This window comes from Apodemus sylvaticus, chromosome 10 (genome assembly GCF_947179515.1).
Source record: "Apodemus sylvaticus chromosome 10, mApoSyl1.1, whole genome shotgun sequence".
In the NCBI taxonomy this organism is placed as follows: domain Eukaryota; kingdom Metazoa; phylum Chordata; class Mammalia; order Rodentia; family Muridae; genus Apodemus; species Apodemus sylvaticus.
Genome location: NC_067481.1, coordinates 106,478,891 through 106,590,817, shown reverse-complemented (window position 1 = coordinate 106,590,817; position 111,927 = coordinate 106,478,891). Strand labels below are relative to the sequence as shown.

Sequence of the window (111,927 nt, the reverse complement as noted above, 5' to 3'; positions counted from 1 at the left end):
CACCGTGGCTACTTACCACTTGCCATGGCAACTGTTACTTAAGCAGTTTGATGGTACAAATCCATCAGTACTTGTTACTCTGCTCACTGCTATGATAGAAACAACCTGACAGAGAAAGGCTTTCATGTTGCAGATGCTTGCACATGCTTGCACATGTACTTGGCCAGAACATTACAAAGGAATGTGGCAGAGGAGGTTCTCACCTCACAGAGGACAAGAAGCACATGGTAGCAGGAACAAGATTATCTCCAAGACACCCCTTCCAAAGACCTTTATTCTCCAACCTGGCATGGCCTTCTAAAGTTCTCTAAACCTCCCAAACCACTGCCATTTGTTAAGTTCCAAACTCAGGACACGGCTGAGGTACCAGTTTAGCACACCAAAGTGGACCTGGCTTCCAGGTTCTCCCAGCAGCCCTCAGTTCCTACCTGATATAGGATATGGCGGCCATACCCCCACCCTTTACCCTGAATGACCCAGCCCAGAGGCTAGGCTGCCCTCCCCCCCAGAGGCTCTTCCCTATATCGTTCAGACATTTTGGTTACCCACCCTTTGTGTGCCTTTGGCCTCCTGGCTGCTGTACCTGGTTCCCCTCTTCCCACTTGGCCCAGCTTTAGATTTTCACAGATGTCTCTGCCTCTGGTTATGCTCTCCCACAAATAAATTTTCTCCTCCACCACACCTAGGGGAAGTCATATCCTTTGCCCTCCTTTTTCTTTTTCTTTCATTCACAACTAGCTGGGGCCAACTACCAACATGAGCCTATGGGAGACTTCTTATGTACAAATTACAACATCATCGAACTTTCTCACTAATCCAATAACCCTAGATATTGTTACAGTTCCCAGTAACCCTAGGTATTGTTGTTCTCATTTGACAGATAGGGAAACTGAGGTGCAGAGAAACTAATTTTTAAAGATCATACCTGCAGTAAGGGGTAGTATTAGGACAAACCCAAGTTGTTGAGACACGAATTCATTTGCATTTCTGTTCTAAATTGCTAGGACTTATATCAGACTCTAGTTCAAGGTCATGGGATGGTCATCCTTGCCCTGTTAACCACACAAACATTTCAGGCTTACACTTGTTGAGAAGAAAATTTAGAAACTTGGCAGATCCTAGGAATTCCCCTATAGTGCTTAATAAAAATATCTTCTTTTTTGGAGATCTGAATTCAGCATTTCCACCTTATAATCTGGATTGCTACCAGGTATGCGGGTTGTAGTTCAGGGTAATGGCTTTTGAGTTGGATAGATTCCATTTTGTCTTGGTCACCTGCAGCTCTCAGCTTTCAGGAGTTCTCTCTCTCTCTCTCTCTCTCTCTCTCTCTCTCTCTCTCTCTCTCTCTCTCTCAGCTTCCCCATCTGAGGAGCACAGCCAGTGAGGTAGTAAGCTAAACTTAAAGTACTTAGGACACTGCCTGCATCACACCAAGAGAAAACATCAGTGACAGTGACAACGGCAATGCCCAGGCAGTCAAGATGCCTTAAAGGCCCTTGAGATTATGGTGGGCAGTTTGGAAGGGTTGCAACATAAAACTTAGGACAGCAAGTTGAAATGGAATTTCAGATAAACAGTATTTAAAAAAATAACTGCATAAGTATCTCCCAAATACTGTGTGAGATATACTTATGCTAAACCCTTTCTTTGCTATTCTTGTTAACTTGAAATCCCAAATTATGAAGCGGCCCGATGCTTGTTAAATAAGACAACTCCAGGTCTCAAAGCCTCAACACCCAGTCTGTTCTAGGCCTGGGTCCTAGACCAGGCACATGGGTCGATGCCAGAGGGATGGCCATCTCCTTGTCCTGCCCAGGCAGTACTAGCGGCACCGGAGCGGTCCTGCCCCGCCCGTCCCTCCTGGAGGGCAGGTTCCAGAAGCGGTTTCAGGCGGGGCTGACGGGTGGTGTGGAGTCGCTCCCTCCTCCCACAGAACGTGCCCAGACAAGGCCAGTCGCTCGCCATGTCAGCTGCGGAATCGGCGGATGTTTTCCACAGAGCCCGGGGCAGGACCCTGGATGCGTTTTCCCCAGGTACTACTGCTTGGCTCTTCGCCTGGGAAGGGGGACTCCAGAGCGGCAGAACCGTCCTTGCGGGGGAACCTTCCGGTCGCGGGAGCGCACTTCCACCCGGACCCCTTCGTGGGTTGCACACGGCACCCGGGCCCGTTGTAGGAGTTGTTCTTCCCTCGCGGTGCTGGGTTCTTCGCTGGCCTTGACTTGACCTTGCAAACAACAAACTAAAAAACAAAAAACCAAAGCAAACAAACAAAACAGAAGTGGGGCGGAGACGGCAGAGAAAAGAATAACTGCTTGGGCTCTGCTGTGGGGCTTGTCTTCTATCTTCCTTATCTGTAGAACCCGACCACTGCAAGCCTGGGGGCGAGAGTTGGGGCGGGGGTGGGGACCCGGCAAGTGCAGGGAGTGTCAGAGGCTGTTACTTGTAGTGAGATTGTAATTTATACCCCGCTGTTTACAGTAACGTCGGGGAAGGCATTCTGGTCCTGGTAGTCCTTGATCTTAGATAATCGGCCCCTGTCTTGCCTCAAAGGGAGCGTTAACACATTCGAGTATTTCTGTAACCTAGGGTGTGCAACATATGCTAGGTATTAAGCAAATACTAGGCCTTGAGCTACTCAGAGGATACACGGTTGGTTCCTGTTTCCCTCTGTTTAGTTTGGATCATTGGAGTTGATTCTTCTCTGGCACTTGGCTTCAAACCATGGGAACGTTTATGGTTCTTTGTTATCCAGCCTCTAATTTGCCTGAAGTACTCTGAAAAAGAAGCAGTCTGGCTCCAAACCCTGGAGGGCCTTGGCACCTGCTTTTCTCTGCTTCCTTGGTGGGACTCTGGCACCTTCTCAGCCTTCACATCCTATTTTCAAGTTCATTTCCTCAAACTTACCTCTGCCTAGCCAGCCAAAGAAGATCAACCCTAGCAGTTCTCTGCTAGGTCTTGGTTTCTTTTCCCTCCTTGCAATTCAAGGTTCTGCACTGGTGTGCACAGCCAAAAACCCACTGACGGTGGACTGGGGAAAATCCAATCTGCTGTGGTGCCATTTTCTACAAATTTTAATGTCTTAGGTTTTTTTTTCTTTTTTCCCAGCCGATATATTTTGAGTTCATATTATTCTAAGTAGTTTTCCTTTACTCCCTTCTGAACAGTGTCCCATTGACTGAGCATATGAGTTGAATGTTTTGTTAATGGATGTGCTGAGTTTTCTCCAACTTGGTGTCTGTCTTCTCTTTGCTTCTCCAAGGTTCTCTTTGCCACAGTGCTCTAGGAGTAACTGCCGTGGACTTGCAGGAATGAACATTTTGTCCTGTTCCTTAGATTGTCAGGAGAACTGGACAAGAAGACAATCAGCCAGTGGGAAGCTCCCACAGGAGGGCAGGGGGAGGGGGAAAACACCAGCCCTTCAGGGTTCCCTTTTATAGGCCGTATTCCTCCCCTGAAGGCCCTGCTTCTCCCAACAATCTTTATGTTCTTAGACTCTATTCCCAGATCAAAGTATCTGATGACAGTGGCACTATCTTTTGGCTGCTGAAATGTTCCTCACAGTTTCTTTATATTTATCCCATCCCAGAGAATCCCTTTGCAAATGACTGAGGCGTTTTCTTAGTTTTAACATGTTTGCTATTCCTTCCTTGGTCCCGACTGATACAATGACCATTCAGTTACGTGCTTTTAATTCTTGTGAACAGTATTGTAGTAAGCCTTTTGTACAGCTGTCTTTTGTAAACACATGGGAGACTTTCTTCAGGAGCAAGGGTGTGGGTTATAGAGTATAATCATCCCCAGATTTATCATCCAGAAGGGTTGTAACTGTTTGTTCCCTCTAGCAGACTGGAAGGCTGCTATAGGCTTCTCTCCAGGCTGAGAAATACCATGTTTCATTTACACCCTAGTAAATTATGGAGAATAGAGAAGAAAAGGGTGACAAATTCCCAGACCTCAGGCTCCAAATCTAGGCTCCAAATCTAGGCTCCAAATCTAGGCATGGAGCTGTGGCACAAAAATAGCAATCCTTGCCACCCAGTGGCTCTCGCTAAGAAGAGTCAGGATTGTGTGTACTGTCCATGCTTGATGAGGGGGGGAGGCATTGACTCACAGCAGACAGTAAGGAATAGAGTCAAATTTGTGAAATGGATTTGAGATACCATCTGGAATCCTGAGCACTGGTCATTTAGGGAGGTAGGGATGTGTGCTATGTGGGTGGAATAGACTGTGCTGCCTTAAGATTTGGAGTCATTACCCTGAAGGGGAGCAGTACCACTGTGGATGCTTCCTGTGCACTGTCTGTGCTGTGTTCCTTAGCGTGTGTTTCTATTCAGAGGAGTACAGCATACACTGAAGATTCAAAGCAGAAACAGTCAGAAATTCTGCAAAAGCCAGCAGCTAGTCTTGGCCCCCAAAGCTTGGCAGGAAGGCTTGGTGGGTGCACATGGTATCAGGTGCCACAGAAATGTACATAGTTGTACTCACAGGTACCCCAGGACAGTCCACCTACTGTGGGAAGTAGGGCCTAAGTCTGTAGAGACAGATCTCATACCTTCTTCAAAGGGGTTCAGTTAACTCAAGTGGCTGTCCCAGGTTTATACTGTGCTCATCCCCAGGAATTAGCTACTCTCTCCAACCAGTTGGGGTACCCGAGCGACAGAGATTCTATTTCTCCAGGAGTTTGATAAGTGAGTCTCAGTTTCAATCATCCATTCCTTGTTAACATAATCTGCTCTGCTCTGCTGATGAAGGCTCACATTCTTAAGGCGTGTTCAGATACTCGTTTTAATTAGGCAAATTGATAATTATAGTTCCCCGACACATATCCTAATTAGGATTCTTTTTCAGCTAGCATGTAACTTCCTTCTCAGAGGTTTACCACATCTGTTCTGAAGAAATTCTGAAAGGGAGAAATCAGGACAAAGGTGCTTTTTAAAACTAGATTTGAGGGCTGGTGACATGGCTCAGAGGGTAAAGGTGTTTGCCACCAAGGCGGACAACCTGACTTTGTTTATGGGAGCCCACATGTCAGACCACTGACTGCCATAGGTTGTCCTCTGACCTCCAGGTGAGTGCCGTGGTATCTGTGCCCCCACAAAATAATACAATTGAATTTGTTTTAAGGTCCTAAACTTATTTGTTTTTATTTTATCTTATCAGGATATTTCCACCTCCTTGGGTAGCTTTCTTTAAAGAATTGTTTGGGAAACTGGGGAGGTGGCTCAGCACTTAAAATCACGTCTACTCTGCGGGAAGACCTGGCTTCCATTCCTAGCATCCAAATCAGGTGGCTACAAGCACTTGCAGCTGTAGATCTAGGGGATCTGACACCTTCACAGGACCCGGACACGTGGCATGTGCTCACACAGGGGACTCATACAGAAATTAAAAATAAAAAGAAATTTTAAAGGAGTGCATTTTTCAAATGATAAAAGATTGTTTCTCTGAACACTTTGCACTTTCTCTGCAGCTGCCTTTTAGGAACTGATGGTTTTTGTTAATTTTGAACATTTCTCAGTTTTCCCTGTAAATCCTCTCACTGGCGAGGGTAAGTGGATTCTCAGTAGAAATAATCAAGTTTAAACAGTTGTAACAGTGCAGTAGATGAAGTGAGCGCTTCAGTCGCGCCTTTTCATTTAGGACAAATTAGTTCTTTATTATTTGAACAGGGATCTGTTCAATAAAAGCTGTGGGAGTGGACAGATTTGGCCCAACAGCCTAAATCAATACCGAGTTTAATCACAGCAGCTGAACTTTGGTTGGTTGTGGAAGGCCCTGCGGTCATAACTGAGCTGCAAGCCTTTAACCAGGTAAGCTGTAGCTCAGTGGCTGTTGATTGGCTAAGCAACTGTAGCCAGTTAAACTGTTTCCTGTTCTTTGTCTGTGCTTTCTGATACTCACTTCAGTGCTGCTTGGCCCAGTGCCGAGCTCTCAGTGCTGGCTCTAAGAGCTGCCTACTCACACGTCATTTGTGCTTTGTTTTACTTTGATCAAATAACTGAGCTAAATTCAATTAGCCAAAGGAAGATCCTTTGGTCCTAAACTTATCTGTCCGTCTTTATAGTCCCTGTGATTAAACAGGAATGTTCCTCATTGTAATTACCAGCTAAGGGATCTGGTCAGCAGTGCACATTTACATGTTTAAAAAGGGCACACTTAAAAAAAAATAATTTTTAAATGAGTTTGAGATAGGCTCTGGCAGAGGCTGGTCTGGAACTAATGCCCAAGTGACCCTAGGCAAGGTGTTCACCTGCCCAGGCTGCTCTTTCTCCTTAGTGCCTGGATTGCTGCTGGGTACCACCGTAACCTGGCTGGGTTTCTACTTCTAAAAGCTTCATTGGGAACTTATTTACTATAACATTCATTCCTATTGCACTTACACTTGTTTTCAGTAATGTTCCGGGATGATGCAGTCATGCAGTACTTACAGTGGTATTATGTCCACCTGCAGAATGGAAGTGTTCCCACTCCTGCTTGTCACAGGTGCCTATTACACCCTGTGCAGATAAGTCTTATTTGGATATTTCCTGTGAATGGAGTCGTATGTGGCCTTTTCCTGGTTGGCTTCACCTCCGAATGCTTCAGAAGTCATCCACACTGGGTCATGCTGTAGCTGTGCTGCTATTTTACCTCCTGACCAGCAGTGCCTGCGAGTTAAAAGCAACTCAAGAAGGGTTTTGTTTTGGCTCACAGTCAGAGGTGTAGTTCTTCACAGCAGGGGCATGGTGACTAAGGGGACCTCAGCTGTGGCAGCTGAGGGTCAGGCAGCTGGTATTTTGCACCCATATTCAGGAAGCAGAGAGAGATGGACAGCAGATGCTGCACTCACATACTCTCTTCCCTTCTTCAGTCCACTGCACTGAATGGTGCCGTCTGCATTCAGGGTTGGTCTTCCCTTGTGAGTAAAACCTTTCAGGAAACACCCTCCTAGATACACCCAGAGGTGCTTCCACAGTAGTTCACTAAATCCAATAAAGTTGATTAGCCACAACAAATAGTGTTGATTGTTTACTTAATGGTCACTGGTAGACCTCAAAAGAAATACTAAGATCATTAGCTATGTTAAAATTGTGTGTGTGTTGGGGGGCTTGTTTCTTTTTTAATAATTGAGCCAAAAGAGTTCGTATTTCTGGACCAGTTTCCTTTCTTACTGGATGTATGATGTATAGATACTGTCTTCAAAACAGGTTTTAGGTTATGATGAAGTCCAGTTGATCAGCTATTTCTTTTATCATGTCACATCTATAAAATATTTCTTTCCCTAAGTTGCAGGGATTAACTAATATTTGATATATTTTATGGTAAGAACCATTAGGACAAGCATTTGTTTCTTTTAAGTTTGTAGAGAGCCAGTGAGATGGCTTCCTGGGTAAAAGCATTCACCATGAAGGCCAGGTGACTGGAGTTCTCTTCTGTCTCTGGAACAGACAGAAAGCTGGATATAGTGGTACACATCTGTAACCCCAGCACTCCCGCAGCAAGATGGAGACAAAGACAGGAGAACTGCAGACTATGCAGCCCGCAGGCCAGGTATCCTGGAGTATATAGCACAGAGAAAAAGCAAGAGAACCTGCCTCAGAAATCGGTGCAAGACATGAACTGACATGCAAAAATCATCCTCTGACCTCCTTAGGTGTGCTATGGTACATGGGTGTCCTCTACAGTAATAAAGTGAGTTAAAGAAATTACACGGCTGAGGATGGACCCCACTCCTCAGTCATGCTAGGCAAGGGCTCAGCCGCTGACCTTCCCTTCGGCCCCTTGAGGTGATTTGTCTGTATGATATAGATGGAGGGTCTAATTATTAGGAAGCTCTCGTTGTTACTTTCTTTTCCACCTATAGTTAAACAGTTTAAAACAGAAAGACGACACTGTAGCTTTTAACATTTCATCTTCATGTAGACCATAAACACACTGATTTACCCAGCTTTTTTAGGCCAGGCCAAGCACCTGTCTTGGCCTGAATATATAAATAGACCTGGTGTGAACTTTTTATATAAGCACCAATGAAAGAATCTTCCAGTTGTGCATATCCTCCACACTCCATCCCCATAGACATGCAGTCAGTTAAAAAGCACTTGGGATGCACTCTATGTGGGAATTCTTAGGCTTATATTTTTTCTTTTTGACATTTGTCTTTCCAACACCCAATTTAATGGTGTTTTATATTTACCAGCTCATGTTTATTGAATCTCTCCCAAAACTTTCATCTTCATTGGAGACACGCTTAGAGTTGGAAACAACTCTCCATGTTAAGGAATGCTTTATGCATTTCCTTAAACCAGGCAACTTCTAAGTAAGCAGCAGCACCAACAGACTGGGGACAGGTCACAGGACATGTGCAGTGAGCCAAGGGCCTGGTGCCCAAGTGTGCGTCATGCAGGAGGCTGGGATGCCAGTGAGAGCCGAACCACTGTCTGGCCTCTGAATGACTATCTTTTGCAGAAAGCTTCCATAACACTGGCCAGACCTTCCAGGCACCCCTGGGTGTCTGCTCAGAGTAGAATCTTCTTACAGAGAAGACCGACAGACAACTTTTATGTCTGTGCACTGCCCACATTTTAGCTTTGCCACGTGCTTCAGTGAGAAAGGGACATTGATGCAGGGCTGGGGCAATGGCCTGTCTCCTGCCCCCACCCCAAGTTTGGTGTACATATAAGTCAGACACCTAGGGAATAAATGACCACATTCTGCATAGCCTTCTTTAAGAAAAGAAAAAAAATTCTTTCCATTCCAACACTACCTGGCCTCGTTTTAAAACAGGTGCAGAGCTTGGTAGTGTGCCTTAAGGCACAGCTAATGATCACCTACACACTGGCTTTGGTTCACTGTGTAGGTTTTTACCCTAGTGAATGACAGGGCCATCGGCTTTTGATGATGAGTCCCTTACCTTTGCTGCCAAGTGACCCTGGGCAAGGTGTTCACCTGCGCAGGCTGCTCTTTCTCCAGGGCTTTCCAGCTCACTTGTTTACCTGAAGCTGAGGGATCATTAGTGGTCTTGGTATTGTCTATTCCTCTTCTGTTCAAATTACCCCTGGTCTGGCGCATTAGTCTGAGGGCACGCTAACTTTGTTTGCTGTGCTACCCAGCTGCCACATCCAGGACACACGGGAGCAGTTCCAGCACTTTATGCACTCATTCTTGCCCCGCAACTTTCCCAGTGACGCTGTGGAGATGTTGGAGGCTGTTTTGTCGCTGTTGTTTGCAGTACTGAGGTGAAATTCAGGACTTCCCACATCCCGGGGTAGATCTTTCCCATGGGGCTATCCCACTAGCCCCAAGACAAACTGTCTCAAACAAGTTTGGGATGTGTCACCCCCAGACTAGATTTTTCTTAGTCTTTCTCCCCTGTGCCATCTCCAGTCGTAGTTGAAGAAGCCTGTGTTGCTCATCTTTTATAACTTAAGCCTCAACACTTGCTTTAACCCATTCTTTTCCTTGATGACACTTAGGGCAATTTGCAGTCCACATTCTCCTTAGGATTCTGTGGTCTTTCCTACTTCTGGACATTGACAAACACACTCAGGAGTCATGCGATGGTGTGGAAATAGATGGGTCCCTGCATGTGTTTTTGCCCCACATGTTGTGTATTCTCTGGACAAAAGAAAACTGAAACCAAGGTGTTAGATAAACCACTAGCATCCCTCACACCCACACTGGACAGCCGTGCAGTGCACACTGCTCAGAAGCATTGTGGGATGAAGCTCTCCCATCGGATAGGTACCCCCAGCTGGGAGGACTGTTACCTTCTTTCTGTATGCAAGGACTCTGCCAGGTAGGTGCCTCAGGCTACCTCTGCCCAGAGGAGGCGCCACTTCAGGTCTCCCTCAAGGTCCAGTGAGTCAGCGACCACCAGCCTCTTGGTGGGCAAACAGGGACATGGGCAGAGGCCAACCAACAACTAACCAAAGCAGGCACCCCAAAAGGCCCTGGAAATGTCTGTCTGTTAGCCAGCAACGCTAAGATCCAGGACAGAAGTCTTGGCCCATTTGCTGTCTTGCCTCTGAAGACTCTGGCAGTCTCCACTTCAGGTGGTCAGCCAAGCTATGACTCACAAGTCTTCATGTCTCAAAATCAATTTTTTTTTGTTTTTAGTGCATTTCAACTAAACTGTAGATAAATTTTCTCTGGTACCTGGGACAAGTAATTTGGCAATTCCACAGATTGCTCTTGTGGTTAGTCCTGTGGGGAAAGGAGAAGTCCCTGGAGGACATTTTAAAGTTGCTTTTGGCACACTGTACAGCTCACCCTTGTGGATGTATAGACTGTGCCCTTTATCACATGCCCAGAGTGGAGCGGCCATCGCTGTAGTCCACTCTAGATTCCTACCTTCCTGAGCAGAACCCTGCACCCTCAGAGCTGTCACCAGCCCCTAGGCCCTGAACAGCCATTATGGAAGGCACCATACCTGCCATACCCAGCCTGGACATTTTATGGTAAGACTGTTCTTAGACCAGAAGGAGCCCCAGAGTAGTGGCTATTGTTTAGCAATCTTTCCCCCGCTAAAATAAGATTAGTCCCCTAGAAGAAAAATGATTTGCTGAAGACATTTAGAGTGTAGTTCTCCATGCAGATTGCTGCGGGAGGAGTTGTAAAACTTGTATTTTGTTTGTCTTTGCTCTTTAGCCTAACAGCCTTCAGGCAGCTGCAAGGCTGTCCTGTCTTTGCTGTCTTGTAACCAACACAGAATCCATGGCATGGGAAAGGTAAGGGCGTTGGGACAAAGCATTAGATACTTACTCTAAAATGTCATCAGCTGTTAGAAAGCAGTCACACTGTGTGCCATGGACCAAACTCCAGGAGTCTTGTCTCTGCTAAAACTAGAGTCAACGAGACTGATGGTGACCATGGTTACTACAGGTCATCCACGGGAGACCATTTGCTCTGTGCCTAACTCAAATGCTTTGCTTGTTAACTTCATAAGGAACTGCCTTTATTCATTGTCCACATATGAGGAGACTAAACTCCAGAGAGGATAAGGAGCTTGAATGTGTTGCAGTTTGTAAAGAATAGAAACAGATTGGGGCACAAACTCTTGAAACTCAGATTCTAGGCTACCAGGCAAGGGTAGGTCATGGTGTGGTCTCACCCTGGCCTCCAGTTCTGCCTGCGGTCATCTGTCATCTGCCTTACCCTTTCCAGGAGTCTGTCCCTCCCAGCACCCTGTTGTTTCTCTGCTTGTGACTATCCCATTCCCACCTGGGATCCTAGTGAGTTTGGTGTCAGATAACAGCCTCTTTCTGTCCACCTTTCCCAATGGCTGTTCTGTAAGGTCTTAGAGGACAGGACCTGCCTGGACTGGAAGGCTAGGGCAGGTGATGTAGAAATGGAATGTTGAAGTTGGTTGGCTGTGTGAACTCAAAGACATGATCCCAAGGTCTGTAGACTGGGGGTCTGGAGGACGGATGATACATTAGCAGAAATAGGTCCACAGAGACATTTGCTTAGTGATATTGAAAGCTTAGGGCCCCTGGGGAAAGAGCCAGGATAAATGAAATGCATGGATTGTGAGCAACATTCGTGAACTCTAGAGATATTGGATCTAAGATACGGAATCCAAGTTGGACATTCCCAGAAAAATAAAACTACCTGCTATGCTCTGCTCAGCTTAAAGTTAATTCTTTGGCTATCTAGTCACATGTTATTTGGAGTTTGCTAAATTAACAGGAGTCAACACCTTGGGTTCTTAATTCTTTGTACACTGTAATAATGTGAGGTAGTCCTGTTGAGGCCTCTTAATCACACTGCTCAGCCAGGGTCTTCTGTGCCCTGTTTGACCAAACTCCCTTTAGAAAGTGTGCTGGTTTGGATAAAAATGGCCCCTAGAGGGAATGGCACTATTAGGAGGTGTGTCCTTATTGGAGGAGGTGTGGCTTTGTTGGAGGAAGTGTGTCAGTAGGGGATTTGAGCTTCTTAGATGTTTCGAATATCCAAGCCAGCAGGCCCAGAATTTCACTGTCTTCCTGCTTCCTGAGGATCAGGATATAGAACTCTTAGTACCTCTCCAGCCCCGTGTCTGCTTGCATGCCGTGGTGGTTCCCACCATGATGATCATGGACTTATACCACTGAACTTTAAGCCAGCCCCAGTTAGATGGTTTCCTATATGAGAGTTGCCGTGGTGATGGTGTTTCTTCTCAGCAGTAGAAACCCTAAGACAGGAAGTATGATTTTTTTCCCCTCTATGAAAATTAAAAGATCTGTTTATCATTGTATTCTACCTTCAGCTCTTCAGGGGCATTTCTAAGTAGCATCTCCTGAGTGCATACATTGCTATGGCATGAGACACTAAGATACAATGACACTCCTTGGCCTTTTTCTAGTCATGGGATAAAACAGTGATTTATTTGCTTTGGGGATTGTGTTTACTGTGGTCACTGACGAGCAGACAACAACAGAAGGATCCATGATGTTTCTGATTTTCAGTATATGTTAAAAGTCACCTTCCATTAACAGTTGACAAGTTTGCCCACAAGGTGATGAGCCCGAGCGAGAAGAAACACATTAGCAGAACCTGGTCCAAGAGGACATCCACCTTGTGATACTGAAAGTGCAAGCTGGAAAGAGATTGCAGTTTGAATGTCTGTTTTTCAGAAGGATTTAGCACATAAACAGTCTCAGAGGGAAGCTTAATAGGGAGGTAGTGTGTAATTCCTGCAGGCTTTTAAGATTCACCCTATGTCAAGCTGCCTTGCACTTTATTAGACAGATGAAAAAAATCTCAGAGGCTTTTTCTGTGCATGGCTTATTATACCCGAGATCCACTGTTAATCTGTCAATTTTGCAGGATGCTTGCCATGATAGTCTCTTACCAGGCAGCAGAAATAGGCTTTGCCAGGTCTTGTAACTCTGCGTGTAGCAGATGAATTGGATTGGTAAAGCAAAGCTTTTTCTGTAAAACATACTTTTAAACTAAAGTTTTGATTTAGAAGTTGGTGTCAACCTCAAGACATTGGCGTTTGACTTCAACATCAACGTTTCTCTCCATCAACAGTATATTCACCCTATCTAAGCCAGGGCATGTGCTGGGCGGAGTAGGCCGCTTGCATCTGCTTTTGCTCCTTGTACCATCTCTGGCTTTCCTCTTCCCCACTTTGAGCAAAATAGAAGAGATAGGATAGATGGGAGCAGGATGTGAATTGGACATGTGTGAGCTAGAGCAAGTTCAGGGCCATGTAGAAAGATCACACAGCTGCAGCCAGTCTTTGGCAGGTGTCTCATGCTCAGTAAGGTTAGATTTTCCAAGAGAATTAAGAAATCCATATATATATATGGATTATATATATATATAATTCTTAAATTCACACACACACACACACACACACACACACACACACACACACAATTTAATGTTGGAAACAGATTTCAAATTTTGTAAACAGTGTGTGGGTCCAGCAGAGCACATCTGCGAGTCAGACCATGAGTTTGGCATGTCTGGAGGAGAAGCTGGGTGTCTGGACAGCAGCCGTACCTTGAGTCAGCCCCATGCTGTTGGCAGTGACTGTGGGTATCACAGATGACCGAGAGAAAGTGCAGGGCCTTGACAGCTTTATTTTTATGCATTCATCTCATTTACTGAGTCTGTCCATTTCAGGCAAACTTTTGGGAGACAAAAATGTCTATACGGAAATCAACAACAACTTTGGGGTAGCCAGGAGTCCCTGCCAGATTTGTGCATCTCTCCAACCAGAGATACTCAGCTGTTCTTGGGCAGAAGGCATTAGCTGAACTCAAGTCCTGAAAGTACTAGCTAGCTCTCTCAGTATCACCTTGGTTGAATAAAAAGCTGGCTAAATCAACTTTTAGAATATTCTCATGCCTTTTGTAGCCTCTTTGGCTAAGCTTTTCAACTTCCTGTAGGTGGGCCAAAATAAATGGGTTTAACTTTGCTCTGTACTACAAAGTCAGCAGCAAACTTGAGTTTTGTATGAAAATCTAGGCCTGGGTTTTGTTTGTTTGCTTGCTTGCTTGTTTTTAGTTTTGGAGATAGTGACTTTATAGCTTAGGCTGACCTTGAACCCCCTATGTAGCTGAGCCTGCCCTTGGATGCCTTGGCCTAGTGCAGGAATGTGCCACTACCTGGCCCAGGGCTTTATATTAGTGTCTGTGCCTCCTGGAATGCTTGCCTTGGAGGATGATCCTGTCTTTGTTGTTGGCTAGACTAGTGACTTCATTGTAATAAAGAGCTCCCTAGAAGCAGTGGCTGGGTGGGAGGCAGAGGATAGGGGTATGAGTCATGTATGGTTGTAGCACACCATTGCTGGGAGACCCTTTCCCATGATGCCTTTGTTGGTACACGTTCTCATGCTGTGAGTTCTTAAAGTACCAAGGATGGCCCCTGCAACACAGCTAATAAAAACTCACATGGTCTTCAGCTGACACCTCCAAACCAGCCAACACCCTGTTTGATGCTTATGAGGGGCTGTGTGAGCACAGGGCTGACTGAGCCCAGCCCTGGAAGGCTTGTGCTGTCCTAAGCTGTTGTGTTCCTGGTAATTTGCCACTTAGCTGTACAGAGCTAATTGAATTTGTTAAAGAATGGGCTAGAGAGATGGGTCAGTAGGTAGCATGTTCTCTAAGACATGAGTCTGAGTCCCCAAATCCCACACAAACCTATACCTGTGTCTATAATCACAGTGCTTCTATAGAGGGATGGGAGGCAGTGACAGGAGGATCCTCAGAAGCCCTAGCCCCCTGCCTGGTTTATGGAACAGAAAAACAGCAGAGACCCTGTCTGAAAGTGGAAGGCAAGGACTGGTACTTGAGTTTGTGTACACAGGGGAGGGGGGAGAGGGAGAGTCACCATACACACAAGAGTTAAAAGTTACGTTCATTATGGACATATGTATTCATGAGTGTCTTAGGTGTTTCAGCTAAACAAATGTACACTTGATTATGTGTAAGCACTGTGCTGCTGTGCTAGTGTGTGGTAGACATGGCCTTGCCTGTGGCTGTTTTCATCGTATGTCAATACGTCAAAAACCAGAAATGTTAGAACTAGGGCCATTGTGAGACAGCTGAGTGAGTCAGGGCGCTTGCCACCACGTCTAACGACTGAGTTCAGTTCCTGAGACTCCCAAAGGTTGTCCTCTGCCCTCTACGTGCAAGCTCACATGTGCTCTTTCCCAGCAACAAATTGTAAAAAATATAATAAAGTATTAGAACTCACTAGTCACCAAAGAATTCTTCACTTAAGCTCTTTCCAATTCTAATAGGGTTAATTTTGAAAAGCAGTTTCAAATGTGAAAATTAGTTGTGGAAATTTTTAGGACCAAACACCTAAGCTAAATAAAGTCAGGGACAAAAACAAAACAAAACAAAAAAAAAAATAGAAAAAAAAAAAACAGAAAAAGATACAACCCCAAAATATTATAGTTAAAACCAAAGGTCCTCCTCAGAGTGGTGTTTCAAGTCTCTTAGTATCTGCCTCTTACCCAGAACACCTGAGTCTCCTGCCAGCCGGGTTCCTTGGCTGGTTGCAGGCCAACTATCCTCAGATGTCAGTGGTCATGTGTCAGTGAGGGATTCGACTGCCTCTGCCCCACTACATTTCTTGCCCCCTCCCTGCTGATGTCGCTGGTTCCCAGCTCATCACAGCAGCACACCAAGATCCCTCTTTACCTGCACAGCAGCCACTGTTGCCAACGCCTCCTCTTCTCCCTCAAGCCTCCGTTTCCAGACAGTTCTCGTTAATTAGATATTTACCCCCTAAGTCTCCAAGACAGTCTGCTTAGGGAAGTTCATGGGGCGAGTGGGGTGTCTACATGTGTGTTTCTCAGTAATGTCAGAAGTTCTGATTGTAAATCAACTATGTTGTGTCTTAAGCAGCTGTGACTCATTTCCAGAGGGTCTTGAGAAGCTGGACTTTCCTTGTGTGGGCAGGAAATAATAGCTTCACCCTAGAAAGGATGCTGCAAACGTCACACTGCAGGTATCTGACAGCAGGTCTGGACTTTGTAATTCAGTTTCATCCTGTGGAAGAGATAAAGGAGATGGACACTCTCAGGCAGCCCTCCTTTCAGAACAAAGCTTATATAGCCCCACATCTTTTAATTCAACCTGTTCTTGAATTCAAATTTGCTCTTCGTATGTGAACATACCTGGAGGCTAGAGGATGGCTTTTGGGGGTCCATGCTCCCCTTCCCTGGTATAAGGGTATTGAATTCATGTTGTCAGGCTCGTGTGGCAAGGACCTTTATCTGCTGGGATAGCTCTTGCCAGTCCGTTTAAAACACAGAATCTCACCATGTAGCTCAGGCTGGCCTCTAATTCCAGCTCTTTCTGATTTCATGCCCAAGTGTGGGGTTTGCAGGCAGTATTGCCATGCTGTTGGGCTATGCAGCATTCAAATTGAGGTGGCAGTAAAGAGCTCCTGAGCAAAACTCTAGAAGATGCTTTGCAAACACAGAGCCCTGGGCTAGCTAGAGCCCTCAACCCTAGGTTGAGCATTGAAGGTGTAGAGCTGCATTCACTTGAGATCTGTGAATAAGAATTTCTGGAAGGAAGCTTTGACTACAAAGGCTGATTAACTGATTAGAAAATCAGTGATTGCAAGTCCAGAGCCAAATTATCTTGGCTATCTTTAGCCCACTTAGAAGCCACTTACTGCCCTCTTGTACATGTGACCTAATGTCTTTGAAGCCATTAGTTAAATCACTTGGAATGTACAAACACAGTGACGGTTTGTAGCAGTGTTGAGCCTTAGACTGCTGCACACTGCCTGAGCCCCATATCTGAGCTGTTCTGTGACCACCTACCTGATGTTTCCACCAACATACTTGAAGAATGTCTGGATTCCTGATTTTCTTTGTTCTGTTATTTAAAAGCTTCCTGAAACTATTTCCATGTTGGAAAATGGAATTTGGAATAACCTAATCCATGTTCCTGGGGCATGGTCTCATATTTGACTCCAGAATAAACTCTTCTCCCCTTTGAGTAAAAGCTGTGTTTTGTATCAGCAAGTTGAATCTATTTATTTTGTGGTTCATCATTATAAAATTGGCACTCTAGGTTTTTACTAAGTAAATGTGTAATGAGAGACGTATTCAGTAGCCTCAAGGACTTTTGACTTTTTGAGGCTTTTGACTATTTGTCATGGGAAACCACTTGTTAAAATGTTTGCTGCAGGAACATTTCATAACAGGTTGATTTATTCTATGGTTCCAGTCACCTCCTGGGTCTGCTTCTGATTAATTTATGTTTTAAATAACTCTGCAGAGGGTCTCAGACATCAAAACATAGCTAAAAGTGATTAGTGGCATACAAAAGTTACTATTGAAATAATAAGAAAATGTTACTAATCACTAACTTGAAAACACAAAACAGAATCTGGCAGGGTTTTTGGTTTTTGGTGTGTGTGTGTGTTGTTTTGTATTTGTTTTTTTATGCCATGTATTTAGCTCTTTAGGAAGAGTCTCTCCCCTTGACCTTATCTCTTCAGTCTGATTTGTACTTATCTATTGTCACCAACAAACTGAAACTTGACAGTGAGAAGCAGCAAGCGTGCATTGTCACAGAGACCCCTTTGGGGGTCTGGGTACATCATTGCTGGATGCTGTGGTCACAGACACTCCTAAGACTCCAGTTAAGGCTCTGCTCTTATCCAAAAGCTCAGTAACAGATACCTCTCTTCCTGGTCTACTCACATGGCCGTTGGCTGGATGCAGTTATTTCTGGGATGTTAGCCAGACTCTTCCTTCTGTTCCTTGCCATATTAGCCACTCCATAGGGCAGTTTACACTATGACAGCTTGTGTTTTGTTTTCTTCTGAGACAAAGTCTTTCTCTATAGCCCCTGGGTGACTTGTATTTGTATCTGCCTCTGAGCACTGGGATTAAAGTCAAGCACCACTATAACCAGTTTGATATGATGACAGCTTTTGACTATGGAGTGAGGAAAGGAGAGGGAAGGAGAATGAAGGTCCACGGTCTCCAGCCTTCATCTGAGAGGACATACTGTTAGCCATGTTCTGTATATTGGAAGCAGCTGCAGTCCATGCTCAAGGATTATAAAGGAGTGCATATTATCGGGCAGTATCTTTAAGGACCACTTTAGTCTTTTTATCAAGCACAGTAAATACTGAGTAAATGAATCAAATTCTTCAGTAGAGTTTGCGCTCTGCCCTGTACAGCATGATGTACACCCAAGCCCCAGCCACTCCTTGATCACAATAAACTCAGGTTGATTGTGGTTGAACTGTACAGCCATGTTGACAGAGGACTAATAGGGTAGCATGCAGGTGCCCTTTGTTCTGTAAGTTTGGTGACTTTTAGAATAACGTGTTACATTCCTGTAATTTGCCAACGGTAGATACTGATTTTTCCACTACCAAATATAAAGGTCGAGGTGACAGATTTGTTGACTTGCTTGATTGTGGTAGTTATTTTACCTTTTCTATGTATAACAAGACATTGTGGTGTGTGTGTGTGTGTGTGAGTGTGTGTGTCAGGGCTTTTTGTCAGTTCTACCTCAGTTAAACTGGGAAGACAGAAAACCCCTCCCATGTTCAATCTCACAGTGTGGTGATACCCAGGTCTTACTGTCTTTGAATTATTAGCATTGATTTTTTCTTTCCTTTTTTTCCTTTCACATTGATGTACTTGTTTCAAGATTTCAAGACTTTATTCCTGGCACCACATCTCCCACCAGATAGCCAGAGCTTTTGAGCGCCAAGTTTTATAATTAAAATTCTGTTGCATTCCCCCCAAACAGCACAAATGGTGCCATTAAGACTGGAAGAAAAGATTCGTAAGCACTTTACCTAGTAATTTAAATATAACACCCTGGCAGCATCAGTTTGGGTATTTTTAATTCTAATTAGAACACTATTACTGAGCATTAATATCCTCTGCACTGTGTTCCTCTGTGGTCTTGGGTTCATTTTGGATGTCTAGCTTTTAAGCAAACAGCTTGGGTACATGGCTACAGCACCTGCATGGTCTCCCGTGGCCTTTGGGAATCACTGGGTCCCCAGCACAATTAGTATAAATCAAAATCCTCTAGACAGTGACAGGAAAATGGTGTGTTTGGACAGCAGCTCATCAAAATGACCTACTTAATTTAAGAACACTCCTATTTCCACTTGCATGGTACCCTGGTTGCTCTCACTGACAGGTTTTATCCCCCTCCCTTCTCTTAGAAAAGGAGCGGGAATGGAAAGGTCCATTCTACTTCGTCCAAGGTGCAGACACTCAGTTTGGGCTGATGAAGGCCTGGTCTACTGGGAATTGTGACACCGGCGGTGACGAGTGGGGGCAGGAGATCCGTCTCACAGAACAAGCTGTTGAGGCCATCAACAAGCTGAGCCCCAAGCCCAAATTCTTTGTCCTCTGTGGTGACCTCGTTCATGCCATGCCAGGTAAGCCTGGGGCTGTCAAGGAGGGCCTTTTCTTCTTAAGCGACTCCTGCCCAAGTATAGGCAGGAAGAACAGCTTTTGTTCCAAAGGCGCCTCTGTTCAGTGTCGTTCCCACTCTTCAAGGGTTGTGCTATTTATTGAATATCAGAAAATGCATGCTCACTTTTTATTTAGAATTTGGCAAGATTAATCACAGTAATTAGGCTGAGTTACCTTTCAGATGCTCCAAGCTTAGTAGGAAAACACACCCTTCTGTCACCTTGCTACATTTCCAAAGACAAACATTACAACTTCCAAATACCACATGTGGGACTGTCCCAATGCCACATGTGGGACTGTCCCTATACCACATGTGGGACTGTCCCTATACCACATGTGTGACTGTTCCAATACCATATGTGTACTGTCCCAATGCCACATGTGTGACTATCCCAATAACATATCTGTGACTGTCCCAATATCACATGTGTGACTTTCCCTATACCACATGTGTGACTAACCCAATACCACATGTGTGACTGTCCCTATACCACATGTGTGACTGTCCCAATGCCACATTTGTGATTATCTTTATACCATATGTGTGGCTGTCCCAATGCCACGTTTGGGACTGTCCCTATACCACATGTGTGACTGTCTCAATATCATATGTGTGACTGTCCCTATACCACATGTGTTACTGTCCCAATAACATACCTGTGACTGTCCCAATGCCACATCTGAGACTGTCCCAATGCCTCATGTGTGACTGTAATCCAGCCTCTTCTTTTGTTGCTTCTCTTTTTAAATTTTTATTTTATGTGGATGGGAGTTTTGCCTTCATGTGCACCAAGTGTGTGCAGTACCTGCTCAAACCAGAAGAGGCATCAGAGCCTCGAGACCTTTGTGAGTCACCATGTGGGTGCTAAGAATTGAACCTAGGTCTTCTGCAAGGGCAGCAAGTGCTCTTAACCATAGAGCTATCGCTCTGACCTACTCTCTTTGCTTGTTAAAGTTTTATTTCTCCCATATCTGTTGTTGCTTTAGTTTTGTTTGGATCCTGGGGCTCAGAGGTTGTTATCTGAACTTGATCACTCCATCTCCCAGCTCTGTATTCCTCTTAGCTGACTTCATTTGCAGCCAGGCTCTCTAGGAAGTGGCTACCTAGTACAGCAGTGAATTAGTTAAACTGATTTGCCTCCCTGCAGGCCAGGCATGCACTGCACCTGCCCACGAGCTCTCTGGATTCTCAAATGAAAGACACACACACACACACACACACACACACACACCAGCTAATTTTGATATGCCTTGACTAACTCAATGGCTGGACACTTCTAAACCTCCCTACGGCTAGCAAACGCTCCCTTCTGGTATTCCTGAATTACCATATTTTAGCATCTGTATTTCATCTCTGCTAACCCAGGCCCAATGGAGGCCACTTTTTTGAAGTCTTGCATGCCAGCAGGCCTTTAAGTTTCATGTTCCTGTTTCCCCAGCATGGTGATCCTCTCTGCCCTTCCTCCCATCCTCCCCCACCCCACCCCCATCCTCCCCCACCTCCATCCTCTCCCCCACTCCCCCACCCCCATCCTCCCCCCTGCTCCCCATCCCCACCATCTCCCTGCTCCCCCACCCCCATCCTCTCCCCCACTCTCCATCCTCCCCCACCCTCCCCCACTCCCCATTCCCTCCTGCTCCCTCACCCCCATCCTCCCCCTGCTCCCCCATCCCCATCCTCCCTGGCTTCCCTACCCCCCATCCTCCCTGGCTCCCCCAACCCCCATCCTCCCTGGCTCCCCCACCCCCCCATCCTCCCTGGCTCCCCTACCCCCCATCCTTCCTGGCTCCTCCACCCCCCATCCTCCCCCGCTCCCCCACCCCCCATCCTCCCTTGCTCCCCCCCATCCCTCATCCTCTCCCACTCCCCCACTCCCATCCTCCCCCACTCCCCTACACCCCCCCCCCCCAATCCCTTGCCTGCCCTGTCTCCCTGCCAATTCTTTATTATCAGTCATAGCCAGCTGCAGGCGGGGACCCTTAGGTCAGGAAGCATGGCTTTTGGGAGATGAAATGAGACAAAGTATTAGGACCAATTTCCAACAACCTAGATAGTGTCTATAAACCTAAGGAGTTCTAGGTGTTTTACAGAAATCACAACAGAAACAAAGGGACCTATTCTGAATGACCCAGTCAGAGTCACAGATCCCATTTACCTGATTCACATGGCCCAAAGCTAAGTTGTGAGATTAGCTCCACTCCAGCCATGTGGTCTGAAGAACAGGGTGGTTTCCCTAAAGAAAAGTAAACTGCCAGCCCGAGCATCCCTGTGCAGGTGGTTCACTGCTCTCATCCTGTGTCCTCTTCCTCTGATTGCTTTACTTCCAGGAGGGGAGAGGAGGGTGGGAGGGGAGAGGAGGGTGGGAGGGGAGAGGAGGGTGGGAGGGGAGGGGAGGGGAGAAAGAAGTTCTTGGTTACACAAGTAGCCGATGGACCTCTCCTCCTTCTCCCCTACACCCTCACTTAATATCCTCCTGTCTCAGGCAGGCCCGCAGCTCCATGATCAAGTAAGTCTAAGTCAGTAGACGCGATCCTTCCTATCAGAGAGGCAGTTAGCTTCCATGACTTCATCCCCTCTCCTGCCCGTGTCTTTGCTTAGTGTAACAGAAATGACCTGAAGACCAGATGAAAAAGACAAGCAGGGTCTGGGGATGTTTGCATTTGTCTAACTTTACTTGGAAGCTGGATTTATGAGCTGCTCTAGGAGCAGCATATGGTGGATTGAATATGCTTGGCGCAGGCAGTGGCACTATTAGGAAGTGTGTCACTGCGGGGTGGGCTTTGCGACCCTCCTGGCTGCCTGTGAGACAGTCTGCTCCTAGCAGCCTTCAGGTCAGACGCAGAGCTCTTGACTTCTTCTCTAGCATAGTGTCTCCTGGATCCTCCCATGCCTCCTGCCATGGGATGGTGGACTGAACGTCTGAACCTGTAAGCCAGCCCCGGTTAATGTTGTCCTTACAAGTTTCCTTGATCATGGTGTCTCTTCTCAGCAATGGCAACTGTAAGACACTGAGACACTGCAAAAAGCTGAGCACGTTCCAGCTAGTCCTGCCCAACCCCTATTGTCTGGACACTGTGTATCTAGAACTAAACCCGGAGTGAAGATGTAGGAAGGAAAGGGGCTAGCTAGGGCCATTTTCTTTAACATTCTTGGAGAGCAACAAGGGGGGTAGGGAGAACTCTCAGGGAGGGGTGTCCTTGTCTGTTTACTGGTGTCTTAGGTAGAGCCCATGGATATCACCTACAGAAACATCTGTCCTGGAGTAGGCCTGTAGAAATGTGATAGGAAGAGGGAACAGAAGACAACTATTTCAGTCAGAACCCAGGAGCCTGGGCCACCTCAGTCAGAACCCAGGAGCCTGGGCCACCTCAGTCAGAACCCAGGAGCCTGGGCCACCTCAGTCAGAACCCAGGAGAAAAGGCCACCTGTTCTCCACCTGCTTATGATGGAGCAGGTGAGTAGAGATAATCCCCTTATCTCTGACTCTCACTGAAACAGCAATGTAAAACTGCCACACATTCTGGGGCTCCATAGTAGTCAGAAAGCAGAGATGAGCAATGGGGAGACCAAGACTCAGTTACAGCTTGGGGTCCCTGGATCCAGATGTGTGGCATGGGGACAGAACCTTCTTCCCCTACAACAGAGGTAACTATCTGAGCAGCTCTACATGGAAACGTATTTAGGAAAATAGTCCTTCGTTTGTTTTGTAGTGAAGTTAAATACGTGCCACTGATAACTTATGGCCAAGGGTTCACAGATGTGAAGGTAGTATAATGTGGAAGCAGCTGTAGGCCTTAGCTTCTGACATAGCAAGGCAAGCTAAGGTGACGGGCTCGTTGACCCAGTGCACCACTGCTAATGTCCAAGTCAGCTGGTGTCTTCAGGATGATGTGGCCCAGATGCCATCAGCTTTGTGTTGTTGCCCTGGGTCACACAATAGGCAAAGGTCTGCTTCTATTGACCTTTGAACATAGATTATTACAAAATTAGCATTTTTCTGCCCAGTGGCTTCAGGATATCATGAGGCTTCCTGGAATTATATAACTCGTTCTTGTGGATGTTTACCAACTTGTTCTGGATTATGTTAATCTATTCAGCCACATTTCAAAATCAGATGTAAAATAAAAGCTTTTCTTGCAATTACATTGCTTCTCAAATAGGATATACTGAACATAAATAAATGAAAACCATTTTATGATCAGTCCTAACAATCAGAAGACCTTGTAAATTGGAACCTGCAAACTTCTGAACATACACTTTCTATTCAGCGTGACTTAATTAGAATTCATAATTTGGGCTGTTTTGGGAGGTTTTAGCTGAGCCATATAGAGGACTTTAACTGGTTTTTAATATTTTTTCTGAGATGAAACAACGTTTTAAAGCTAGTTATAATTTTTAATATGCAATAAGTTGCTCCCCTCACTTAGGGTACCCACCAGGGCTGAGCAGAAAAGCAATTATTTGCTTTGACTACTTAGCACATTGTTAATGGCCAAATGCATATATTAATAAGCAAATAAAATCAGAGAGCTTGCTTTTAATTCTACCATAAATAGTATCTTGGGTCAAGTAGATATTAACTCAAAAGGAAGTAAAAGAACTTTCCAAGTAATGAATTTTTTAATGAAAGTAACAATATCCTTTTTCATTGTAACTGTCCATCGTAACATTCATTCATCCACAAGCATTCCCTGATTGCAGAGTAAGTGCCAGATACAGCATGAGTCACTATGGGTGTACTAGAGGAAATGAGAGGCCAGGGCCTCTGAGGCTCTATTGAGCCTATCACAGATAACGTGTGATAAGTGAGATTCAGCTCTGTAACCAGCCAGTGTTACTGCTGCTGGCGTACTTCCTCATAATAGCAATGCAAAACAGATCCAGTGGTTATTTTCATTTTTCCTGGTTGGGTATCTGGCTCTGAATAAGGAAGTACTTTTTCCTAAGGCTTTGTATCCTAAATGTAGTGGAGTAACTTCTTTTCTAGACCTCTTGCACTCCCCACTGTTGCCTTGCTATTAAAAAACATGAACCCCAAAATGACCAGAGCTTACTGGAGATGGACCATCTCTGCCCAGGCAGCTCTAGCAGGTCTTTATGAAGTCACCGGATAAATCGTATGGACTATACAGCTGAGATGCACCTGCCAGCCTAGGTTTCTCAGGCCCAATGCATCCTGCTTTTCATGTACTATGTACCTGTGTGCATGCCAGGAGCCACTGAGAGTCCCCTTCACGGTTGTCACTGACGGTGTTTGAGCAAGAGAACTGCCACTCCTTTAAGCGTTTGCTCAGGTTCTGGGGGAGATGCTTTTGTGTGTGTAGGTTTTGTTTTACTTGTTAAATACTCTGAGTAACTAAAGCAGGATGCTCTCTCCTATAGGAAACGCCCACAGCAGCATGTTGGCAAAGTGCCCTGGAAAACGTGCACAGCGTTTTCTTGAATGTGATTTGTACATATATAGCCAGGACTGGGTTTTTGATTTGGATCATACACATATCCAGAACTCTTTATCTGCCATCCCAACACTCAGGAATCTGTCTCTGAAAATTAAGATTATTTTTCTTAAGTTTGAAATTGACTTCATTGGTAACAGGACTGCGCTGAGCTGACTCAGGCTGGTCCTGGTTCTTAAGTAATGGGATACTCGCACATTGGTTAGTAGAGAATTCTTGAGCTCCGTAATGATTTAGTCTCAATTCGGCATTGTTAGTGTGTATTCTGTCCTCTCTATTCCCCCTTCTAAAGTTTGTAAAAACATTTTTAAACAAGATCCAGCATAGAAGATTTTTCTTAAGAATTTATGGATCTGCAGAACAGATAATTGCGACTTAAAAAGAAATACTTCACCAGTAGAAGTAAAAGCTTCTTGTTCCCACTTGTGTGATTCCCCCAAATTAATTTTTGCACCTCTTTTACATGGCCGTCACATAGTAGTTTCAAGGTTTAGATGGTCCCTGATGTTTTAAGGTTGAATTTTTGGGACCATTTCTGTTGGAACCAAAGAACCTCAGAGATGATTGGAACAAATTGGAGGAGAGGGCACATGCACACAGATGGAGTTTGTTAGGAATAAGCGCAGAAGTAGGTGGAAAGTCTTCATGGTGGAGACAGGCTGGGCTTCAGTAGAAGTAACTGCGGAGTCAGAGAGGAGGCAAAGTCACTTGGTGGCCTGGTATTGAGGAATGGGTGTCAGCCGGAAATGTGAATTAGAGATACCGATAAGTAGCTTTGTGTTTTTCCTTTAGTTAAAGGTCTGAACAGATCAAGAAAGACAAAACAACAAGAACAACAAAGATCAAACTTTCTTCTTGTTTGGTCATCTTAAACTGGGTGCAGAGGGATGGGCTAAAGTTTAGAAAAAGTCACCACCCAAAAAACATCCAGACTCTTCTCCCCACTTGGCAGCTTCTCCTTCTATGAAGAAGGAGTGACTTCGGGGAAGGAGGGCTTTGAGCAAAGCTGGGATGTGTCTGTGCGCTGTGCTCCGGGCAAGGAAAGGAGCTGTTTGTCTTTCTGTTGCTTTCTCTGTCCAACCGGGCTGATGCTTATTTTTCTCAGACCAGGAAGACACAAACATGTGAATACAATCCTGGTACTAGACAGACTCTGATAAGGAAAGCCTCCAAGGCATGATTTCAAAACCAAAGCCAGGATTAAGGCTCCATCCAGGGAAGGGCCTTATCTCAGCCCTCCTACACTGTCAAGTTCACCTTCCCCTAAGCTTAGTTCCAAGGTCTTGAAGGACAGCATTCCTGTGAGGGGGGTGGAGGGTTATTTACTGCTGGATGTAGGGAGGAGTGGAGTCACGTGAACCAGTGTGTGCTTCCCAGGGGTCTTAGCCAGTTGCAAATTTCTAGAATAGATGAAATTTGACATCTGTACTCAGTGGCTATTCTATACCAGACTGTGTTCTAGACGCTTCTGCTATGGAAATGAAATGATGTGAAATGGATGAACCTTCAAGTTACCTGTAAAGGATATGGATATATAAAGACATAATCCTCCCTGCCCTGCGCCCCCCTTCCTCCTTCTCCCTTTCCCTCAACCTCCCTCCCTCATTCAATCCTCTCTTGTTTGTTACTTTACTCTCTTGAAGGATCCAAGCTAGAATAGATCTGGGTCTATCGTTGTTGTTGTTATTGTTATTATTATTATTATTATTATATTCACTTTCTAAATTATGCAAGCAATGTAAATGGGTTGCTTTTGCAAGGATTGAAACTCTTCATATAGAATCAACCATGACTCCCTTCCCATGTCTTGACCTGGGGGTCACTGTTGTTCAGATTATGTGTGTACACACACAATCACTCTGTGCACATGGTTCTGTGATTTACTCTTTCCCCTTCTGAGTGGCTGAATAATTATTGTGTTCATATATATAGACTCTGTTACTACAGGGTCTACAGATGGGAATTTCACAGTTAACCTGCCCTCCAGGTTGTGCTAGCTGAGATAATCTCCCTGAGAGACCTAAGCAGTGTTCCTGGCATCCCTTCGGTGCTCCCGTGCCGTCAGTGGTGCTCCCGTGCCGTCAGTGGTGCTGAGTCTAAGCAGAGGAGCTTGCGATCCTCCAAGCCATTCACACTGAATGGTCCACACCAGCCACTCTGCTTTGTGGCTTTCTGGAGGAACTCTCATGGGGACAGGGTGACCAGCACTTTCTTCCTGTGATTCCCTTTTGTGTAACCGATAGCCTTGTCCCTGTGATAAGTTCCTGTGCCACATACAACATCTCAGAAAGCTTCCATTTCATGGAAGCCTTGTGTCCATCATAAAATGAGTCTTGTTTTTTTAAAAAAAATCTAGCTACTTTACATTCATCCCTACTGTGTAGTTAGCCTTGCATTTTTATTTTTAAATGCCTACTCTAGAAAATGCCAAGATTTAAAGTTAATTTACCATACTATTTCATATACAGAAACAGAAAGAGATTTATTTGCATGCAAGGGTATGATGCCTTAGTCAAAACATCACCGGGCTTGGGGATGGGGAATGCGCCGAGACCGTCTCCACTCAGGCTTATGCTGAGAAGCTGAGGGCAATCAGCTCAGCCCCTTGGCTCCTTCCCTCCTTCACGTCCATTGTAAGCCCCATGAAAGCATCCAAGCAATCAGGGACAATGCTTCCCTTCTGCTAAGCTGATTAGAAAAGGTCTGAACCAATTTACTAATATTACTAATTAAGGGAACACGGGGCCTCAGTTGAATGGCTGTTTCTGATTAGGTGTGTGATTATAGTTCTACCCCAGCCATTGTCTACCCCATATGCACGTGGCTGCTGGAATGCTGTCAGCTCTCTCTTCCCTGTCTGACAGGGCATCTTAATCATGCTTGTGCTTAGGCCCCTTTGGTAGATTGGCAAAGTCCCTGGACCACATCACAGGTTATGTTTTTAAACATAGAGAATTTCCATTGAAACCAATACAGTTATCAAAATACTCTTACAGAATTTGATTGGGTGGTGTGTGTGCTTCTTGGCTGATGTTCTGACAGCGTGGTTAATAACTCCCCGGGTGTGATCGTGACAGTGACTCCATGTTCTATGGCATGGGCAGAAACTGAAATGTGATAAGAAACTCATGGCTTCCATGCTTACATTCTTGCTACCTCCACAAGCAGCTGCTAGCGTTGTAATAAAAGGTGGTGCTATAGCCACATGAATTTAGAGGAAATCTAGTTTTCTTTTATCTGAAATCCCTTCCCACCCCTGCAGTGCCTGTGGCCCCAGATTAAGAGCTTACGTCCCTACACGGGAGCACAGTCCTCTTGTTCTCTCTCAGAGCTGCCTCTTCCTGGTGACGGTGTGGACATTATGATTGGCCAAAGTACAAACGCATTGACAGAAACTTTTCTTGAAAGAGAAAAGCTTTTTATGGAATGGATCTCACCTCATGCACCCCAGTGCTGCTCCTCCCCCATCCCTCATGTCCACCCTTCACCCTTGCCACCTCCTGCCCAAAGTAACGTGCACACGCACAGTGCGTCCTGAGTGCTGCAGCTGGTGAGAGGCAGGGCTAGCTCTCCTGAGCTCATGACCCTGTGGAGAGCTTTCCTGACTGCTAGAGGTGGTGAGGAACTGGGTGGGGTGGGGCTGGGCATCACCTCTGTGCCTGTGCTAGCCCACAGCAGATGAGACAGGGTCAGCCTCCCACACTCACACTCTCAGTGCTAGCTCACCCATGCTCTGCCCTCCACAAGGGCCGGCTCCACAGAGCTGCCTAGGCAAGGTGCAGGGCCCCATCTCCCGGAGTGCTGCCTACCACAGGTGAGGGACAGGGCCAGTTCTCCAGAGCGCTGCAGCTAGTGAGCGGTGGGGCAGTTATGCACAGCCCCTGGACATCCATGTAGTTCCCGGCGGCTACACTGACCAGTGACAGCCCCGTGGTTTGTAATGGTCATATGAGCCGCAGACATTGACACCAACCTCTGCCACTGTGCAGCCATGGACTGAGATATGGCTCTCAGTGGTAGCTCAGGTCACAGGTCACTTTTCCAGTCTCTTTGTAATGGTCAAGCTGCTCCACTTCTTGCTCTCTCCCATCTGACCGCCACATGCTGCACATGGTGCTGGGCCCCTAGGTGACATCCTCTGTCCATGCTGTGTGGAGTGGCACATGCGGGTGGGTGTCTGTGGCCCACTTGTGCTGTGAGCTGGAGAGCAGGCCTGTGGGAGACATGGCAGCCCATAGGGCTTTGTCTTCCTCCTCATGAACTGTGCTGCCTGGCTGATTTGATTTACTTTTTATGTGTCCTAGACATAAGACAGCTTTGGCCACCAAGCCAGGCATCACGCTAGGATGGACAAAGGACTGCCATCTGCTCTGCCCGACTGATGGAAGAGCGCCGCCACCCACGGGCGTCTCTCTGCCCTCCGCCACAGAGAGGAAACTTTAATTTTAATTAAAGCTTTCTTAATTGTAGCCAGAAAAAGATGGACCTTTAGTTATTTGATGAAAAGAAATGACTGGAGTTAAGTAATAGAGACTGAGCTGCCCTTTGATTATGGACACACAAAAAGTCTTCCATATTCTTTATCTCTGGCTTCATTGTTGAGATAAAAACAAACAAACAAAACCTGCCAGTTGAGAGAAACTTCTCTTGCCTGTGTGCTCCATGGCACATTCAAGAAAGCTTAAAAGAAACCAAGCACATGACAGGAAAAGATAAATAGGAAGCAAGTCAGACTAAAGGCAAATCATGTCACAGGTCAAGGGTTTCTTCTGGGCAATGTAACACAGGTCCAAAATAGTGACTCTATGGGCCCAGTTTTTTAACCTGAGTGGGCCATCTATAAGTAAGTTTTGTCTAGCTAATGAACCCTGAAAACCCAGGTGGAATTTAGGGTATTTGCACAAATGCCTTAGAGAATGACTTGGGGAAAGGATCTTTAGTTTTCATCAGATCTTTTAAGGGCTCCTGAGTCTCAATCTTAATGTGTCAACTTCACTGAGCTTAGAGGACTGCCCAAGTCATTGTTAAATCAGTCTTTCTGCTTGTGTCGACAACGGTTTCTGGAAGAGGTAGGCATCTGAGTCTGGACTGAGGAGAGACCTGACCTCCCTCAGCAGTGTGGTCAGGTGGCATTCCATACAGAGGCCACTATGAAACAAGATGGTGGCAGAAGGGCAAAGTTGTCCCTTCTTTGAGCTGAGACTATCTCCTTGGACATGACTGCTCCCAAGTCTCAGGCTGGCAAATCACACCACCAGACTTCCTGGGCTACAACTTATGGGCAGCTAGACATAATTTCTTGGTCTCAATAAATATATGAGCCAGCTCCCATAATGAGCCCGCTCTAATGATATTTGTGTATCTTCTGTTGGTTCTTTGGAGAACCCTGAGCCATAACTGGCTCTGACACAGAAGGGTGCAAGTTCCCAAGGTTCCCAGGGGCAGATCTGCTTGTGATCTAGTTCCTATGCTTGTGATCTAGTTCCTATGCTTGTGATCTAGTTCCTATGCTTGTGATCTAGTTCCTATGCTTGTGATCTAGTTCCTATGCTTGTGATCTAGTTCCTGATTTCTGTTCCCTTCTGGGGACGCTTGACTCACTGCAGCTCGTGCCCAGGAAGGAAGTCTTTAGGCAAGAGCAGGTGGCAGGCTGCTCAGGAATGCCAGACCACCCTACAGCAGAACTGCACTGGGGCCCCTTCCACCTTCGTGCCCTTCCTTGGGGTTTTTTAGAGCCAATGGATAGAAATATCAAAAGCCTGAAGAGGCCCTGGCACAGCAACACGGAGTGAACAAATCTAGTGCCTTGAAGCTCCTGCTTAGCTGATGGAGGATGGACATCTTTCTTGTGCTGTTTCTACTCTCATTTTCTGGAATTAGAACATTCTACCTTCTCAGTGGCCTATTTTCTTCAAGTAAATGAGGAACTGAAAGGGGACAGGATCCTGAAGGGGTTCAATTATTGGGTAATTGGTCAAGTTGTCAGAATGGGAAAAGAGCAATCTAGTGAGAGGCTGGAAACGGAAGCCTGAGTGCCAGAGCTGCTGAGGCTGCATTTCCCAGACTCCGGCGTTTAGATGAAGGCTCTCCTGTCCGTTCCAGATTCCTTGTTCACTGTGTCCTTCCATGCTCCACCAGGAAGGTACCAAAGGTTCTGTTTACTGTATATTGCTTGGTTTGCATAAAACTTTATTATTCTTTTCTTTATCTATTATTCTTTTTTATATTTAACTCATCATTGATTCTTTGTGACATTCACATCACGAATCCCAATCCCACCCATCTCCCATCCCCTCGTACCCGCCCTCCCTACCTCCTCTGAAAAGAAAAAATTCCAGTTGTGGAAGCTGTAGTGTGTCACAGCATGTCCCACAGTATACCCCTCTGTCCATACTTCTTTACTTGCAAATATTCATTGCAATGAGTCCTTGGTCTGGTTCAAGGCCTCTGGCTTCTGCTACACTAATACTGGATCCTCACTGGGACTCCTTTCAGAAATCCTGTTTTTGCCCTGTGTCACAGAGCTCCTGCAACATTGGATCTGCAGGACCCGCCCCTTCACACGCTCCGGCAGTTCATACATGGGGTAGATGTCCCCAGACAGATGGTGGCAAGGGGTGAGTTTAAAGAGTGCATCTCTCCCTTGCCCACATCACACATGGCCTGTGAGTGGCAGGGCTAGCTCTCCCACTCACTCTCTCACCCTCAGGACTGACTCATCCACAACTCCTGCAGCCTGAGCCAGCTCCACTGTGCTTCCTACACCTGGTGCTGGGCTGCTTTCCAGAGTGCTAAGCTAGTGAGGGGTGAGGCCAGCACTCCTGCTCTCATGCCCTCTGATGCCCAGGAGAAGGGTAGGACCAGTTCTACACAGCCCTCAAATATCAACATGATCCCAGGCGTCAGGCCAGACCAGGGACATCTGCCTGACCTTTGAGAGTAACAGACCCACCCCGTACCCCTGCTGCTGCAGGGCCATGGACCCAGACATGGCCTGTGGTGGCAGCACAGGCCACGACCTTACTGTGGCGTGAGGTGGGATTACTGTCTTCTCACATCAGGCTGTTTGCCTCTCTTTATTGTCCCTACATCCTCTGCTCCCCTTTCTCCTCCATCTCCTCACAACCTACTTGCTTATCTTCGTGTCACCCAGGACTTCTGGGTGTCTGGGGTCATCTCAGGAATAGTCTCAGGAGTGCTACACCCTGCCCATGCCAATGTGGCACTGGGCCACGGTTGTCTCGGGCTTTCTCCCCACCCAGGCCATGTGGTACCAGACAGGGGTTGTCCCAGGCATGGTCTGCCAATTCTGGACTGTGTGGTGCTGGACTTCATTTATTATCTTACTGTGGTGAATGCTACTGTTACCACACCACCAGGCCTGACTCAATATATAAATATTTTTGTGAAGAAATTTTGTATTAAGTCAGGGCTGGTGATGCGGTCTATATACTCAACTACCCAGGAGGCTGTGGTAAGAGGATTGCAGGGTTTTCCTAGGCTACTGAGTGAGTTCCAGGCTAGCTCATGCAACTAAGTGAGGTTCTGTCTCAAAATAAACAGTCAAAAGAGATATGGGGCTCTGAGAGGCCTCTCAGGTGTGAATTTACACACCTTAAGTCATTAGCGGAAGATAATGAAAAGCATTAGCCATGGAAACGATTGTGGCTCCATAGATTTTCTGTGATTATGTGAAAGCAAATGTGTCCAACCAAAGGGGTCCATAAGTATCAGGAGTGCCCCTTTGTGTCCTCCTCCTGTTGGGGATGCTGTTCCTGCCTGTAGTCACAGCCAGTCCCTTCCCTGCTGCCTGTCAGACGTCCTCCCGTCTGCTGTGATTACAGTCGTGCATCATGCCCAGCTTTACACCGCGCTGGGACTGAACGCTGCCTGGGTCATGCTAGGCAAGTGCTGTCAGGCAAGCGCGCTGTCAGCTGAGTCTCGTTCCAGCTCACAGAGTCACCATCGAAGTCAGAAAAAATCCCAGGGAACCAAGCAGAAGCAGGGTGTACGAGCTTCCCAGGCTGTTGCCAAAGATGCCGGGATTGTGGCAAAGAGCCGCGTGTCTACCTACAGTAAGGCTTGACTCCTTGCTCCATTTCTCCTTCTAATGGAGGTCATTGTGTCTGAAAATGAAGCCCAACCATTTGGAAACTAGAAGTAAACTTACTACACTGACTGCGGAGCTTTCAAATGTTTCCTAAGAAGTCATTTAGTCATTTCAGAAAATGCAATTGCCCCTGATTGATTGATTGATTGATTGATTACTTTTCCAAAATCCTAAGTAGCCACAAGAATTTGGAAAGGACTAGTTACAGAAGTCCCTGGTGTTAGGACTGGGATGGAAAGTGCCTCACACAGATACTTGTGTTTAAACATGAGACTCTAGCTCAGTGTGCTTGTAGGAATTTGTAGAGCATCTGGGACTTAATGTGGAGTGGTGAATTGCTGGACACCAGACTTAAAAGTGGTGTCTGCTTCTGGCTCTGGTCCTCCTTCAGATCTCCTCAATGTGTCCATTGGAGAAGTCTTGCTACAAGCTCCCACCACCATGACCAGTCCACTCCAGTCTCCACACCTTCCCACCATGACAGACTGTGTCCTCTGATCTCTGGACGCAAACCAGCCTTTCCTCCTCTTAGCTGCTCCTGTCCGCCACTGTCACAGCTATGACAAGAGCTAAATGACACAGGGCATCGGAGCGCTGCTGAGGAATGCTGTATTTCCTGTTAGGAAATACAGCGTTTGTCCCTCTGTACAGATGTGCAGACCATCAGCTGTCCCCGCCCAGCAGCACTCAGCGGAGAGCTTCTGTGTTTATGGCCAAGGCCCAGCTAAGTGGCTGCAGCTCGGACTTCCTGATGCTGCCTGAGTTACAGGTTCAGTGCTGCCCTCCACTGGGCCAAGCCTGCGCATAGACAGATAAAGAGGGTCAAGTATGGGAAAGGCCTGCATTTTCCCCTAATTTTTTGGCTGCCTGTCTGAGGTGGGCGCTCTTTTGGATCTAGACCACTGAGTGCAAAGTGATCTCTCCCCCACTGACATCAGTGCAGAGCCTTGTGTAACTATGGAAAGGGTGAGCTGGGTTGCCCTGCCAGCCCTTGGCCACATGGGCATTAGCTGGTTTAGGTTAATAGGAAGGCAGTGACTTGGGAGTTGCTGCTCTTTGTTTAATAGACGGGGCAGCAGTACTCAAAATTGGCACATTTAAAATGTTCACTTATCAGTAAATTAAAAGCAGCCCCCAGAGTCCTTCATCTAGGACTCTCTACACTTGCCACATGGTGTACGGATTGGCAGCACTTGTGAGGAAAAGCAGTTTTGTCCTTGCGCCCATGTCTGCTGAGGGAGGGCCCTGCTGCAGCCCCAACATAAACAACAACAACCACAGCAAAGCCTGGCTGTCATTGCAACAGCCCCCAGATGCCACCAAGGGCACAGTGAGCATCTCCCACTACGGCATTGCCGTCCTAAACTCTGTTGGGTTTGAGATACACAGCATCATTTTCACTTGTGAAGAACAAATTCAGCAGCCAGTTTTGGTCACTGTTAATGGCATCCATAGTGGACATTTGTCCTTGACTTCCCAGCCCATTTGTTCCTTTCACACCTGAAGAGTTTTCTTCTAGGTGTAGTCCAGGAGGGAAGCAGAGACCCACCCCCTGCTAGGCTGGCAGCCAGACAGATAGATGGCCAAGATGTGACTCAGACCTGTGACTGCTGCAGCCAGCCAGACCCACCTGAAGTGTATTCAACTCCTGTATAAAGGTGGAAAGTAAGAGGCAGGGGTCCACCCCTGATCACGGAGGGACATGGCAGCCACCTGTGCTTTCCAAGATCTCCATGGCCAGCATCAGCATCTGGCATGCACCTCAAACGTGTCCGTGGCCCAAGCTCGGGATCTGTGCCCAGGCATATTTCTCCTGGGGACAGTTTTCATCGGCTAGAAGGGTGGGGAGGACTGCCTCTGTGTTCAGCCTCAACTTAGCCCTCCAGATTTGCACTCACACCTATCTACCTTTGATAAATCGCTTCTCTGTGTGAACTAGCCGGGTCCAACGGCATAGAGCCTAGCCAATAAAAACTCGGCAGCCATGTCTTTTGTTCTCATCCTAAACTACCTTGCAGGGCAAGCTCTTGCTCCCATTCTTCCTGCTATGTGCAGCTGTGTGTCGTACCAGGCTTCTCTCCATAGAGCCTCTTCCTGTTTGCAGACATGCAGCCTGGGCTACGGGGTGCATCTTGTTTGTCATCACCTGGTGTGGTTTTATAGAGCTTGGGGATGTGAGCTCTGGACCAGTACACAGTGAGTGCTCTACCCACCACCACCCCTAGCTCAGTTGGTAGGCCTTTTGGTTCATACGTGAGCTGTGTTTCCTCCTTACTCAGCCTATGCAAGACCTTCTGAACTGCTGGGCTTCGGAGGAGTGAGGGATATTCCTCGCTCGCCAGACAAGCCTCACTGTTTGCCTTTCCCACCGCATTTGTAGAGGTGAGGACCCGGGACACTGATCACACTGTTGTCCATACCTGCCAGATGGGCAGTCACCTCTCCACGTTGTTATCACCCCGGCAGCAGTGGAGATGCTACAAGACACACTTGATGCCCTCCCATTTGGCCTCAGGACTATTGAAGCAGGGCACTTCAATAAATTGGGATTTTCCAAGAACCCCTTCTGGGGCAGGGGGAGGTCTGATGTGCTGGTATTGGACAGAAATGGGACTTGTCTCCTAGGAAGGGATTTCACACAGCATTGACAACTTGTCTGACCACCTTGTAGGAAGACTGGAGCCAGACAGTGATGGGCAAGACCGCCGCTTGACCAGGACTGCTTAGCTATCTATGCATATTTCTTATCTGTATAAACCTAAATCTCACAGCAGGACCCTGAAGATGGACTGGGGTGGGAACTAGGGTCACTGGATCATTTACATCTCTTCTCAATATGGCCATATCCAAGAGATCTTCTTTCTCTGCTTTCAGTGTTACCTGTGTGTTTAATTGGCCTATTGAAAATGGATGGCCAAACACAGTGTGTTAGCATCTCCAGAGCCCAGAAACAAAACAAAGTTAAAAATGGTGCCACCATGTGAGACATGCGGTGGGATGAAAGTGCAGCATCAGCATCACACGGTGCTGACTGAACAAACCCGGAAAGCAGTTTCCTTCATCCATGGGCAGTTGTGGTGATTAGCCAAAATCATGACTGGGAGACACACAGTACAACGTTGGTTGTCAGTGAGCCCTTCAGGAACTAATGGCCACAGCAGTGGATTTTCTTGCATCCTTTCGAGCCCGAAGGCCCCTAGAGTAGTTCTTTTGCTTTGTCTGTTAGGTTTGGGATGGGCAGGTTGGGGCAGAGGAGTTTATCAGAAAAGCTTTTACGCCATGGACTAATAGAAAGCGTGCTGAGGGCCCCGGAGAGTTCAAACCCAGCACCAGGGAGACAACAGGGCGAGTCAGAGGGAACTGGAGCCCAAATGGCCGAAGAGGGAACCTTTGTATGTGCTTTGAGGGTTAGGAACATTCATAGAAAGAGCCGCAGCCAGGCTCTCTGATTCCTAGGCAGGAGGCAGGGAACTAGATGTGGTACCCTCTGGCATTAACTCACTTCCTGGGTGAAATGTCATGGCTCCTAGGGCACAAGGAGAAGTGTTTGGGAGAGACTGCATGTCAGTATTTGTTGTGGGAAATTAAAATAAATTAAAAAAAATACAATTCATACTACCCTGGCAGGCCCCGGCCAGCGGGCCATTCTCATCTCGTGGAGACTCTGACTCAGGGCTCTGAAATCTCTCCACCCAGCTCACTCAGGTCCCACTGGCGGGTCACTACCACACCAGCCCCATGCTTCAAAATTCCCATGATTTTTTGGGGTTCACTTCTAGCAAACCCACCATTTGCTGCCATACCTTTCTCTCTGGAACCCAGTCAAGTCACCATGTGAAGGAAAACAAACTTAATTCGGAATCAGTGGTAACTCAGTCGTGCAGCAACTAGAATCCTAATCTTGTAAGCCATATTAAATCTAAATCCTCAGGTTCGAATCCTGGCAGATTTGCCATCTAAACTGGGGGTCATTAGTAGCTACATCTAGTCCTCCTGTTGTCCCACTCTTCCCTTCCTCCCTCCAACCCGGAAGTCCTGCCTACTCGCCCAGTGATTGGTTTCTTCATTCATTAGAGGAAGATTCACAAGAAGTTCCCTGAATACATAACTCATTCCTGACTCATTCCTCAGTCCATACTGCCTTTCCTGGGAAAACAGCATTAACATCAAAATACAAACAGTACCAGGGCCATCCACAAGTATTTGTGGGGGAAATCTGGTACAAACAGTGGCAAGATTCTGTCTGTAAGATCCCACACATGCAAAGGAAAGACAACAGGATGTTTAGCTGTGTGGTGGTTATTCCCCCCCCCCCCCCCCCGCCCCCATGGTAAGGTCTGGTGTACAACGATTAAGTAGGCAAACTCTGTAAGCACACTGGCATGATGGTGTGCCCTCCTCCCCCAGTGATGTTTCCTTGGATTTGAACTTTGGAATCCTGTCCTGCTCTATTCCCAGTGACTCTCTGGCCTGCTGTTCTGACCACTGATGGCTGAAAGGTATGCCTCAGTTGTGGGTACATAGCCCCTCTTGGTGTGACTAGCAGGGTTCTTTTGGGGTCTACGCTGTAGTTTGTAATGATACATGCTTTTTAGAACATTGAACCAAAAGTGCCAGCTGTGAGCCAAGGAAGATAACTATTCAGCCGCTGTTGGGACGTCCTTAGTGGGGACCAGGATTGATGCCTTCAAGTTGTACCGTGGGATTGAAGGGACACTTGCCTGAACACCTCACAGACCCTGGGACGCTGGGACGCTCCTTTGCCTTATATGCACAAGTAGCCCACGCCCGTTCTCCATTACTTTAACACTCGGTGATTTATCATGTCTTTTTTTGTTTGTTTGTTTGTTTGTTTGTTTGTTTGTTTTTGGTTTTTTGGATTTGGTTTTTTCAAGACAGGGTTTCTCTGTGTAGCCCTGGCTGTCCTGGAGCTCACTCTGTAGACCAGGCTGGCCTCGAACTCAGAAATCCGCCTGCCTCTGCCTCCCAGAGTGCTGGGATTACAGGCGTGCGCCACCACCACCCGGCGATTTATCATGTCTAGTACACTATAAATGTGTGGAGCTACTCCGCTGCATTTGGGAAGGGTATAAGGACAGGTAGAGGGAACTTGTTAGACACATTAAAGTACAGGTGCAGGTTAAAACTTTTTAAAAAGGAAAGCCTGTTTGTGTTTGGTTGTATTAAAGCCATAGCTGCAAAGGCTGACAATATGCCATTGAACCTGGACTTTATATCACAAGACCTCACATGTGTCTTACAAAGTTGCTGATTGTGTCCATTGCTTGTGTATAAAATGAGAGAACTGATGCTGTTATATCAACCATAACCTTCTCAGAGGTGTTTATATGCAATTCAAGAGTCCTCAAATCACAACAAGGCTACACATAAAGCTTCAGTTGAAGTTCTGTGAAAGGGTCACCCTGACAGATTGCTAGTGAGGCGTGCAAATACACCACTGGGGTAGTGCTCAGGAGAATACCATAATGTCAAGGCAGAAGTAAGTAATACAGCACTGCAATAGGAGAAGAAAAAGAAATTAATCATAGGCTCAGACTGTGACACAAGTTTTCTTAATGGTGCCATGCCCTGCTCTCAGACTTCGGCTTGTAAATCTGGAGGGCAGAAGAGCCTGGAGCTGGTGATGCCATGCCTTGGAGGTCGGGCTGTGGTTATCCATGCACTCTGAAGGGTCTCTTCTTTGCTCTTCAATTGTTTGCTTGATAGGGCAACCTCAGGTGCTGATTCTCCAAGCTTAATAAATTCAGTGTGCTCAGAACTGACACAGACTGATTTCTTCCCCAGTCTGACTGCAGCTTTGTGAGCAGAAGGCAGTTAGTAAGGATGAAGTAGGAGCTGTCAGGATCCAGAAGAGTTTGTTTTGTGTGGAAACAGACAATGGGAATGCTTTCTATCAAGCTCAGTCACCCATTGAACCCTGAACACGGTCAGGTGCAGGCTTCTGTCAGTCAGCTAGCATCGAGGAGACTTGCAGAGAGGCAAAGAATACTGCTCACCACAACATGGCTAATCTGATGTTCTTGTAATAGACACTCTTGAAGAGCATTTAGATAGTTTTAGAGAGTGGCTGAAGTTCTGCTACGCCCTCTTTGGGTTTGATTTTATAAGTGGAAGCTGATGTGCAGAGAGGAAACTGTTTTGGGCTTTGGAGGCATGGACAATGAGTTAGCCTGCGTTTGAATCCTGCCACCTGTGCTTTTCCTTTAATAGTCTAGGACTCTTTAGCTCCACTGTTACCATTTTATTTTATTGTTAGTGACTTGCCTAAATGCAGGCATTTCTGGTAATTTAGTTAACAGGTTCTCCAGACCTTACTGTGAGGAGTTGGACAACATTCTTAAAGAATTTTAAACATTTCAGCATATTAGAAAAACTGAAAAGCATAAAGAATACCAAAAATAGTTCATAGATTAATGAATACACATGTGTCTACCAGCCAGCTTAGGCAATAAAACATCAATTCTGTTGAATCCTCCCGTGTGCCAGTTTCAGTTAAGGATTAAGACCATGTGACAGAAAATCCAAATAACATGGCATATATAAGAGAACAGTGTATTTTCCACTCAGGTAATGAGAACTTTGGAGTTGGATATTCTGGGAGCCAGGCTGTTTAAGCTTTTGCTCATTTATATTTGGGGTATAGCCTTTGTCTTCATGACTACAGAACAGTTTCAGAGACTGCATCAGATCTGAATCCTACCAGGAACAAGCGGAACTGTCAAAAAGGGTGTTTCAAGTCCTCTTATCAGTGACTTCCAACCCAAATCTGTCCTGGAAAATGCTGTAAGTGTCCGAGCTGATTTCCGCTCGCAGCCAACAGTGTCGGTCCTATGGTAAGGGTGGGGTTAGGGTCTCATGGTGTGCCTGCCACCCCTCCAGGGCTCCCTTCCCACTTATTATATGTGTAAGGATTCCACAGAAATATATATATGCTTGTTCTATATTTTTAAACCTCACCAAAATGAATCCATATCCTGAGTGTCCTTCCATAGCTTGTTTCAGTGTCCCTCTAGTTCTTGTCTTTGTGGTGGAGAACTCAAGCATAGGACCTCTGGAATTCCCTCATCCATGCTGCTGCTGCCCCTGCCGCCGCTGCCGCTGCTGCTGCTGCTGCTGCTGCCACCGCCACCACCACAGCACACACAGTGCTGCTGCAGATTCTCATTTGTTCTTATACCCATGAGCTTCAGCTTCTAGAATAATCATTAGGAATGGAGGTGCTGAGTCAGTTCATCTCAGTGTTCAGCATTCCTGAATATCACTGTATTTCCTCTTCAAAATGGCATAAGCTTGTAAGGGTTTATTACACTGGCCATTTTCTTGCCAACACTTGGAATTGCTGGGTGCCTCGGGAGTGTGAGATGGCACTGTGTTGCATGTTAACTTTAGCTTCACTGACCTACATGTAAAATAAAGTCTAGGGTGGACAGACTTTGGCCATAGGACTTGGAGAAATCAAGATAGTGCTGACCAGGAAGCTTCCACCTTTCTAGCTGGCTCTAGTAGCACCTGAAGGTGCTGTGCAAGGGGTGGAGAATAAAAACCATTGAATTCTTGACATGAATGACTCATGGCATGAATGTTATTAATGGGGTAACCATCTGCTTTCTCAATGCATTTAGTTCCACTGCACAGGAGGAAATGCTTGTTTAGTGTTGTAAATCTGTCCAGAAACCTGTGGTTGAGGAGCTCCTAGGCCACAGGAGAACCTATTACTATTATTTTGCTAAGTGGATATAGTATCAAACAACCCTCTAAATTCATATCATATATTAGTTCAACTCTCAAATCTTACCAGAAACTTGTTTGTGCAGTGCATGGCAGTTAATGCAGAAATTCAGAACTGGTTCAAATGCAGAGAGAGAGACATTAAGTATCTGAAGTGCTCAGCCACAAATGGTGCATCTATAATGCATGCGGGAGCGTGTACACACACACACACACACACACACACACACACACGCACACACGCGCGCGAACACACACACATGCACACACACATGCACACACACACCATGGCTTAGGAACCATTGCAGAAGAAGGAGCAGAAAAAATCATAATAGCCAGAAGTCATGGAGGACCAGAGTGAAAAAATGTCTTGTGAATATGACAGGACCACTGTATTTCATGAACACAGCAGCTGTGGTCATTGACACAAGATCAAGCCAACCAACATTCCAACATGGAGGAAAAAGGGTCTCCTGGGCTCTCCACCCCTAACTGAGGATCTGTTGACAGTTGATGACTGCAGGGGCGAGGGAGTTAGAGTGTGATAGTAAGTAGGTGGACCATGCTTCCTTGGATGACCCCATGCTCAGGAATATATAGGCAGCACAAAATGAAGCAGTGGATCTTTTTTTTTAAAAAAAAAAAAAAAAAGAAAGTGATATGTTGTTGGGAGGGAGTTACAGGGAGGGATCTTAGGGAGTTACAGAAAGGAGACTGGGTAAATATGATCAAGTACATTGTATATATGGATGAATTTTTCAAAAAAAATTAGTAAAATTATTATATATTTTTAAAACTTCAGACTGAGGGTGTAGCTCAGCAGAATACTTGCTAGTGTGTTCAGGGCCACCTCTCAGCACTGAGAAGAAGGAGACACCGTTACAATGTGCTTTTTGTTCGTGTGAGACAGTTTGCTAGGCTGTCCTAGCCATCCTCCTGTCCCCATGTCCCAGGTGTTGGGGTTGGGATTATAGGCGTGTTCCACCACTCCCGGCCTCGTCTTCTGAGCCTGGGATTTGTGCCTCTAAATTTTCTATTCACTCCATCCACTCCATTCTCTAAGAGGTACACCCTTGTCCTTTCTATACAGTCATTTTGATCTGTTTATGTTGGTTATTGCAGATTTTCTTAGGTCTAACTTTTCTTTCTTGTTAGAAGTTCTTTTTAATAGATAAGGTGCCTAGTTTGCTTATTTCTATTCTAGCTGGTGCATTTTATTTTGACTCAAGAACTTGCTTTTGGTGAGGCGTGGTATACACACCCATAGTCAAAGCATGCAGGAGGCTGAGCTAGAAGATGGAGCGTTTTAGGCCAGCCTAGGACACGTAGCTATACTTGTCTGTAAAACAACAGAAATCATTTTAAAAAACATTTATCATATTATGTGAGTACACTGTCACTCTCTTCAGACACTCCAGAAAAGAGCATCTGATCCCATTATAGATAGTTGTGAGCCACAATGTGGTTGCTGGGAATCGAACTTGGGACCTCTGAAAGAACAGCCAGTGCTCTGGACCCCTGAGCTATTTCTTCAGCCCCTTGGTTTTTAATAGCAATGGACCCCAGGGCCTCATGCATGCCAGGTAAGCACTGTGCCACTGAGCCACATCTGCAGACCTAAGATGTCACTCTTGGTCGTGGGGTCCTAACTTTTTGGGTTGGCATGTAGATGATGGGCTTCCTCATAATGTCTTCATACATGAGCATCATGGCATTTGCCTGGCTGTTGCCTTCCTGATAGGTCTTCTATGCATCTGGAAATGATGGTGAGCCTATAGCAGGAGAGAGGCAATCTCGTTTCTCTTTCTGGTGGAATTTCAAGCTTCCCCAGAACCATTTACCTGTATCTCAGCCCAGGATAAACCTGCGCACAGTAGGTCCTCAGCGAGCTGCTAGAAGCTGGGATCCCCAGAGTTCTCTCAACACCGCTTACAGACGCTCACCATGCCAAGACTGCTGTATAAACAGTGTTGAATGTGGAACCTCAGCTTTCCTTCTGGAAAAGCAAGGCTGTGTCTGTGACACATGCTCATGAGCCAAGGAAAGTCCTCGGCTCTGGGGCTCCATGGGCTTCCCTGGCAGGCCATCATGGTCATTGCTGTAGGACAGAGAGGGGACCCTCGGAAGCCAGAGTGTAGTTCTCTGTGTATCTTGTACCTACTGGTTTGTTCCATATCTTTTTGCCTTGATCCACCACAGCTTGAGAATGATTGTCCTCTTAGCCTGAGTTGTCTTATTTGGGCTGGTATTGGGACCTCCATATAATGTCCTTTCCCCTCTGATGTCCCCATAATACTGAAGAGTAGCTCTACGGACAGAGTTCTCTTCTCAGATGTTAGCTTTCTTGTCTCCCTATTTCCCTTTCAAGGCTTTTAGGAAGGAACTGGTATACAACTGTACCGCCAATGGCAGTGCCAACTCTGGGAAAGGAACAGTGGAAGTGCCCAGCAGGGAGGCAGAGGAGGGTGTTAAATGGCCACCAGTAAATCTTCCAAGTGGCTGTAGTTTTTATGTGTTTTTCAATTGGTAACATAAATATTTTCATACCTATTTTAACTGGCAGTCATAATTTTTATCATCTTGGAAGATGTATTTCTGTGGTGTCTTTAGTTAGGCATTTCCTGCTATCCCAGTCTTGCCTGAGAATCTGAAATCCCAAGCTTACGTTCTCAGCTCCACACTCGGCATCTGTATGTGGTCTGTGGCTCAGCGAGATGTTCTGGTGGCTGCTTTCCCCCTTGGGATATGGATATACAAGTACATTATAATACTTGCACACATTTCCCATAGCTTTTAAATTTTCCTTAAAAGTATCATGGTCATTTTTCTTTTCTCTTCCTCCTTGTATACCCATTGTACGAAATGGTGAGTTTTAACTATGACATCACAACACATGTGCACGTCATGCATTCTCCCTGCAATCTCTCCCACTCTCCTCCCCTCCTGTTGGTCTCCTTTGTCTTCCCAAATAGTTCCCTCTTGCTTATATAACATTTATGTGTGTCTGCTAATGTGCATGAGTGTGTGTGCGTGTTTTCAATTCCCTTCCAAATGTCCTAATTTTATTTTTTATTCCTTAAAACTCCATTATGTATACGTATCACTTTTCTTTATCTGTTGATGCACATCTCAGCTGATTCCATAACTTGGGGATTGTGAATAGTGTTATAGCAAATATCTCTGGTGTGCTGACTTGAAGACTTGGGGTGCTTTAGCTGGTTCTTGGCGTAGGCCTTTTCTTTTGCAGGAGCCTCCATACTGATGTTTGGGCCAGCTTGGAGTCACATCACAGCATATAAGCATTCTTTAATTTGTAGATTTGCAGGAGCATTCTTTCTTTGTAATGTTTAAATCATGTTGTCTTTGGCCATAAAGGAGAGAAGCACAGACTCAGTGTGCCTGGCTCTCCACACCAAGCAGTGGTGCCTTGTGGCCTAGCTAACTTGAACCTGTCCCCAAAACTCCGGCCATGTCTCTGCTCATTTGTAACTTCTGGCTGCAGAAGCACACGCCCACCCTGGTACTTGGTGCAGATTTCGCATAAACAGATCAGTGCCCACCTAATGAGGGGCAGCAGACAATGACATCTGTTTTCAGAACTGCTTGGAATCAAGCTTAGAGTCCTGAATCATACTGCAGCAGCCTCCTGACCACTGACACTGCTTCAGGCTGTCTCTCCAGTCTCAGTGACGCCCCTCAGGGCTCCATAAACAAGTCTGTCTCTATCCACTTGTTCCACAAAAGGAACATCTAAAAGAGGATTGATTTTTTTTTCTTTTGATTTTTAAATGTCTGGTATAAAACCATTACAAGCGTCTCTGGTGCCATTCGTGAGGCAGAACCATTCTGTCTTATGATTTACACTTCCTACCATCTTTCCCACTGCATTATGGGTACCTTCCAGCCAGTTGGCCTGGAGTGACTGTCATATTGTGTCATAATTGGGCCTCATTAGATTGTCATGCCAGGCCATCTTCCTAGGTTGGAAGCAGCATTGGTTCCTGGAGCTACTGGGTAAGTGACCAGGGCTGGTCAACCAGGGCTGCTGCTATATCAGTGCGCTAGAGTATATTGTCTAGTTGCACACATTAGTGGAGCACCACCTGATCTTCTGCTGTTCATACATTGCATGTATAAGTCAGACTAAATTAGCCATTTCCATGGACAACTGTGATTTCTTTAGGGAAAATATTCAGACTCCTGTCTTGCTCTGTGATGTTGGCAGTCCATGCTTGTCTGTGGTCACCCTGTATGCAGTAACATGCTAAGATGCAGTGCTTCTCTGGGACAGTGATGCTGACTGCAGCAAACCACCCATGAGTGTCCTGGCAGGAGGTGTCTGTGGTGCAGCCACCTATCAGGGCCTTAGAGACAGGGTCTGGTTCACTTAGATCATCAGCCACTGTGGGAAAATTGGTTTTTCTCTTTCTTCTTGTCTCATGGTCCAAAGATGGCCATGAAGGCAGACACACTAATTAGAAGACTTCTGCCAGCATGTCTACCACCAGAAGTCTTGTGTTGAGGTCCCACAATTCACATCTGGCCTGCACAAGCATCCCTGGACTTTCAGGGGGTGGTGCACAACAGGCAAGAGAAGTGTGCTTATTGGTTTATGTGAGCTACTGTGACACAGGACTGCCTTGAGCAAAGCTAGTTTCTGATACATAGAAGAAGAGACAGTGGACACTGGTGTTCAGCTGACATAAGAGTGTGGACACAGGTGAGCAGTTGACATAGGAGGAAGAGTATGGACATGGGTGTGCAGTTGACATTGGAGGAGGAGTATGGACACGGGTGTGCAGTTGACATAAGAGGAGTGTGGACACGGGTGTGCAGTTGACATAGGAGGAGGAGCATGGACACAGATGTGCAGTTGACATAAGAGGAGTGTGGACACAGATGTGCAGTTGACATAGGAGGAGGATCATGGACACAGGTATGCAGTTGACATAGGAGGAGGAGCATGGACACGGGTGTGCAGTTGACATAGGAGGAGGAGCATGGACACAGGTGTGCAGTTGACATAGGAGGAAGAACATGGACACAGGTGTGCAGTTGACATAGGAGTGTGGACACAGGTGTACAGTTGACATAGGAGTGTGGACACAGGTGTACAGTTGACATAGGAGTGTGGACATGGTGTGCAGTGACATTGGAAGAGGAGTGTGGACACAGGTGTGTAGTTGACATAAGAGGAGTGTGGATGCGGGTGTACAGTTAACATAGGAGGAGGAGTGTGGACGTGGGTGTACAGTTGACATAGGAGGAGGAGTGTGGACACGGGTGTACAGTTGACATAGGAGGAGGAGCACGGAGAGTGGCGTGCAGATGGGTCATGTAGTAGATGTCTCAGACACTTGAACACCTGTTTCCCAGGAGGGAGAGGTGTTTGAGGAGGGTTAGGTGGTGCAGCCTTAGAAGAAGTACCTCACTGTGGGGTGGGCTTCGATGAAAAGCATCCTGCCACTTCCAGTTCCCAGTCTCCATTTTGTGTTTGTAGTTGAGGATGTGAGCTCTCAGCATCCTGGTCCAGTCCCATGCCTGCTGATTGTCGCCATGTTTTCTCGCCCTGGAAGCATAAGCCAAAATAAAATCTTTGTTCTCTAAGTGGCTTTTGGGCTTAGTGTTTTTCACAATAGAAAAGTTAACTAATGCAGACTAGAAGAGAGCATACTGCACGGTTGTCTGTTCTGGCCTTTGAGGGGGTGCCCTTGGCATCACTGTCTCTATTATTCATTCTCTCTCTCTCTCTCTCTCTCTCTCTCTCTCTCTCTCTCTCTCTCTCTCTCTCTCTCTCTCTCTCTCTCTCTCTCTCTCCCACAGCTACCGCAGCCACGAGTAGCTTTTAATATAGCCACCAATCCATTTGGAACATAGCAGCCTCTTTGCCAGGATGACTTAAATGATGACCTCAGTCCTTGAGGGTGTGAGGCAGGAAGCAAAGTAGAAATAGAGTCCACAGAAGCCCGGTCTGCCCACGTCCTGAGACCTGGTCATGTACTTAGATGAGGGGCCTTGCACTCTGTTCAGGTGAAGGTTGTAGACTCGAGAAACAGATCCCATAATGTTGAAAGCCTTGTGCTCTTAAGTGCAAGAGGCATTTGGAACAGACTGGGCTTGCAAACCTGGAGGCTGATAGTTAGCTCTAGGTCCTGAGAACTCCAGGCTTGGGACTCCAAGCTTTCAAAGCTAGAGAGGCTCCTGGCCATGGTTTCCAGGAACTTGAGAGGCTTCTGGCTCCAAACTTCCAAACCCAGAAATTCATGGCTGGAGGCTGGCATTGGAGACTTAGTGTGCCTGGCTGTATGGAGCTCAGCTCCTGGAAACTGTTTGCTCCTAATCCACGGTGGCTCTGTGGAGCCTTTCTTGAGACAGGTGCTTTCGACAGTTACAGCTCTTCACAGCTTCTCGCATGCTGCAGGCTGGGCTCCCAGCAGTTTCTGTCCCCACTGGCTTCCTGAAAAGCTTCAACTGACTTTTAGTTGCTGAGTGAGTCAAGAACTAACAGCCCTGGCGGTCCCAGGACTTTAGAAGTCTCTCTCGGCTGCCTTTTAGCTGCTGTTGCTTGAGGTGAGATTTCATTTGTTCTGTTACTAGCTTAGTCCACTATATTCATGAGATGCAGCGTATGGGCAGTAAATGACCAAGGGAAGAGCCTTTCCTGGAACCTATCATTATAGCACTTGGGAGTGGATGAAGCAGTTGTGCATAAGAAATAACCAAGAAGGGCGAAAAACAATCTCGTTATTGGCAGAAGAGAGGCACAGCGTACTTTAGGGCAACTTCTGATTTCACCGGTCACATTGCTTTGTGTACGGATGACTTTGGGTTCCACCAGTCATGACCCTCATGTGCATAGATTTTGTTCCCTCACATGAGAATACCAGGACTCTTCTGGGGGTCACAAGCTAAGTTCATAGTGGAGAGCCTGCTCCTCCTCGTCTGAGCCTCACTAAGGATGGTGGCTGGAAGTGTGGTCCAGCTGCCCTGAAGTCTCTGGGAACTAGCGCAGGCCATGGCAGAAAGCCATGCACGTTTCTGACTGCTCCAGCAAAACACCCAGTGACAACTTAAGGAAGGAAGCCTTATTATGTTAGTTCATAGTCAGGGGATGCAGTCTGTCATGGAGGTAAAGTGTGAGGACAGGCGAGTGAGGCCGCTGGTTACCCTGTAGCTAGTCAGAAAGTAGAGAGCACTAAGTGAAGTGTTTACCCGGGTTCTCCTTTTTCTCTTTGTCTTCAGTCATATGGAAGCCCGAGGTCTGCTACTGCCTACCTACATCAGTGTTGGTCCCTCCTCGGCAGCCACACTTCCCAGCAGCGCCCTCGGCACTCATTTTCAGATCAGGTCAGGTTCTCGGGAGTATTAGTCATCACAGACCTGCCCTTGTCAGCTTGATAGACACATTGCTTTATCTGTAACACTCTCCCCAGGTCCTCAAAGACTCATGAATATCTCACAATTCAAAATGTGTGTAGTTGATCCATGAGAGTTCCCAAAATCTTTACAGTTCCAGTGTTGTTCAAAGTTGAGTGTCTTTGGAGACTCAAGGTGAGCCCTTGAGCCCTGCAAAATAAAATTTAAAAAGGCCACGTGCTCCCAATATACAGAGGTAATATACATTACCATTCCAAAAAGGCGGGTAGGAAAGGACAGTAGAGGAAGAGCAGGCCAGAGGAAGACCAGAAAGCCAGCCAGGCAGACCCAGCAAATGCTGCAGCTCAGTAGCTGGGCCTTAGAATCACTTGGGCTCTAACAACATTGGGCAGCCCACACTCCTCCAGCTCTGCAGCACGCAGTAGCATGCATATCCCCTCTCTTGAGCCAACTCTTCATGCTTTTGGCTTTCCTCAGCAGAAGTCCCACAGTCCTGGCCTCTCCAGTATCCTGGGATCTCCACTGAAACTTCGGTCTGGTCTTCATAGCTCTGTGCATGCACTGCCCGACCGCTGTGCTTTCTGGAACTATCTGGCCCCTTCTGCCCTAGCTGTAGTGGCCCGTGTGTGCTTTGGTGGCTGATTGTGAGGAACACTTCTTCAGGCTTTTGAAGCAGGGAGCTCTTCCAGTAGCACCCTCAGTTCTGGACCTCTCCTTTCAAGTGATTGTCACCTCTCTAAGTGGGAGGAGCCCTCAGTGTGTGGGATCTTCCTCAGAGCCCCTTCCTATTTTCTTAGTGAAGAGGGATTTGCTCTAGCGCTGTTGATCTCTTTAGAAATGGGATGTGGGATTGCCGCTGCCTCAGCAGGGATTGTCTCACCATTCTTTTCCCATCAAACCTTCACGTCATAAACAACACACAGTGATGGGAGCACGACAGCCTGGATGTTCTGCCATCTTGACATTTGTTCTGCCAGACCACTTAGTTCATGATCTTTGAACTTCGCCTCCCTCCAGTTTCCAGGACAGGGCAAATGCAGCCAGATTCTATGCCAGAACACAGTATGAGTGGCCTCCAATTGTGTTCCCTGTAAAGTCCATGTTCCCCACTGAAACTTAATGAGCACAGTCTTTACTGTCCTTATTTTTGTCAGTATTCGATGGCCTAAACTCCCACCAGAATGACTGAGTAAGCTCTGCCTCCAGCATGGGAGTTGGGGGTCTGCAGCTCCCAGCTGAGAACATTAACTCTGCCATTTGTGACAGCCCAAGAGCCATGTGCCTGGGCCTCTCTCAGTGACAACTGCCTGCTACACCAGCCTCCCATGCTAGTACCTTCTCAGTGCTGTAACAAACACCCAGGGGAAGTAGCTTCAGAAAGGGACGGTGTGTGTTTGGGAGCAGTGTGACAGTATAGCTCATCTCTGTGATGGATGTGTAAGCTGCTGGGCACATTATATCAGCAGTCTACAAGCAGAGACACATGAAAGCCAGCACTCAGTTTGCTTTCGCGATTTCCCCTTCCCCCCTCTTTATTCAGACAAGAACCCCAGCCCATGAGGTGCTGCTGCCCACAAGAGGGTCTCCACCTCAGTTTAACCTCTCTGGAAACACAGGCTTTCCCAGAGGACTGTTTCTTCCCAAACCCTGTCAAGTTGGCAAGGAAGGTCATGTCCATTACAGCTGAAGTGGAGTTTCCTAGATCGCCTGACCTTGGAATCTTTAAGCAACCAGACTGTTCTGATAATGATCTCCCCAGATGCTAAAGAACGAACTGCTTGGGTAGTAGTTCTCTCAAGGCTGCAGACCCAAGAAAGAGTGTGGCAGCTGTCCAGTACATGGCTAAATGGCTTAGCCAGGACAGCCGTGATGGCTATTTTTGGTTGTCAACTTGACTATATCTGGAATTAACTAAAACCCCAAAAATGGAGGGGTACACTGTGAGGGTGTTTTGCTTAATTTGAAGTGAGAAGATCCACTTCTAATCCAGACCTTTGAAGTGGGAAGATACACCTTTGATCCAGCTCTTTTGAGATGGGAAGATCTACCTCTAACCTGGGCCACGCCTTCTGCAGGAAGCCTATATAAAGAACATGGAAGAAGAAAGCTCTTCTTTGCTTGCTTGATCTTGCTTTCCTAGCAAGTCCATTTCTTCACTGGCAAAATTAGAGCCTACTTTTTTGGGATTGGGGCATGTACTAATGAGCAGCTGAAGAATCCAGCCTTGTGGACCGAACAACTATTGGGTTCTTGGACCTTCCATTCATAACCAGCCATTGTTGGATTGCCTGGACCACAGCCTGTAAGCCATTCTAGTAAATCCTATGTGTATTATATATTTATATACATGTATGTAAATGTAAGTCATCCTAATAAATAAGTCATATATATGCTTGAGAGAGATACATTCTGTTACTCTAGAGAAGCCTGAATAATACAGCAGCTTAGGTTATTTAATGGAGAAAACATCACAGTGCGGCCAACGAGGAGCCAAAGGGAGAAAGGTAACCTGCTTAACCTGCTCAACCGTACCATGGCTAACTCTCAGCCCAGTACCCTTCGGAGGAGCTGGATGCTGCCAGTCTGCCTTCTCCTGACCTCGCCAGGTACTTCTCTGCCAGTCTTCTTCCCTCTCCAAGGTCCCCAAATGGATCTTTGTATCCACGTCGCTGAGAATGCTGCCCTTCACCCTGCCCCGTTCCAACAGTCTTGTCACACACCTGTGGATGCTTCAGCTGGCTCAAAGCCCCTGATGGAGAGTTTCAGCTGAGTCCTGCTCCGTGACAGGCACACCCCAAACATACAGGCACTTTTAAGTATCCTCAGCACCTCACAAGCACAAGGGCCAGGCAGGATCATAGTGATGGTTCGTATTCACTAGGAATTCTTTTGCTTACAGGTAAAGGGTATGGGGGTAAATAAAGCAGGACTTATCGTTCCCACGAGGCTAAAGGGAGTCATCTTCAGACATGGACTCAATTGTTGAACACATCACGATCAGTATCTGCCGATTTGTTACCTTCCTCCTGGTTGGAGAATAGCCACAGTGAACCAGTTATCATGTCTCCAGGAGAAAGAAGAGGAGCTGTACCAGTGACCTTGAATCTTGATAAGAAAGCACATATGTTCTCCAGAATTCCCCCAGCGGGGTTCTGCTTGTTGCCCTTTGTCCATTGGCCAGTTTCAGCCAGAGAAAGGGCTACAAACCTGACAGCTTTCCTAGCACCTGAACTGGCAAAATGAACTCAACAGCCTCCATCATGCATTTGTTCTCTTATGCATTCAGTGGTTACTATAGCCCTCTACTATATTATAGACTCTATTGAAGGCACTCTCCTACTGTGCTCACTCGCTCTCTCCCTCTCTCTCACACACACACACACACACACACATACACACACACACACATACACACTCTTCGTTATTTTTGTTTCTGTTCTGAAAAGGTATGCACTGTAGATCCTATCTTGAGATTGGAAACAGTTCCTGGAAGAATAAGTGACCTGGCTTTGGCTGTGTGCCTCTAGAAGGGCAGAATCATGACACACGCCTAAAGTAGCCTCCCTTCAAACCTACTCAACTTCCAAAGTGAGGCAGTGCCTCCTGCAATTCTCTGTGGGCCTTAGGACCACGTGTGGAATCCCAGTGTGGGTCTCTTTCTCCTGGGCGACTGTCTGCGCATCCTTTGAGCATCAGTATTAAATGTACTTTGGCAAAATGGTTTGATAATGGTATTGCAACTGAAGACAAAAATGCAGCTATAATTTGGGGTGATTTTTGTGTTTGGTGTCTAATGAAGTGGCATTCATTTTATGAGCGGGGTTGTCATTTCTAACACAGGGTCTCGTTTGGTGGGCTACTTAATAAGCATTTACCCAGTTGTTGGTCCCCACTCTTAAGGCTCTAAGTAATTTACATAACCCTTTCCAGTTTCAGGAGGCAAAGCACTTTGCCAGGAGGCTTTGCCCTTTTATTATTGCTGAAAAGTCCCAGCATTCTTGTTTCAGAATAAATGAAGCCGTGATCATCCATATTCATGTCTACAGCTTATAGGTACGCATCTGGGAACTAAAATATTCAGACATTCCATCCCCGCAACATGTCTTTATAATAATATGCAGAGACTTGGTATATGTGATTATATAATACACAATTGGAAGAAATTTGGGAAGAAGAATGAGAAAATCACCCCAGCTCTGCAGCACCCAGAGGCAGTTCGACTGGCACACCGACGTATCTCCTCCCCGTGCTCATTGTCTATTTCTCACAGCTGACGCGTGCTCCATCTGCAGGTGTGTGCTGCAGTGGGTAGCACACGCACCTCCTTGTCACTGCAGGTGCCTTTGTGAACGGCCGCAGAAGCCTCTTCACCAGAGTGCTTTACTTGACTGTCTCTCATGACGGACATGTGGGTGATCATGGGGAGTCATGTACCTGTCATAGTTTACGTCTCTATTGCTATGACGAACATCATGATCAAATGTAATGTGGGGAGAAAAGGGTTCATTTCATCTCCCATGTCTAAGCAACAGTCCCTCTTCATGGGAAGCCAAAGCTGGGACTCAGGGCAGGAACTGAAGCAAGGCCGTTGAGGAACACTGCACACTGACTCGTGTCCAGACTCCTATTCAGCTGTCTTACTTATATCATTCACAGTGGCTTGGGCTTTCCTCTGTTGTGGGAAATATTAAAAAAAAATTGTCACCATCCCGTGCTATACTCAGCTAATTGATAATGATACAAGATGCCCATCTAGATTAGACAAGTTATCCCAACTATTCTGTCCTTCTATGATATTCATAGATACCTATGACTATTTAAAGCCACGAGGGATCTGGGTCGTCTTCTTCCTCCATCTTCCTTTCCTCCACATCCTCTCACTCCCCTCCCCTCTCTCTCCCCCAAGCTTTTCAGCTCCACCTCCCTTCCACTGCCCAGTCACCCCAGCTCTAGCCTTTATTTTACAAGTTAAGGTGGGGAGAAGTTTTGCAAGAAGAAGTCACCTGTGTATGTGATTCACTCCTCTGTAGGATTAGCATCAAAATACAAACAGCACCAGGACTATCCACAACATCCCTCCATCAATTAGAAATCAGGAAAATGTCCCACAGATATGCCTACAGGCCAATCTGATGAAGGCAACTCTCTGAAGTTCTAATTTTCTAAGAAAGAAAAATCCAGACCTAGGCATAAACCAGCATGCCCTCTGCCTGACCTGGGCACCTTGTCAGCACCAGGGATGGTGGTGCACATTTCAGTACTTGGGAGGTAAGGTAAGAGGATTGTGAGCTAAAGGCCAGCTTGGGCTGCATGGGAAGGCCAGACAAAGGGGAGCCATTGACTCAGTGGGCAAAGGTACCTGCTGTCAAGCCTGACAACCTGAGACCCACACTGTGGAAGGACTTATCCTACAGGCTTTTCTCTGACCTCTACACAAACAGCTGTAGCGTATATGCACCCACACATACATACTCACACACAAAATAAATACAGCTTTAGAAAAAGGACCAAGTTAGCAGTGTATCTGTGGGGATGCAGCCATCATAACTCCTGTATGAACTTTGCATGGTCAGACAGGGAGCTACTGCTTACATATTTTAAAGAGGAACAAGTCCTCTCTCGTCTTTCCGGTGGTAGACCAGGATTTACATAGAGATCTTCTAGCTGACTCCTCCTGTGATGGTTTGTATATGCTCGGCAGGATTAGAAGGTGTGGCCCTGTTGGAGTTGGTGTGTCACTGTGGGTGTGCGTTATAAGTCTCTCATTCTGGCTGCCTGGAAGCCAATAGTCTAGCAGTCTTCAGATGAAGCTGTAGAACTCTCAGCTCCTCCTGCACCATGCCTGCCTGGATGCTGCCATGTTCTGCCTTGATGATTATGGACTGAACCTCTGAACCTGTAAGCCAGCGGCAATTAAATATCCTTATAGAAGTTGCCTTTGTTGTAGTGTCTGTTCACAGCAGTAAAACCCTAAGACACTGTTCCTCATCTGGCCACCACCATGGTCATGAGGACACACAGAGACAGCATGTTGTATTGTTAAGCAAGGATGTTCTGAAGAGCTAGGTGGGACAAGTATATTTTCAGCTTAGAATATTTTCATGTCCTTATAAGTTGAGAGTATCTGAATTTGGGGGTATGAATTTAGGGTTCCTCTGAAAACCCAGCTGTCCTACATATAGGAATTGTTCAGGTGGACCAAGTGCTGGCATCAAGTTCAGTCAGGAACAGGGGGCCATCTTGTTCCCTTGGTGGGAAGGGTCTGATTCAGTTCTCCTCCAGTGAATCCATGCATGGAACCCATGAATGGCTCTCTTCCCCCGCTGGGGGAAGTTTGATGGAAATATAACTTCATTTCTTCCCTGGGATATTGAGAGGAACAGGCCCTTTTAATCTCTTACAGAAGCGTTTAATCAGCACATAAGCCATTTCTGGACAGAGCACAGCACCTCACAGCACTTGGGCATGTGTGTGTGTGCATATGTGTGTGCTTATGTGTACATATGTGTGCTTGTGTGTATGTGTAATAGTAACTCACCCAAGGCTTGCAGTGGGCGAGGCATTGTCCTTGATGTAACTTACCTGTGAGGAAGAGATGCCCGGATCTCAGTGCATGTTGCATTATGGCTGGACATCCCATCCATTTTCCCAATGAAAAGGCAAAATTAATCAATTCTTGGTTTTCATGAAGTAGAACAAACTTTCAAGCCAATAAAAGGAATTTCTCAGAAGGTCTCTCCATCTCTGGGCACTATTATGATGCAGCAAGTTTCCTTTAACATTCTCCACATGACTCTTCAGACGGCCCTCCCAACGTCTCTTGGCATGTTCACTCTCTGTCCTGACTTCAAGACAGAGAGTCTCTCGAACTTTCATGGCCTCAGGTTTCTATGACCACCGACGAGCCTGGAGGGCCTGCCTCACTCACACCCATTCTGACAGGAGCTCACTGTGCCCTCCCAGCCATCACTGTGTGCTCCAGCTCCCTCTCAGTGTTGGTTTTCACAGATGCACATCCTGGTGCTTGGTTCCTGGTGCTTGGCATCTTCTCTGGTTGACAATGTCAGGAGCACCCTCAGACTCTGGGGCGGCTGGGTTGTGTTTAAACAGCTTTGAGAACAGAAAAAGGTTGTTGAAGTGGAAGTTTCTGGATGTGTCATGTGACGCAGACTCATGTGGTATTTTCTGAGGCAAGACCCATGAGAGGGCACGTGATGTTTGAAGGTAGTATAAATAGGACTCTACGGACAGTGACAGTGCACTTGCCTAGCAAGCTCCGCAAAGCTTCATTGGTCTCTGCCTTGTTGGGACATGGCAGAGAACTTGTGATATCGTGGCTGGGCCTGCTTGTTCACACTGACTCCTGCTGATCCGGTGGAGACCTAGCTGTTTCTGCTGGATCACCACCACTGCTAATTCATGTTTGGTATCCTGACACTACTGAACTGGACTATGGCTATCCTGACAATGGAGACTGCAGTCGCCCCAAGGAACTACTTCTAAACAGGTCCATATCCCCTTGTCTTATTTACCATCTTTTCTCCCCTGCCTCTGGACTGTGGGCTAGAAGGAGGGTCAGAGTGTTTGAGAACGGTTATTAAAGTGGGTTTTGAAAAATATAAACCTCCAGGTTGTCTTGTGATTATAAAAATTGCCCTCTTACCTGGGGGCTTGTCTGTCTGTCTGTCTTGGAACACATGCTTGGCACTTGGGTGAGGCCTGCACCTTCAAGCAACACATCTACTTAATGAGTTATGTAGGTGACATAGGTACTGCTTTGTAATGACAACAGCAGGGCTGTGATTTGCATCTTTACTTTTTCACTTTCCTGACTTTATCATGTGCCTGCAGACTAATGAGTCAGACATCCTCACGGTTATGAAAAGCAGTGGCCCTGCCTGTGCACCTGTTCTTCACTCAGCCCAGTGAGCTCCCCAGTTTGTCCCCATAATCTAAGTGGCTTGCATTGCTGCTTCGCATCTGCTCAGTATTCCTGTAAAATGTGCCAAATGATGAAGATCTGGCCCTGTCCCTCCTCCATCCCCTCTCCCCAGGGGCATTAAATCCTGATTTGTGTTACATGAGCAGTGTGTGCTGATAACATCTTACCCATATGCACATTAGTTTAAACGCATGATTCACAGTCAAATTGTGTATGTTATAGTTATTTTTCCTGCATGCTCTATTCGTTGATAGGTTTTTAAAATCAGTATAGCGGTTTTATATATATATATATATATATATATATATATATATATATATATATATATTAATGAACAAGTCCACCTTCAGCCTCTTCTTCTGGAGAAACTGCTCTGTCCATTTTCAGTCAGGACATTGACAGTCTGAGGTTTTCAGTCCATATCAGTATCTTGAGACAGTTTCTTTCAGAGCCCTTCATTTCTATTTCTATTTCTATTTCTATTTCTATTTGTATCTTCCTTCTACCCTCACATTCAGTTGATAGTTTTCTTTGGTTTTTCCACATAGCATTTTTATTGATTCTCTGGGAGGCTGACATCATTTACCTTGATGACAATCCCTTCTCTGTCCTTCCATGTCCTCCTCCTCCTCCCTTGTGCCTCCATTCAGATAAGGAAAAGATAAAAATGTATGTTTAAAAAGGAGACAAAAAGAAAGTTCACTTTGTGTTTTCTATATACTCACTGGATCATGGCCAAATTCTTAGTGGCCCTGCCCCTTGAAACAGAACTGAGCCTTTCCCTCCCACAGTCTTCCCCTCCCACACCCACCAGAAGCCACCAATTGTGGAGCGCTAACTTCAGCATCCCTATCATACTTTTTAAGAATTCTCTTTGGTGCCTTCCTGTCTAGGCCGTTACTTTGGGGGGGGGGTGTAGATTATGGTGGGGTAAGGGTTGTCACAGGAACACTCCATCTCCCCGCCCCTCTTTCTCTCTCTCAGACTACATGACTGCAGTCATTGACATCACGGGAAAAGTAGCCCTCTTATTCTTCACAGGTAGCAGCAACACAGATCATGGGCTCCATTCAGTTTCGACCACAAACATGGCCCCCTGCCAGAGCAGGTCCACAGACCTAGACATGTTTCTTGGTGGCAGCACAGACCTGGACGTCTGAATGGCCTTTGGTGGTAACTCAGACCATGGACATCCACACAAACCATGGCCCCAGGTGACAGTGAGGACCGGGACACTGCCATGGTCTCAGTTGGCAGCTCAGGCCACCCATACAGTTGATAGTTTTCCTTTGTGTCTTTTTTCCTCATCTTATTGAACGATAGGCGACAGTCGTTTGTTCTCTGAATTGTCACTGTCGTCGTGGTCGTCATAATCATCCTTGTCGTTGTCGTTGTTTTGAGACAGGGCTTCCGTGTATATCCCTGGCTATCTGGGAACTCACTGTGTTAAACAGGCTTACCTTGAACTCATGAAGATCCTCTTAGCTCTACTCCCAGAGTTCTGGGACTGAACTGCACACGCCACCAGGCCTGTGTTCCCTCTGAATTCTGAAGGCGTTGCTCCCTTGCCTTTGCTCCTTTGGTGTAGATTTTAAGTCATTCGATGCCATTACCATTCTTCACCTTTTATTTGAACCTGGGAACACACAGTGCCTTTACATTGCAACTGTGGGCTCAATCATTTGTTCAGATATTTCAAGAGAACAGAATTTCTGAATGTTCACAGCTTTGGGACTTTGCCAGCATCAGACAAGACACAGGCATGCTCACTGAAGATGCTCTAGAGATGTCTGACTCTGGACCATTCAGACCCTCCCCCATGAGCTCTCATTTGTTCTCTGCTTCAGTTCCATGTGCACTAGGGCTTACCTGCCCCTCCTGTGCTGTAGAGCAGCCAGCAACGCCGTGATTCTCTCCAGGGCTCCAGCAATTCCACTGGAACAGACTGGTCAGGCAGAGTGTGGCAATTCCAGATGGGAGTCTAAGAATGGAATGTGGCTTGTGTTTCTGAGCAGCCAGAAGAACCTTTTACTCCACTTGGCCAAAGCCAAGCCACAGCTCACTTATATCAGGCCTTCTATGGTCTAGCGGAGGCAGGGTGTCTCAAGAATAGCTAACCTCATCTCCCCACCTCAGAATAAAACAAGGGCACATTGAATCTAGCAGCTCTGTATATTTTCCTTTGGTTAAGTTGACAGTTCTTCGATTATAAATAACTATATAATTATCTTTATTCAACATATTATTCTATCTCATATGTCAGTCTCCCAAAGCTGTCCCAGAGAATGCATAGTGGTCATGTTTCTGGGCTAGTGATTATATTTCTGGGCTAGTGATCAGTTGTGACAAGGAGAAATGACACAAAATCTGGTGTCAGTAACAGAAGTGTCAACTGTCTTGCCAGGAAAGCAAGCAGTACAGGTTTGGCAAAGGCACACAGAGCTTGAGTGCTCTTTTGTTGCCCTTCGTCATTGGGAACACCTATCTGAATGATCAACCAGGTACCTTTTGGTAGTATCTAAAATCTCATTGCCTGGGCATGTGTTGCATGTTTGGTAAGCCCAGAAACCAGTTTCATATGATGGAAAGCCTGAGCCAGCCCCTTCGTCTATGTAACCATTTGATAGGTGGTACATGGATAATGCTGATGGTAGAGTGGAAGCATCCACTACCCCCAGCTTTGGCATAAACCTTGGGTGTGTACCCTGTGCTCTAAGTTGTCATGGGGAGGGGCCATCCTGTTGATCTCAGGATCCTTAAAGCATCTAGCCTTGAATATAACAAATCATTATTTGTTTTTCCTTTATTATTTGAAGGCAGACACAAATTCTCTATTTTATGTCTAGAGAAATTTAAACAGCACACAGATTCTTACAGGACATTCATGGGAGGAAGGGTCTGGATAGATTTTTATTGCTGACTTCAAGTACTGGTCTGGGATCAGGGCGGAGTGTGGTTCTGGGGGTTCTGTGGTAGACCTCAAATTCAGTGGAAGTGGAACAGAGAACAGCTGCTGAGCCTCTTAGAGAAAACCTTCATGGGAAGAGGGTGGATGTCTGGAGGCAGAGAGGCTGGAACAATGTAGCACTGAGAATACTGAATCCTGTCTACTCTTCCCTCTACTGTGAACAGAGTTCTGTATCAGTCCCATTCTTCCTCTTGCTATCAGTCTGCTTTAGAAGCTCCAGCAGGACCCAGGCAAGGAGCTGGTTAATGTGTCTTCAGGTCTTTGGGGAAGCACTCTCTGACTCGGGTCAGGATGCAGGGTGCAGCTGTTGGGAGGTAGTGCCCTGGTGGGCCTGAGAAATGCTCAGGAGAAAAATGTCTAGGGTGCTGGTGGCTAGACATGGGAAGCAGAGCAAGAAGCGGACGGTCCAGACACACTCATAGACTGCTCTCGGTGGCTAGGAGGGTAGAATGGCTTTCGCAGAAGATCTGGGTGTGGTGGATGAGGCATGGGCAGAAGCCATCAAGGGGAGATGAAGCCCGTCACCTGCCACATGATACTTTGCCTCCTGGATTTTCCAGATGTTTCTCCCAGGGTTAGGCCAGGGAAACTCCGCTGTTGAGTCTACACCCTGTGGTCATGCCCTATGGTAGGTGTGCTCATAACCTGTAACACTTTGTTAACAAGGACTACAGACTACTTGCTTGTTCTCAGCAGCAGAAACTTAATTTCTAATGTTTGGTAGGCTCAGTTCCTTCCAAGTCCTCTCTTCTTGGCTTGTGTCTTTGTGTCTTAAACTCCTTAGAAGCAGGTCTGCGTAGATTGGGGCCCTTCACAACAGATTCATTTAATCTGATCAACCCACATAGATTATCTTCAGATACATTGTATCCCAAAGTTCAGGGCTTAGGCCTCACCTGGAGAGATGAGGGGGATTCAGTCAGTAACTAGGATGCCCTGCCACTGTGACCTCACCATTGCAACAAGCCAGGAGATGGGTTGCCATTGTCAGCCAAAGGCTGGGCTGTCATTCTTTTTGAGGAGAACCATCTCCAAGATAGGATGAAGCCACTTGTACACAGGGTACATATGCACACACACATGCATGTCTTCTTAAGCACCATCACTGTGCAAAGCCTGGTGCTACTGAAGCATCGTTCTTCCTGTTCAACATACCTACCTACCTAGTTGTCTAAAATCCCACTCGTAAAGAAGCTCCTGAAAGCTGGGGCACAAGGAGACTAGGTGTGTGGGACAGGACTAGGCAAAGGGTAGCAGGGTGATACCACTGAGAACCGCCATGACACTCATCTGCCTGCCCTGCATTTGGCCCAGCTGGAAAGAGCATTGAGTTTGCAAGTAACGGCTTGGAGTCTGCTTACCTGAAGACTTTACCTTTCATTGTAGCTTGTATTGAGTAGGAAAACTCTCCCTGCCTCCCCCTGGATCATGTTCCTCTGTTTACTAAGGTTGTCCTGTTACTGAATTAAAATTGTTTCCAGCAGTAGTTGAGTATATCATGATCAGTTCTCCTGAATCCTTGTGCCTCCAGGGAGCAGGGATTATAAAGGTCTTATTTTCTTTGACTAAGCAACATCCTGTCTTGTCTGTTTGCTACAGAGAACATTAGTTTGCTTGTTCTTGTTAGTGAAATGGTAAATGGATTCGTAACCTGCATGAAACCTGTTTGCAATGTATTATTTAAATAACCTCCACAGGGAAGAGAGGATATTGTGAAGGTCTCAGAAATGGATGGCTTGCATGTATGTGTGCATGTGCTCACACATACAGGTGTGTGGTGCTTGTATGTCTGGTTGTACATGTGTGTGCATGCATATAGAGCCCAGAGGACAAACTCAGGTGTTGTTCCCAGAAGCCATGCATGTTTCTTTCAGAGTCTTCTCAATTTGTCCTGGAGCTCTAAAAATACAATAGGCTGGGTGGCCAGGGAGTTCCGGGACCCCCTGCCTCGACCTCCCCAGTGCTGGGATTACAAGCCCAAGCCAGCATGTTGGTCTTTCTTACATGGGTCCTGGAGATCAGGCTTGGGTCCCAGGACTCCACAGCAAGCACTTTGCTGACCTGCCCTGTAGTCCCAGCTTTAAATGGCACTTTCCTAGCGGGATTTTGTCCTGTCTGCAGGCCATCATAGCAGGAGCTGGCTGCTTGCTTCTTGGTCTGTCTTTCCTGTGAGGGAGTTACAGTCTTCAGTCATTTCTAGCAGCTTCTGTACTCGTTTACTCTCAGAAGGAAGACAATGTGCTGTGATTGTGGTGTTCCATGCTTAGAAGGTATAAGCACTACCTCTGTGTGGTGTACGCATGTGCCTCTGGCTGAGGTACCCTCTAAGTAAAGCACAGGAATGATTTTCCCCTCAGAAAATCAGCCCTTATCTGAAGAAGAAAACAACTGGCTGTAGTATGGTTACCTGTGTTCTTGGAAATGGAACAAGCCCCCTGGTTCTCAATAAGCCACAAATGTAATACTTAGACTCCTCAGGAAGCTCGGAGTTCATCGCCAGGGTTTTCCACAGAGGACTTTATCATTGTAGCATCATACGTACATGGGATACCTTCCATCTAACATGTGTGTAATTAACATAAATCCAGTTATGTGTATGTCAAGCCAAGAGTATGCTGAGGTGGGGGGTTGATCTATTCTATGTTAGGGAAAGCAGTCGGAGCCATCATTTTTCACACCTCTGGGGGCCAGCTCTGAGTAGTATCAGCATACCAAGTACCCCGTGTGTGTTCACACGTAGAGCAGCACAAGGTTAGCTCTAGAGTAGATATGGGTGATACTGTTTCAAGGGCATGGGAGCTCAGATTCAGGCAAGACTTGACTACCACTCTGTTTTCTTCTGAGTTTCTCTAAACAGCATGACACTTCCACATGCTCAGGTGGGCAGGCTCCTTCCCTCCTGTGTCTTCCTGCACTGTTTATTTAGTGCCGCAGCCCTGACCCAGCTTTACCTCCTGGTTGAGGAACATAAAGTTACCTCTTTGCCAGCCCCTCTCCACTACTCCCCCAAATACTTTATCAGATGCCTGGCCAGGAAAACAAAGACTGCCTAACTCCCTCATTCTTGCCTCTCTGTGCCTCTGCCCCACTGCCCCACTGCCCAGTACTGGAGCTCCTGAAGTCAGTGCAGGTGCAGTTGAAGGTTGGGTATTACTTTCTAAAGTCTGTGTCACCTTCAGCCTCTGCATGGGCGTGAACCCCACAGTTCCAAACCAGGAGCATAGTCACTGTGCTGTGTTAGCCATGTTCAAAACTCAAGTCATGGCCAAGCAGTGGTGGCACACGCCTTTAATCCCAGCACTTGGGAGGCAGAGGCAGGTGGATTTCTGAGTTCGAGGCCAGCCTGGTCTACAGAGTGAGTTCCAGGACAGCCAGGGCTACACAGAGAAACCCTGTCTCGAAAAACCAAACCAAACTAAACCAAAACTCAAGTCATGGTGGCTCAGGAAAAAGTTTTCTCTCACAGCCTCACCAGGCCAGGGTGCCTGCCCTGGCCACTGTACAGTGGACCCAGCATTCCTGTTTTGCTCTCCTGATTAGATTTGAGGTTTCAGAGTCACACAGCTGCTTCAGGATGGAGGAGCATTTGAGGAGTAGGGAGACATGTGAGTGGTGAGACATGAGCTATGCAGAACACCAGGCAAGAGGCCATGTGGACCCAAGCAGTGCTAGGAGCTGGGGTGCTTTGCAGCTCCTGCTGTCTCCACGCCCGCGCAAGCCTCCCTTCCCAGCCTCAGAACTTAGTACTTTGTGAGTACTTAATTGCATTTTCACTAGCTTGACGACTTGAAGATAGCTTAGCTTACCTTGCCTTTCCAGAAAAGCTGGGAGATCTTTCGTATTGGAAATTGAACATCAGATATTTACATTACCATTATGATTCATAACTGTTGCAAAATCATGATTATGAAATAGCATCAAAGATAATTTGATGGTTGTGGGTCAACACATCATGAGATCTGGGATGACTGTAATCTGAAGTTGAGGAATAACGGGAGCTACTGGGAGTATTGAGTCAGCCACTGGGATCCTCATATGTCAGGAGGGATGGAAGAGGGGACTTTGTCAAGCCATCAGTTGGTTCTTTAAACAAGGAAGCATGCAGTTAGTATGACCTCATAGTTGAGCCTCCTGGATGTGTGCTCCAGAGAAATAACACATTCACAGAGAAAGTATATGTGAGGGTATTTACAGCAATGAGGTTTCCAATAGCTAAAAGGAAGAAACAGGCCAACCAGGACACCACTCACATGGTGAATGGATAAGTGGAACCCAGTCCACCCTTACAGCACCATACCATCAAACAGCAACTGTACCAAGCAGATGAAACTTGGAAGCGTCCTTCACAGGGGGAAGTCAGCTATAACACATCATAGAGAGTTAGCAGAGGCCAAGTATGTTTTTAGGTTCCCTAAGGGATTCGTGGTTATTACAATGAATCATGATAAAAATAGAGTACCAGAGATCTCCTTCAGGACAGGAGTACTAAGCCAGATATTTGAAAGCAAGGGTAGCACTCCTTCCTTGGCATCACCTTCGCTTGAGATGCCTGGGTGCTGGGTGGAGCCCAGGGCTGAGTGCAGCCCTACTGAGTGCAGCCCTACTGTACCACTGAGCCACATCCTCATCCCCTATGTCTTGACCTTGGAAGTCATCTGTCAAACAACAGAATGCTTTTTATGGAAATGCCATTGTCAAGAAAGAACACAATTTGTTCCGAGAACAATCTTGTTGCACATTTTTAATTGACATTATTCATGGTGTTGTGTTGTGTCGTTTTATGTTTCTGAAGCACCTTTCTGTCATTTTTGCCTATTCCATTTCTGTTTCCCTGAGAATATAGAGCTAGAACTGCGTGTTGTTGGCCTTGGCATTTACTTTGTCTGTTCCTGTTAAAATTATATTTATACTTGTTTACCTGGCAAGAGCTAATTTCAGCACATTTGTTAGTTTTTAGGTGTCTTGATTATTTTTCTTATTATAAAAGTAATTTATGCTCATGCGACTTCCAGGGTGTAGTGCATAGAGAGAGACTGCGGTCTTCCTGTCCCTCTCTCCCACCGCATGGATAATTAGCTCTAACAGCTATGTCAGGTTGTTTCAGATATTTTACCTCCTGATACCCTCCATGATTTATTTTCAACAAAATGGTGTCATTTCTATTAGCTCCTTCCATTTGCAGTTTGTCCTGGCCCTGCCCAAGGTCACGTTTCCCAAAACTATCGGAGTAGCCCTTGAGTGTGTTGATTCTTGGCTTGGTGTGGACTTTCTCTGTTAAGGACACAGCACCATTCAAAGTTGAGGTCTCAGCTAACATCACAGTGAACAGGCTGTGCTGTGGGCTCTTGTGCTGCTTCAGTCTGGCATCTTTCTGGTCTCTTATTGAAAGTTTGAGGTGATATTTCCTAGTGATCCCTTGGGGAAAGTTGTAAAGTCAAGCTATGATCCTCACTGTGTAGTTGGTCCCCCACCCGACTGTTCTGTGTCTAGCCTCCACAGAAGCAGGAGCCTTGCTGACACATTCCCACCTCAGGACTTGGCCAGAAGCTCCTGTTTCTGGTGTGGTAGCTATCCCTGTGCTTTACTCTCCCAGCCCGGTTCAGAGCAGCTGTGCCAAGGCTCGGCCCAGCATCCTGAGCACAGGAGAGCCCAGGTGACATCAGACCTGCCTTCTCCGTGGTGTAAAGCTGTCAGCACTGGAGCCTGGTGGTAGCCGTGGCTGTACCCAGCTCCATCATCCCTGAACCCTAAGCTCCAACATCCACCTCTGTCAACCTCCCACTCAAAGGTGTTCTGTGTACCACACCGGTGCCAGCCCCACCCGCTGTGCTGTGAACCTTTAACTCCATCTATCACATAAATCCTTTTCCCTTGGAAAACTGAAGCTTTCTTCCTAGTAAACAGCTCTCTTCTCTCCCTGCCTGCTGACCGCAGTGGCTACTTTTGTACTTTGTCTCGGTCTGACCACTCTGTGCTTTGTGTTAGTACAGTTATGCAACATCTGCCTTTCCTGACCAGCTCACTTCATTCAGCATAATGTCGCAGAAGTTGAGCCATGTTACAGCGTACCAGAATGTCCTTCCTTTTCAAGACTGAATATTTTATTTTATACACACACACACAGGCATATGTCATTGGATATTGTTACATGTTTTAACTATTTTGAGCATAACAATTTATGCTATTGTGAATACAAATGTACAAATAGCTTTTAAGACCCCGATTTCATTTCTTTCAAGTATATAACTATAAAGAGAATTACTTACTAAATCCTGTCATCATCTGTTTTTACTGTGATGAGCCATTCTTGCTACCTTGTCAGCCATACAACCCGACATTTCCACGGACAATGTCCACGATCCCCAGTTTCTCTGCCTCGCCAATATCACTGCCCTTCTGACTTTGATGCTATTATCCTCATGGGTGTGAAGTGATATTTCATGTGAATTTGGGTTGCATTTCTCCAATGACTCGTTAAGGTATCTTTCCATAGAAATTTTATATCTCTTTTGGAGAAATGCCTCCTTAGGTCTTATGCTCTCTTTCAAAAATATTTTAACTTTAGTTCTAATATATATTCTAGTATTTCCCTATCAGATATTATAATTTAAAAATATTTTCTCCCATTACAAGTATTTTCTCCCATTCCATGGTTGACTTTTTCCTCCTCTGATGATAGTTTTTTGTATCTAAAAAGTTAGAATCTTCATGGCATCCAGTCTGTCCATTTCCTTTTGCTTTCTGTGCCAGTATTATAAAGAAGTCCCATTTCCCGCCGACCTCTCTCCTTCTCTTCTTGCCCATCTCCACTCCTTTGCACCAGCCACCAGTCCCCAGAAATCCCAAATACAAGGACCCTCAGGGACCATACTGGGCCAAAACTGAGACTGGTGCCTAACCCATCCTCTGTCTAGAAGGCTTTTCTTGTAATAGATGGGAACTGACATAGAGACCCTCAACCAGACGAAGTACAAAGAATCTGCAGAGAGCTCAGTCCTAACTGACATGAGGCTTTCTGACCAAGAGCCCTCCCCGTCAAGGCTCAGGGATCTATGCAGCCGATAGAACAAGAGGGAATGGGTGACTGTCTCCCAGACACAACGCAGATGCACATGCAAACTCCCAGAGACCTTGGCCCCATGCACTGGGCTGCACAGATTCCAGCCAGACAGAGTGCCTTACTGAGAGGCAGAAGTAGACATGGCTCCCAGCCCTACCCAAGAAACTATCAGCAACTGATACCTTTTGGCCAGGAGGAAGTAAGTGTTTCTAGTGGAGTCTCACCAGGTGCATCTGCCAGAGCCTCGTGCCCAGGAGGAGAGTGCGCCAACAGGAAATGGACGTGCTGTTTCCATAGGCCTTTGTCTCGTTTGTGCTTTGTTTTCCTCCTCATTGCTCCTTTGTTTATTTTGATTCCCATTTTTGTGTTTTTGTGAGTGAAGTTTTGTATGTGTTTCTTGTTTTCGTTTGTTTCAGAGAAAAAACAAAGTTAGACAGATAGGAAGTGGCCAAGGATCTGGGAGGGGTTGAGGGAGTGGGAAAAACAAAATATGTGGAAAAAGTTTCAATAAAAATTGTTTTACCCACCTTAAAGAAAAGATAGATAAGTAGAATGATAAATACCTCCTTCTCTTTTTTCTTCTTTCTTTCTTTCTTTCTCTCTCTCTTTCTTTCTTTCTTTGTGTGTGTGTGTGTGCACATGTGTGTGTATGTATGTGTGTGTATGTATGTGTGTGTATATATGTGTGTGTGTGTGTGTGTGTGTGTGTGTGTGTGTGTGTGTGTGTGTGTGTGTGTGTGGTGAAAGTTTTATTTTGGTTAGCAGTCATTTTTGCCTGAGTTTCTTTCACATGACAAGAATGTATTTTAAAAAAAGCACATGTATCAAAACACCTTTACTTAATGGTATATTCAAGACCAGCTTGAGTTATAGAACAAGACACTGTCTTAAAAACAAAACTTCTCTTCTTAAAATAGTTTAAAAGCAGATGTCTGGTCTGTGGCAGTTATCCTACTTGAGACCACCTGCTGACCCGGACCCCACAGCCTGTCCCTTAACCAGGACGTTCATATCCAGAAACCAAAAACAATTTTGGTGACTAGAAAATATCTCAAATAGATTTCCTATGAATAACAGTTTAAGAGAGAACCCTGTTTATTCCCAGTAAGACAGAAGTGTGAGATCTGACCTTACACCAGACACATATTCTGCCAGGGGAATACCTTTGACCAGAGGTTCTAAGGATATACTTTAAGCTCTGTTTAGTCTCAGTTTTCAACTGCAGTAGGTTCAAGAAGGCTCATTGGACCACAGAACGGTGATTTTGTGACTGGTACCTTGAAGGGCTTGCTTTAAAGGTTCACTCCTGCTGCTGAGGAGACAGGCAAATTCCTGCCCAGCAATAATTGTTCAGTCAGTAAGTTCCGACCGGGTACCAAAGGATCACGAGGAGTGGCCCAGCTCTCAGGGTTGCTGACTTGATGAAAGGCCAAAAGAGATGTGCATCGTGCTGGGGTTCTCAGCAGTTCTGCTGGGGAGTGGTGCTGTGGACAGGAGCTCAGAGTGCACCGGGGGCCAGTCACACCTCCATTCCCCAGTGTGACAGTCACACCTCCATTCCCCAGTGTGACTAAGCTGTTCCCAGACCCCCACAATCATCTCACACTCCAGGGAGAGTCTAGAAACCATGGACTGTAAAGCACATGAGTTCCTCCAGCCACTGCAGAGACCAGGCTGCGGCAATGAGGGGGAGGGGCAGACAAAGGCAGAGGTTACCTGTGCTGCCTGACTCGCCCTGAGCCCTGCAGCTCTTCCAGATTGAATGCACTCCACTGGGAACCGAGATAAAGATGATCTAAAACAAGGGAGGGCTTGTCCATCTGGCCCCAGATGGGCAGCATCTTGTTGTCGGTGAATTCCTTGAACTTTCAGGTTTCGATTCATTTGGTTCTCCAGAGCATTGCAGATTTCCTCAGAGGCCATATTTTCAAGGTCCTGGCTCATAATGCTTCGGAGTTGGCTTTAATGAGATGCTCAGTTCTTCCCCCTCAGTTGGCTCAGCCACAAACAGTGCTGGAAGTCAGGCCTTGCTGACTCCAGGTCCCGCATGGCATTCCACTCGCTGCAGCTCTGTCAGGGCTGATGCAGCTCACGTAATAGGCAGCCCGGATGAGAACCCCTCCCTCCACCCCGGGAACAGGGCAGACCATGTGGCCTGGACAGATATGGGCTTGAATATGTGCGTCCTGCCCACAGAGGTCACTGAACCCGCCATCCCCATCAGGGTGGACCTCGGAGTCGCTCCAGCGTAGAGGAACTACGCTTCTGAGAGCCGCTTTTTCTCTCCTCCTGGAAAAGTCAACTCCTAGAAAGATGTTCTCCTCAGTGTTGTGGCGCCTGCTGGTGTGCGCCACAGCCACGCAGCAGACAGTCCAGGTGCTCTCTAAGTGCATGGCCAGCTTGATTCTGCCTCCACAGCGCAGGAAGTTGCTCATCCCTTGCAGGTGCTGAGTCAAGTCACCTGCATGCTTGTGAGGGTGCTGAAGACTCCACTGGCCTGGGCCTGATTCCCTGCTGTAGGAAGAGGACATGAAAATCTCTCCCAAGCTGACGTGCAGCTTCTGTTCTCCATCACTGCCAGCCTCCCAGTCACTGTTGCTTGCTTGCAGAGGACCACTCAGCACTGAACATGGGAGAGCGCTTCAGGGTCACCAGGGTCATCCCAGCGAGGGAGCCAGGGGCCTCCAACAACCTGCCTGGCAGCCTCACCAGCCCTGCCCCTAGCTCCCTAAGGTCTCCCTCCTCCCTCCTCCCTCTTCCCTCCTCCCTCTTCCCTCTTCCCTCCTCCCTCCTCCCTCCTCCTTCCTCCCTCCTCCCTCCTCCCTCCCTCAGCCACCCCTCACCTCCTCACCTTCACCCCATGTCCCCTGGGCCCTAGATGTCTACTTTCTGTGTCTGTCAGTTAAATAACTAAACCAGCCTCCTCAGTTGGTCAAATGCCTAAGAATTCTTTTCGAGGTCTTCCTTACTATATAAACGAGTACACGTGGCAGCCCTTCTAGCTGTTTTCTATTTCATTTCTGAGAAACAGTAAGGAGTAGGGAGACTGTTCAGGGCATGGCATTGTGGTTAAGGGCAGGCATTACTAGCTGGGTAGGTGGCACATGCCTTTAATCCCAGTACAGAAGCAGGAGGAGCTCCGTGAGTTCAAAGTTAACCTGGTCTATGTAGCATGTTTCAGGACTGCTAGGACTACATGGAAAGATTCTAGCTCAAAAACCTAAAGCCAAAACCAAATCCAAAACAAAAACACAGAACAATAGAGCCCTTGTTGCACTTGCAGAAGTCCTGGGTTCAGTTCCCAGCATCCACATGTGGCTCAGAGCTGTCATTGTTGCACTTGCAGAAGTCCTGGGTTCAGTTCCCAGCGTCCACATGCGGCTCAGAGCTGTCAGTTACTCTGGTGCCCTCTTCTGGCCTCCATGGCTGCTCACAACCAACACCTCATGTCTGCCTTGAAGACACTCCTAATTCTCTTCAAAGTAATTTTCTTTTTAATCATTTTTCAGTCTTTCCTCCTCTTCCCTGCTTCCCCATCCGTTCCTTGTATGTATATTCTTAGGTCAAGCGCAGAACAAAGAGTAGGAATGCCATCCCCATGGCCTTTTGTTCTGATGTTGGTGTCGGCATTTGGCTCCGCCCTTGCCCCTGGCGTTTGCTTCTGCAGCAGGACTACTTTAGAAGGCCGTGTTGAGACTTGCCCGTGAACTGTGTTGATGCTAAAGTGTTACTGATGTCCTAACCCAAAAGAGATTGCAGAACACAGTAGCACGAGTTAAACAAAGCCAGTGGAAATGGCTTCATTCAAGTGGACTTTTGTAATCTATACTTTGCTCCTGTATTTCTAACTCAACTAAGCATTATATATGGTATATGGGAATGTCTTTATGCTTTCAGAAGTGGGTTATTGAATCTCATGTGCATCCAGTGACTAGATCACTGTTCAAGAAGGAAGAATTCATCTTTGGGTTGGTGAAGAGGAGGGAAGGCAGCTAATGCTTTTGCAAGACATATCAGTACCAGACATGGTTACCTTGGTAACCTGACTCCTTGGACTCCTGACTGTGCCCAAGCTTCCTAGATTGTCACCTCATTCTCATGTGTGTGGGGGGTTGGGGTGGGAGGGAGTGTCCCAAGACTCAGAAGGACTCATCTCACTGGCTCTTCCTCCAGCATCTGGGGAAAAGATAGCAAAGGTGTACACAGTACTGGAAAAGCTGACAAGGTCTGTCTGCGACTGAGGAGGTTCTGGGAGTATGGCTTCATTCTTATTGATAGGTTCTTGGGAGACATTTGTGATGTCCTCAGAGCAGCATCATTACATAGTATGGAAGCACACATCCTATAACTGCATGTCATTCCCAGGTCCGTTCAGAGTCCTGATTCAGCCTTTCTTTTGGAGTATTCCTTAACTGCCCTGTGTAGCTGTTAACTCACTCCCGCATCCCCTGTGTCTGCTGAGGTAAAGATGTTAAAGGCCATGTTGAATGCACCTGAGCAACTAGAATGGGAAGTGTGTTCTCCCCTGTACCTCTTCAGTATAATCTTTGCAGTCTTAGCTAGAGCAATAAAACAAGTAAATAAAGGGGATTTAAATTGGGAAGGAAGAAATTAAAGATCTGTTTGCAGATATGATTTTATACATTAAAAACCTAAAAACCTCCATTCCATCTACAGATGATAAAAACATGTTCAGCAAAGTAGCAGGATACGAAATTAGCACCCCAAATTGGTAGCTTTTCTATACGCAAATGACAACTAAGGAAGAAACCAGGAAAACATTACCTTTCACTGTGTGTGTGTGTGTGTGTGTGTGTGTTTGTACATATATGCATATGTATGTATATGTCTTGGGATAATTCCAACCAAACAAATGAAAGATTTATATGATAAAGACTTAAGACATTGAAGAAGATATCAAAACATGCAAAGATCTCCCATTCTCATAGATTGCGAGGGTTAAATATATTGAAAATGACCATCCTATCAAAAGCAATTTATGGATTCAAGACAATCCCCATTAAAATTCTAACATAATTCTTTACAGAATTTTAAAGGATAGTTCTTTACATCATGTGGAAATACTAAAAGACCCAGAATAGCTAAAATACTCCTGAATAATAAAAGAACTGCTGGAGGTATCAACACCTCTGATCTTAAGTTATACCACAGAGCTGTAGTTATAAAAACACATGGTCAATGGAATTAAATTGAAGACCCAGACATAAGTCCACATGGCTACCAACACCTAATTTTTGACAGAGAAGCCAGAAATACACCATGGAAAAAAAGAGCATCTTCAGCAAATTGTGCTGTTCAAACTGAATGTGTCCATGTAGAAGAATGCTTATAGACTTATAGATGTGCACGTTTAACAATCCCTTGTCCCATTGGGTTATAAGGAATGCCAGTTTTATGTTCAATACAAAATTCTTTACAAAATGAGATAAAGTTATTGCCAGTGTAAGCTGGTCCATTATCCGTCTTAATGACTTTAGGCATTCCCATAGTATTAAATGCTTTTAAACAATGAACAATTATATTTCTAGAAGCCTCTCCTGTATGTAGAGAAGCAAAAAGGAATCCTGAACAGGTATCAATGCAAACATGTATATATTTTAATTTTTTAAACTCTGGATAGTGAGTTACATCTATTTGCCAAATATGATTGGGCATAAGGCCTTGTGGATTAACCCCTAAGTGGGGCACTGGGGATAAGGTAAGGCAGGTAGGGCATTGTTTCACAATCATTCTTGCTTGCTCCTTAGTGATCTTATGTCTGAGCCTTAAAGTGTGGCTTGAAAGATGAAACTTATTATGATCACTCTTGGCCAACTCAACAGGATCTGAAATTAAAGCTTCTCCTATTAGAGCCTTGTCAATGCAATCATTACCCTGAGCCAAAGGTCCAGGAAGACCGGAGTGAGCTCGTATATGACCAGTATAAAAGGGATTTTTTTTTTTTTAGCAAGAATGATGTTTTGCAATTGTGAAAACAAGGATCTAGCTGGCATATTAAAATTAAATGTGCCACAGGTTTCTAATAAGGCAACATATAAAGTGTCCGTAAAAAGATTAAAGGTACTATTTACAGATTGAAAGACACTTAATACCGCTGTCAGCTCTGCTAACTGAGCTGAGAGCCCAGGTGTTTCTATAACCACCTGTTGATTGTTAATTAAATATCCAGCTCTTCCTTTAGAGGAGCCATCCGTGAAAATCAAAAGAGCATTATGCAGCGGCTGTAAAGATGTCATTTTAGGAAATACAACCTCATGCATCTTTAAAAACTTTATTAACTTATCTTGAGGATAATGGTTATCTATAGTTCCTTCAAATCTTATTTGATCAAGCAACCAATCTGTGCTATGTTGCTTCAGCCAGGTATCTTGATCTATGTTAAAAGGTTGAATAATGATATCTGGTTCTTTACCAAAATAAGTTAATGCCTGCTTCCTTCCAAGCACAATTATCTGGGCGACTGCCTCTTAATATGGCAGGATATTACGTTTAGGAGACACCCTCAAATGAATCCACATAAGAGGAGCCTTTTGCCACAATAATCCTGTAGGTGAATGAGTTGTACTAAAAATTAACAGATGTAAAGGTAAAGAATAATCTATATAGGTAACAAATTGGTTTTCAATAGCTCTCTCCACTTGCTGTAAGGCCAAAAGCCCTTCTGGGGTTAAGGATCTGGGGGATGTAGGGTCAGCACTCCCTTTTAGAATATCAAATAAAGGTCGTAATTCTCCTGTAGTAAGCTTTAAATAGGGGTGAAGCCAATTAGTATCACCTAACAACCTTTGAAAATCATTTAAAGTTTTCAAATTGTCCCTGCGAATAATTATCTTCTGGGAAAAAACAGTTTGGTCTGTAAGTTTGACACCCAGATAATTATAAGGATCCTGGGTTTGTACTTTCTCTGGAGCTATTTGTAATCCTTTATCGGCTACAGCCTGTTGCAAATCTTTATAACACAAAACCAAATCTTGAGTATTTTTTCCTGCTATCAAAATATCATCTGTGTAATGGACCAGGTAGATCTCTGGCCATTGTTGCCTTATAGGCTGAATGGCCTGTGCCACAAATCTTTGACATAAGGTAGGACTGTTAGCCATGCCCTGAGGAAGAACTGTCCATTGGTATCTTTTCATAGGTTCCATAAAATTAACAGAAGGAACACTGAAAGCAAACCTTTCGCAATCCTCAGGGTGTAAAGGAATAGTAAAAAAGTAATCTTTTAAATCCACCACTATTTTATAATATCCTCTGGGAATAGCCACTGGAGATGGAAGCCCAGGTTGTAAAGTTCCCATGGGCACCATGGTTTCATTAACCTTCTTTAGATCTTGTAACAGTCTCCATTTACCAGATTTTTTTTTGATAATAAATATGGGTGTATTCCATGTTGACCGAGATTCTTTTAAATGTCCTGCCTCTAATTGCTCCTGCACTAGCAAAAAGGCAGCTTCTAGTTTTTCTTTAAAGACCACTGATCAACCCACACTGGATTATCATTAAGCCATTGAATTTTATCAGCATGGGATGCAGGCAAGATAGTGGCCATTATGGAAAATGCCCTAAATCTCTAGTGCCAAAGCAAGGTTTAGGACCTTCAAACCTTTTAATACCTTGTCCTTCTTTTCCTAGTCCCTGACCAGGCAAAAATCCATGTTCTAGAATTTGCTTAGTAACTATTTCATTAGGACTACACATTATGAGGCCCATCTGTGACAAAAGATCTCTTCCCCAAAGGGTAGTAGGCAAGTTCGGCATAACATAAGGCCGAATTTGTCCTGAATTTCCTTCTTTATCCTTCCAAGTTAGAAGTTTAGCACTTTGCTTTGGGTTATTGGCATAACCAATCCCTTGGAGGTGAGTGAGCGTTTCCGACAAGCGCCAAGTTGAAGGCCAATCTTGTCATCTAATAATTGTCACATCAGCTCCGGTATCTATTAATCCTTCAAAGCTTTTTCCCTCAATTGTTAATCTAAGTTTAGGTCTTTTACTAGTAATAGACTGAACCCAATACACACCAGAGGAACCAAAACCACTCTGTCCTCTCTCACTCTTAATGAATTTAGAAGGTATTGGATGCAAGGGAACCAAGACAAGATGAGCAATTCTTTGGTTAGCAGGTATAGTTATAACACCATGAGGGGAAGCAGCCATAATTTTGATTTCTCCCTCATAATCATTATCTATGATGCCTGGATAAATCTGCAGCCCCTTTACAATAGCACTACTTCATCCTAGAAGCAATCCAAGTTCCTGCAGGCAAAGGTCCAAAGACTCCTGTAGGCAGAGTCTGAGCCCCCATTTCTGGAGTTAGTATGACATTGGAGGTTGAACACATGTCCAATCCTGCGCTTCTTGGTGTTGCCTTGATAAGTTCAAGGATAGATTTTCCTGGCCTGGCAACAGTTGCGTGGCTCCATAAACTGCCTGCCCTGGTTGAGTCGGGGCCTGAGGCTGGCCCCTCCTCCAGTTTCCCAACACAGGTCAGCCCTGAATATCGGTCCTATATTTGCATTCTCTAGCCCAGTGATTTCCTTTCCTACATCTAGGACAGATTCCTGGGGTGCAATTTGATGTCCCGCTGATAGCACCCCTATTGCTAGGGCAATCACCTTTAAAATGACCCAGACTACCACATCTAAAACACCTTTTATTCCCTCATCTCTGCGAAAGTATTTCCTGTATGGTGGTTCCCTGCAAAGCAGCGGCCATGGCTAGACCCTGATTATATGAGGGGCCAATCTCGGAACAGAGGCAAATATAACCAGCTAAGTCTGTCTTTCCCCTGTGAGGTCTGATGGCCTCTCGACAGGCTGCGTTAGCATTCTCATAAGCTAACTGAGTGACCAACGGATTTTCTGCCTGAGAATTTCCAAAAATTCTGTTAGCTGTTTTCAATAATCTGTCCACAAAATCCTGAAAAAGCTCATCAGGAGTCTGTCTAACCTCTGTTAAGCTTCCACTAAGATCTCCCTTCGATGGTAAAAGATTCCATGCACGTCGGGCAGCCATTGCAATCTGTGAATACACTCCAACAGGAAACCCAATCTGATTAGTATTCCCTTCATATATACCTTCTCCCAGTAACATTTCAGCATTCCAATCTGGATGGCCTGTCTGAGCATTTACGGCGACAGTCCTTTTGCCAGCTTCACGCCACTCAGAAACCCAATGCAAATATCTCCTCCTGACAAAGTAGCCTTACACAGAGTTCTCCAATCCTATGGAGTTAAATTTGACTCCATCACAGTATCCAATAAAGCTTGTGTAAAAGGAACCATAGGGCCTTACTACGCCACAGCTGCCTTTAATTCTTTTATCACCTTGAACTCCAAAGTCTGATATTGTCTAATCATGTTCTCCTGGTCTCCGATCTCAAGGACAGGGAAAGCCAGCAGGTCAGATGTATCCTGTCCTTGGCCGTGAGCCTGACTTACAGCTCTTTCTAGCGGTGATTGGTGTATCTCAAAATCACTGTTCTTACCAACACTTGATACCATTTTTAGCTCTTGTAACTCATTAGTCAACCTCTGCAACTTAATCTTAAACTCCAATTTTTGTAGTTGCACATTCCTCTGGATATTATCTCCTACAATAGAGGTAATAGGTGGAGCAGAAGGTGCATTAGGAGACCAATACTCACCATATTTGGCAGCTCCTTCCCCAAGATGAGCTTCCTTCTCTAATGTTAGCTCATCAGTAGTATCTCTATATTTTTCTAATTTAGGGTTGAGAGGGCCCTTTCCTGAGGAAGTCTTTTCTTTTTCTTTTTCTTTTTTTTTCTTTCTTTCTTTCTTTTTTTTTTTTTTTGGTATAGAATAGAGTTTATTCATACTTGCCAGAAGATGCAGGATCTGTGTTCAACTGATGAACCAATCTTTCTGGCAGCCATCGGGCTCCATCCTCTTTTTGTGAAAAAACACAAATGGATCCTCTCCCCCAAATTAAAACAGGGTCTGGACCATTCCATGTATTAGTTAAAGGGTCCCGCCACTTAACCATGGCATAGGAATTGGAAGTAACTGGGTGCCAATGTCGGTCTGCTGCAGACTGACCTTTAGCATCAGTTTGCAGAAAATTCAAAACAAATAAGACAAAGGCAAGATGTGCTTTTGGTGATCTTGGAGGATATAAGTACAGAACTAACTAAATAGAGAATTCCCAGAAGAGGAAAATCAAATAGCTGAGAAACACCTAAAGAATTGTTCAGCTTCCATAATCATCATGAAAATCAGAACTACCTTAGATTTAATCTTATTATTCCATCCATCTTGCTAGAATGGCTTGATCATCAACGGCTCAGGTAGCAAGGAATGGAGCAAGGGGAACACTCACCATTGCTGCTGGGAGTACAGATTTATATATCTACTATGGAAATCAGTGTGGTGATTCCTCAGGAAGAGGCTAATATGTCCTCAGACCCAGCTGTCCCACTCTCGAGCATGTACCCATAGTACGCACGTCCTGCTGTGGGGACACTTGTTCACCCCTGTTCACTGCTGCTCTATTTGTAATAGCTGTAAACTGGAAACAACCTAGTTGTCCATCAACTGGTAAATGGGTAATGACAATGTGACATGCTTACACAATGGAATCTTATTCATCTGTTTAAACAAAATGAGATCATAAAATTCACAGGTAAATGGCTGGAGCTAGAAAAAAATCATCCTAAGTGAGGTAGCCCAGATCCAAAAAGAAATTGTGGTTTGTATTCTCCCATCAGCCTTCAGTAGGCAAGCTTCTCTCTGAGTAATCACAGGGTTATGTATGCAATAAGGAACTGTGAGTGGGGAAGATCGCCCAAGAAAGGAGATGCAGAATACATAGTTAGTAGCAAACAGGAGGATGAAATGGAGAAAAGACCAAGGGAGAGAATACAGTGGGGCAGCTAAAGCTAAGGGCCACTAAGGGGTCCTATGGAAATCTACTACAGTAGGAGTTCCTTAAAATAGATACATATATGAAAGAAATCTAAATGGATTCATCAAATAACGGGGGAGACAATGCGCCAACTAGACATTTCACCACCAAATGAAATCTAATTCTAGGAATGGGTCGCAACTAGTTGTTGAGTTGTTGTCAAAGTGTCCCCATGGAAACCCCCTCCAAACAACTTAGGCTATTGTCTTAGTTAAGGTTTCCATTGCTGTGAAAAGACACCATAACCATGGCAATTCTTAATAAGGAAAACATTTAGTTGGAGTTGGCTTACAGTTTCAGAGGTTTAGTCCGTCGTCCTCATGGTGGGAAGCACGGCAGAGTGCAGACAGACATGGTGCTGAGAGGCATCTGAGAGTTCTACATCTGCATCTGCAGACAGCCAGGAGAGTGACACTGAGCTTCTGAGAGCTCAAAGTTCACCCACCGTGACACGCTTACTCCAATAAGGCCACAACTCCTAATAGTGCCACTCCCTGGTGACCAGGCATTCAAATCAGTGAGTCTGTGGGGGCCATATTTATTCAAACCACAGCCATGCCAAGGCTATTGATTTCTGTCCACCATCTGATAAAGCCTCAATGCTGCAGACAGTTGCACATCTCATCAAACACAGAGAAGTCAGGCTAGTGCCTTCATCCCTGCAAGGTGCTTTGCACACTAACAGAGGAGAAAGTAAATCCAGCCCAGCTGCAAACCCTTCCTTCTATCTACAGTGGCAACCTGCCTATGGGAAATGCCAGTGAGGTAGTAGCACCAACATTTTAGGATTCAAGACTCACTTCAAGAGATTGATCTCGTGTCTAACACTCTTCAGGTGGCTAAGAAACTGAGACTGGGTAGGCCATGGGCCTAGGAGAAAACCAAATACTAATATTCTGCTAAAGGAACATAGTAATAAATGACTGCCAGTGACCTTCTGCTGTACTCACAGACCAGTGTCTCACTCGGCCATCCTCAGAGAAGCGTCCTCCTGCCATAGAATATAAAATAGTCCACTATTACAGAGACCCACAATGGGACAGTGTGCAGAGAGTGAGAGAATTTACAACACTCAGTCCTAAATAGGATATCTTCATCAATCCCCTCCTCTCAGGGCCCAGGGAAGAGGAGACAGAATGACAGTAAGAGCCAGAGCGGATGGGTGACACTAAGGAAACCCTTGTCTTCCGAACATGACAGAGCCAATGCATGTATGAACTCACAAAGGTGGGAGCAGCACAGGGCCTGCACGGGTCCAAGCCAGGTGCGGGCAGGCCTAGCAATGAGAGGGAGAAGCGAGCAGAAGCTCCCACCCCTAACCAAGAAGTTACCTCCTGCTGATAGCCACTTGCAGAAGAAAAATTAGTCCTCTCCAATGGACTCTTATTGGGCTCTAACCTATATGTAAAGGTGGGCCCATGCCCAGCAGTAGGTGGCCAACATAAAACAAAGTGGTTGTATTAGCCAGGGTTCGCTAGAGTAACAGAACTTATAGAATGAATCTATCTCTCTCAGTGTGTGTGTGTGTGTGTGTGTGTGTGTGTGTGTGGGCATGCGCATGCGCACACATGCGTGCGTGTATGCGTCTATACATACATAAATGAGATTCATTAGAATGGCTTACAGGCTGCAATCCAGCCAGTCCAACAATGGCTAGCTGTGAATGGAAAAATTCAACAATGTAGTAGTTGCTCAGTCTGTGAGGCTGGGTGTCTCGGCTGGTCTTCAGTGGTCCTGGAATCCTGAAGAAGGAGGCTCAGATGCCAGCGAAGGGGTGGACTTGCTAGCAAGGTGAGGGCAAGTGGGCAGAGTGAGAGCTTCCCTCTCCCATGTTCTTATATAGACTTCAAGCCATACATGTGGGCCAGATTAAAGGTGTATCTTCCCACCTCAAGATGCAGGTAGAAGTGCATCTTCCTACTTCAGGTTAAGCAGAAATCCCTTACTGGTGGGCCCTCCATGTGGGGATTTTAGTTAACTCCAGATGGAGTCAAGTTGGTAACCAAGGTTAGCCATCACGGTGGCATTTTTGTAGACATTTTGCCTCATGTTACTTTTTGTTTTGTTTTAAGCTTTTGCTTGTTATGTTATGGTTTCTGATTTTATGTTTGTGGTGGGGCTTTGTTTCATGTTTCTTATGCCTTTTTTATTCTGGTTTGGTCTTTTTATTTGCCTGTTTTTTGTTTGTTTTTTAAGTAGAGAAAGAAGACATGAAGTTTATGGGTGGGGAGGTGAGCTGTATCCTGGAGGAGATGAGGGAGTGAAAACTGACCAGAATATATTATAAGAGAAATTATTTTCATTGAATAAAATAAAAGTACTTTAATATTTTCCAAGAAAAAAATAAATTTAAAGACAAATGGATCTGTTCTGAACATCACAGTGACATAAAGTTCAGGTCCATGGGTCAGGGTTACTGAGCCCCTCACCGGAGACCTTTGTTCATGACCAGGACAGACCCCACTGTCCCTCTGGAGAGTTGCCTCGTCTGCTGTAGGCCAGGCTTGGAAAAGTGCCTGGCATGTAGGGACGCTAAGGTGGCATCCCTGAGCTTCACAGCATTGTCCCTCAGAGTGACAGGAGGAGGGACAGCCAGGACTGGCACTGTTCCAGAAGTCTTCATAAGGGGAATAGTTGTCTGCCTGTGTAGTAGTGTGACATGTTCAAGGTATGGGCTAGCAGACTGGCCACATAAAGAATCAGCAGAGCCTCAGGGGGATCACCAACACAGGTGCACATTGTCAGGGTCCAGCTCAAGCCCACATCAGTGCATGGTAGCTGCAAACTTGGATCCAGGACCAGTTAATCCAGGCAGTTCAAGAAGGAGAGACCGACTTAGGTCAAGTCCCAGCGCCGTTACCAGAGCTTCCTCCTGGTCCCTGTGCTAGGCTGATGGCTTAGGCTGAGACCTCAGCTCTGCTCTGTGGGTCCTCCAACCTCCCTCAGGCAAGACCTGCTAAAGACAAAGTGGCCCGCTGCAGCTGCCTTAGTGGCCTTCTCTGAAGCTTCTGTAATAAGCCCTGGGGTCTTCAGGCAAAAAGATCTCTCTTTGTTTCTCTCAGACTGTCTCTATGTCTCTCTGTCTATGTCTCCCTCTCTGTGTCTTTCTGTCTCTCTGTCTCTGTCTGTCTTCCTTTTGGTCTGGCTCTGTGTAGACCTCCCTCTCCATCCCTCCATCTGTCTTTCTCTCCCCCTCCCCCTCTCCCTCTTGCCCACCATCCATTCTGTCCCTCTTTCTCTCTTCCCTCTTCTCAGCTTTCTCCTCTCTTGCTCTCCCCCACTCCATACTTCTGTGTTCCCTCCCTTTTAGTCCCACATCCTGATGCTCTTCTCCCTCACCTTCCCTGGCAGTTTCTGGAAGATGGGGGGAGAGGGGGAAGGAGACATGATGCATAAGGTTCCCACCCCCCACCCTGGAATCCCAGACCCGGACTCTGTCATCTTCAGAGACATTTTACCCACAATACATGGGTGCATCTGGAAGTCTGTAACATTGCTGTATGAGAGCCTACTCTTTGTGCCTTGTTTTTAATCCAGTGTGTGCTGAGCATCTGAGGTGGTTTCAATAAGAATGGCACCTAGAGGCTTCACTATTACAAGGTATGGCCATGTTGGAGGAAGTGTGTCTCTGGGGGTGGGCTTTGGGAGTTTCAAAGTGCCCAGTCTCTGTCTCTGTCTGTCTCTGTCTGTCTGCCTGTCTGTCTCTGTCTCTCTCTCCCCCACCCTGCCCCCTGCTGCCTGCAAATCTGGATGTAAAACTCTCAACCACTCTCCAGCACCATGCATGTCCGTCTCCCACTGTGCTTTCTGCCATGATGCTAATAAACTAAACCTCTGAAACTGTAAGCCAACCGCAATTAAATGCTTTCCTTTATAAGAGTTGCTGTGGTCCTGGTGCCTCCTCTCAGCAACTGAACACTGACGAAGACAGTATCTTCTCAGGAGAGTTGCATTCCTTTCTTTTATGTATTTTGTTAGGGTCACACATGAAGAAGGTGACACACTGAGGTTCTGACCTCACACAGTAACAGTGCAGCTAAACAGTGAATGGTATGAGAGCAGGAACAGGAAGAGAGACAGACAGACAGATCATCACTGTGGCCACTGAGGTGAGCCCCTCAGATCTGGTAAACATCATCAGGCCAGGAGAAAAGAGCGGCCACCCAGGCCGTCTGACCCACAGCATCAAGGATGAGGAGGTCACCTGGGAGGTCAGCTAGGAGGGACGCCCCGTTACCCAGTAACCTCTGCAGCTGGCGGCTGTGCAGCTCCGGCTCTCCTGACGTCTGTCCTGGTTCCCCTGTTCCCACATCATGCTTGCTGCTGTGCATCTGCCTCCATCCTCTGCCTCCATATCTCTGCCTGTCTTAGCTCGCTTACTCCATGAGGGCTTTTCTTGGCCTTCTCGAAGGTTTATTTCTAATTGACATGTAAGTGTGCCATTTTGGTAACATGCAGGTATTTCGATTCCTGTATAAGCCCAACTCAGGGTACAGCAGCAGCATCTCAGGGTTACCCATCATTTGTGAGGGCTCCTGAGACCTCCCCTCCAGCTATGTGACGTGTCAGCTTTAATCCCTTTGCTGTGGCCCATCATGTCTATCCAGGGAACTGGGCTGCTCCTTTCCATCTGCTGGTCTCTGGCACTGCAGTTACACCTCCAGCCTGCTTTCTTTTTCTCAGTAGCTCCTCATGGCCTGGAGGCAGGTGGGGTGTGGGTGGGTGACTTAGCTAACATGTGGCCGACTCCCCAGTGCAAAGGAAGGGACTTGTGCTTGTTCCTGTCACTCAACCGATGCTTCACACATGGTCACGCTCAGTAAGTAGTTGTTGAGTAAATGTGCACAGAAGGGCTGTGAAGAACAGATGTGGAATTGAATTGGTCATTTCAGAATCCACTTATTAAAGCTTTAATACATTATTATAGGAAGTGCAGAAGCCAGCAATCTGAAAAAGAGGAGGGTGCTATTGCCAACACATTTTTCCAACTCTCTATCCAAATAATCATTTCCATTCTGAGTCCTGTATGCTGAATGGGGGTGGGGTGTGCTGAACACTGAGATGCTGAGCCTGTGTGTGCCTCATTGAACTGCTGAAGAGATACGGACCTCCTCTTCCTGTGCTGGGCACTTGGCACATTGATCACTAGATCCAGGGGTTTTCTCCTCTAAAGGTACGGATAGTTCTGTGAGACCAAATAGATACCTGTGCACAGCCCTTGTTCAAAACCAGGTCCACACAGACATAGCACAGGAATGGCCAGGTGCACCCTGAGGCAGCAGCGAACTTATCAGGTTGCAGGACTGAGCAGGAAGTGTTAAACTCTGAGGAATAGACAGGCGCATGCTTCATCTGTTTGGCATTTCTGCAACAATATTCTCAATTGTTCTGTCTCAGTGTCTTGTGAGTAAATAGGTAAATGGCCTGCAGCCCTCCCATGTCACCCTTTACTTTGTAGGAACTCCATGGCGGAAAGAACAGACCAGGGACCTGCAGCACGTACTGAAGGCCGTCGACCAGGACATCCCACTGGTGCTGGTCAGTGGTAACCATGACTTGGGCAATGCCCCCACGGCCGAGACTGTGGAGGAGTTCCGCCAGACATGGGGTGATGACTACTTCAGCTTCTGGGTCGGGGGCGTCCTCTTCCTGGTGCTCAACTCCCAGCTCTTGTACGATGCCTCCAGGTGCCCCGCACTGAAGCAGGCCCAGGACCGCTGGCTGGACCAGCAGCTGAGCATTGCAGGGCAGAAGCAGTGCCGGCATGCCGTTGTCTTCCAGCACATCCCACTGTTCCTGCACAGCATTGATGAGGACGACGACTACTTCAACCTCACCAAGACCGTGCGGAAGGAACTGGTTGACAAGCTCACCCGAGCAGGTAACACCTGGTGTGTGTGTGTGTGTGTGTGTGTGTACCTCCTCCTGCCTCCTGGTGAAGTGAAGATGGGACAAGGCTTGGGTGGGACTGGTTCTGATTTCACTCACTAGTAGTATAGCTGTGGACAAGCCTCAGTGTCTACGGATACCATAGGCCGGTTACGAGTGGTGATCCTAGGAAGCATTAGGATGGCCCCTGACCTGCCTAGCCCCTGAGGTAGATGCCCACAGCTGAGGATGGGAGTCTTGGAGGCCGGGGGTCCTAGCAGAAGGGCCCAGAATGTGGTTACATGTACCTTGGGAGATGAAAAGAGCTAATGACAGCTTCCTTCCTTTCTGTGGCAAGCATGAACTGGCTCAAGGACAGAGAAGCCTTAGAACCCAAGCACCCTACCACAGTCTTCATGTATCATACAGGAAACCTTGGGGTGAGGCTTTAGCAGAGTGGTCCTGAAACCTTCATGTGTTCACCTGTCCTGGGTTCCTTCCTGAACCGGGAGGTGTATGCATAGGATCTCTGCCATGTAGACTTTCAACTGATCATTCATGTGATCACAAGCGTACAGTTGCAAAGTGAAGATGCCCTGTTTTAAAGGTCAGCCTTAGCGTCTGATGGCCACTCCCTGGTACCAGCCCATGCCACCTCTCTCCTTAGTTCCCCCTTCTGGGGCCCTCTCTCGAGAAATGGAGTGCCCTAGGCGGCTCGGTTCAGGGATTAGTGGTCTCCAGCCATGACAGTTGCTGTGTGTCCTGTCCCTGATTACCCCTCTTAGGCTGGACCACAGCTTATTTATATCGCACACTTGTAAGAAATGAATTGCTTCATTTAGTTGCTGCAGGAAGGAGCAAGGGTTGACGTTGGAAGTGGTCTCACTAAAGAGCCAAAATTTGTTAAACACAAATAACAAAAACCAACCTCTGGTCTTCTCTTCCTCATGGTCCACTGTGAAACCCGATAGGCCCTTCTGTACTTCTGGGGCATTTTACAGCTTGTGTCATCAGAGACATTCTCCAACTCTTCCGTGGAGATGAGGTTGGGAAACCCCATTAAGGCCCCTGCTATCTTAGGCCAGTCTTGAGTTAGTGTGGAAAGCATTTCTGATGCCAGGGAAGCAGGGTTAATGTCAGGATGGTGTCTGCTCTGCCGTGGAGACTGTGGAACATCCAGTTCCAGCACCACACGTGGATGCATGGAAGTGATCCAAACTCATTCTGTCAGCGTTCTCGAGCAGCCCGAGGGTCTGGACTGCCCATCCCAGGACAGAGCACATGCCATCTATGAGGCTGTCCAGGTGCTGAGAGGGCAGAGTGTTCACAGGGTGCCCGTGGAGGAAGTGTGGTTAACTCTCCCAGAGCCTGCGGGACACAACAGCTGTAGCAGGTTGTGGATCCACCGAGGACTGTGTGTGCTTCTGAGGCGAATCCCGTGGCCCCACCCTGCAAAGGTTGCTATCTAGCTGGTTGGTGCTTTGAGTAGGACAAACCCTGTCCATATAGCCCCTGCCCCTAGGCAGAACTAAATGGGAAGGCAAATTACCACTCAGAAGTTTGTAAGCATGAAGCAGAACGGGAATTCACCTTGGTAGTGTTTCCATTCTTGATGGCATTAGACCCTGGCATCCTGTGGGCTCTGCGTCCACTGGGGCCTCCGTGCGTGGCAGGACTGTGTTCATTCCAGGCCTTGTTCTGCTTCCTTCATATTGAAGCAGCTCCAGCCAGGCCCTCCACACGCCCTCCCACCCAGCACAAGGTCCAGCCCTTCAGCCTGCCCTTCCCAGAAGTCCTTTCCTTGTGCTCTGGCTGTGAGACCAACTCAGTTTTTACCTTTTTGGTATAAAGCTCTTTCCCCTCCAGTTCCTGGTCAGCGTTGACTTGATCCAGCACTTGCCTGTTAGATTTCCAAGTGTCTCTCACTAGACTGTCAGCTCCCTAAAGGTCCATCTGCCCTGCCTTCAGGTCTGACTCAGGGCTCAGGCCTCTGTGATGTGGACCGAGTGCGTGCAGGAAGGAAAGTCTTTAACTTATATCCAGCCCTTGACGGCCAGCTGACAAAGCTCAGCAGTGTCCAGGACACGCACTGGGACAAACACATGCTGAGAAGACTCCAACTCATATTGTCTATCCTGTGCCCTCCACATCGTGTCTTTCCTCCCTATTCACCAGCTCTTGTCCAGGTCACTCAGCAGTCTGTTTCCCCCCAGCCCTTCTTTGCTGCTAGCCTTAGGATCCTCACCTAAATCTACTTCATCAAGGAAAACTAGAGAGATCAAAGCCCCTCCTACTGCAGGTTTCCATGGCATGCTAAGGCAGGCGTCAGACACAAAACAAACAGGCAACATCTGAAGTTGCAGGTCAGGTGTGGACAAACTGCTGCGGCTGCTAGGTGGGCGGCTTGGATGGCAGGCCCTGTGTGTGTGTGTGTGTGTGTGTGTGTGTGTGTGTGTGTGTGTGTGTGTGTGTCGGGGGCCGGGCAGGGTCCGCCACTGACCCCACAGAATGTAGACTGACTGAAGCCACAGCAATAGAACTTGAACCCGTTTTGGGAAGCCAGACAGTCAGTGGTATTTTGTAACATTTATTAACTTTAAGACCTTGATAAAGCTGGGGTGATGGTGGCAGGTGGTATTTAATGTTGCCCCTAGCTTTTGTCCCCACAGCAATATTACTTCCTAATACTATTTCAGTCTCGGTTTTCTCCTTGTGCTAACATGCCAGTGCTCAAAAAATATGTCAGAAGCTCATCAGATGATCAGGGTAGCTTTTAATTACGATAATTGTGTTGTTATAAAATATCCTTTTAAAGAATACATCCCTCCCCAAGCCACTGTGGAGATAAAACCCTGCTTCCTTCCAGTACGTTTAATGAATAATTCTGAATCATTGTGTGGGATGAATAAATGATTTAATAATGAGCATCAACAATCATCTCCCATTGTTGCATTAATTTTTGTAAATGGGATGAGGTAAATGAGGAGGCAGGGCTGTCACCATACAATAGACCACCATTTGTGTAGGAATGCTCTCTGTGATCCAAAAAAATGAAGAGCTTCCAACCTCAGGTTTCCCTAGAAACGGATGCTTCCTGTTTCTACTTTTGAAGTCAATGACGGGGGTGGGGCGCTTCTTTGTATGGAACAAAAACATTGCCAGTAACTGGTGGAAATAAACAGGTATCGGGGCAGAACAGGCGCACAGATGTGCAGCAGCGCTGCCTCTTCCCAGTCTGCCTTTGCTCTGCCTGGGGATAACCAGTTTCATCACATATAAGGGATGTGGAAATTGGTTCTCCCCTAATTCACCTGATACCTAGCTGGCTGGCGTTGCAAAGACAGATCATAGATAATGAAACCTGGCTGGAAGCTGGAGGTCGGCTCCTCCCTCAGGCCTCTCTCAGCAGAAGGGTAATATGTGACCCAGTTAATGCGGATTGCAGTTTAAATTTTCAATCTTAAAAAAGAGAAGCCACGGAAGTCTGTGACTGCCCCTGTTCTCCGTGACACCTCCCTACCTTTTCTTTCCTCTGTTCCCCACACAGAGCTCAGGGATGGCGTATTATAAAAGAGCCCGGGGCATATTTGGCAATTATAAAAAATTCCAGCAAGTTGATCTTTCTTGCAAAAGTTAATGAGTAATTTCACAGAATTAGTTTCATCGCTAGTATTTGTGTGCTTTTTAACAGAGAAACAGAAAAGGCGGGCGAGCTCTCAGCCCTTGGTTGTGGCCTTAGGATTTCAAGTCTTTAAAGAAGGCGGAGGTCTAGCGTCCAGGGCTGCTTTACAGACAGAAGAGAACATTAGGCCTTCTGTCTCCCCGCCACTAAAGCTGTCTATGTCCTTTGCTACCAGGAAGTGGGATCTGGCTGTATTCATTAATGCAAGTCCAGCCCTGAGCCTGTCACACAGGAGTGACCCCTTGATAAAGACTTACTGGTCAGGAGGGACAGGGCCTGGCCCACTCCACCTCTCCCAAGCAGTAGCATTGCTGGGACGTCCACACTGCCTAGAATGGACAGCGGAGTTCTGGATGAGAGACATGCTTCCTAGAGCACTGCTTCTGAAACCGAGACATGCCCATGAATGGTGGTCACACTATTGAATATGGGGGAGGAGACAGGAAAACAAAACTCACAGTGATCAAAACTTAACTCAGAATCAAACCCATCACAACTCGAGGCCTTTCCAGCAGCATCGGCATTGTGCTGTGCTGGCTGCACTGCAAAGTATCCTTGCAGCCTTGGTCCTGAACACTGCATGTGTGCGCTTAGCATTACTCACACCATCACGCCGCTCAGCACCTGCAGATGCTGCTGCCGGAAGTGTCTTTGCTCAAATTCAAGATTATTATATGTTAGGAATTTCAAGGTGTTCTTAAATGTACATATAAAATGTTCTGCTCTTATAGAAACATAATAGCTTAACTGCAGAAAACAAAGATGATTTTTTTTAACTCTCATTCCTTAGCATGTAAGAATCAAATTAGTGTATCTCTGGGTGGGGTTGTGTCAGGATGGGTTATTTTAAGAACTATTATTTGAGTTGCTGACTGAGGTTCCTTTAAAATATGTTAATGGGTTTGGTTGTGATTAGGACAGACATTGCAGCAGTTTCTGAAATGGTATACGTGTGCTTCTGCTATCCCAGACTACTTACTTCTGTGAGTTGACAGTCCTGGTATTGTAGTTATAGTCAAAATGGCCACTCTGTAAAATGTCTTACATATTCAGCCAAGATTTAATTCTCTTTTTAAAATTTTACATATTTATTTTATGTGTGCAGGTGTTTTGCCTATGTCTGTGCCTGTATCATTATATATGTTTGGTGCCCACAGAGATCAGAAGGCTGTCAGATCCCCTGGGACTGGAATTATAGGTGATTGTAAGCCATTATGTGGGTGCTAGAAACTGAGCCCAGGTCCTCTGGAAAGAGCAGCCAGTGCTCGTAGCTGCCGAGACATCCTGCAGCTCTGAGATTCCATTCTTCCTGGAAAGTACACAAGCAGGTCCATCTCATTGGTGTGCAGATTTGCTTTCATCTTTAATAAATGATAAAATTATACATATATAAAATTACAATGAAATAATTATGATTTGTTGTCAGCAATTTTTATTTACATACCTTTTTTATATCTCAGGATTGTATAAAATTTCTCAAGCAAAACAGTGTCATAAGTAGAAAAGTTTGAGAAACACTGGTCTAGAGTATATATATATTCATAAGACTTTTTCTTGAAACACATTAGGCTGTAAATATTTGGGGCTTACCTGACCTGACATCTCTGTAGAGCCAGTAAGCAACATTTCTGTAATATGTAATTGGCAAGACAGAACATGTATACAACTGGTTATAGCCGTGTATTCCAGCTATTAAAGAAAAAAAAAAGGTGGTAGATCTGCCCCTGCCTTCGAGACGTGTTCCGTCCCAAAAGACACTAGCTTTCTGGGTCCTTGCTAGTGGGTCCCACTGCCAATCACACATGGGCAGTGCATGTGTGATTGCTGAGTGCTTCCTGGAACCTGCTGTGGTCATGTGGCTGGCCCACTGGGGAGGGGGGTGCCCTTAGAGAGGCGCCTCCTCTACTCAGGTCATATTCCTAGGTGAGCCCAGCACTATGCCTGGGCCTGTGGTACAGCCTAGGGTAGAGAAGGAATGGGAAGGCCGTGGTGATACAAGGGGCAGTGGTTGGTGTTTGCATGCACCAGAAAGACATAAGCAAGTCAGTAACTTAAACACAGGGACTGAGTAAGTAATAGGATAGCTTGGATGCAGAAGCCAATAAAGGGAAAACTTACAAAAGATGTCCATGGTGGCTGATGCGGGGCTGGTGGGATAGAAGAAGCTGTGTAACAGGCAGGAAGGCGCCGGGACATGGGTTGGGATAGACCTTCAGTCTCACCCTTTTGGTGGCCCCTTCACCAGGTGACATCTCTTTCTGCATTACATTGCCCTTCGTGAATAAAAGGTTTTCATCCCAACCTCAGGGTTGGTGCATTAGATAAAATGAGGCATGTCCTAGAAGTGCTGGGTGCCAGGCCTGAAGTGACAAGGGATCCGTAAGGAAGCTTGCTGCTCTGTGACCCTGAGCTATGCGGTCATTAACTAGATGGTGGCTCTTACCCAAGCACCTGGCTTCCTTCTTTTCACGGGAACCTCTCCAGTAGGGCCAGATGTGCTCTGAGGACTAGCCTGCAGTCTACCAGGGATCAACAACCCTGAGTACCATGCACAGGCTACACCAGAGCCTTTGGACTCCTGGAGTGTGTGGGAAACTAGACTACTCTGAGCCTGAGAGGGTTTAGAATAGATAAGAATACATGTTATTCTTGGTTTTCTGAAAAGGGACCACTAGTTTACAAGAGGGAAGAGCCACAAAACTAGATAACAACATTTCTTTGGAATTTAACAAATACAGCTATTTGTTAAAGCACACACTGCACCACTCTTCTGGCAAACAACCTTTGGGGATGTAATTCTATGGATAGAATGTCTAAATAAAGAAGTGTGCCCCAAGACAGTGGTAGCCCCCACAGTGCCCTCTGTCTGAAGTGCATTTTAAGAAGCTTATCTTGGTGGCTTTTCCTTTCGACTGACTTTGTAAAAAAACAGACAAGGGTCCCCTTATAGCACCCATAGCACCCTGATCTTTTGGAGCCAGACTGATGAATTTCACTGTCTTTAATTTGTCCTGTGTTCATTTTTCCGGACTTGGTCAGTTTTATGTTTTGGTCCATTTGCTGTAAAGCATCACATTTTCATCCCTTGATGCCTGCATCTCCTTCTCCATAAAAGATAAAAGACCGACTGCTGACGCTACATCTGGTGTGAAGTGCTGGATTTCATTTCTCACTTTGGAGGTATCCTTAACAGTTGGGCTAATTAAAGTTAAAATCAAGTCCTGATGGTAAATATTTATAAATCAAGAATCTGGCGTGTGAATGTGTTCTTCTGATTCCAAAAGTTAAGTCAGCCTGTATCTGCGTTCAGCAAACAGCACAGGCTCCTAGATAGCACTCAGGCTGGAGGAATAAACAGAAAGGTAGAGAGGTTCCTTCTCCAGAGAACCAGATCAAACGTGTATGCGTGCAGGCATGCGCGGAGAGCACAGCACGTGCACGTGGAGGCCAGATGGGAACTCTTAGTAATGCTACTCACATGCCATCTGCCCTTCTTGATACAGTCTTCAGTGCTCAGGCTATGCTGGGCAGCTAGCGGGTGAGCCCAGGCCGGTCCCCACCCGCCAGTTCTGGGATTACAGAGGCACACCACCTTGTCTGGGTTGGGTTTGTTTTTTTTTTTAATGTGAGTTTTAGGTTTGATCTTGGGTTCTCATTCTCCTGAGCCATCTCTCCAGCCTTCTGGTCATTCTTAGAAAAAGTGTTACATTGTAGTGTTTCCAAAAGGAGATTCTGAGCCAGGAGAGAAGCAGTCTGGGATTTATGAAGTAAGAATATTCCGCCTGCTCTTTCAGGTCCTGCTTTTAAAATAACAGTTGCCATCCTTCTGAAGTCTTCAGTGAGACTCGTTTGTAAACTCTCGATGCCCGAGTGTCTTAGTCCAGTTTCTGTTGCTGTAGCTGACACCACAGCTATCATGTCTAAGGAATTAAGGTGCACAGTTATGAGACCTGGGAAGTTCGAGATCAGGAGACCATATCTGCCAAAGTCATTCTTTACTGATAAGGATTTCCTGTAGCCCTAAGGCAGTAATGGATGCCAGGTGATGACACTGTGTCCTGCCCCAGGGCTCTCTCAAAGCCACAGACCCATCGGATGAGGCCCTTCCTTGTGATCTCACTCTCTTGATACGTCACAGTGAGGATGAAACCGAAGTGGGACTTCATTGTGGGGATGTTGACCCACAGCCCCCATTTGAGCAGAACACCCTAACTTCCTCTACAGTTCAAATTCCCCTTTGTTTCCTGTAGTCATAGCAGTACAGGTCTGGGGGCTCTCTGTACAGCCAGCTGGAATGGCTTGGGTGTTGCCGTGTGTCTTTTGTTTTACCTAAGTGTTTGAGGGCCAAGGAGACGGCCCCGTGGGTATTGGTTTGCATCACCAAGCCTGATGATGTTTGAGGCCTGGGGACCCACATGGTGGACAAAGAGAATTGACTCCTCCAAGTCGTCCTCTGACCTACACGCGTATACTGTGGTATCTGCACGCATGCTCATATACACATTAAATAAATAAATGTATAAAACACCTTAAAGTGTTTGCGTATCAGTGATGAAAGTAAGACAATAGCACAGTTGATCAGATACATTCATGGTCCTTATGGTGGCGTGAAGGCTTGATCCCCACCTGGTGGAGCTGTTTAGGAAGGATTAAGAGGTGTGTCCTAGCTAGGTAGTGGTGATGCACACCTTTAATCCCAGCACTTGGGAGGCAGAGGCTGGCGTATATCTGAGTTTGAGGCCAGCCTGGTCTACAAAGTGAGTTCTAGGACAGCCAGGGCTATACAGAGAAACCCTGTCTCAACCCCCCTCCCCAAAAAAGAGGTGTGTCCTTGTTAAAGGAGGTGTGTCACTAGGACAGAACTTTGAGGTTTCAAAAGCCCAGTTAGCTCTCTCTGCTTCCTGCTTGTAAGCAAGTACTTAACCAGTGCTTCTAGCACTGTGACTGCCTGCCTGTTGCCGTGCTCCCGGCCATGATGGTCGTAGATTCTAACCATCTAGAGCCAGGAGCCCCAAATTAAACACTTTCTTTTATAAGTTGTCTCAGTCATGGTGTCTTGTCATAGCAATTGAAAAGTAGCTAAGACTCTTCCAGGCCTGCTCATCTCTACAGGTGCCGCATTCACATCCACAGTACAGGTGAAGGGCCAGCAGAGCCCATTAGTTGTTAGGAAAGAAGCTGTCGAAGCCTTGTGTCCATTTGTAATTCCATAGGCTCAGAAGAAGAAGGAAACCAGGGCATTCTGTGAAGAAGTCCAGGTGAGGACCATCCTTGTAGCATTGCAGGTAGAAGGAGTCGTGCCAGGGTGTCTGGTCTGGCCTGTTAGGATGAGGCCTCAACCAGAACTTCCCATTTGCCTGAGAGACTTTAATTTCCAACATCATATCTCCTCAGTGCTAAGACCCCTAAATGAGGAACTTTTCTCCTAAAAAAAAATACAGGAGGTAAGCAGGTTTCTTAGGGGCCGTGGCTAAGGATATGCATGTTACTGTCACTGCTGGCAAATCCACACAAGCCTCTCTTGAGGTAGCTGGCATTCTCTCCATTGCACTGGCATGCAAACTCAGGTTCCAGAGGCTGGGCTCTCACTGGGGTTGCAAAGCTGTGCAGCAAGGTGCTGGCCTCTAAACTTGGTGAAATGACCCAGGCTCTTGGCCCAATGTCTGCTTCTGGCTGGTGCTAGTTAATGCAAATTATTAAACATGGTCCTCAGTTCATCAGTCCCTTCCTTGTTATTAGAGAGAAACAGCTGAGATAGCTTAACGGTAGGTAAATTGAGACTTAGGGTACACCTTTTCTTTCTGGCACGTTTAACATACTGCTAATACCATTGGTTGGAGCCTCGTCTCTCTGACAGTGTTGAGTCTGTCCTTCTCTGTTGACTATCCTGGGGGGAGGGAGTCCTCTGTCCCTGAAATGGCCTCATTATATTACCAATGGATTAATTCACGTGTAGCCAGCCTCCTTGGGATCAGTTTTAAGGTGTACATTTAAAACAGTGAGTACAGTATTACTAGTTACCATTTAATAAATGCTACATGGCAAGTGGGTTAGAATTGCAGCTTGAGTCCGGACAGACCACACCAGGCCAATATAGTTCCACGTGGGGTTTCTTGTGGGGGAAGGGGGCGAAGGTGGCCATGAAGACAAGAGGAAAAAGAGAGAAAGGTCAGAATGTTCTGCCACTTATTTGGATTATGGCGTAGCCACTCACAGGTAAAGGTAGAAGGTGAGCCAAGTGGATTCTGGGAATGTATGGTGGTTGCCATGGCCACAAATGTGTGGGTCCTTGTTGCTTAAGTGTGATCTCACTGGGTTCGGAGCCGATCTGCCGATAACCTGGTTCCTGATACCAACAGCAAGTGCCATTGCAACTGTATACATTCAAGGAAACTAAAGGTCAGGAGGTCGGGTGAGCTCTCCAAAGGGCACATAGCAAGGCTGGATCTATAAGAATACCCAGAGGCATTGACAAGCATCCTTAGTGGCCATGGCCATGGCTAACATGGGTGGGGAAGGAGGGACAGCTGTGTAGGGCAGCCCCAAAGGTTCTTCTGCCAGGGCCTCTGCAGGGAAGGAGCCGGTCCACCCAGCCAGGGCAGCTTAGCATGTGAATGTTCCAAGAACTCTGTGCTACAGGAGACCTAGGCTATCACATAGGCTCTGCCTTATAACTCCCGTGGGCTGAGCATCCAGCAGCGTTCTCACCCCTAGACTGAGAGACTTTCTCTTTCTCCTGTCCCCTTGAGCACAACATGTGGTCTTTGTTGAAATGCTGGGATTCTGGATCCATAGACTCAGGCCAGCTCCTGGGGATGGGGACTGTGGGGTATAAATCCTGATGTGCACGTTAGCTGAGGATTATGGACCCCAGGAAAGTGTCACTTAAAATGAGAATTATGGCTCCAGAATAATAGGAATAAAATAAAAAATTTAAAATGTGGGCTTAAGACATCTTGGGAGCTGGGCGGTGGTGGCACACGCCTTTAATCCCAGCACTTGGGAGGCAGAGGCAGGCAGATTTCTGAGTTCGAGGCCAGCCTGGTCTACAGAGTGAGTTCCAGGACAGCCAGGGCTATACGGAGAAACCCTGTCTCGAAAAACAAACAAAAAAAAACAAAACAAACAAACAAACAAAAAGACATCTTGGGAGACAAGTGTGTGAGTGTCTTTATCTGCTGCTGTGATTACAAACAGTGGCAAGAGTAACTTAAGAGAGAAAGGGCTTATTCTGTCTCCTGGTTCAAGGGACATCTCATCATGGTGTGGGACTCCACAGTCGGCCACACCCAGTCCACAGGCAGGAAGCAGAATGTTGAGTGTTTGCTACTTGGGGCCCTCCCTTTCTCCATTTTCAGTCTAGCATCTCAGCAGGGGAATGGTGCTGCCCACAGTGAGCAGGCCTTACCACCTCAACAGGGAGATAAGGTTAGTCCCCGCAGGAGTCTACAGGGGACCATCTCCCAGGTGATTGTGGAGTGTGTCAGCAGTGAAATCCATGGGTGAAACCATGGGTGAAATGGTTTCATATGGGTGAAATCCATGTGGGCAACATTTCTTGCCTCTTTCCTTCCTTTCTACTCCCAAGTCCCCCTACACTTGGACCACACTCCTACCTTTAATTCATAAGAACCTTAGGCTCATGGTTGTCTTCTGCTTTCGGAGCACCTAAAGCCCAGTTGATGTGTGTATCTGAAGGTGGTGTGGCCTGTTTGAGTTCATGCATCTCTTCTTGCCAAGAGAAGACTACCTTTGAGTGACGATTCCACTGGTGCAGAGAAACCCTGGAGTCTCAGGCTGTTCAGTTAGGTTATAGAATGCCTGTTGTTTCTCTTCCCAAGAGTTCTTTCTTTGAACTTTTATTGGAAAGTTCTCTTTTTTTATTTGTATACATTAGCTGTGCAGAGAATTAGCTTGCTTGTGACCTTTCTATGCACACAGTGCACTGTGACCATTTTTGTCCCCTCTTGTCACGCTTTCTTAGCTTCTTCCCTCCCGTCTGTGCTTCAGGGTTCCTAATAGTCCCTATTTGATGCTTTCATCTCCTCCCCCAGGCTTCATGCGTGAGACATAACATGATCTTTGTCTTTTTTTTTTATCTGGCTTATTTTACTTAACACGGGAATCTCTACTTCCATCCATTTCTTATAAGCAACATGGTTTGTTCTTTGAGGCCAGCTAGTATGGATCCACCAGACTTCCATTGTCCAGTCATCGTTTGATGGACACGTGGGCACCATGGCCTAGTCACTGTGAATAGTGACATGATAACAGGTGCCCCAGAACCACTCTGTCCTGATCTGGATCCCTTCATATGTAGCTGAGGTCTGGTATAGCTAGATCATGTGCTATTTCTATCTGTGTTTTTAGAGACCTCCACTCCAATTTCCATAGTGGCCAGACTGGTTCATGTCCCCATAGGCAATATAGACAGATTGCTTTCCCCAGAAAATTTTGACCAGTCCTGGAGGTCGCTGGCCACCCCCACCAGCCTTAGAGGTAAAACCAGGAGCCTCAGGATGAAAGAGGCTTTGTTATGAGTGTAATGTATTTCTTCCACAACAGTGAAGGAGTTTGCAGCATGCTATCTGTGGGTGGGTACAGTGAGGCTCACTGCATGCTGTCTGTGGGTGGGTACAGTGAGGCTCGCTGTATGCTATCTGTGGGTGGGTACAGTGAGGGCTCACTGCATGCTGTCTGTGGGTGGGTATAGTGAGGGCTGGCTGTATGCTATCTGTGGGTTGCAGTGAGGGCTCGCTGCATGCTGTCTGTGGGGGGGGGGGGGGTACAGTGAGGGCTCGCTGCATGCTGTCTATGGGTGGGTACAGTGAGGGCTGGCTGTATGCTATCTGTGGGTGGGTACAGTGAGGGCTGGCTGTATGCTATCTGTGGGTGGGTACAGTGAGGGCTTGCTGCATGCTGTCTGTGGGTTGCAGTGAGGGCTTGCTGCATGCTGTCTGTGGGTTGCAGTGAGGGCTCGCTGCATGCTGTCTGTGGGTTGCAGTGAGGGCTCACTGCATGCTGTCTGTGGGTTGCAGTGAGGGCTCGCTGCATGCTGTCTGGGGGGGTACAGTGAGGGCTCGCTGAATGTGTCTGTGGGTACAGTGAGGGCTCGCTGCATGCTGTCTGTGGGTGGCAGCTGTGTGAATGATGTGTTACTTTAGGTTTTGTATTCATCTCTATCTTTTATATTTAAAACAATGCTCTGCGGGAAGATGGCCTTCTTGAATCTATTATGATAGATCTTATCTTTTGTCCTTCCTCCTAGAGTCCTGACTTTGTTCAGGGCATCAACGTTAAAAAATAAATCCTATACCAAAGTATATAGAACATGAGTTGACAAACTGTGTCTGTGAAGAGGCAGACAGAGCAGGTTTGAGCCCATTGCATGAGTCCTTACAGAAGCTACAGGTGACCAGGAAGAAACAGAAGAAGCATTCTTCACTTATGGGCCATAAAAGCAATGGTGGGTGGTCACAAGATAGCCGCTGATACTTTATCTGAGGGTAGTGCTTACCCACTCAGAGGTTGAGAAATTCCACGATCACTGTTCCCCACGCTGCAGTCCTCTACCATGAAGACAGACTGCCATCTAAACCAGAGAGCTTTGCTTCCTCATCCTCAGGGGTTTGATTGCCCACACTCAGCCTGCAGTGTGCATTGTCCATTTCTCACTTCCAGATCACTGTTGTTGTTGTGAGTGTGGCTGGAGGTGACAGCCCCCCTATCCCCCAATACCCCCCACCCCCAGCCCCCCCACCCCCCCACCCCCGTCCTCTCTACTCCAGCTAGGAACCGTACTATCACCTGGGCTCAGCTAAACGTAGGCACCAGGGAAGGCAGTTCCAGTGACCTCCAGTGAACTCACAGCCAGTGACCAAACCCTGAGCTGTACAACCCCAGCCCAGCCAGGAAACCTCTGGGACTCACAGATACCAGGCATTTACAAGAGCTTCCAAAGACAACCCTAAACAATGTTTAAAACTTGCTCACCCCAGAATGAGAGTCGCTGTTCTAATGGAACATGAAGTTCCCTTGGGTGCTGTGAAACAGAAACCTCCACATCACCCAGTCCAGAGAGTAAGAGGGTCCACGTGCCACACGCAGAGGCTGCCTGCAGCTGGTGGTGACCAGCGTCTAAACAGACCTCCATCCTGCCGTCCAGCATAGCTGTTCTCCAGCGCTGGACCTCCTGAGGATGCTGAACTGCTGTGGGCTTCCCAGCAGACATCCCCTGGAGTCAGGAAAGGAGGGGAGATGGCTTATGGGACTTTCGGGGAGCGCGGGGGGGGGGGGGACCAGGAAAGAGAAAATTATTTGAAATATAAATAAAGAATATAGCTAATAAAAAAAGAAGAAAGAAAAAGAAAATGTCCTAGAACCCAGCACTTCTCCCATGTCTCTGTTCTGAGTTCTCAACGCAGTGGAGGCCCTGGGGGACGGTCCCCACTGCTGCCTCCACCAAGGTTCAGTTCAGCCATCTTGAACAGGCCTTTCTGAGAACAAAAGCGGGGGGGGTGGGGGGTGGAAAGACCGTGGATCTGGGGGCAGCTAGCTAGCATGTCTGCAGGGCAAAGAAGGAAAACCTCTCAAGGAGGGAGCAGGATCTCGAAGGTGGCTCCCAGCTGTCCCAAGGGATCCAAACCCCTCTTCTGTCCTCCGTGGGCACTGGACACCACGTGATCCTAAGGAATGCATGCAGGCAGAATACCCATACACATAAACTTTTTAATTAAAATTATTCTTTTGAAGTTTATCAAGTATTTGAAAAGGGAAAGAAGTGGTAATAGAGGCCAGAGCTGCAGAACAGCTCTACTGGATGAGAGGTACCCAACCCTCCTCTCACGGAGGTGCCCAGCCCTCCTCTCACAGAGGTACCCAACCCTCCTCTCACGGAGGTGCCCAGCCCTCCTCTCACGGAGGTGCCCAGCCACTGCAGACCAAGAGACACTGGGTTTGATGTCCCAGGACAGGAGCCATATGAGGTTCCTAAAGTGAGCAGTACCCTGAATGCTTTCCTAGAATTGATGTGGTTGCATGTTCATCAGGTTGCCCTGTTCAGTCTCTAGGATCCATTTTCTCCAGTGCAAACCTGCCGAGCCCCATTTTGTGCCTGGTTTGTTGAGGCTTTCAGTCAGGCCGAAACACCCTCTTTGAACCTAAATGTGGCCTCATGACCATTCTGGAAGCCTCAGCAGGTGAGGCTTCCAAGAAAACTGTTAAGTCATTTCATCCCCTGGATTAGAGCTTAGACACTATTTTATGTTGTTGAAGACAAAAGCTACAATCCCAGGAAGATAAAGGGAGCACAGCCCTTCATGAAACAAACCTCAAGCGGTTGCACTCACCTAATGGGAGGAGGTGGCCCACCTGCCTCCCTTTCTTCTCTGGGAAACACAGATCACAGCTAAACACAGACACAAACTTTGCTTTGGTTGAGAGACACTGTAGCCACTAAGAGCTAAAATATCCTAACACACCTAGAGTCAAAGAGCAGCTGACGGGAGTTCACAGGAGCACTCTGAGAGTGAAGGGGAGCATGTGAGCAGCTTCCCAGAGGAGAATGGGCTGGAAGGGACGTTAGGGCGGCTCCTGCAGCCCCGAGGCAAGTACTGTGTGATGGGCATTCTAATGCATAACGTGTTGATGTGTTCTTTAAGGAACCCCTGGTAGGAGTTTGTCTTCCGCCACGTCTTTAAACAGAAGTGGACTTGGCAAGGTGCTCACATGTGACGGCTCTCATCTCCCCCAGCTCTGGCCAGAGGCACTCACTCCTGGCACATGGACACTGAGCAAGGTTCACCTTCGTGGCTCACAGCCACCTCTGTCTACCCCCTCTAGTATTTTTGGATAGATTTCCAATTTGATACATGAACATACCATTAGTCAAAACCATCTTTTTAATGAGCCTCTTGTCCTGGCAGCTGTGTTTAAGACAGGACATGGGAGGCGTAAGAAAAGTGTGGGAAATTGTCCATTCTGGATTGAAACCTTAACACCTGCCCCACACTCCATCCCTTCCAAGCCTGCTATCTTCTTTTAAAATTAAAGAGGATATTATGAATAGCGAGAAAGATGTAATTTGTGCAACTGAAGAAAAAAAATCTCCTGATCAGATAGATAGGAAGGATATGAAAAATATAATTACTGAGCAAAGCTTAACCACATGACAGACACACAGCTTCCTGCCATGCGACATATCCCCTGACCTCCAGCCACATGCCGATCGGTTCCCACTTGATTTCCTCGGTGACTCTGGGTGATTTATGCTGAGCCTGCCTTGCAAATGAGGAAAGCAAGCCTGGAGATGTAGAAGCACGACCCTGTCACCCAGCTTGGCACCACAGAGGTAAGCAGAGCGCATGCCTTCCTGACACTGCTCCCCTGGCAATCAAAGACTAATGACATGAGAGAAAGAAGGAAGGAAGGAAGGAAGGAAGGAAGGAAGGAAGGAAGGAAGGAAGGAAGGAAGGAAGGAAGGAAGGAAGGAAGGAAGGAATCCCTTCCTTAGGATTTGAATGCGCAGCGCATCCAGCAGGTAATCAGTTTGAAGTTGAGCATCATCTGCTGTGGAGAAGAGGACGTGGGGCAGGAAGACTGCAGGTTGCAGGACTGTAATTAACCACAGAGTCCAGGCTAGGGGCTGGTGCTGGGTGCCAACCATGCTGTGTGGGCAGCAGACTTGTGGCAGTTGCCAAGCACCTCTGAGTTCTGGAGAGTAATTATTCCCCAGGTCCACTCTCTACCCTGGAGCAGACAGCTCACAGGCTGCAGAGGACGGAGAAGACTGTTCTGCATCCTAAAGTGTGTGTGCTGTGGCCCGGCATGGGGAAAACCATGCTCCAAACAGAAACATCGACTCCCCGCACCCACCCCAGGATTCACTAACCTCAACATCTTTGTCCAGTCTTTGCTAGAAACTTCTACAGAAGAACCTACTGTGTCCTAGGCAAGCTGTACACACCCTGGTCTTTGCTCTTCACTGCCTCTCTGTCGCCAAGAAGCATGAACTCGGCTAGTTGCCATTAAAATGCAACTTCATTAATGTTTAGATGAGGCAAGATAAATATAATTTTCATAGCTAATTCTTAGGTGAAAGAATGGTGGGAAATCCTTGGAAGAAAGAGAAGGAATCCCTATAGGTTATACAGGATGAGTGGCCTTGGGTGAAGGCCGCTGCACAACTGAGGTATTTCTTCCCACCCAGAGGAGAGCCATCCAGTGAAAGGAGACGGTGAAGGGGTGGGGGCGGGGAAGCCACCAAGAGGAGGCTGTGTGTGCCAGAGCGGCCAGTTAATCACAGCATCTAAGCAGCTGCCTGGTGAGCAGAGGCAAGCATTTGGGTGCACCGGGCACCCACCACTGGATCTGAAGGACACCTGCTCGCACCCTTCTGCTGCACCCTCAGCCATGCAGAAGTGGGGCAGATGGGTGCTATGTACCTCCGGAAACCAAGAGAATCTTGTGCTAATGATGACCAGTGAATTGAAGCAAGAAGCTCCTCCCTGACACCCCCTCACCCCAACACCTAAAGACCCTGGGATCCCTGACAGTTGGCACCAAGTGCCTAGGTCTGAGCAGTCCCAGGGAGTCTGAAAGACTCTTAAGCTACCTGCCTTCCATGACAACAGTTTTTATTAAAATACAAAAAGATAATCTCAACTCCCTAGTTTTTATATACCAAAAATACAGTTTCCGGTATTTTAGAGGGTAGCTCTGACATACAGCTGTGTGTTTCTGCACAGAGCACTTAGAAAACGTGTTGTTGAGTGTAAAACACCACATCGCACATGCTGGCATAGCATGTTCTACTTTGTGAAATCCGCATGCATTTGTATGTAGTTCTGTCATCCCAGATGTGTGCAAATAGTCCGGAAAGAACTCTTGAGGTAGGAAGGGGACTTAAGAACTAGCCCTCCCCCCAACCCCCCTGCCTCCTCCTTGTGTTGTTGTTGATGTCGGGTTTGCCTTGACAGTCTATATTTTTCCAATATCTGCTTGTGTTTTTAGTGGTCTTCTTCTGTCCTGGACACAGAAATACTCTTAGGCTTGCATTCACATTGTTAGAATGTGTCCGTGAAAGGAACGTCTTTACCCTTTCCCAGGGTATGTACCCTGTTGCTTTACATTGGTTTTGAGGGATATTGCATGTGTGTGTGATCTTACATAGATACTGCAGATCTATTGGAGGGAAAGCTGCCTGAATCACACATATGAACCCACTGCCTTCTGTTTGCTAACCACTTCTTAGCAGTCACTCCATTATCAACTCCTGGAGGTGTGTGTGCATGTGCTTGTGTGCACATGTGTGTGCATGTGTGTGAGCGTGCGTGCACGTGCACATGCATGTGTGCTCACATGTGCACACAGCCACACTTTACTCCTCTTTCTTGAGGCATGATTTCCTTTTGCAGGCAGTCAAAACAAGAGAGAGCAAGCTGACTTAAAAGCAGGCGTTGATGTATTTAACTTGGGCAGAGCTGGCGAGAAGCCGGGCGGCCATCAAGCCTCCAGCCTCGTCACTTACCTGCTGCGTGTTGTATGTGTCCCGCAGTCACAGCACTGTGATCTCCTGAGGTCTTGCTAGTACCTGTGTGAGGTGTGGTCCCTAGCAGCAAACTCTGGGACAAGGCTGAGCTAGATAGATAGCTCTTGCAGACAGTGAAGCAGAGATAAGAAAGGTGAGCTCTCTAGGACCTGACCCAGCCGGGTCCCTAGGAGACAGGGCAGACGCCCACCTTGTGCAACAGTAGTTGTTAAGACTATTCATAGAAGAAACAAAAAAGAATGTTAAGGAATTTTCATGTTAAGAAATAACATGTCCCAAAGCTTTTTCATAGTACCTGAGCCAAAGTAGGTCTTCAATCACTATTATCGATTGCCTTTTTCTGAGATATTCACTTAACTGTCATGTAGTTCGGCAAATGCAAAGTGTATGCACAGTCTGGTTGGTACTCGTTCCCCGATATGGCAACCTCAAAGCCTTCTGGCAGTTACCCCTGCCTTTCTTCCTTCTCCTCCCCAGTTCTAGGAGTCTCAGCAGGGTATCTGTCTGTTCTGAGCAGTTCATTCAGCTGCTTGGACGGCTGTGCCTCCTCCTGGCCTTCAAGGAAAGGGAACCTCCTGAGAAAGAGACAACTTTGCATTCTGAGCAGCGCAGCTCCCACAGGCGGAGACTGGACAGCAGCCTGTCTGAGGACTGCTGGACACCATAGTGTCCTCCGTAGTGAGCGGTGGGGCTCGGTCAGGAGTCAGACATCAGCTGTCAGTATGATGACTGACTGGAGTAGGGCAGCAGCACCTAGATGTCTGGGTAATAGGCACCCACTGTGTGTTGTCCTTCACATACCTTCCATGTAAGATTGCCACTGGAGAAATAAATTTTTGTTACCAAATTCACAACCTTGGTCGGAAGTTTAGCTAAATTTTTTTCTGAAGAAGGACATGAATCTTTGAATTGTGTCAAGTCTGAAAATATAGCAATAAAAACAGTAAATCCTGTCAAAGCAGGATGCCTCAGTTCTTAACCATGTGCCTCTTTAAAGGTTATTGGACACCTTCACCCTTGTAAAGGCAGAGAAAAGGCAGAGGCTTCAAAAGCAGAATTAAAGCAACACCTACTGCCAGGTGCTTGTGTTTATAATTTGGCAAATCCCAGAAATCTACAAAATAGTTACTAGTAAGATTTTTAGTAAGGTCCCAAGACTGTAAGGCTAATAATAGACAAAAATCAATTGTGTTCTTACATACTCTGAGCAAACAATTGTTAAGTCAAACTGTGAGAACAACTTAATCCCCGTGGCCATGCAGAGGCCAGAGAGCAGCCTGGTGTCCAGGCCTGCCTGAGAGCCGCAAACTCGCAGGAAGTGGGAAGGCACGACGTAGCCACGCCTGCAGCACTGCACACAGGCAATGCGGCTCTTTCCAAAACCAATACACAGATTCAGTCAAACTTCTAGCAATTGTCTCTAAGACAGGGTCTCAGTGTGTAGCTCTAGCTGGCCTGGAACTTGTCATATTGACCAGACTAGCCTCGAACTCACTGAGATCTGTTTGCTGGGATTAGAGGCATACACCTAAGCCCAGCCAGTTTTGTTTTGTTAAAATTTGGATGCTGGTTCTATGCACATTTCTGTATTTCTCCGGCCACCAGTAGGTCCATTTATGGGGTTGGAGGGCTCTTAAAGTCAGTCAGGACAAGACATACCCACACATCAGATTCTTAGCACAAAGGACATTTATTACCCTAGAGGGGCAAGCGAGGGGGGTTGCAGTGGACTCCCTCTGGATCAGGCAAAGGCAGGCAGCAGCAGCAGCAGGTGATTGTTAAGGAGAAAGGGAGAAGTCTGTGGTAGGGTGAATTGGTAAGACCTGATTGGACAGGTTAGTCAGTGTAGCCACATAATGAATTTTGATGGCAGGACCTTGGTGTTTAGTTTCAGGAATGGGTCAGTGGCCAAAGAAGGGAGCAGACCTTGGGGGTGATCGCCGTGTTTACCATGCTCAGGCCTGCTGGAGCCCCTCAGGGTGATGTTTATTTTGCCAGTACTGTGGGGCCTCCAGCTTGCTGAGTAGATGCCCAGGCCGCCCAGAGATGGTTTTAAGATGTAAGGAGCAGGCAGTGGAGGAATGTTCTGTACAGGACTTCCCACTCACTGGAGATGTGTTCTCCATGGGCCTCGCATCCTGCCATCCCCTGGTAATGAGCAGCACCCGTGTTTCTGTAAGCTGCATTCGCGAGCATGGTCACCATTTCCATTCATCTTGAGAAGCGGAGACTCGCAGGATTTGCACTCTTGAGTGCTTGGCTACTGTCGGCAGACTTTTGAACAGTGTGACTTCCCTGCACAGCTGCCCTCCTCCCAGGGTGTCAGTGCTCACTGACGTGCCCTGGGGCTTACACCCTTCCTCTGCCTTGACACCACACAATGAACTGAGTGGTCCCGGGGTCCACACAAGCTGACATCCCCCTGTAGGTCAGGGAGGTCAGGAACAGTCCTCAGAAGCTCTGTGGAATGTTCCCACTCAGACGAACACCAGATGGAGATGAAGTGGAACCAGATAAAGGCTGGGTGTGGTGATGCCTCTTCTGTGTGTCTAACAAGATGGCGGCTGTGGGGTTGGCATTCTGCTTAAGTCTTTTCGACCTTTCCCCGACCCAGCTCACCCTTCCTCTGCTCACTGGGACAGCCCATGCGTGCTGAGCCCTGCTGCTGTACCCCACCCCCTGCTCCACCCCACAGAAGAGCTTCTGTCCCAGGCTCCGTGTCAGCAGGATTGAAGTGCTGGGAGTGCGTTCAGAAGCTCCCAGGAGGCCAGGAACTTTTGTCCAAGTTTGGTTCCTGTGGCTTCTGAAGTCCTCCTTGAGCTTTCTTTGTCTTCCCCAGTCTTTATGTACCTAAAGGTATTCAGGCCAGTTGTTTCTGGTTAAGATCCTGGCCCTGAGCCACCCCCTGTTCAACACTAAAAGCTGGGTGTTTCAAGATCTTCCTTTTCTCTTGTGTAAACTGAGGTCATACCTGCACCCCCTTCCCTCCTGAGGCAAAGGTGGGAATGTATTTAAAGCATGTTGCTTGCCTATGAGAGTGTCTGGCAGGTCATAAGTTCTGCATCAGTGTGGTCAATAGTAACTTCCTTCATATGCCAGTTCAGAGAGGGTCAGAAAACTACAAGTGTAGGTTTCTTCTGCTCAAATCCAGCCTCCAGGAAGCCTCATGGAGATTATAGCTCTGAGATCATTCAGATTTTGAGCATACACTAAGCCAGCTTAAACCAGATCAATGTCTAAGCTGTGTGCCCCAAACAAGCCACCTGTCCTTTCTGCTGTCATTCTTCCATTGTGTGGGGTTGGTTTCTCCCCTGTGGTAATGGTGTGAGAGGTGATATGTGTGCAGAGTGCCCCACTCAGGAGACACGGGGAGACAGCCTGCCCAGCTGGCATCACTCCCTGCACTGCAGGTCTCCCCATTGCTGCCTGGTCCTATGAGAGCCTTGAGCAATTGTTGGGGAGGCCATCTCAGATCGGCGTATCCTGTCGTGCATTACCAACCTGTGGCTTCACAAGGGGGCTTGGCACTTGGACCTTCCTCAGACTGACTGAAGAAACTGCCTTCCCTGAGAGGCTGTAGTTAACCACCCCATCCCCACGCCGCCCACCAGCAGGTTGAGAAGGATGTACACACTTCCCGACTGGAAACCCTCAGAGCCCTCACTGTAAGAGCCCAGAGTGGGCCACCAGTCATGGCTGTCTACACTGGCATCCTGGCTTCTCGCTGCAGAAACCTCACTCCTTGAGCAGTTATGTCCATGCACCTGTTCTCTGCAGGGTTTTACACACACACCACACATGCACACACACGTACACACACGCACACCTCCCTTACTCCCTTCTCCATTAGTGAGTCACACTTTTCCTCACCACCAAAAGAGAATAAATCCTGGACGCCTGGTGAGTTACGCAGTTTTCACTGCTACAGCTAGCACATAAAGAGGCACAGCCTTTTCGTAAATACGCACTCAACACAAAATAAAAAGGAAAGCTGTCCAATGAACTGAGCCATTTGAGACTGCAGTCATCAGCACCTCAGTTTCGGGGCCCCCACCCCACAGACCAGAGCTACACTGTCACATCTCAATTCTGCAATGTATGGAGTCTCCAATATTAGAATATTAAATTATACAGAGACGGCATCCCAATCCTCTGATTGATTCCAAATGAATTTGAGTCAAGGCAGCTTAAAAAAAATAACTTTTTTGTCTCTTTATGACTTAATACCAAGAAGAAATAAATATTATAGCAGCAGCACACATAAGCTCCTCACCAGCGCAGGCCTTTGCCAGGAATCCTTTCTCTGGCAGTAATTTCAGAGAGCAGCTCATAACTCAGAATCAGTCCAGCCATAATTCTCATTAAGGAACCACGGGAGCACATCAACACAGATGACTGAAGAACAGGCAGAGTGGAGCTTCTGCCTCATTCCTGGAAACCCCACGACCATCAATCCCACACCAGGGAAGCATGGCATATCAATATATTCCTTTCCGCTATTGAATATGGATCAATGCTTCTCTCCTCAGCCTGTATTCAAGAGGACGGAGGGCTCAGCTCCTGGACTCAGCGTGCACACTGCAGAGCTCAGAGGCCTGCTCTGGAGAGGACACATTCTGAACACATCCCCGCCTCCCCAGTGTCCTACCCACAGGGGTGATTCATCTTAGCTGAGGAATCAGCTGCAAAGGCCAGCCGTGCCCAAGGCCCCAAATAAAACTGAGCCTGACTCTGCAAGTATCTAAGGTCTGGCTGGCTCTGTGTTGGTTTCTTAACCTGCTTGGACCTCTCTGTTCTCACTTGGACCATGGGAAAGATGTGTGGCCTAGGGACCATTGGAAGGAAGCACCAGGATAAAGAATGAAAGAGACTTCTCCATCCGCCTCTCTGGTGCCTACCCACCTCTTTAATGAGGCCGTGCAAAGACAGCAAGTTCAGATGCAGAATGCCCGGGCTTGGCTTACAGTCAGCGAGACCCAGAATCTCCAGCTGTCCAAGCTCACTGGGCTACCTACAGATCTCGTTCAGAACCACAGACGTTCTGAGACTTCAGGGAGGAATGATTGAGTCTCGATGCTGTTAGACAGACTTCCCCCACCTTCCAGATCCTTCCTTTGTAAGCATCACATTGCCAGTGCTTGTTCTCTTACTTGGGACCCCAAAGTGTTGGTTCCCTGTTATCACAAGGATATTTCTGTTTCCCACTGACAATTATTTCTAGTCCTCTTTAGATAACTTTGCTACTCTAAGAATTTTCACTTGGCCATTATGTCCTAAGACACTAATAGTAAATGTGAACCCTAAGAATGTTGGGGGATAACAAGGGGGCCCAAACGTGTTGCAGATGGCTGAGGCCCAGTAAACTCTACTATGTAAGTTCCGTGGGCCCCTTGACCATCCAAGGCTCCTGCTCCCATCTCTGCGAATGCTGAGGAACATGGCTTAAAACATCAGCAGAAATGAGTCTATAGCTAACTACTGTTCCGGCAAGCCCTTCTCAAAATTACCAGGCACCCTCCCCCACCCCTCCACCCCCCACCCCCAAATAGTGCTGATTACAATGGTAAATTAGCCGTAAAGAGTCAGATTTCATTAGCACTTAACATATATACATATACATATACATATATATATATATATATATATATATATATATATATATATATATAAAGTGAAGTGCATTCTGTGCAGCTTCTGAGAGTCCCCAAGGAGAGTTGAACATCCCAAGCTCAGATGACACAGCCTTTAGGTTTCAAGGAAACACTCACATCCACAGACTCAGGTCTGTACAATCAGGAGGATTTGGTTCTTTGTGGAGAGTAAAGATTCCTCAGGTGCCTAGCCTAGCCTGGCTGTGCCTAGTGAGCCACACGGCTCACACCCTGGTGTGAACCACGCGCTCGCACCATGGTGTGAGAGCACCTGTATTCTTACTGGTTTGCCAGGTTCATCTGGCCACCACTGTCCAGTTTACATCTCCTTGGTATGCTGCCCCCAACTAAAAGTTAAGTACAGGGTGACTCTGTATCACCCTAGCTGTCCTGGAACTCAATCTGTAGACTAGTCTGGACCCAAACTCAATCTGCCTGCCTCTGCCTCTGCCTCTGCCTCCGCCTCCGCCTCCGCCTCCGCCTCCTGAATGCTGGGATTAAAGGCTTGCACCACCTAGCTCCAGAGAAACTTGATGTGCCAGGGTGAGAGGATACCCAGGAAGGGACATCACCCTCTCCGTAGAGAAGGGTAGGGAGAATGGAGAATGGGAGGAGGGGTTGTGGGACGGGGTGACCGGGAAGGAGGCATCGATCAGGATGTAAAGTTAATATAAATAAATTCATAAATAACTAAAAAGTAGATAAAGGTGTGCACCAGCTTAACAAACAGTTAGTGTTACCAAAGTGGTTTGCCAGAACTCAGTCATCAGTGTCCCTCTTTCTTAGTTGTCATTTCAGCCTTTGCTGAACTAGTTTCTCTTGATAATTCGTAAGTAAAGGTTTTGGAAATGGTAAAATCTAATTATTCCCCCCACATTTCTAGGCATGTCTATTATTTTGCCCCTCCAGTGTCAGGTGAGCTAGGTATAGAATTTGAGGTTCCTGCCTCCTTGTTCTTAGGGTTTTGAAGATGTTGGTCCCTTTATGTCGATCTATTGGGATGGTATCCCCAAGATGGCTTTCCTGGGCTTTTCATTCTCCGTCCTCTCTCGGGTGCCACAGGTTTTCTGTGCTCTGTATCAGGGTGCACGTTTTGTCAGTGCTTTGTACTGGACATTCTTTCCTCTGTGTCCTCATCTTTCTAGAAAACTCCCAGCGGTGTTCTCATTCTCTTCTGCATTATTTTCTCCTTCCTCTTTCTCCAGCTTCTGTTCCTTACCTCCCAGATTCTGCTTTACTCTGGAGCTCCGTGGAGAGTGGGCTCGCGCCTTTGTAGCTGGCGTGAATTCTGATTCATCTCCTTGGTTCTTTATCTCAGTTTGCCACTTATCTCATTTGCTTTCCTGGGGTTTTTTGTGTGACTTTTGGTGTGTATCTTAATAAAACCATTTCTGAATGTGTGTTGCTTCTCACTACTCAATTTTTGTCTGTTTTCTGTCAAAGGACCTTAGTCTTACTTAAGAATTCTGAGATACAAAAGGCATTTGCTTTAAATACTTGTCAGACCTGTTCTGTTAATCACACCTGGAATGACCTCGCTCGTGACTGAGGATTCTGGACTGACTTCCCATAAGATTTCTTCATGAGCTGTAAGATGTTTCTTTTTTCTGGTTTGGTGTGAGTCATCAGGGCTTTCTGTTTTTGTTCTTGCTTCATGCCTGTGTCTGCTGATTTTGGCACACACACACACACACATGGCTGTTTAGACATCCACTGTAAAATCTGGGCACAACTGTATGGTTCCTGGATATGAGCCAGTATCTCCTGTTCTTTCTAGAATCTCAGACTGTGATACTCAGGCTCAGAGGTATGCTGGAGAACTCCTGGGTACACATGTTCACGTGCATGTATGCACTGAGAACTATACGTAGGCCCCCACATGCTGGGGACCTGCCCCTCCACTCCTGAGCTCAAGCCGAGCTCCACCACTGTTACATTGGAGGAACTTTATGGACCCGTTGCTGGTGAGATGCTGTGAAAAGTTCAGTTGATGCACCTCAGTCAGTCAGCACTAATGTTACATCATCCACAGAATCAAACTGAGGCCCACAGCTGACCGTGGAAATCCTTGGCCCCTTTAATGTCTTTCCCCTTTCTTGCAGGTGTCAGAGCTGTGTTCTCGGGGCACTACCACAGGAACGCCGGGGGAACCTACCAGAATCTCGACATGGTCGTCTCATCAGCCATTGGGTGCCAGCTAGGCCAAGACACCCACGGGCTCCGTGTGGTGGCCATCACTGCGGACAAAATTGTTCACCGTTACTACAGTTTAGACGAGCTAAGCAGGGGGGCAGTCGAGGCCGACCTGAAGGAGCTGCTGAAGGAGTGATCGCTTCCCTACAGAGTCCACCCAGCCTTCACGCCCGTCACCTTCCATGTTGCCAGAATATTCTTAGCTCCTTATAGAAATATCTGAGCAGAAAGGCGGGTTTGTGAACAGATGTGCTTTACATAAATCAAACTGTTGGGTCCTATCTGTAATTATTTTCAGAAGAAGACTGTCTTTCCCTTAAAAGCCAGATAAGACAGCTATGGGTGTTTTCTAATTGTGATGTGAGTCTGCCCACATGATGTTTGGGTAAATTCTTCTCATTGTACAGCTTTTAACTCTGCCTTTGAATCCACCGTTTCTGACAACTTACAATCAATAACACCTACTGCCCTCAATCCCAACTCAGTACCCAAGAGTGATCTTAATAATTCCTCAAACAAACTGCATCTGCTTTTGTTAAATTGTGGTCATGACTCCCAGAGCTAGGAAAACAAAGTTTCCCCCTCCCTCCTGACTGACCAAATAGTAGCCCCACCCCCACCCACCCCACCACCATCCCCCCACCCCCCACCCCCGTCCCAGGGCCACATAGGTTTGCTGTCATCATAACAGGTAGCTTCATAGCCATCATTGGCTGTGACTTTCAGGACTCTCCTCACTGCTGATGCTCTGAACAGCATGCAGGAAGTCCACGCCAGGCTGTGTTTGCCTTTCTGATGACCAAGCCCCCCTCAGGCATGTGCAGACTCTGTTCTGAAGACCAGAATGGAGGCTGTGGTGCGGAGCCCTGCACAGCCCACGTTTCCCTGTGTGTGTGCTCCTGCTACAGGCAGCCCAGCCCATTGTCAGAGGGATGGCCTGGTGGGCAAGCTGGACTTGACACAGACTTCTCCTAAGAAGAACACAGAACTGTGTCACTGGGTAGAATTAACGTTATACTACGTTAATTGCCCTGAACAGAAGAGTGTGAGTTACTTAAAATCCTTTTCACCATGGAATTCCCTCTGCTGCCTCCCCTGGGAGCTCTGGCCTCTGTGGACCAGCTGTCTTGGTGCCAACATAACCAGGGCGGCTACATTTTGCCAAGGAAGTTTTCCAGTGTCCTGCAGCAGCACTTGAGAATCTGAAACCGGCTTTAAAAACTCACTGGTTATAAATGAACCGCAAAGCCCACTAAATTAGAAAACTTTCTCATTAAAAAGTTTTAGTAAATGTAACAAAACCATGAGAAATTAAATAAAAGATAATTGGATATGTAAATTCATAAGGAACAAAAGATACAAGAAGTTAATTATTTTATAGATTGGTGACATACCAGAGCTCATTATTAGGAAGCACAAGAAAAGTAATTTTTCAAACCAGAGTGATCTTGCAGTGCTTGGCCGTGTTCCTGTTTGTTTTTGTTTTTTACAACAGTGTAAGAGATCAGGAGAGGCCCCAGGTTCCAAAATGCGTAGGCTCCACTTGGTGACAGGAGAAAGATTAGTCACGGTGGGCTGAAGGCATGGTCCAAGTTATGTGTGAAAACCGAAGCCTCAGAATGGGAACAAGGTTGTGTGATATAGCAATGTAAATGAAGTAAGTGTTTGTCCTCAAAACACGTAAGTTACGTTACAGCTGGCTCAGAAACCTAGCATGTGCTAAGGATGGCCTAGCTTGGCCAGTTTCCAATGGAGCAGAGGTAGCTGCGTGGGGCTTGCTGATATTGCGAGCAAAAAGTGTAACCCATGTAACTCAGATAGCAAGTCACTATTGTTCTCTCCTAGACCTTTTCTAAATAAATAAACAAATAAGTAAATAAAAGAATCTCATTGAAAGAAAAAACAATAAAGGCTTCCACATGCCCTGCTGTTTCTGAATGTTCTTCAGGTGTCTGTGTCTTAGCTCTGGAAGGCCCAGATTGAATGCCCAGGCCCCGCCCATCAGTGACCAGGGAAGGACAGGGGCCCAGGCAGCTGCGTCCTCAGACAGCTCATGCCCGGCAGGTAAGGTGCTGTTCTTTGCTGTTACTGTGAGTTTGACTGGGAGATGGCTCATCCAAAGATGATTCCAGACTTGGAAGCTTAGTCCTCATCATGAAGTCACACATGACACGGCCCTACAGAAGACTCTCGGGTTCCAGTGGCTCCCTGGCCATCACTTCATCTACCAAGAAGCCTTCGACTGAGCCATCATGCCTGTCCTTGAAGGCCAGAGCAATGAAACAAAACTCTTTGCTTTACGAAGTTCCTAGCCTCGTGTATCTCCTTACAGTACCTAGCCTCGTGTATCTCCTTACAGTTCCTAGACTCGTGTATCTCCTTACAGTTCCTAGCCTCGTGTATCTCCTTACAGTACCTAGCCTCGTGTATCTCCTTACAGTTCCTAGCCTCGTGTATCCCCTTATAGTACCTAGCCTCATGTATCTCCTTACAGTTCCTAGCCTCGTGTATCTCCTTACAGTTCCTAGCCTCGTGTATCTCCTTACAGTACCTAGCCTCGTGTATCTCCTTACAGTACCTAGCCTCGTGTATCTCCTTACAGTTCCTAGCCTCGTGTATCTCCTTACAGTAGCAGACGAATACACTCCCTGCTTATAGTTCCCACCCCTCGAATTCAGAATGCCGGTTCTCTCCCCCTTCCCATTAGTCATTTTAACTGGAAAATCAAAGAGGAAAAGTTATTTAAAGTGGTCTCAACTGGGATTTTCAAGGCTCGGGAGGGAGTTTGCAAAGGAGGAAGGGCTGGGTGATGATTGTCTTACTGAATTTTTTTATAAGTTTCTCATGGATCCAACAGTTGGGAGGGTACAGATTGGTAGGTCAGCAGACCATAGCTAGGAAACAGCATCCTGCGTGTCTCACATGACTTTCTGCACAGAGAACTGCGAGTTTGTCTTTTGTTTTGTTTTGTTTTTTTACTTTTTATTG

The 111,927-nt window shown here is 46.6% G+C and overlaps 1 protein-coding gene across 1 annotated transcript; it reads left to right on the top strand.

The window, feature by feature from the left end:
• The first annotated feature begins 1,858 nt into the window (after window positions 1-1,858).
• On the top strand, window positions 1,859-110,881 carry Cpped1 (calcineurin like phosphoesterase domain containing 1). Its single transcript, XM_052196711.1, has 4 exons — window positions 1,859-2,033; window positions 19,138-19,356; window positions 82,456-82,878; window positions 108,849-110,881. The coding sequence occupies exons 1-4, from the start codon at window positions 1,964-1,966 to the stop codon at window positions 109,073-109,075; spliced, it is 939 nt and encodes a 312-aa protein (XP_052052671.1). The 5' UTR covers window positions 1,859-1,963; the 3' UTR covers window positions 109,076-110,881.
• The last annotated feature ends 1,046 nt before the right edge of the window (window positions 110,882-111,927 follow it).

Bases quoted from the DNA above. Each gene is read 5' to 3' on its own strand.
- Cpped1 (XM_052196711.1), top strand. From the start codon at position 1,964: ATGTCAGCTGCGGAATCGGCGGATGTTTTCCACAGAGCCCGGGGCAGG. The intron at 19,357-82,455 runs GTAAGCCTGGGG...TTTACTTTGTAG, and splicing joins CCTCGTTCATGCCATGCCAG to GAACTCCATGGCGGAAAGAA. The intron at 82,879-108,848 runs GTAACACCTGGT...CCTTTCTTGCAG, and splicing joins TGACAAGCTCACCCGAGCAG to GTGTCAGAGCTGTGTTCTCG.